Source organism: Lepisma saccharinum, chromosome 2, assembly GCF_977018435.1.
Source record: "Lepisma saccharinum chromosome 2, izLepSacc3.1, whole genome shotgun sequence".
Classification (NCBI taxonomy): domain Eukaryota; kingdom Metazoa; phylum Arthropoda; class Insecta; order Zygentoma; family Lepismatidae; genus Lepisma; species Lepisma saccharinum.
The window spans coordinates 53394317-53538495 of NC_139230.1; the positions used below are offsets into that span (position 1 = coordinate 53394317).

The 144179-nt window shown below is 37.1% G+C and overlaps 2 protein-coding genes across 2 annotated transcripts; one reads left to right on the top strand and one right to left on the bottom strand.

The window, feature by feature from the left end:
* Positions 1-23799: 23799 nt before the first annotated feature.
* Positions 23800-88858, bottom strand: PQBP1 (poly-glutamine tract binding protein 1). Its single transcript, XM_083117368.1, has 6 exons — positions 88622-88858; positions 80438-80607; positions 58295-58470; positions 39991-40174; positions 32841-32986; positions 23800-25547 (listed from the first exon to the last, which is right to left on the bottom strand). The coding sequence occupies exons 1-6, from the start codon at positions 88692-88694 to the stop codon at positions 25391-25393; spliced, it is 906 nt and encodes a 301-aa protein (XP_082973494.1). The 5' UTR covers positions 88695-88858; the 3' UTR covers positions 23800-25390.
* Positions 88859-101097: 12239 nt separating this feature from the next.
* Positions 101098-140270, top strand: por (Protein-serine O-palmitoleoyltransferase por). The gene is made up of 7 exons (XM_083118093.1): positions 101098-101206; positions 116910-117155; positions 117817-118018; positions 118556-118781; positions 123294-123400; positions 131210-131424; positions 136393-140270. The coding sequence occupies exons 2-7, from the start codon at positions 116924-116926 to the stop codon at positions 136824-136826; spliced, it is 1416 nt and encodes a 471-aa protein (XP_082974219.1). The 5' UTR covers positions 101098-101206; positions 116910-116923; the 3' UTR covers positions 136827-140270.
* Positions 140271-144179: the final 3909 nt, after the last annotated feature.

The following is a 144179-nucleotide window of genomic DNA, read 5'->3' on the forward strand; positions in this document are numbered from 1 at the left end:
TCTATAAGATAGGTAATATCGTTTTTCGAGGGTTCGTGAACAAAACAAAAAGTAAATGATTGTAAAGTCCATTTTATATTCAGATACGTTAATCGGGACTGGACTTAAAGTTTAAATCGGGATACGTATGAGGCCCCTGAAATCATTGAGGGAACTTGTTCATCTTCATGTTCTCTCGCCCTGCGAAAGTTTATTGGTGATATAGGGTGACATCCTACACATGTCTTCCAGACATACACACGCGGGCAACCCCCTCCTCTGCACACACACGATTGTATGCTTACATCACATGCTGTGCCCTCCCAGAAAAACAATTCTAAATCCGTCTATGAATATATCTGCTATCAAATAATGAACGTCACTTACCTCGACAGTTCCTTGACATAATGTTGCAACAAGGTTTGCAATATCTTCTGTTATGCCTTCTTGTTGAATATCAAGAGTCTGAAAGTTCGCACGTTTCACTCTCGCAATTCGAATGGAATTCCTCTGAACTTAAATAGACCTTTTCTGACGTTCTATTTGTGGAAGGTGAAGCTTCAACTTCCATTTTTTGTTTCTTTTAGAAATAATCTAATACGTATTTCTCCTCTTTTCTCTATCCATCTTTAGTTCCACGTCAAAAATCTATTACACACGCAGAAACGTAATACACAACACGACCACTTCGACTTGCTACCTTGCAGACTGCAACTCGCTACAACCCCAGAGAACACCAGGACTTGGGACAAAGATACCGGGCGGTCGAATGTCTGAACCATGCATCCAGCTTGGTCCAGCTCAAATTACGTCACCAGTGTTGACAGCAACCAGTAGTGTCAGTGTCAGTAGTGTTGGCAACTGCTAAATTATTTACGCACAAATTCAAGTGAGATCTTTCACACATGTTACAAGAAAATTCAATAAACTGAAGGCTGGAAATTGGTTGAGAAAAAAATATCTAATTTGTAAAGAGCACAAGAGTAAAACGTATAATATTTTGGCATATTAATTGCTTTTATTTTGTTTATGAAACTGACTGAGCCAGTTGGGCTATATAACGCATCCTTCACCCCTCCCTTCCTCCCGGCATGCTATTGTACAAAACATCGCTTGCCTCCTTCGTAAAACCATGCTTCGCTACTGCCTGCAACAATTATTATTATTATTATTATTATAATTATTGATATTTTGAAATAAATATGCATCCATGTGCGAGATGAGATTTTGACTTACTTTGCCAACTAATTGTAGTGATTCAAATCTCACAGAACTTTGCTCTGCTGGCATAAATTGTATAAGAAGGGGAAAGAAAGAAAAGGGAAGTTAGCAGCACTGTCGTAACAGGAAAGGGAGGGTCATTCTCCTAAGAGGGTCATCGTGGGTGAAAGAAAGGGGAGGAGGGATTCCTTCAGTTCGCATTCCAAGGGTTACGGCTCTTTTCTTGACCATACTGAGAAGGAAATTCTCCTTCCTTTTCAGTGACTAAGGAATGAATGAATGCTTGTGCATTGCTGTAACTCAACTCCAATATTATCAAAAGTAATTGAAGAAGCAAATACATTTCTCATTGCCAAATGTAAACATTTTACAATATTGGCGATTTATGAAATAAAATGTATTTCTGCTTTGAATTTTTTAAAATGACGAAACCAATGGGGGGGGGGGTTTAACCCCCACCAACCCCCCCCCTGGGCACGCCACTGCGCAAGACGTGTGATTTAGAATACACATCATGTCATTGATCAAAGAAATAACGAATTTATTGAGGTAACTAGAAATCCATCGTGAACAAAAAAAGAGTAAGATAATGATAAATCAAAAATCTTTGATTTCCTTTTTTTTGTAAAGTAACCTTGTCCTAAAATACACCATCATTTTCTTCTCTCTTTCTAGCATTACAATTGCCTTGATCTGAAATAGAGCACGTTGTCACGTCCTTTTAAAGGCGACGTAAAAATGTGAATCTCAATTTAAGAATTGAAATATTTATAAGATTAAAATTGGAACATGAGAATCCCCTTTTCTGTTAAATGCTCGCATAGCTGTTTTCCTTAGTGAGATCAATCAAATACACGCATATGTGCATTCGTAAAGTAAGTTAAACTCAATAATCCATAATAATGTTCTAGTCAAACCTTGTGATAGTCTGTGATATTAGTGTTTGAATAGACGCGCTTGTTGTGTTGTTATCTAACATATAAAACTTATAATTATGTTGAGGTGATACAAGATCGTATCTTGCCATAAGAAGGCTTTGATTGTGAAATATTGAGAAAATTTATAAAAATGTCCCTGTTCTTGTAATGAATCAATTTCACGTTGATTGTTAAATGTAGTTCGTGTTATGGTTCTTCCAAAGTCTCATGTGCTAATTAATCGAATACACGAAACTGTGTGTGTGTGTGTTATCCTCTTACATTAAAAGAGTACGTTTTCTTGATATGTACGAAAGTAAGTGCATATTGAATAGAAACCTGGGTTAATCGCTACAAGAAGGAAACGAATGAATGATCATTGCAATTTTGGCTAATGCATTGTTTAAGATTGTGTAGTGGTAATCTGTAGTTAAGCATGTATTAATAGTACATGCAATTTGGTGTAATCTAACAATCCTTTATGTTTCTTTGATGGGACAGCAATTAAGGGGGAAAGGCCAAATTAACCAGCACATTAGAAGCGAATACAATGGAGAAGGCTTAATCGCTATTCATTGTTGGACGCTTTTTGTATTACAGGGCTTACTTCGTGCTTTTCATTTGTTTCCTCGTAAATTCTTGGGATATCAACTGAAAGTACATTGTAACATTGTAATTGTGATTGCTCGACTGGGTTTGTATGTCGTTGAGTCATTGTTTTTGCCAGTCATGTGCTTCTAGTTTAAATATTGTTGGCTCATATCAACAAAACCCAAGTTCAGCTTTACAACTACCAGACTTCTTTTCAACGAAGATGAGTGAAGAAGTTAGTGAATTGTCCTGTGATGAAATCAAGTTTGAAGATACAATCTTTGACAGATTTTTGGTTGATGAGAAATTGACAATTTTCCTCATGGTATACCTAACAAAATGTACCGAAATAGACTAATTTTGGAGCTGAATCATTTTTTTGAAAGTTTCAAGTGACATCGAGAAACTGTGCTGGCACATCCTTCTGACTAGAAACTCTGATGATTTACAATAAAAAATTCCAAATTTGTACTTGGCAGTAATACATGCTTCCAACATATCAAAAACGAGTAACACATACCTATCAGGCAGCCAAAAAAATTCCACAAAACACACTATTTGGAGAAAACCTATGGTGTGAATATATTAGACCTTTAATTACAACTAAAGGGTACAATGAGAAAATAGTTTGAGAACTGCTGCCTTAAGAATCAAATCTAAGTTTGAGGACTTCTGGTGAGATGATTAAGAAAAAAGTGTCTGAGATAAATAACTCAGCATTTTACCATGTTGGGAGATAAAACTTTAGATGTGTTGGGAACTGAAGAGTTTACAACTATGCATTAAGTTTTCTTTCACAGTCCAGCTGTGTTAAAAAAGACTTCCTTTGTTTCGTGCCGATATATGACATGAAAGTTGAAGGTGTGAGAAGAGACAAATTTGAACACTTGCTCAGGCCTGACTATGAACAATTTGGTGATTTCAGCTTTAATGGAGCTGTAAACATGGGAGGACACATCAGTGGTGTTCAGGCTTGAATAAGAAATTTAAAAAAGTGTCCAAGAGTGGTTGACATTCACTTCGCTGCTCACAGTTTGAATCTCGTGTTGTCGAGTGGAATGTTCATCTCAAGCCTGACAGCTTCGTAAAAATACTCAAATACACCATAGATGTTTTGATGCCTGATGAAAATAAATGGACAAACACACACATACTGAGGTGGTTTCTGCACACATACAATGTTCATGCATTGCAACATAGGAGTTAAGTGATGAAATACATTCTGAACAATTTTCATATTCTGATAAAAATTGCGACGATTAAGGAGCAGTTGCTCCACATTTTTTGCCCCCTCACTATGGCTTCTTAGTGCTAAGCCTTGTCTACCAAGATAAAGTAAACCTTCCTCTTCCCCGCAACCCTCCCATTTTGGCACCTAAATCGCCAACACAGACCTTAAACCTACACTTGGTAGGTTCCTTCTATACCCATATAAATTTTTAGAATCCCCCCATCCCCCCGAAAAGAATTTTTCATTAAGTGCCTGCTACCTCCATAGATATGAATCCGGACCTGGACAATACTTGAAGTGAGTGATGTAACTGTCATCTTCAAATAACATATCATGTAGTGTGCAAGAAAGAATTAAATATTCATTCCAATTAAAAAGAAGCAATCAAAATAATCACTGCAATATCGAGTAATGAAACATGATCAGAAGTACGTATTTACAAATGTCAGATTCAGTTGAACACTTCGAAAGAATGTGTAAAGGCAGCTGAAGTAAAAAGACAGTTACGTCACAAAACAACAAGAAGACGTTTTTCTTTCTACAGTTTAGAGTGGATTTGATTAGGTATGAGTTTGGTTTTAAGACCACTTTTATAAACAGTTAGCCTAATTGGGACTGGACCTACCGTTTAAAGTGAGATCCAAACCACAAAGTGGCTCCACTGGGTATTGAACCTGGGATCCTGTGATTACAAGGCAGCAGTGTTGTTACCAAGTCTAGAGTGGAATCAGAATCACAGTTCATTGTGCCTCTACTAGAGACAGGGCAGGGCCCCTTAATTAGAAGAAGGTCACAGAGCTACCATAAAATTATCAGGAAGAAAATATACAGAAAGGACTTGTACTTGCCATTTCATCATAACAGGGAATTCTAGTTCCGACGAAGGCATGAGTGGTCTTTTGTTTTTTGTGTGTGTTCCTTCATCAATTTCAGTTAGTCATTACTCATCTTCATCTTCACGATTAGCCAAAAGTGGCAGAAGAGCAAAGTAAAATAAACCAGGTTAGAGCTATGGGTGTAGAGTTTTGAACATGAACAAGTGGACTAGCGCAGAATGTGTTTCCATCATTGAACTTTACTTTTGGATGAAGAATTGTGCAAGCACAGCGAGCTTACAGATGACAATTTAATGATCACATTGCCCTCTCAAAACATGCCATATGGAGACATGTTGATCAGTTCAGTGCCACAGGTAATGTTCCTGACAGGCCCCGATCTGGATGTTTGAAATTATCTTGCACTACAGAGAAGATCGAGACTGTCCATACGTCAGCGTTAAACAGTCTGCAGAAATCACGTCACCATTGTTGGCAGTAGGTAAGTACATCCAAAATATCTTTGTGCAGAATGTTACATGCTGACTTACACACATATTCCTATAAACTTCAAATTGTTCAGAAATTAATGCCTAGAGACATGCAACAAAGGGTACAGTTTGCACATGAGTTCCTTTTGCTGGCAGAACAACCAAATTTTTTTCCAGGAAACTGATGATGAGTGATGAGGCTCACTTCCACCTCAGTGGGTTTGTTAATAAACATAACTGCCACATTTGGGCAACACAACAAGTAGGGATAATGGTTCGTCGGTGAACATTTATTTGCGATTTATTTACTTTACCCTGATTTTAGCTAATTTTCTAAGGGGGAAAGATAAAAAAAATCCAATTTTTCCCATTTTTATAGTGTAAAAAATAATTATGTTTTTTTATATCAAAGCTCTACTCATAGGGGACAAAATTTACTTTTTGAGCATATATCAGTAGATTTTAAGCATATATTTATAATTATTATATTTTTTAAGAGAAATATATATACTGATAGTGATTTTTAGTTATTTTACAATGCTGTACAGTGCTGCATATATAATTATTTTCTCAAATGTGTGTATATTCTGATTAATTTTTACGTTTGAAAATGTAGATACTGTTTTTTTTTTAAGTTATGAGTGCTGCAGTGCTGTGTAGTGTATATAAAATTATTTTTCAAATGTATAATATATTCTGATTAATTTTTATGTCTGAAAATGTACGTGAGCCCTTTTTTTTTAGAAAGAAAAAAGGCTATATATAAAAATATATATGCACTTTAGTATGTAGAATACTAATAACATATAAATTTATAATTAATTTTTATTAAGTATAAATTGTTCTAACATATTTTTGAAAAAAAATTGAATATATAAAACCTAAGATTTTTTAAAAAATAAAAATTAAATATATAAAACTAAAGAAATTTTATTTTAAAATTTTTAATATATAAAACCAAAACATTTTTTTTAAAAAATATATATAATTATATATATACAAATTATATAAAAGAATAACAAAAAAATAATAACAGAAACCAAAAACAAAAAAATTTGTAAATAAAAGAATATACCACATCAGATAAGCAGATATAAATGATGAAGGCTCAGATATTCCAAATTATCTAACTAAATTGAAAGAAAAAATTATAGAAGCAATTAAAAATAAACTTAAAAGATGTTCTATCAAAATATATTTTAATCTATTCTCTACGTATATAAATTCTCATAGTGAAAAACAACAATACATTCATCGTACCCGTGTATTAATTTTACACAAGAGTGATATTCGTTTTTTGTATGATATTTACGAAAAAAATTGTAAGGAACTTAAGTCAAAACAAGAAAAGTTTTGATTGTACACTTTGTGATACAAACTAGGGATGGCTAAATGGATCCGGATCCGAAAAATCCAGATCCATTTGGATCCGGATCCAGATCTGAAAGTTCCGGATCTGGATCCGGATCCAAAAATTCCGGATCGGGATCCGAAAGTTTCGGAACTGGATCCGGATCCCAAAGTTCTGGATCCAGGTTTGAAAGTATCGGATCCACATCCGTAAGTTCCGAATCCGAAAATCCGGATCCGAGAGTTTCATATCTCAATCCCATTATAATATTACCACACTTTAAAAGGTATTATGATCTTCGATTACAAAGAAATTTTTCATTAGTTAGTCCTACAAGAATTTTTTTCAAGTGTTGTTCCTAAAATATTTTTTTACGCATCGGCTAACACACTCGTGCACACAAAAAATCTTACTTGTTTAACATAAAATGTCAGAAGTGATTTTTTAAATGCCACTGAAACGAATATGTATTCATTCGAATGTATTGCAAATGGAAACACACATAAATGTGAGACATTCCATTCCAGGATGAAACCTTTAACACATATAACAAGATAGAAATGTTATACAAAAATTATACAATTTTTCTAAAGTTACAGTTTTATAAATTAAAATAAAACATTATAATATATGCAGTGTTATATAATTACAAAGTGCAAGACTAACAAGTGAGATTATCTAAATGTCCCCCCTCCGATTTCCATGAAACTTGGCAGGTTTATAGTGGGGCCCAATGGAAGAAATACTTGTTTTTTTTGTTTCAGCTAAAAAACGGTTTTAGGGGCCAAAACCCCTCAAATGTCAAGATGAGGACAAATTGAAGTGAGGATCTGACCCCTGTTTCCTCCTCCGATTTCCATGATACTTGGCAGGTGTGTGTATAAACGGGCCCAAAGGAAGAAATACGTGTTTTTTTGTTTCGGCTAAAAAACTGTTTTAGGGGCAACCCCTCTCAAATGTCAATACGAGAACAAATTTAAGTGCGCATTTGACCTATGTGTCCCCCTCCGATTTCCATGAAACTTGGCAGGTGTGTGTATAAACGGGCCCAAAGGAAGAAATACGTTTTTGTTTTTTTCTTCGGCTAGAAAACTGTTTTAGGGGGCAAAACCCCCCTCAAATGTCAAGATGAGGACAAATTTAAGTGGGCATTTGACCCCTGTGTTTCCCTCCGATTTCCATGAAACTTGGCAGGTGTATAGTGGGGCCCAAAGGCAGAATTACGTGTTTTTTTGTTTCAGCTAAAAATCTGTTTTAGGGGGCAAAACCCCCTCAAATGTCAAGTTGAAGACAAATTGAAGTGAGGATCTGACCCCTGTGTCCCCCTCCGATTTCCATGATACTTGGCAGGTGTATAGTGGGGCCCAATGGAAGAAATACGTGTTTTTTTTGCTTCAGCTAAAAAAACAGTTTTAGGGGACAAAACCCCCTCAAATGTCAAGATAAGGACAAATTGAAGTGAGGATCTGACCCCTGTGTCCCCTCCAATTTTCATAAAACTTCGCAGGTGTATAGAGGGGACCAAAGGAAGAAATACGTGTTTTTTTTTTGTTTCGGCTAAAAAAATGTTTTAGGGGCAAAACTGGCCTCAAATGTCAATATGAGGACAAATTGACGTGGGGATCATCTGACCCCTGTGTTTCCCTCCGATGTCCATGAAATTTGGCAGGTATATAGAGAGGCCCTATGCCCTCTGTTTCTTCCTATACCATATTTACGTGGTTTCGGGTTCGGATCCCCACTTCAATTTCTCCTCATCTTGACATTTGAGGGGGGTCCTCCTAAAACAGTTTTTTTTTTTTTTTAGCTGAAACACAAAAACACGTATTTCTTCCTTTGGGCCGCTCCATACACCTGCCAAGTTTCATGGAAACAGTACACCAGTGGATTCCCAAGAAGAGTTGAGAGAGAATTGAGACAAAAGAGACAGAGTGTCAACGCGAGTGATTGTGTCTGAAGTACGCTGCAGGATTTGTAGTTTTTGTAACAGTTAATTCTGACAACCTGGAATCATGTGAATGGTAAATAAGATTATTATTTCACTCATTTTCGTTCCTTTATTTCTCACAGCCGACAACTTCTTTTCACTTTACAAAGAGGTCTACAACGCGCCTTCTCCGCTTTTTATTCAGATTTTTCCCCCAACCCGTGTGTCAGTTGACAACATTTTTATATTTTTGGAGAGCTTATGAAATGAGGAAGTTTTCTCCGTAATTTTTACGCCAAGTTTGTTACCAATTTTTTGAGTAATCCTTTTCGATTTAAACGATAATTTCCAAATTTCATCATGACGTTTGCACCAATGACTGTTTCTTTCTGTGGATATGGAAATTTTGGGCATGATTTTTTTCCCCAGTAGTAGCTGTTAGCAACATGTCGATTATATGCTCAGGGTGTAATAGTTTTTTTCAGAATTAGTAGTTTTTTGGTCGCAAGTTGGGATATGTCACGAAAATCTACAAACTGCAATAACTCGAAACCCATTGATTTCCGACCCCCGGTGCATAGGGTCAAATGTGTTGCAAATGTGTTCTAGTATCACCCCTTTCCAGGAATAGGTCGAATTACAAATCACCCTGTATATGTATATTAGCAAGTAACAATATGTTATAAACACATTACAAAAAAGCGCATGTGGGATGGCAAAACGGATCCGGATCCGAAAGTACTGGATCCGTATCCGAAAGTTCTGGATACAGATCTGAAAGTTCTGGATCCAGATCCAAAAGTAGCGGATCCAGATCCGGATCTGAAAATTCCAGATTGGAAAGTTCCGGATCCGGATCTGAAAATTCCGGATCTGCGGATCCGGATCCGAAAAAATTTAGGATCCGATCCTTAGGATCTGGAACCAACCGGATCTGGATTTTGGATCTGCCAAGATCCGGATCTGGCCATCCCTAATACAAACCAGAAACTTGATTTGAAAATAGCAAAATATGTCCCTCTTGGGGGATCTAGTTATATTAAATTACCCAACGACATCAAAAACAAGAATGCTGTAATAAATATTCAAAATAAAGACAATAAATGTTTTTTATGGTGTTTCATAGCTCATTTTCGTCCAGCATCTAACAATAAATATCGTATCTCTAATTACAATTATCCTGAATATATAGAAGAGTCTAAAAAACTATGACTTAATGACTTAATTCCTTCAGTTCCTATTGGAACATAGGGCATCCACGAAGTGTCTCCATCTCACTCTGTTGCATGCGATATTCTTAATTTCTTTCCAACTTTTCCCCTGTTGTTTTCCTTCTTCTTCAACAGTACGTCTCCATGAACTTTTGGGTCTTCCCCCTTTTCTAGCACCTTGAGGGTTTCAGTAAAGTGCTTGTTTTTCAATTGTGTTGTCTGCTTTCCTTAGTGTGTGTCCTATCCAATTCCATTTTCTTCTTTTAATTTGGTTTTTAATCTGGTCTTCTGATGCTCATATCCAAAGTTCTTGATTTGTGATTACTTCTGGCCAACATACATTTCATATTCTCCTGAGACATCTGTTAATAAAAACTTGTAGTCTATTTGTGATTTCAGTTGTGACTTTCCAGGATTCTGCTCCATACAGCAATACTGATTTAACATTACTTCTAAAAATCTTTAACTTTGTTTCTGTAGTTATAATCCTACTTTTCCATATTGGGTAAAGTTGTACAAAGGCCCCATTTGCTTTCTTGATGCGTTGTTTTACATCATGTTCTGCTTTCCATTTGTTGCAACTACACTTCCTAAGTAAGTAAAATTGTCTACATCCTCTAATATTTCATTTTCTAGTTGAATATAATCTTGGATTCTTGCATTTATTCACATTGTTTTAGTCTTTGATTTATTTAATGTCAGTCCAATTTTTTTAGCTTCTACAACCAGATCTTCCAATTTAGTTTTTCCATCTCTATAAGATTCTGACAACAGACACACATCATCGGCAAAATCTAAATCTTCTAATCTATCCATAAGGCCCCATTGCATTCCTCTTCTTTTTCCCTTTACGGTTTCCCTCATTACTGTATCTATTACGAGAAGAAAAATAAGAGGTGACAGAATACATCCCTGCCTCACTCCAGATTCTGTTTTATGCCAGGCATAAAATATCCAGTAGATATCTCAGTAAATTTGAAAAACAATATAAAGAACACTACAATCAACCAATAGCTGTGCAAGTTTATGGTATTGATAAAAATAATAAAATTTATCCACTGCGTCACTATCCAGCAGCAGATGGTATACGTGTTATACATTTATTATATGTTACAAAGAGAAACAAGAAACACTATTGTCTCATACAGGATCTAGGACGATTGGTACATAGTCAAATAACATCAAATCATGGTAAAATTTGATGGAAGAGGTGGGAAAACATGTGAAGAGAAATTAAAGGAACATATTAAATATTGCTCTCTCCACCCTCCTGGGACTTATGATGATGTTTCATCCAAAAGTGTAAAATTTAGTAATTTCAAATCATTGCTAAAAAATACATTTGCAGTCTATGGAGATTTTGAAACAATACTAGAACCAGTAGCAACATGTTTTACAGATTCGAATGCATCAAGTACAACAAATATAGCTAAACACAAAGCATGTGGTTTTGCACTAAAATTAGTAAAAACATATGAACAAAATAATTCAGAACTATATTTTTATCGAGGTGAAGATGCAGACCAAAAATGTATTCAAAAACTTCGAGAGTGGGGTGAAAATATGGTCCAATCTTATATAATGATGAAATACCAATAAACCCTTTTACACCAGAACAACAACAGGAACATAATAATACTTTAAGTTGCAGATACTGTAATAGATATTTTTATTCTGATAGTGAAAAAAAGAAACACCACAACCATTTTAATGGAGAATATATCCATACAATTTGTAATTCATGTAATTTGCAAAATTTTCATGTACATTCATTTATCAAAGAATTAGGGTATGATACAGAGAATATCTATATTATACCATGCAGAAAAGATAAATATATTGCACAGAGAAAACTATCAAATTAGAAAATGGAAAAAAAGTTGTTCTTAGATTCTTGGATTCATATCAGTTTCTTCCCAGCAGTTTGGCTACTCTAGTAAGTCAATTAACCAATGAGAAATTTGTTCACACAAAAGAATATTTTGGTGAGGATAAGATAGAATTGTTGAAAAGAAAAGGGGTCTACCCATATGATCACATGGATGATTTTGAAAAAATTAAAGAGACACAGTTACCATCGATAGATAAATTTTATAACAAACTTCAGGATGAAGAATGTAGCGAGTTAGTTTATCAATATGCACATAGAGTCTGGAAAACACTAGATTGCAAAACAATGGAGGATTATCATGACAACTACTTGATTTATCCTGGCAGGCCATGCTTTTAAATACAAAAGTTAAAATTGGTCTCATCAACGATATTAACCAATTCATGTTTGTTGAATCTGCTAAACATGGTGGTATAGTGCAGTGTCCTTTAAGATATGCAAAAGCAAACAAATATTTACTTAACTATGATCCTAGCAAACCATCTAAATCCATATTTTATGTTGATATGAACAATTTATATGGTTATGTGATGACTCAATCACTGCCAATCGGTAATTACAAATGGATGAGCAAGGAAGAACTTGAAGACAGGGATTTTTTAAATTGGTCTGAAGATCATCCAAAAGGTTGTCTACTGGAAGTTGATTTAGAATATCCATCAGATCTCCAAAACAAACGCCATGGATTAGCTATGGCACCAGTTTCTCAGAAAGTCCCAGGTACAGAGGAAACAAAATTGATATTATCTTTTGAAAATAAAAAGAAATATGTACTTCACTATCGACTGTTGCAATATTACTTGAAGCAAGGTATGTAACTTACTAAAATCCATAAGAGGTTAAAATTTGACCAAGAAAAATTGTTAAAATCTTATATTGAGGAAAATACAAACAATCAAATACAAACAAATTCTAAAGATGAAAAAAATATTTTGAATTAATAATTAACGCTATATTTGGAAAATGCACAGAGAACAAAAGAAATCGAGTAACGTGTAATTTGGTATGCGATCCAAAAAAACTCAGGAAACTTATTGCTGATCCCACATACAAAGGTTTTACAAGAATTACAGATGATCTGACTCTTATTGAAAGATCCAATAACAAAATAAAATGTGATGCGCCAATAGCTGTGGGTGTTGCAGTTCTAGAATTAACTAAATTAGAAATGTATAAATTTCATTATGATATTATGAAACCTATATACAAGGGTTGATCAAATGAAAAGGTATGAAACGTCGTAACAACGGAATCGTTTATATAATACCGATGCTGCGATGGGAGAACGTAGCGTGATATGTAGGGGTGCGATTGGAGTCGCCACGCGGCATGGGAGCATGCAGGGGAATGTGCATGCACAGGAGAGAGCGGAGGCTCCGATACAGAGCGCCGTCCAAGTGACGCGGCAGTGCGTGTTCAGAGAGGATGGCGTTAACATTGGCAAATTCGACTGTTGAGGAGCAGCGAGGCGTTATCCGTTTTCTGACAGCGGAAGGTGTTACACCGGCCGATATTCATCGCTGGATGGTGAACGTTTACGGGGAAGACGAATGACTGGGGCTCCTCACGGAGGGTGTGGTTCTGCTCCATGATAAAGCACGTCCACACGTCTCCAGGGTCACACACGCGGAACTGGCCAGATTCAAGTGGGAGCAGCTAGACCATCTGCCCTACAGTCCGGACTTATTGACTTCCATGTGTTTGGTCCCCTGAAAAAGCATCTCAAAGGAAAGTGCTTCACCTCGGACGATGAACTCAAGGATGCTGTGAAGGACTGGGTTGCGTCACGGCCAAAGGAATTCTGGGAAAAAGGAATCATTCGGCTCGTTCATCAATGGGATCAATGTGCTCAGGCCTATGGAGGATACTTTGAATAAAGTATTCATTTACACCGACAGTGTCGTTTTGTACCTTTTCATTTGATCAACCCTTATACAAAGATAAAATTGAAATAGCATACATGGATACTGATAGTTTTGTGTATGTGATAGAAACACCCGATTTGTACAGTGATTTGTTTTCTATAAAAGAATATTTTGACTTCAGTAATTATCCAAAAGAAAATCCATTACACAGTCTTGAAAATCAGATGATCCCTGGGAAAATGAAAGATGAGGCAGCAGGGTATATAATAACAGAATTTGCTGGTCTAAGACCTAAAATGTATTGCCTAAGTATTGATGGCAAAGAAGAAATTAAAAGAGCCAAGGGTGAAAGTCGATCATGTACAAGAGAACTTACAATGGAAGATTTTAAAGAATGTCTATTTGAAAAGAAAACAAAAAACATGTGTTCATATCATCTCACTAGCAAATTAGATGGTGTGCATACAATAAAAAACAAAATAGCCCTTAATGGGGAAGATAATAAATTACAAATATTAGATGGTAACATCCATACTAGAGATTATGGACATTATAAAACAAGTAAACATTGTGATAAGTGTAAGTTCAGCATGAACAAGAGAACTTACAATGAAAGATTTTAAAAAATATTTATTTAACTATCAATTTAGCTGGTGTCTATATTACATTTTTAAAATAAAGTAGCTAGCTCTTAATAGCAATGATAATTAATTGCAAATATTAGATTGCAATGTCCATACTAAAGAATATTGACACTATAACACAAGTAAACATTGTAATAAATGTTTATGATTTTAAAAAAATGATATAAATATTAATATTTTTTAAATATTTTTCTTATTTATTCTAATATTTATTTGAGTTAGGTGGTGGTAGAGTATCCTAAGGCTGATTTTTTGCTCTAAAATAAAAATAAATAAAAATATATTGTATTATATTGCATTATATATATTAGTATTAAATAGTATAAAAATTAAAATTGTTCTATTACTCTTTCATTCTTTACATCATATATGTATGATTTCTCTACAATTAAAATTGCATTGCATATGGTATTTTCCGGTAAAGTTCATGAAACTCAGATATTAACTTAATGTTTGTTCGATCATTTATAATTACCAATTTTCTTTTTGAGGCATTGATTAAAAACATTGGTCTGTGAAGAATGAACTAATCTGGATTGTAATACATATCTATATTTCCTTCAGTTACTCTTTTAAAAGCACTAAATGCTTCATATAACTTCATATAATCTTGTTCTGTAATGTTTAAATTATTCTTTAAATATACTCTGGCATGTCGTATTGTAAAGATTGAAACTGATTAGTAATGTCAAATTCAAAAAATTTACCCTCTACCGGTTTCTGTATGCATTGATAAGTATAAAACTGTATCGGAATTTGAGGATTTTTCAAAATGTTGGCTTTGTATTTGAGAGCATAATTAGACTCATATTCAACTATAGGCATTCGTAACACCATAGACTGGATCACACATTTTGCAGCTTCGGGTAAACTAGCCTCATTAGCTGTTCCATCTGCATTTAAAGTTTTGTATCTCATGATGGCATTATGATCATTGGGTGATCTGCGAAATATGACACTCAAACCACCTTTCCACATAATTTCTTTATAATCAGAGAAAAAGTCAAATAGCAATCTCATGGGGAACAGTACTGTGTGACTTTTTGCTTGAATTTTTGTTCCAGCTTTGAATCAACCAACTTTATAATATACACTCTCTGATTTGGATAGTTTCAATGTCCCCACTGTAGAGGATGTAATTCCAGGGCAAATCCTGTCAATCACTGTACCATGCTTCCTAATTTCAATTTGAGAGAATAAGAATGGAACAAAATTATCTATAAGTTTTACATTAGCAGTAGCTGAATATTCTTCACCATTACTTTGTTTTACAATATCAAATTTTATATACAGATCTGATCTATGTGGATGAATGAATCCGTCCCCCACCGTGATGTCATACTGTATCTCTTTGTTGGGCTGATTCAAATTTGCAAATGTCCTCCTGTTTGGAGGGAAGGACTGTAATTCCTAACTCTCGATATTTTCCATCTTGATATTTATTTATATATTTTAAATATTAATTTCTATTATTACAGTGCTATTAGCACCAGCAAAATCAAAGATTTCATTTTTCTCATTTGTAATTGTTATCTCTATGTAATTAACTTTATCAATAGAAAGAGGGAAATAGACTGGTGGGATTGGGGAATATAAGATGGGTTCCATAAATTCTGAATTTGGTTTAAATGTAGCAATGATACCTGTTTCTTTGCGACTACCAATCGAATTTTCTTCTACTTTGATAATCATACCTTTGGCAATGTTGCAGTGAATATTCAATGTCTCTATAGCTAAGAATTTTGGTATAAATTTACCTAAGTGCCTAGCACCTGGTTGTAATTTGCTATTGCTCTCGAATCCTAGAAATTCGCCCATGGTAGATAAGTCCACTGTTTCATTGGTAGACACAATCTCCACTCTGTGTGTTACAGAATTTTGAGATAGCAATACAGTGTTAGGAAGTTCAGATAATAATAATTTTTTCATTACCTACTAACATAGTATTGTTGTAGTTAGTTACATTCGGAATTAGATACATACTGTAGAATGCTCTCAGAGCTATGGATTTTGGATAGATAATATCATCGTGAAGATTAGTTTCAAGACTGAAGTCTCGCTGGAGAGATGAAAAATTCCCATATTCAATATATAATACAGCTATTTGAAAATCTTTTAATTTGATGTTTGGTATTTTATTTAATATTCTGAGCATCGTAATGCAAACATGGCCACATATAATCTGATCGAAATCTTGAATACGATCGTCGTTGTAATAAACCTTAACATGCTTTAAGTAACGAATTAATTCTGTAGGCAGTACCCCTCTGAAAGAATTGAAAATAAAAGCATTGTTATTTTCTTCATAATAGCATATCCAGTGGGTACCAATGTTTTCGGACTTATCCAAATTTACCACGCCACATTCTCGTGAGAAAGGGGGACTACCTTTAGGGAGAGAATCAGACATGAAAACCCCCCTAAAATGTCGAATTTTAAATATTTTAACTAAAGATTCAATGTCTTGGTTCGTTAGTGCTTCTTCTTCTTTTTTATAATTTTCTGAGTGCTCTGGACTTCACACCACTGCTTACTTTTTCCTCTATGGCAAGATTATGATGCTTCTGCTCTTCTAGTTCTGCCTTATGCTTTTTTGAATCGAATTACAGTTTTCGCAATAGCAGCACTACCACCAGCTAAGCTTCCCACTGCCCCCAATGCTGCCAAGATAGCTGGAATGCTGAATATGAATCCTCCACTATGTGTTGTTTTTCTTGTATTTTCCAATCTTTTTAATTGTGGCATACTGAGTAATAATTTCATTCCATTTCCTTTGGCTATACACTGTCTATTCTTTTCCTGTTGATTTTTAGTTAGAATTGGAGTAATTTTGAAATTTTTAAGATCATGATATGGAATTTGGTACACAACTCCTTTAGCTTTCATGTTGTTGTTATTATTTATTATTATTTTTCAGGGTATTTATATTATATATTTATTTATTACAAACCCCACCCTAATTTTTGTTTTGTATTCATAGCAATAGTTGTACCCAATGCTGTTATTCTTTCACCCAAAGAAGCATCTCTACTAGTTAATCCTTCAAATGCTGCATCTTCCAATTTTTAATCAACCACATGACGAGCATCCAGATCTATGTATGTGTTGTATGTAATGTCATGTTCTTTACAAGCTGCATCGAGAGGATTGATCCCCCTGTCTCCTCTTCCTAACCTTTTTTAAAGTTTTGTCCAAGGACCACAGTTTTGGTAACCAGGTATGTGCAATTCGAATGGAAGTTTATTAATAATATCATTCACCAAACCTCGACCCTCTGAAACATTCAAAAATTTAGGGGGTAGAGTATTAATAATTTTAATTAAGTATCCTATACCTTTGGGATCATTTACAATAAAATGAGCTAGTTTGTCACTGATCATGTTTACAATACCCATTTCCTCATTATGGAAGTTGTTGTTCCCAGCATTTTCTTCCCCTGCTATAACCAGCAATCTATCTATGAGTTTTCTAACATCGTTTACCCACCCAAATTCTCTAGGTAAAGTATTGTATTGTTTGATACCACTACCAGTTTTGAGTTGGTTCCAGATAGGTTTGATCAGATTTTTGTATTTATTACCACTGCTAGATTTCACACGCTTTTGACTGGCATCATTATTTTAGTACAGAGCATCAGAGTGTCAAAATTTCAGAGTAACTTTGATAATCATCTTCTGTAAAATTTTTTGGTTGTTTCTTAGTGATGAGCTCGCATAGCCCAACAGTACCAGGATATCTGGACCAGCTACTTTTCCCACCCAAATTAATTTTTATGTTGTCCCCTTCAAATGTTACTTTAGATTTGCCAATTTTCCATACTACACCTTCATTTGGTTCCATAGTTGGGTGCAATCGAAATACTTCATCTTTTTCAAATCTTCCAGTACTTAGGTAATCCCTTGCCAGGGGACCCAACTCGATTTTCTCTCTTTCTTCTATAGCTGCTTTAGCAGGTGGTTCCTTGAGTATCAGAGGAGTGTGAATGCTAGATAATGGCGTATGGGGAAAATCTGCATAATTTTTAGCAGTAAGAGGTACCAATTCATTGATGAGATTTTTATTTTGTTCTGTGAGACCCGTAATCTCTTTATCAAGACCAGTGATCGCATCGATAATGGGTTGGTCTTGACATTTGTGTTGTTCATAAAAGCCTCGATTTTCTGATTTCCAGCCTTCGAAACGTTTGGACAAGTACTCTTGTAATTTCGAATTATCTTCAATTTTGTGTTTTGTCATTTATTTTTTTAATTAATGGTTATTTTATATCGTTTCAACGTTCAAAAAGTCCTTGATTTTATTTCTGAATTTACCATTGTTAGGTTTACGAGTCATGTCGATAGTGAAAAATCCAAAATCATCGTTGTTCCAACAAGAAGAACAGAATTATGAAAATTGGTTGTAATTTAAGTCTCCTCCCAGATAATCATTGTATACATGTTTTAAATTAGTATGATCTTGACGAAACAAACAGATTAAATTTGTATTATCTCGTAGTAATTGTTTGGGAATTTTGGAATAAGTTTGAGCTAAATAAAAGCAGTCTTTTTCTTTGTGACGACCCTGTGTAAAAAAATTTCTAATTTCATTCTGATTTTCTAGAATAAATCAAACACCACAACAGAATTTTTCAAACATTGGTCGAGAGGTTTTATTGTTGATGCAAATGTAGCTATGCCCAGTATCTCATACAGCTTCATGAGTTGTTGGTATTTCGGTTGTTCTAAACTCTTAGGGAATACATACAAGTGTCTATTTTTCCAATCTAGCCAATTGGGGGCAAGCAAGAAATTATCAACGAGCAAAGTGGTTTTTCCACAACCGGATGGGCCTGCAATGAGGCATCTTATGTTATCAGGTAAAAACTCTCCATTTTTTTTACTAGTTTGTACTACATCTGGAAATGCTGTACCACATTCCATGTTGGTGTCAAAGAATCACCTGGTTTGCTTCTATCCAACTTCATTCTGGCAATCCTAACCATTTCACATACAATTTATTATTTTTCTTCTTCAATATTTTTTCGATTAAATATGCATCTGGATATTTGTTTTACTAAGTTCCTCTTCATAAAATCTCCCTTTTAATATTTTATTATAATTATCTTTTATGATATATGTATTTCTATTCCCTGTTAAAACTTGAACCACAGTGAATAACCCTGTACTCCAATTTTTGGTGAATGACCTTTCAAATAATTGTTTAAATTTACTGACCCTGACCTGTTTGTATTTTGGTTTCTTGCTAGAGTATATATATTTTTGACAATAAACAGTAGAAATCAATTGTTGCTCATCAGACTTGGTTACCTCAGCAGGTTTCATGTGAATAGTACTGTGTACTGTATTATTGTAATTATGAACTAGCTCGGGTAAAATTTGCACCCACTTATAATTGCCCTGTAGAGTAAATTGTCTCCACATGCGATTGTTTAATGTGCTGTTCAATCGTTCCACTATACTAGCTTTCAGATCACTGTATGTAGAATAATGTTTAATATTATGTTGTTGCATTAACTTAGCAAATGTAGAATTGTAAATTTTTTTTCCTCTGTCTGTCTGTAAATATTTCGGTATCTAACCCTCACTAAATATAGTGTTACTCTCGGTAACACAAGTACCAGTTTTGGATTTTAGGGGAACAGCCCATGCATATTTGCTAAATGTATCAATAACTGTAAGCATATATTTGTAACCATGATTTATCTTATCCAAATTTTTTAAAGTCCCTGTGCTCATTTCTATGAGATCACCTTGAAACAAATCATCTATTCCTTTCGTTACCACACTCGGTTGCTTGTAGTTGCGACGGACTGGTTTGTGTAATTCATTCACTATATCTTTCCTTGACATTTAGTTTGAAAAGAAAATATAACATAAAATGGATTATTTTCAGGGTATAATTGTTTCACTTCAAATAATAATTAGTCACCAGCTTGCACAAGGAAAACAGATAATTGTTCATCCTCATGTATTTTATATTTATTTGCAGATTCATCCCAATTTGCAATAGGCATCTGAAGTGCTCTATACACACCATCTTTTCTCTGTATGGTGAAATTTGGTACTTCCACATGTTTCCCCTTCTTTACATAGCCAAATTTTAAAAATTTAATATTACCATCAATGAAAAATTCATGAAACTGAGTGTATGGGTACAATTTGTAAACATTACCTGCATTAACATAAGTCCAGTGTCCTCGTACATTTGTTACACTTTCAAGTCTAACTATCTCAAAAGTGGAAAATTGACGTAATTCAAGATCATCTAATCTGCTTAATACCGTTTCTTGATATTCGTTTATGGTGCGTATCACTTCATCGTAGCTAGGTTTGATTTTCACATTGACATACAGTTGTTTAAATTGTTCTTTGAGATCATGAAGTTGCGAGGTAAAACCTGATAGAACAGATTCTTGACTTGTTTCAAGGGTACGGATTTGTAGGTTAATGTTAGAAATAAACCTCCTGTAAATGTTCTACAAGTTTCAATTTGGTACTTTGGCTCGCAAGATCGTGTACCTGACTTCTGATTTCTTCAAACAATGCATAAAGTTTGTTGACTATCTGGTTGGTAGGCAAAGTAGCGATGGTATCTTGAATTACAGCAATTTCTGCTTGAATGTTCTTGATGTCCTCTGATTTGAGTATTTGATTTACTGCTCTTTTTACAGATCTTATCTCCTGGGAAGTGGGTAAATTAGCTACGGTATTTTGAAGTGAGGTCAAAGCTTGCTTGACAGTATCCAATTCCATAGCACCTGCAACATTGATCAAAGCATCTTTAAGTTGTTGTATGTCATCTTGTGTAGGTGTAGATTGTTGTAATATTTGCAATTTGTTCTGAATGTCATCAATCAAATGATGACAATGGGATAATTCAGATTCAGTATTAAGGTTTTCCAGCTTGGTAATCTGTTCTTCAATTATGTTTAAAGATTCGGTTATGCTTGGCAACTTCAATTCCAGAGTTTCCTGTACATTCGTCAATTCATTTCTCATAGTTGTCAAAGTGTCTTCAATATGAGCAATGGTACCCTGTATCTTCCCAAAATCTTTATAAATTTCTAACTGTAATTTGATACTGGGAACACTGCATGCGATGGCATTTAATTCGGAAGATGAAGGTAAATTATTAATAAAATCTTCTAATGTTTGTAGTTTAGTTTGAACTTCTGTTATGGCTGCATGTAATTGGTCTGTTTGCAATTCGGATTGAATATATTCCAGTGAGGGAATTTCAAAAGATAAAAATTCGTCCCTTAATTCAAGAATGCTTGCATTGAGCAGTTCATATTGCTCTTGAGTCTTGATAGTTTCAATTATGGAAAGTAGTTCGATACGAATAGTATTAGTTTGGTTATTTAGTTCTTGCTTTAGATGCTCCGAAGTAGTAGTTTGAATTTGACGGAATTTCTCAAGATCATTTTTTAATTTAGCTAAATTCTCTTTTAAATTATCAACATTATCGATAGAAGCTAAGTTAGTATATTTTTGAAGTAGAGATTTTAGTTCACCATCAATTTTCACTACGGGATTAATGAGGCTCTACCGTCTGGACTCGTGGCCAGTACAATCCTCACTGGGGCTTGTGTTGTGTTATTCTTATCTTTGCAATTAGCCAAAAGTGACAGAAAGGCCCATTAAAATAAAGAAAATCAATCACTATTAGGCTACATAAACCTCTCACCTTTGGAACTATGTGGAGTGGATTTCTACAAGGAGATATACTTTCGTGGATGATGCCCCATAGTTTCCATTATTATAATACTCATTGAACATCTTCCCGTCTTATGTAAACCTTATCTACAAAGGGAAATATACTGTCTTTGCCCTCCCTAGTTTTGTCACCTTGCCCCCTCCCCTGGTTTTGGAACCCAATCGCCGCCACTGTGTAAGTAAATGTTATTATTGGGACATCAGTATCCAATTGCATATATATCATATTGTTTCACATTTTGTGTTTAAGTCTGTTAGAAAATAAAACTTGATATTCAAGAAGATAATGAAATAACTGATCGACAAAATCTGATTCAAAAGTCTTATTCACACACAATACATGTCAAAAATATATACATGTGCACTTAATAGTATGTGGTATGCTAAAAAAAATAAAGATACAATACATCATATAAAGTGGAAGTTTGGAGGTAAAGGGAAAAATTATTGGAAACTTAGTGTGTGTACATCAGCCAATATATGCAATAAAAATATAATAAATTTAAATCAAGTCAATATTTAAAACAATATCAGAATTACTACCTATACATAGGAATTCCCATGAGGAAAATTTCTCAAAATATATGGATATATTAATTGTTGAACTATTTACTATGCAGAAATGGTATTCAAGGAACTCACATGGTGTGCATCAATTTGTGATCCTCTATTTCATTTGTGTACACATTTATAAATGGACATTTGGAGATTATTACATTTTGTAATTTTTTACAATTACTATTTCTAGAATGAATTAAAATTAAAAATAACATGTAACAAAAGAGAAATACAAATCATAAAGTAAGAATGCTTGTAACTAAAACTTGCTTATGTATGAATTCATTACAGATTAAAATAATTACATCTGAAGGAACAACTACACAATATTTTCAAGAGTTCCAGCTTTTCTAGCATGAAATATAATTGTCTCAAGAACTATAAATACCTCCATTAAAATAATTACTTACAGTCTGTTAGGAAAACTTACATCTACATTTCTTATTTTGCTAAAAAAATGTATCAGTTGCATATTAACCTAACATGAAAAAAAGAGCAGGTAACAAAATAAAAATAACTAAGGTAACAAAAGTAAAAGAAATGCAATATTTTACAACCTATAAAAACAAATTGTGCAATTCTTATAATTTTATTTGCAGGTAAAGGGGAAAAGTTAGAATGTGTTTGAATGGAGCTTATATAGCATGCCTAAATTTGTGATCCTCTCTTTCACTCATGTAAACATTTCTCAATGGGCATTTAGAGATCATTTAATTTTATAAACACTACTCTTTAACCCTTAAATGCTGGCTGGGACATCCCTCACACTGGTGTCCCAAAGATTTGATTTTGATTTGATTTAGTTTATTTTACTTCATGTTTTGTGCCTCTTGGCTAATTTGCGAAGATGGGGATGAGTGATGAAATGATGAAATTGATGAATTGACATTCACAAACAACCAAGCCCGACCGGGATTCAAACCCGAGACCCTTGGCATCGCAGCACGATGTGCTAACCACTCGGCCACAGGGTCGGGCTGGTGTCCCAAAGAATGTGGTGTGATGTTGAGAACACCCTGAGTATCAGACAATGTTCGGAGATACATGTTTTGAGTGTCATATGAGACTTGATGTATGTCATTAACAATTAGTAGACTTGATGTATGTCATTAACAATTAGTAAAGTTTAATTTCATTCTGACTACATTTGGAGGAGGGGAGCAATCCCCCCCAAATATCACTGCCTTTACATAAAGCAGCAAGTGAACAATTCTTGACACAAGAATGGAACACACATCAGGCAATATGGAAGTACATTTTGAACCTTCGCTTTAAGGTGTTGCGTTGCCTACATGGGGACTTCACGGAGTCTCCTTGATAAATGAAAATTGTCTTTTTTGTACTGAAGAAAACAAAACATAATTTTAAACTCTAGCATTCATAGTATCCGAGATATATGTAAAAAAAAATCTGAATTTTGAATTTTCCACCAAACAAAAAAGCATATTTTTTTTCTCTGAAAGTGCCAGCAGCAAGTGCACAATTCCATGAGAATGGAACCTATATCAGGCAATATGAAGGTAATGTTTTGGACCCTTGCGTCCCAGTGTTGCTTACCCAGAGTTCAAATTTTGTAAAAATAATAATAATAATAAGTTTTTGAATTTCTTCATCTTCTTCTTCTATTTGTTAACTGAAAGTAACTGAAGAAAATAAGCTATAATTTGTAACTCCAGCATTCATATTTACCTAAGTATAAATCTTTGTTGAAAACCTTCAGAATTATAAATTTCCTGACGAAAAAGCATGACTTCTACATTAGAAAATCTTTTCTTTCTCTGAATGTATCAGTACCAAGTGTGCAATTCTTGCCACAAGAATGGAACACGTATTGGGCACTGTGGAGGAACCCTCACAACCTGTCTTTTGGTTTGGTTTGAGTTGGCATTTTAAGTCCACTTTGTGCACATTAAGGCAAATCAGGACTGAACCTACAGTTTAAAGTGGAATCTGAACCACTATGTGCCTCCACTGGGTATCGAACCCAGGACCCCTTGATTACAAGGCAATGACGCTACCACTGCACCATCGGGGAGGCCCCCTATCAACCTGGCATTGGCAAAGCTGGAGAAATCGGCCCCAGCGTCTAAGGGTTATTATTTTTTTACATTCAATATTTCTAGAATGCATTAAAAAGAAAAAATTACATGTAACAAAACAGAAATACAAATCATCAAGTAAGAATGCTTATAAGTCAAACTTGTTTATGCGTGAATTTATCACAGGTTAAAAGAATTATATCTGGAGGAATATTTACACAATATTTTTAAGTTCCTGCTTTTTTGTATGAAATATAATTGTTTCAAGAAATACAAATACTTCTATTAAGAAATAATTGAGGCATTGATTCAGAAGGGGCCAAGCCACATGCAGTTTGAGCCCTTCTTTCATTCCATAGGCTGCACACTGACACTCCCCACAATCTGAACTTGGCCAGTACATGGTTGTGGAGCCAAGCCATGGTACTACTGTTAGCAAAAATATCAATAGAACATGAAAAGATGTTGGCAGGCACATGCATTCCAAAATAAAACTCAAGTTTCATAGGTTTGTGGCTTGGCCCCTTCTCTTGTTCAATGTCTCAATTATTTAGTCAGTTAGGAAAAGTTGCACCTAAATTTCTTATTACGCTGCATAAATTTATGAGGGAAGTTAAGTGTTAGTTGCATACTAACTAAACATGGAAAAAAAGAGCAGGTAGCAACATGAAAATATTTGAAAAAGAAATGCAATATTTTACAACTTAAAGAAAGTAAATCTGCTTTTTCCTTAATCTAAAAAAAAAATATGCCTGAACTTCTATAAATTACATTTATAGTTAGTTTACTGCATGTAACAATTTTGTCATGTAACACGTGTGGGAAGACATGTAAAACTACAAAATATTAATCTCATTTATAATACTAAAAAAAAATTGACAATTCATGACATCTTAACAAAAAATAATAAATGAAAAGAAAATTAGCCACAATAACTGTGCATGCTATTTTGTTTTAGGTACTTTAGCAGCTTCAGCATTTGCTCTAAGAACAGCACCAGGACTAGGATAAGGTCGCATTTGATACAAAGGTCCAGAAGCTGTTGTGTCAGCTCCGGTCTTAGCTTCATTTTTCTTTCCAAGCCCTGATGTCCAACTGCCTCTGCAATGAATAAAGGCAAATATTATGAAGTAATAAAATCATGGCTTACTTCTAGATTAACATAAAATTACAGAAAATTTCTCAAGTAAAATCCATGTCACTATGGAGCAGTTGTACATTCATCATTCAAAGTTATCTTTATTAATCTTTAGTGGACGAGTGGTAGCCATATTTACAAGCATGTGTATTCTGTTCACGACAAGTGGTAGCTATGTTTAAGATTTCCATATGGTAGCAATTAATGCATAATTTCTTCACACTAGACATGATATTTCAACGCTGTGTTGTTCAGATGAAGGTATGACATACTTGAATCACAAAACAATATATCCATTATTAATATTATTAACTATAAGCATAAAATCGAAATTAGTTAATTTACTTACGTAAAGTGAGTATATAGTTGTCGTAGACGACGTTTCGGTGGCAACTGCCCCCTTTTTCAGGTCATGAAGTCGGCTATTACGTGCATACGTAAAGCTTCGTCACTTAGAAAGGATCAAGGTATATGTATGGACAGGTTGAATGTTACGATGACTAATGACAAAAACATAGTAAAACTGCTATAAAAATTGTTAAAAACCCGTAATGTTACACTATCACAGCTCCATGTTGACAGGAACAAGCATGTTCAATTACTATTAAAGATTGTTAAAACCAGTGAAGTTGCCCTAAAACTGACACACGTAGACAGGAACTGGTATGCTTTCAAATGTTCGAGGTTGCGAGTGAGTCACTTTTCCTCCTTCCCCTTACCCCCCCTCTCCTGCTGTTATGTCATTTCAAATGAGAAGTCGCGTATGATACTTGCCTCCCGCTCAATGTCTGGGTTAACATTGAAACCGATATCTTTATATTCTTGATTATTCCATTTCTTCAACATTCCTAACCAAATTTCATCAATATTCCCATCATACATATTCAGCTTATTTTCTCTATCTTTACATATAAATGAGGCCTCGTACACATTAATGCCTAATAACACTGTGCGACAATTAAAATTGCCGCAGAACAAAAACATGTGATTCCTATGGAGTTCAGTGCCCTGATGACGATAGTGAAAACCGTTTTTCGATATCACCTAAACTTTTCTCTGGAAACGCAATTTTATCAGTGCACGACTGCATGTTATTGTTGTCGCGGCACTTATCAGCACAGCCTGTTACTAGGGCTCGACAGTGCATAGGGGAGGGGGTGGAGAGAGAAGGGATAGATAGCCACTTGGTTGAGGTATAGTAAGGTATAATGGAGTTGCAGTTATTTGCATCAGTCAGTTGCTAGTGGGATCACGCAGTGTCTGTTCCTGCAGTGTGTGTCATGCAAAACTCCTGATGTGAAGAATACTATTTGTGCATGTTCATGTGTTTCTTGTGTTCAGCAATGGCTAGGAAGTGTGTTAATTTACCAAATCTTTTCTGTTATGTGTGTGGTGAGTTTACAACGAAGTCTCAAAGACATCCCATTTCTCCGCTCATCAAAAAAGGCTTACGAGTAGTATTTTGAATCAAAGGTAGATGAGAGTAAGTGTTGGGCACCACAGAACTGTTGCTCACTTTGCTCTTGCTATTTAAGAAGCAGGTTGCATGGAACCCACCCATCTATGCCATTTGCCGTACCACAGTTGTGGAGGGAACCTAGAGACCACATAACAGATTGCTACTTTTGTTTAATGAAACTAACTGGAATCTCAAGTAAATCAAAACACACAGTTTCATATCCAAATTTGGAATCTGCAGTGCGCCCAGTTCCGCATTCCGATTCTCTCCCAGTTCCAAAACAACCAAGGGGATGGACACTGGAAGATGAAATGGAAGATGGTAGTGACCAACCAATAGATCACGAAGATCTTGATTACACGCCATCTATATCACAGCCCCAACCACAGCCATTGTCACAGGCAGAATTGACATGAACCCGTTGTTGACAAGGACAGTGTGCTGTTACCACCGCTCCATCTGAAATTGGGCTTCATGAAGAATTTTGTGAAAGCAATAGACAAAGATGGCAGGGTTTTAAATTTTTACTGTCCAAATTTCCTGCGATTTGTACTGCAAAAATTAAAGAAGGTATTTTCATCGGTCCTCAGATTCGTGACTTGATGAATGACCTAACCTTTGAAGAGTTGCTGACAGATACTGAGAAGGCAGCTTGGCTTGCCTTCATAAATGTATGCAACAATTTATTGGGCAACGTCAGGTCTGACAATTACAGGGAACTGACGAAACACATGCTGGACTGTTACAAGGCTATGGATTGCAACATGTCTTTCAAAATACATTTCCTGTATTCTCATTTGGATTTCTTCCTGCCTAATCTCGGAGATGTGAGTGATGAACATGGTGAGTGATTTCATCAAGATATCGCTGCCATGGAAAGACGATATAAGGGAAGATGGTCACCAAACCTTTTGGCAGATTACTGCTGGACACTCCTATCAGAACTCCATTAAGCCTTGTTTCCATGATTATGAAAAACTAAATATGCTGACCAAGGCAGTAATTTATTTTATTATAAAACATAAACTAACGTAACGTTTCAACCTTCTAGCAAGGTCTTCTTCAGACTCTGTATCAAGTACAAAAGTAACCAGATACAACAAGAAGGGTAATATATATACACAAACATTACTCCCTCCAGACTATTTAGAAAGAAAAAAAGAGGAGAGAAGGTTTGGAATAAGGAGTATGGGGAAGACCACAGAAAAGATATGCAAAGTGCTTAGAAAAGCAGGAATTAAAACTTACAGGAAGGGAGGGAGAAGCATCTTAGGAATAGCGAGGAATGCTAACAAGAAAAAGGAAAACAGAGAAGAGGAAGAAGAAGGGATTATCTACGAAGTAAAATGTAAAGAATGTCAGAGTGTGTACATAGGAGAAACGAAAAAAAGGCTCAAAGACAGGTTGAAACAACATAGGGATGATGTACGACTTAAGAGAGAGAGAAATGCAATATTTAAACACACGAGAGAAACAGGACATGACATAGAGTGGGATGAGGCTAAGCAGATAGGAAGGGAGAAAAGAATGCTAGTGAGAAAATGGAAGGAAGCCAAGGAAATAGAGAAGAAAGGCGAAGAAGACACAATGAACTGGAATGGGGGACTGAAGTTAAACAAAGAATGGAAGAAGATGTTGGAAAGAGTGGAAAGGACAAGAGAAAAAGAGGAGAGGAGAAGGAAGAAAAATGAAGGGAAAAGAGCGTGAGATTAAAAAGTCCAACCACATTCTATATGGAAGTAATTGTGTTTAGCCTTTTAGGTGAAAGTAAAGTTGGAAAGTGAAAGTCATCTGCTAGAAAGTTCCTAACAACTTTCTAAATAGTCTGGAGGGAGTAATGTTTGTGTATATATATTACCCTTCTTGTTGTATCTGGTTACTTTTGTACTTGATACAGAGTCTGAAGAAGACCTTGCTAGAAGGTTGAAACGTTACGTTAGTTTATGTTTTATAATAAAATAAATTACTGCCTTGGTCAGCATATTTAGTTTTTCCTATCAGAAGTTTCACCATCCACCCACAAACGGAAAGTTTCCAGGACAGGTTTCTAACTTATAAATACATTTCATGTTTTTTGCAGATTTCTCGTACCTTTTTTGTTTTGTAATACAAACAATTAATTTTGTTCCATGATCTGTATTTTATACAGCTACAGGTTCCTCCTGTACTGTAATGGAGTCGATTCCAAGTGTCGCGAAAGTTGCTACTTTGTTTCTCCTAAATTACAATATATTGCTTACTATATGAAATATAGGCTAAGTGGTACATGTAGCATATCTTTTCCAGAAAAATTGGTATGTGATGGAATATTTCTGATTTCATTTTCGTAATTAGCGTATTTGATTTAGTAAAGAACACCTTCTTTCATCTCGCGGAAAGACACAAAGTTCAAATTTGTTGCACTGTGTAATTTGTCTTCCTCGCGTATAACTTCCTGAGTGATTATCTCATGCTCCTCTTCTAGCACATGCTCGGATAATCCCATGCGGGGGTTTCCATCTCTAATATCTTTATCGTGCTCTTTCCATCTATCCCCATACTCCTGCCAGTTTGCCCCACATATTCTTTCTTACACTGACATTTGATTCTATATACACCCTTTTTTCCTTCTAATTCATCGCCTTTTCTTTTCCCCCTCTCTTTTGTAACTATTAAAGTGTTTTTCTACGCATTTAGGGGCTTTCATCCCACATTTAATTTTGTATGTTTTTGTTACTTTTTCCACTTTTTCTGACACTCCCCTGAAATACGGGATAGCCACATACCTATATTCACCTTTTTCCTCATTTACATCCTCCTCTTCTTTTTCCTCCCCCTTATTTCCTCTATCTTTATTTTCATCCTTAGAGGATATTTTTCTCGCCCGACTTAAATTCCTATGCAATTCTTCATTTTTGTACCCATTCTTTCTCCAAATTTCAAAAATCCATGTTATTTCATCTTCCAGCTTCGTCTTACTATTACATAATCTTAGGGCTCAGATAAAAAAGTGTGTGCTGATTTCTTATTTATATATTTATCTCCTGCTAAGGGCTTATGGAAGATGTCCGTTTTGATTTTCCTATCTTTATTGTTGATCTCCAAATCTAAGAAGCTAATCCTATTATCCTTCATATCCTCTCTCATGAACTTAATTCTTGCCTCTTGTTCTCCTAAGTTCGCATACAGGCCATCCAGCACCTTATCTTTCCCAATTACTAAGATGTCGTCTATTTATCTCCCATAGTACTTGACTCCATTACTTACTGTGTTTAAAGCTGCATTCTCAATAAAATGTATGAAAATACTTGAAACTATCCCTGATATGGGGTTTCCCATTGCTAGACCTTCCTTTTGCATGAAGATTTTATCATTGCAGTAAAAATAATTGTAACCTGTACTTAGGTTAAACCACCTCACGTACTCCCACGCGATTATTACATCCGTACCATTTCCCCTCAAGCCATCTATGTAAGCAATCTGTGGCCTTCTCTCGTGGTATGCTGGGGTAAAGGTTGACTATATCAAAACTAGCAATTCTGTCATCATTTTCTAATTCAATGTTTTCAATTTCCCCCTTAACCTACCATGCGTGCTATCCCGTAAAATGGGTAGGAATACGTGGGTATTATTGGTCTTAAAGGGACGCCATCTTTATGAGTTTTAGGAATGCTGAATGCCACAGGGATAGTTCCTTTTTTACAATCTCCTATTAGTCTTTTTTACTCACTCCTACTCAAAGTTATGCTAATTTCAATCTCTCTTTTTGTATCTCTCCTAATCTTATTAATGGGGTCCTTACTTATCTTCATGTAGTCATCGCCTGTAAAACACTCTTCTAATTTATTCCTATAGTCTTCTTTACTTATGGCGACCATATTTTCTTTGTCTGATCTTATTATAAATATGTCATTCTCTTTGGCCCACTTTTTGACGTCTAATCTCTTTCTGTATCTTTTACTATTTTTGCCCCCTCCTTTACCATACCCTTTTTCATTCTCTTTCTGGATTTGTTGATCTATAATATCATGTATCTTACTCCTTAATTCCCTTTTGCCATCTTCATCATTAAGGATCGCTCCTATTCTTTCCGCAGCAATGATAAACTCTTCTTTATCTATTTCAGCCTTTCCTATCGCGAATTTTTGGCATTTTTCCACAATGATGTTCAAATCCGGATGCAATTCTGTATCAGTTAAATTAAGTACATTGGTTTTCATTTCGCCTGTTTCCTCGCCTATCCATTTTCCTTATATCTCCTACCTTTGTGTTCTTTCTTATTCTAGTTAACTTATTTTGAATTCTTATCCTATTCTCATTCTTGGCCACCTCCACATATTTGTGGTGTCTTTCTTCTATTCAATTTCAGGTTATCCTGTCCAATGCTGAGCATAGCTCTAAATGTAGTTCTAAACATTCTCTATTTAGTTTATGCACCGCACCATATGCTTCTCTTATGCAACTATTAATCATCCCCATTTGACATTTATTTTTCTGATCGTGCCCCTCATACTCAATGGAGTAATTCCCCATTTTAGAAATTTCGGAATCACTCCCAACCTCCTACACTCTTTCTAAAAACATATCCTATTGATAACTGAATTTAACCTAATCCTAACTTTCTGAAATTCGTATACATGTAATAGCCAACTTCATGACCTGAAGAAGGGGACAGTAGCCACTGAAATGTCGTCTACGACAACTATATACACACTTTACGTAAGTAAATTAACTATTTTTGATTTTATGCTTATATTATAGTAAGTTGCACGGAACCAAAAAATGAAATATTATTAACATAGAGTTTGAAATTGTTGATCTTTTCCACCTCAACGTTTTGTAGGATAGATTTCATAAATGAGCTATTTGCTCTTCAACCACCGCTTTTTGATTATATATTTTACTTCTACATGTAATAATGAAAACAAAGGAATATGTTCACAATGTGCAACAATTTCTGGTCCAGTAGGAAATGTCAAAATTATGGTTTTCTAAAATTTTGCATATTATCATTTTTTCCAAATTTGGAAAAAAAAAATGAAAATATGAAAAGTGTTAGAAAATTGTAATTTTGAAGATTGGATGTTTCCCAATGGACCCCTAATTGGCATATCGTGTGAACAGGTTATTTTATTTTCATTATTATATATAAAAGTGAATTATGTCACAAAAATTTTGATTTGATTTGATTTATTTTACTTCGCGTTTTGTACCTCTTGGCTACTTTGCAAAGATGGGGATGAGTGATGAAATGATGAAATTGATGAATGGATGTTCACAAACAATCAAGCCTGAGCGGGATTCGAACCCAGGACCCTTGGCGTCGCAGTGCGATGGGCCAACCACTCAGCCATGAGGTCCAGCTTATGTCATGAAAAAGCAGTGGCTGAAGAATAATAACCCCATTTGTAATTTCTATCCCATATTGTTGGTAGGAAAAATTGACATTTTCAAATTTCTATTGTTAAATTCTGGAAGGATTAGCTAATTGCGGAAAATGAGGATGAGTGATGATATGATGAAAAATGAACACACTCACAAAGAACACTATTGCCCAGGCTGGGATTCGAATCCGGGACCCCTGGTGTTGTAGCGCGCTGTGATAATCACTCCGCCAGGGAGGCTGACAGTTCATCAAAGTACATCTTTATCTTTTTTATTTTTTTGTTAGAGAATCACTTGAAAAGTCCCTCACTTGGTACACATTTTCATCACTTCAACAAGTGATTCAAATGATGTATGATGTACAGGCCTCGTCTTTATATACATGATACGTTTTTACAAAAATTTACCAAATTTGATATTCTGAATAAATTACCTTGGTGCATCTGAATATGCTGCTGGGTCCATAGGATCAAGATCATTATCATGTCTTGTTCGTCCTCCTCTTGACCTCTGGCGATCATCCCAACGTCTATCACGATTATCACGCCAGTTTTCTGTCTGATTCTCTTCTTCACTTTCCTAGACAAAAAAAGGAAATTAAGTAACTTAACATTTTCACGTGTTCTAAGGCTTTTAAGATAAAATAACATCTACAGCAAATTTATTCTTTGTACTGGAAACACAAATATAACTTGAAATGGTAAAACCAGTTTATAAGTCTAGTAAATATAAATAACACCTGCTTGACTATTACTGTATATACTTATTCTTTGATGTACCTTACTTCTTCTGGGGTGTAAAGAAAATATGCTAGGATCTGAAATTGCATTTTATTTGGTAGTTTATTAAGAGTCTGTATTCTAACTACAGCATTTCTGGTGAGGTTTCCTCACTTGATGATGTTCTTACAAGAACTTGGCATGGATTTCCTGATGATGTAACAATATATATTTCATTATTGTTTTTCTATTCACAAGAATATACCTTGTTACTGTCACTACCACTCTATCCTCTCTCTTAAAGAAATATTTACTGTCTTGTGCAGAGTTTCAATCATGCATTAATTTCTATCATGTCATTTACATTGATGTTGTTGCAGTTTGCTTGCAATCATTCTAAATTTCTTCAGTATCATTTTATTTTTGAAGCATTATTTGTGTACAACAATTAAAATTTTCAGTTTGTCCGTTTCAACATCAAAGGGCATAATTTTGCCTGCAAGTGCTAATCGCATAGTGGAACCTCGATTTTACATTTTTCAGGGGACCAAGCAGAAAAAACTTAAAATGTGGGAAGTAGGAAAATTTTATAACATTTTGTCAGGGCCATTAAGATTGAATGTATGTATTTTCCCGGAAAATGTAAAATCCGGGAACATAAAATTGTGGTTCCACTGTATGTACGTCAGGGCAAACTTGCTGTGATGTACATAAACAAAAAAAAAATGTAGGAAGAGAACTAATTGTCACAGAGAATTACAAATGACAAAGACTCTTAACGGGGGTGAAATGTATACACTTTACTTCCCAATAATTGAAATTTAAAAAAAGGGGGAAGAAAATTGAAATTTTGTACAAAAATTCAGATTCAGTAAGCCCGTGGCCCCCACAATAAACCAATGTGATCAAAAAAAAAAATGTTGTATAGCAGTGGTATTCCTACAACTGTTCAAACTCTCACCAAAAATAGGCATATACTTCTTAGGAGAAAATCACCTTTATAGTTATAATAGTGGTTTAATATATTACTTTATTGAATGTACTGCTTCATAATTAGGACCTCTTCAATATGTTCAAAAGTAGTGTTGCAACATTATGGAAAAACATTTAGAAAATTGCTTATAGCATCTGCCCTGTCGCAAGGAAGCACCACAAGAAAAAAAAAAAGATCTTTGAGGACATGCAATCCTCTCATCCCCCAATTTAAAAAGAAAGGAAAAGATGCAAATATTTATTTTTGAAATCACAATTTTTGGGTAATTTTGAAAACTGGATGTCTCCTGCTGGACCCCAAATTTTTTCACCTTGTGAACAAGTTTCTCTGTTTCCATTAATACATGTAAAAGTAAAATATATTGCCAAAAATGGTGGTTGAAGAGTAATAACCCATTCATATGCTACATCATATAATACAACCTTTGTCAGAAGAGTTCCAGGACTGATTTTTTAGTTCTTTACCTGTGATATTCAAACCCAAGAAATGGGTATTATTCAGTCACCTGATATGTGTTCTGAATAGAAATGGCCTTGGAAGTGTTTCCATGTAAACACACTAGGTGGCAGGGCTGTGCTTAGCAGCCCACTGTTTGGCTTGTTGGCGCATTTAGTTGGAAGTTACACAGTGTCGTGATGGACGTGCATTCCGAGCAGAGAGTTAACATTAAGTTTTGTGTTAAGCTGGGAAACCCCTAGTGAAACATGGAATATGATACAGCAAGCATTTGGTGACAAGGCATTATCGAGAAGCCGTATCTATGAATGGCACAAAAGGTTTTGGAAGGGCAGAGATTCAGTGCAAGATGATCCAAAGACAATGTTGATCCCATTTTTTCATGCTAAAGGTTTGGTGCACCATGAATATCTGCCTGAAGGACAAAGGATAAACAAAAACCTTTATATTGACGTCCTGAAACATTTGCGTCAAGCAATTCTGCGGCACCATCCTGATTTGTGGGCATCTGGGCAGTGGTTCTTATTGCATGACAATGTAAGGCCACATACTGATTTATCAGTCCAGGAATATCTGGCCAAGCATCGTGTCTCTGCTCTACTACATCACCCATACTTACCCGACCAGTTACAGTGTCATTATTATTTGTCTCCCCGTGTGCAAACACCGTTGAAAGGGAAGCGTCATGAAGATATTGGTAGCAATCCAAACGGTTTTGTGACAGATGTGGTGAGAAGCATCCTAGATGAAGCTTTCCCTGCTTGCTTCCATGACCTCCAGAAATGGTGGCAGCTGTGTATAGATAGCCAAGGGGACTATTTTGACAAAACCTAGGACCATTAGTGTCTAAGTTGAATAAATTATTTTTTACGAGCTCAGTCCTGGAACTTTTCTGACAAAGGTTGTATTTGGAGGGGAAAAATTGACATTTTCAAAATGCATTTATTAAAAATAGTAACAATAAATACAGGGTGGTCCAAAACTGTGGAGACACCTGAATAAAAGTTGAATGACATACTGTTCCGCAAAACTAACATTGTTGGTTTGTGATAGGGGTGGGACAAATGTTATAGGGCATATGGCGACAACAACCATCATCTTGAATTCAACTTCAGAAGTTTAAATGGGAAGGGGGTGATATATCAAATCAGGCTAGAATTTCATGAGAAAATGCAATGGTGAAGGTTTTTCGACGTATCTTTAACCAGTAAATAGTTATGACTGATTACTTGTACCAATTTTGAGGTGTCAGAAAAATGCATTAAAGGTCACTTGGTCTTTGGAGTGGAACCAGGTGAATTTGAGGGTACTGAAGTTGTTCAGTTGGTTTAGGAATGTAGGGAAGGTTCGCCATGTGTCCAGAGGAGGAAAATGTCATGTATGAATCTTAGCCAGAGGAGTGGTTTCAGTTTTTGGGAGTCAAGGAATTCCTGTTCCAGCCTGCCCATGAACAGGATGGATACCTGTATACCTCCTCTGGACACATGGCGAACCTTCCCTCACTACATTCCTAAACCAACTGAACAACTTCAGTACCCTCAAATTCACCTGGTTCCACTCCAAATACCAAGTGACCTTCCTAGAAGTGGACATTGACATTGAGGGAGACCACTTGGAAACTTCCATACACATCAAACTGACCAACCACCTCCAGTATCTCAACTACTCCAGATCACACCCCTACCACACCAAAAAAGCCATCCCATTTTTCCTAGCTCTCAGAGGCCAACGCCTCAACTCATCGCCATCATCCCGCCAAAACTACAACCTATGCCTGCACCAAGCCCTAACAAACCGTGGGTACCCTTCCACCCTCATCAACAAACAAATCACAAGAGGCACCTCCCACAACTGCACCAAACAACCTAAAACCAATCCTCCAGCTCTGATCACCCAATACCACCCCCACATTATGAAAATCAGACACACCCTCCACTCCCTCCTCCCCATCCTGCACAGTGATCCTGACACAAGGAACATCTTTCAGGACAAACCTAGGGTCGTCTTCCATCGCCCTCCAACCTCATCATCATCTTGGTCCAAAACACTCCCACCCCTTCCACACCACTCCCCCCCAGCTCACAGGTGCAATAAACCCGGGTGCAAGACCTGCCCCATACTCATCACTAGACCTCAAATTTTAGATTCTTAACCTATTTTTTTCCTTTGCAGGTAAATAAGAAATAACAAGTTATATCAGAGTTTCACTAAAAAACGAAACAACGGACAAAGTTTTATAGTCCCTAAAATAACCTATTTTGCTTGTTAGAACCTTTTTTAGGTTTATGTGCCTAAATTAAACCTCTTTATGGGTTTTTATATTTTTTAGGTTTTACAGAATTTTTATATCTCACAGAGGTATTTACTAGGTTTGGTGGCGAAATTATTCAATGACTGGCGTGTTTGAAACATGTTTTCTGTCGATTTCCCTCCCTCCAAGTATATGATGTTTATCAAAGCTTTAAACAAAACAAAAAAAAATGTCTGATGTCACTGTTACCTGCAGACAGTGGCGGCGAAAGGGGACAGTTTCCCTCTACTTTTTACCCCTGTACTATAGACATTTAATGCTAAGCCTTGCCTACTAAGATAAAGTAAACTGTTCTTGACCCCCACCCCTTCTCAGTTTTAGCAACCAGTCATCTCTACTGCCTGCACAGTCCCAAGTGCAAATTTCTGATCTGTGCGGCCTTGCTCACTCTCGTGTCAGTTTGGTCTTTTTTGGCATTCACGCCTTGCGAAGTAATGTTTCAGCATTCAAATTTGCTTTGATTGGTTGATTTATTGATTTGGTGTTTTAAGTCCACTTTATGCACAATAAAGCTAATCGGGACTGGACCTACAGTTTAAAGTGGGATCCGAACCACTATGTGCCTCCACCGGGTATCGAACCAGGAACCCGTTGATTACAATTGCACTACTGACTATGTTTCTATTGAAAGATAATTCTCAGCACATAAAATGATCCTCACAGAAAAAAGGTGGAGTTTGAGTGTGGATAACACAAAAAGATTCATGGTGGTCACTAGAACCATGATAAAATTCAAGTATAATTCTTTGTTTTCAAGGTGAACTTTCTAAAAATTAAAGGATACAAGCAGATGTTTTCTCTATTCCAACCTTACGTTATTACCAACTCGCACCCTCCCTTCCACACACAAAAATATTATCAATGTAAAGGGTTTGTATGATTCCAATGTACAAAAAAATTTACCTAATCAACTTCAAGATACATTATTTTGTAATAATCTTCCGTCTGTCAGATAGATTGTTCTGCAAGAGGCACTAACAAAGTAAACGGATTGAGAAAATGTTGTCCTCTTTTCCATGTAGCTTTCATTTTCTTCCTAAAGAAATCAAATAAAACCTAAACTAAGAGAAACTTGCCTCAGGGCATTTATAAACATGTATAAATTTAATGGGATTTGGATTAATAAATGTCCCAATTTTTCACATCTACGGAGAAAAATTGGAAAAGAGAAAACTTCCGGTTATACCATTTTTCATGTTTTGCCACAATTCATGAACAATTTCCAGAGCCAATAATTCACGCATAATTTTAGGAGCCAATAATTCACGTGCAATTCCTGGAATTCCAAGTGAGTACACTGATATTGTGCAGCAAATTATACATACGTAATTCATTTTTCATTATCAACAAGTAACTTTTTGTAACAGCACAAGTAGAGTATTATAATAATTTGTAGATAATTTTGAAAATGATATAAAGAAATGAAAATTTGTTTAGAAAATTAATATTTTGTTATTACGGTTCTTGTGAAATTTTGTTTTTAACGATTGTATCTATTCAGAATTTTTCAGGAATTTTGTACCAAATTAAGTCTTTTTTCAACCTATTTCAGGATTTTTTGGGCCTAATTTAAGGTTCTTAGAACCTGTTTTAGGATTTTTAGAGCCTATTTTAGGAACCTGAAAGCACATTTTTTGGAACCTAAAAGTCCAAGGTCTACTCCTCACCTCCCCCACCCTCCTGATCCCCACAGCCACAGGTGATTTCTCCCTTCACCCCAAAGGGCAGCTGACACTCATCCAACCTGATTTACACCCTCATCTGCCAAATCTGCCGCAACTTCTACCTGGGCGAAACCTCCACCCACTTGAACCTAAGGATCAATAATCACCGTTTCTCCACCAAAAACTCTGATTTCACAGTTGCCATCCACACCAACAGCCATAATACCACCTTCAACAACTGTTTCCATGTTGCCATTATCCATCTTTTACCCCTCACCCCCACACACACACAGACAAGTCTTTTCGCAGGCGATGCGGAAGGGCCTATATATCAGGCATGCATGCCACTATACCCCCCGGACTCACCCTAGCCAACCAATAACCCTTTCTCCTCTTCCCGAAACCACCCACCCACCATGCAGTAAACACTGGTGAAATGACTTTCCTTTTGTTACCTATTTACTAACTTTTTCAGGCAACATTGTACCGTTAGTATTCTTACTACGTTAATCTGTGCACCTCTTTCTTATCAACTGAAAATGCGGTAACCCCACGAAATATCAAACTATTTATTTTCATGTAGTATGTGTTTACTGTCTCCTTCATTTGTGTATATATATTCGATAGCATTTGTGACTTGTGTCTGTAGATGTATTTCTAGTCTGAGTATGCAAAATGGAAATCTACAGACACATGTCACAAATGTTATCAGATATAGTTACAAAAAAATTGTTAATTGTACAAGAATTTCAAATTTACCTAATCAACTTCAAGATATCTTACAATAATCTCCAGTCTGTCTGCAAATGACAAAAGCAAACGGATTGATAGAGTTATGTTTTATTTTCCACGCAGATTTCTTTCCTTTTCCTGCCTTGATAAAAGTGAAAGCTAAACTGTGACAAAAATGTCTCAGAGCATTAATAAATACGCATAAATTAAACAGGATTTGGATCAAAGTAAAAATTTCACATCTACGGAGAAAAATTCAAGCAGAATTCATGCATAATTCCCAGAATTAAAGGAATTCCTGGATAGTAACAAATGCTGTTGCTATTGTTGCTAATATAATTATAACCCCAATAGATCATGTGTGAAAATATAAGTAGGATCCGTAATATATTCCTCGTCCAACATGTATATATATACAAATAAAGAATATGGAGGCTCCATTAGCATGAATAGTTCGTAATATTCATCCATAGTTTACATCTCGGCAGATGTGTATTACTCTGGAAAAGGCTAAATCTGTTCTTGAAATATAATGTATTGCTAAAAAAAGACCTGTTAAGACATGTATGATCCTGTACATGGATCATACAATATAATCCTGTTGGAAAAAAAATGACAAGGAAATGTATTAGTTTTATGTGGATCACCCTGTACATGTAGGTAACAAAGTAGTTACAAGTAAACAGATATTTTGATTAACTACTTACATCAGATTCTGATTCGTCATCACTTAGTCTGTCATCATCATCGTCATCTTCATCTTCATCAATTCCAGCTATATGTATTTCTTCCCTAAAGTGAGCAGCAGCTAAAGTTATTTTTGCACGAGGATGACCCGGTGGCAACCATGAAACTTCATCAGTTTCTATGTCCCAATAGTAATGTCGTCCACTAAACAAAGAATAAATTACACATTTCACAATGCAAATCTTTACTTACCAACCAAATTCATTGAAGGGAATAACAATAAAACAAGCTACTGTTTTATATCTCTATACATTATGCATCATCAAACTTTTAATTTATAGCTAAACGGTGCGGGATTTAGAATTTGTACACAATTTGTAGTAAGCAGAAAATCAAAATTTTGTTCAGGGTTTTGGAGCAGAGTCTGAGTGGTACTAAAGGATCTCTCTGGAGGGACTCCAGAATGTCGCTTCAACTCCACTCCACTCCACTCTTTGCTCTGGAGCAAAGCATGGTACAACAGCACTCTGATCTGGAATTGAGTGGTTAAGCACAGTATTTTGAAATGCGTGATTCGATCTGGAGCAGAGCGTGGTACTGAAACACTCCAATCTGGAGCGGAGTGGTTAGGTTTTTATCTACATGTATCGAAGTGATCAAAAGCGGAGCAATTGTATTTTTTAAGTGGTCCCTCATATCCGGAGTGGAGCTTTATACAACAGCACTTCGCTCTGGAGTGGAGTGGTTTTGACATGCATGCTCTGATCCGGAGAGATAGTTATTTTTATATACGAATGCTGTAATGCAACAATGAATAATAGGAATGTACAGTAAACAGAATCAAGCATATCATGGGAATTAGTGAGATGCACAGAAACTGACATTCATGTGTTTCTGAATAACTATGATAGATATGAACAATAAATGGCATTAGCCTTATCTGCAAATGTTCCTGCAGTAAATTTGCAAATTCTGGTAAAATATGAGTAATATACATTGGCAGTAAATAGTTTTAATGATATCAAAAATGCTGAAACTACACATTTTTGTGCACTACATGACTACAGCAATTATTCCAAATGGCTAACTCTGAATGATATTCATGTACATTAGCGCCAGCCTTCGCAATGGGGTGGTCAGCACAGCATGTTCGCGACAGGGTGGTCAGCACAGCATGTTCGCGACAGGGTGGTCAGCACAGCATGCTAAGATGCCAGGGATCTGGGGGTTTGAATCCTGGATTGGGCATGGAAGTTCTTTGTGTCCCTTCATCAATTTCATCATATCATCATTCATCCTCATCCTCATGGTTATTGTCAGAAAAGCAGAGTAAAATAAATCAAATAATCATGCACATTAAACATTGGTAAAGCAATAGAGGAAGCTGTATGTGAATTCTTCATTTGATGTCAGTTAAATAATGAATTAAATAGTAAATATATGAATCTAGACATAAGAGTTGGAATGTTATGTGTTTAATGGGATATGACTCAGTCCCTGCAATCAGTTTTCCTGCGTGGCAGAGTTGTCCGTTAACCTACCTCCCTCATATGACTGCCCCATTTTGTTTCATATTTTATGTTCCTTGAAGGTGACTGATGTCAGTGCAATCAACAAGAGGGCAGATGGATGAAACTGGTGCATAGTATCTATTTGCTTTCGTAGTTGCAATCTTCGCAGTTATAGGCATGTGCACTGCACATCACACTTCTCAACCGCACATGACAGACAGATTGTAGACTTCTCGAGATAGATACAGTGTTGCCAATTGTGTTACAATTATGCTACTATGTTCCCTTTTAAACTTTTTCGTGTTGTTCTTCTCTTTACTGTCATAACAAGAAGCATTAAAAAACTGTGTTCTTTTATATCATTATGTACATGTTGTGTGTGCTTGTGAACAGTGATATATATGGACATTTAAAAAATTGTTAAAACGGATGCAGAAATCATTCCAAATCAGTCTCAGTTAATGGAATTACAAGATGCTTAGAATTATTGCAAACAATATGCAAGAACAATAAAAAAATCTTTAATATTTAGTTGCAGACATACAAAGCATTGGAAACCATGGGAAGGCCTATAGCAAAAATAATTAAATGAAGGAAATCATGCAGAGTTTTCATTTATACCTGTTCAAGTAGGAATGGAAAGGTTCAGAAATAGACAACAATGTATGTAAAACAAAACCAAGCACTTCAATGAAGTTATTTCTATGTGCAATTCTAATCAACAATGATCATTGTCCCTATAACTAAGTACAAATTTTAATTTATCTTTTCCTGTTCATGTGTTCTATTAACTTTGCTTCCCTTCATTCACATATTTCTGATAATCCTTAATGTTAAGAATGGACTGGATGTTGGTAAGGTTTGTGCTTTGCTGTCTCAGACTCGACAACAAGCCACCTAACAGAATATTTGGTAAATACAGCTCCTTCGGAAGGAAAGAAAGAAAGAAAGAAAGAAAGCCACATCAGCCTTGTCCTGTGTTACCCTCTCCCCGTCCTCCATCTCTGCCCTGCAACAACCCGAGCGCAGGCAAGGAAAGGATCATATTTCCCCTCCATTCATTCAACGGCCCCTGTCCAGATTTCGGCAGTGGCGAAAGACCAAACTCTTGACAAAATGGGATGAGGTGTTTCTCTCCATTGCCACTATGATTATCTCTCCAGTGTATCAACCGCACCAAGCGTATTTTCCGAATTCTGATTAGAGTAGGTCTGTCGTATTAAAATAGACTGAAGTGGAAATTTGGATCAATATTCAAACATATCTAACTGCTAAAAAAAAACATTGAAAATCTATTTATTTTCTACCATCCTGAAACCTGATTTTTGCTGAAATGCAGTATCCAATCAGTCAAGAAGGGTATGTAATGGTTATAAGAATTGCAGCTCAAAAGTTATAAATTTACTATCAATACCGTTGCAACAAAATTTCAATTTGGCCAATTTGCCCCTTCTAAACTATGTACTCTAAAAAAATTAAATTACTTCACGTAAAGTTATACCCCTACCAACACACTAAAACTGTTGTAAGTTGTGAATTGTAGTCACTAAGAATCTAGTCCGCACTGGGACTGGATATTGAATTGGTAAAAAATTAGCAAAAACTGGAAACAGTGTATCCCTATATAATATGGTGTAGTTGTAACGTCGTTGCCTTGTAATCAAGGGGTCCCCGGTTCAATACCTGGTGAAGGCACATAATGGTTCGGATCCCACTTTAAATTTTAGGCCCAGTCTCGATTGGCCTATATGTGCATAAACTGGACTAAAAACATCAATTCAATTCAATGACCACAATACATCGTGTTGAGAACATTTTGAATGACAAAAATTTCGTTTTGACATAGACGCATAATTTCATGGTCCGAGGCTGATGCCACCATAAATTTCTCTTCAATTGTGTATTTTCCTTTGGAAATTACACAGGCACAAAAATTGCCCAGCCCTGTGAATAGTATTTACTGTAATGTGTTGCGAAGCCTCTGGTAGAATTCGGGTGTTCATTGTGGCCTTTGTTTCATCAGTTTATCATTCATTACAGTAATTAACGTGCATCAAAAATTCATAATATGACTCGCAGAGAGATTTCTTTTAGTCTAAATACAAATTTTGATATGATCATCTCGGTTATCAGTGAACTGAATAATTATAATTTTGATGCATGTTAACAACAATTTTTCTAACAATTTATTATACCAATCTTGATGTTACTCGTACAGGCTATGTTTTAAAGAATAGAAAAAAAAACACATTTGAACACATTGTTGATCTGAATCTGTTGGTTACAATACTGTATAAGTTGATTCTTGACAAGATGATAGAGATTGTTGAGCGATTTCTTACATACCTAGCAGAGGAACGACAGAGAAAAAACTTTGAAAGTTCATGTTAAATGTGATATAAAGACGCAATGGACTAAAAAGCAGTTCGTAATTCGTGCTAACTGAAATTCGCATTAACCGATAAAACTTTCTATAAGATATAATACATCCCTGCTAGGACCAACATTTTGTTCATGTTAACCGAGTGTTCGTCTTAAGCGAGTTTGTGTTAACGAGGGTTTACTGTACTCTTTTCAACATACAGTTCTTTCAACAATTACAGTTATACACAAAAATAATATTACGTTAATGTAATAGAACACATGGTTTCTATAAATTTCTTCATAGAAACACGCGTGACGGTCTAAAAAATAATAAATTGCACAACCAATAATAGCCTATTTGGCTAAAAAGAAATTGCTATCTGCAATTATAACAAAGTCAACAAATAGAGAAAACCAGTTTTCAACTTCTCTGACTGGACTGGAAGGAAAGTGTTCCGTCTTTGCCTTCCAAAGGGTGAAAAGGTTGACGCCAATAGATTTAATATGGTCAGCAGGCAGGCAGTGGCCAGGGTCCGAGATCTGGAGAAGGGAAGGGATGTAAATGCCTTAGGCGGTTTTCGAAAATCAGAGGGAGACATCTGGTGGCAGTTCGCTGAATTCAGTCCACATGCAATTCTTCTGCCGCTGCAGTGATATCAGTAAGGAAATAACATCACTTTTATAAATGGACACCTGCTGATGTAGTAGCGTACTTTGAAAGAAAACCCTACATTAGATGCTTGCACGATGCATCGAGCATTTCCTTCATATGATTCATCATTGCATTTTTCGATTGCAATTTCCAGAAATCGTTTCTCAATTTTGTGTTTATTTACCTACTACCTTATACGAATTTTAAAAAATATGCAAGGAATTACGACATATTCACACATTTAGAGTATCTAATTTTATCATTTTTCAGAAGGTTAACTAGATGTTAAAGCATGCACTGTGTGCTTTTCTTCAAATAAGTGCCCTACAACATTATATCTTACTTAATGTGTAAAAACCCATGTTAAATTTGAGCGCTTTTCGCGGCGCCCTTCGCCAAACTCCAGTCCCCTCTTAAAGAAATCCTAGAGAAGTCGGTAAAAAAATTAGAATTCTCTTATTGTTAAAAATAATTATTAATTTCCATTTGCTTAATAATTAATCTAAATTATCCATTGCAATTATATATTCAACACACGTTGAATCAATGCCTTTCAATGTGAACTCATGGTGAACTTAAAATGTAACAGTAAGCTATTGGGTTTAATTGATTTGGTGTTTTAAGTCTACTTTATGCACAGTAAGGCTAATTGGGACTGGAGCTACAGTTTAAAATGGGATCCGAACAACTATGAGCTTCCGCCAGGTATCAAACCTGGGACCCCTTGATTACAAGGCGATGACATTACCACTATATAATCAGGGCACAGCATGCTATGATGTCAGGGGTCCCTGGTTTGAACCCCAGCCTGGGAATGTATGTTCTTTGTGAGTATCACCTCATCAATTTTATCATATGATTGCTCATCCGCATCATTGGGATGATTACTAAAATAGCAGTAAAGTGGTCGTAAATAACAAAAATCAAATCAAATGCCATCGGGGAGGCATGTATGTATTGCTCACATCAAAATTCTGTTTTTCAGAATGAATCCATACAATTCAGGACATAGGCCCCCATGCAAGTAATCCATATTACATATTGTGATTATCACATGTCTTAAGGTTTGCACATTTTGTTTTGACTTAACTGCTGGTTAAATATTGTTCATTACTGAAAACTTGCTTTCAGTTTGTGTGTGCAACATACTCAATAAAAAATATTCTACTTCATACATGTACCTTTTCTGGCTTTCTGGACTCTGACATTAAATATAGCAATTTTGCATTTGCCGCTTTTCCAAAATTTTCCAATTTTCTTATAGGCACATTAGCATAAGTAATCACCATGCAGATTTCCAGGTTTCTGCTCAAAAATTTTAAATGTTAAATATGGCAACCCAACATCTCAGTCTATTCTACCTCCCCTATTTTGTTCTTTTCGCAGTAACATAAATAACCATTAAATATCAATTTTCACTTTCAATTTAAAAAATCAATATGACAACCCTGTATTTCATACTACTGAAATTTTCCTATTCAGCTGTATTCAAAGTACATATAAACAACATACCGATTTTCGACTTTATGCCTTCAAAAATTAAACAAAATATGACAACCCTGCATTTTCGGTTATCTAAAACATCTCTATTTAGTTATATCCATGGTAGCTTTAATATCCAGCATAATGATTTTCAACTTTCTAGTTTCAGAATTTAAAAAAGTTAAGATACGACAACCCTGAATTTCCAATTAGTAAAAACTTCTTATTTGGCTGTGTTTCCGGTAACAAAAATAAGTAGGATTCAGATTTTCAACTTTAGAAATTCAAAAACTGAAACCTCAATTTCCAATTACATTAAACTTTCATACATAACCAGTGTAAAAAAAAAAAGTTAGATATGGCAACTATGGCACCAGCATGCTATTTAAATACATTGTTCCCAGTAGTAGTAGTAAAAGTGATACTGAGAATGGTAATAATAATATGGATAGTATTAGTAATAATAATAATCAGTTTTATAATAACAATAATGACAACAACAATATTTTTCTTGAACAGGTGGTGTTCAAATTATGCCATAAAGATTCCATAAACAAAACTACTTACAGACAGGGTTGGCATTTTGACCAGGTTTTTTTCAGATAAAACCCAGACAAAACTGTTGTTTTTTTTCAGGTTATGTTCAAAAATATATATTTTAAAAATGAAAAACATTTTTCCCCTAGTAGTAATGTATTGTAACATTCTATTTGTATTGCCTTATACCCTATCTCAATTATCTCTGGAGCAAGTGAACGAAAACAAGTCTCTGTGCAAGTAGTAACGTGAGATGACTCCACCAATGAACACAGGAGAGAGAAATGGATTGCCTGGAGGAAGGTAAGCAACTGCAGTTACCAGCCTTCACAGCAGCGTATACTGCTTTGCTCTGCCCATTATTTCCTCCCCTTTGATGCTATGCACACCCTTCCTCCAGAGATATCTGTGACAGGGAATAGTTGACTGAATCAAAAGCTATTTAACATTTCTGTTAACATATTCTGTTCTGAAATATTCGTCCAACAGTTTGATTCTACTCTTCATGGAGGTTGTAATAGTTAATGCTGTTGCTTTGTGATCAGTTTTCAGGGTTGCATTCCCAGAAGAGCCACATACTTTGGTGTATCCAACAATCAGACTAGCAGGGGGGGGGGGGGGGGCAGATATGTTATGAGCAGTGTCTTTTTTTATAGTCAACAATGGCATTCCGAACTGGCACCTTAATATAGGTGAGGACTAATAACATTTTATTTTAACAAGAGAAATGCCTACGATCCCAGAAGTCCTGGGTTCGAATCCCAGCCTGGGCATGGGTATTCCTTGTCTCTCTTCAGCAATTTCATCACATCATCACTCGTTCTCATCTTTGCGATTAGCCAAATGTGACAGAAAAGAGGAGTAAAATAGGAGTTGTAGCTTTCCTGGTGACATGATTCGAACAAGTGTTATCGGGTTACCAGCCAAGTTAAATTGGAGTTAGCTTCCAACCATTCACAGGAAATAGAGAGATGCAAGAGAAATGCATATGCATGCATGTGTGAGTGCGTGCTTGGATGCATCATCGTTTATGAACATAACACAATTTTGAGTAGTTGCTATGATGAACACATTAACAAACAACACGGTAACATAACATATCAACTTGAATAGTGCCTGAACCTTTCTTCCCAGAAAAAAAAAGCAATAACTGTAACTTTGTACAGACTTCATTTTATCAATCAGGTTTGCTACCTCCTTCCTACATAATGATACTCAAATTTAGGCATGTTAAAGTATATGTCTTTTCAAGCACATTTTTAGTTAATACTATTAGTGAATATTGCATTCTGATCATCGCCGGCTCCCGTGGCAGAGTGGTTAGTACATCGCACTACTATGCCAGGGGTCCTGGGTTCGAATCCCAGCCTAGGCATGGATCTTTGTGAGTGTCTATTCATCAATTTCATCATATCATCACTCATCCCCATCTTCACAAGTTACCCAAAAGTGGAACAAAAAGTGAAGTAAAATAAAGCAAATCAATCAAAACCATTCTGAACTTCAGTTTATGAAACAAATTATTTTGCGAATGCAGTGTTGTTCATATGTTGGAATCAATTATGCTACAACTACAAACACATTTCTATCTAATTTATTTCATATGCCATAGATCACTAAATAATCCAAAAATACTATGTTTGTTCAGCTTATCACAGTTGTGTTTTCCCATTATTTTTCTGGATGTTTCAAGCAAAAATACCTCCTCCATGCATTAACCATGCCAAATTATAAGTTTTCCGTATTTAATTGTCTGGCTGATTTCATCCAAATGGAATAACTTATACACAGGGCTCGAAAAATCCCGGTTGCCAGATCGCCATGGCGACTAAAAATTTCAGCCTGGCAACTGATCTTTTGCTATAATATTGCCATTTTTAAAGTTTGCATGTACAAAATTCTGAAAATTCCAAGTTAAAATTGAAGTACAGCGTAAGTTAGCAAATGATTTTTTTATGAAGATTGTGAACATTTTAGTATAAATAACAATTTCTTACTCTTTGTCCTCCAACCTTCCCCATTTCCCGCTTTCTTACATGATTTAGCGATGTTTTGAATACAGTGATGCTCAGCTTCTTATAGATTGATTGGTTTGCTTTATTTTACTTTGCTTTCTTTTTTGCCACTTTTGACTTATTTGTGAAGATGGGGATGAGTGATGATATGATGAATGAACACTCACAAACATCCATGCTCAGGCCGGGATTCAAACCTGGGAACCCTGGCATTGTAGCGCGATGTGCTAACCACTCTGCCACTAGGGCTGGCTCACCTTTTTATAGTATGCACAATTGCTAGTAGGTGGTTTCCTGCACCTGACTTTCAGAGCTGGCACCTAGCTCTGAAGAAGATTTTTCGAGCACTGCTTATACATCTTCCAAAATATCAGGTTGCTATGAGAATGGCAATTCCCATGGTCAAAACATTGGTGACCTCCAATTTGGTCCACAATGATCCCCCAAACATGCACTATATTTCAAAACATGTATTGTCAAATTATAGCTTAAACAAAGCCCTAAAAATATATTTTCTTAATCTCCAAAAATGTAGTTCATGCAGAGATTTGAATCTTACAATCTTACAATCTTGAAATACTTTTAACAAATACAAATCCAAAACAGAATCGTTCCCGAGGTGTATCTAGTTGTGATTAATTTCAGCTAAAAACCTCTCAATTTGCTGCAGTTATTATGGTCTCAAAATTGGTGACTTACCCCCAACCTTCCTAAAACACACACTACATCACAGAGTTTTTAATAAAAACTTAAAACTCAAGTGATGCCATAACATTGCTGAGACTTGTGTTTCTTAATCTACGAAAATATAACCTATTCTGTTTCCAGCTTTAAAATGAAGTAGGTGTGGCCAATAAGTTACCGAAATTTGTATTAATGCACGTGGTGCCCACTTTCTATTTGCCAGCACTTGCCCCTCCCTTTCAGCGCACGTGTTAGCTTCAGTGTCGGTATTTTCCACAACATTTCGAAACTAGAGTGACTTTTAAAAATGTGCAAATATTAGTTTCTAAAATGAACACTGTTGTAAATATGAGAGATGAAGAAAATATAATAAAATAGAGGTAAACACCAACGATGTCAGTTCAATGGTAATATACCATGTAAGAATAATTCACACAGCTGGCCATTGTGGGGGAGTGGTTATCACTGTGCGCTACGATGCCAGGAGTCCCGAGTTTGAATCTTGGCCTGGGCATAGATGTTCTTTTTGAGTGTTATTTCATCAATTTCACCATATCATCACTCATCCTCATCCTTGCGATTAGCCAAGTGTGGCAGAAATGCGAAGTAAAATAAACCAAATGAATCATGCAATAATTTAACCAGTGTAGACAAACTCATATCCATGAAACAAAAAAACAACATCCACTTTCGTGCTGACGGCAGCAAGTACAAAATTGGCTAAAATGTGCTATCCGTGTTTTTGTTCGGCTGAATTTCCTTGCGGACCGCATAAACGCTTCTTTTTAAGACACCTTTTCAGAAGTTAACAATTCAACACAATACTCTGGATTCACTGCAATTTTGGTATCGCCACTTGTTCAAGGTTTCAAATGTAGATGTTTTGTAACACTTGCTGTTGAAGCCACATCAACATTCAATAATACTTACAACCTATAAACACTACGCAAAATCTCAAGAACCACCACACGGCAACAGAGAGGAGGGCAGGTTTTGCAGGGTCGAGGGGAGGAAAGCTATAAATAGCCGTGTGCTTGAGGGTAACGGTGTTTCGGAAGATTCTTGACCACGAGAAGTAGTGTCTCAAACTATGTTATTTTTTCCCTTATGAATTAGATACAAGAAATTTGAAGGTCTTATTATGTACACGCGTGTTGGAACATTAATAAAACTTTGTAGTTGCGAAGTTGGCTATATAGCAATTAGATACGATAACAGCTTTGGAATATTACCGATTGTAACGATATTTCTATAAAGGTCAGGTAGCAACACTGAATTGCACAGTTTGCCCATCTGTAACTCCAAAAGCTTGTGTCCCCGCCCTCTACAAATTCCTTCTTGGAAGCAGTTGCCAGTGCAGCATCAGGCATTTTTCTTTGACAAGCTGGGGGGAATTCAGGTTCCTGAAATCTGAGCATGTTTTATGTGAGAAGTAAAGGAAAGGAAGCATAGGTGGATCATTTAATAAATGCTAAAGTAACATTCCGTACAATTTTAAGCATCACTGGTTGTATTTGCACCAAGCACTTTGGCTTTCTCAAAGGTTTCCCAACAATCTTTTACAGTGTGTTGATTTTACCATTCTAGATAAAATGCATGAAGTTGAAAGTAGTGTGTGCGTGTTTGTGGTATATACATCAACATGTGTGTAATCTAGAGATTTCAATGTCAGTCACTGTCAGACTAAATCATGTTTTCTGATTCTGTCTAGTCTGGTGTTTCAAGATTATAGACTTAACTTAATATTGCGAATTTGCAACACTGAACAACACCGAGTGACGGAAAAGTAGCAGGAATTTCGTTAATTTGAATGAGTGAATGTCACCATAGGTGCTTTACTAAAGAATGGTTATGAATTCATAAGCAAGGATAAGGCTAGTAAATGCTTTGAACAGCATACAATGCTGTATTACTCTAGCTTCAAGACGGAATTAAATGGACTATCTATTTGGTCTAGGAATTAATTCGTGCACCTGGACAAGAGATGGCGTAACGAGCGTATCGTCCCACAGTTCCATGTATCCACACATGCATTGAAAACTCCTGTCAGCGAGCATCGTTCGTAGTATAGGGCAGTTGATTGACAGGTCAACAACAGCATTTTGTAGTCAACTGAACACGGTGCAGTTCGTGCCAGATAAAGTGATTTTGCGGGGTGTTCTGCTTCATTACTTTAACATGCAGAAAAGTGCTACCGAAAGTCATCGTATTTTGGTGGAAGTGTATGGTGACCATGCGCTAGCTGAGCGAATGTGTCAGAAGTGGTTTGCATGGTTTAGAAGTGGTGATTTTGGCCTGGAAGACCAAGAGCGACCTGGACAGCCAAAAAAATTTGAAGACGTAGAATTGAGAGCATTGCTCAATCAGGATTCGTGTCAAATGCAGGAAGAACTTGCAGAAGCATTAGGCGTTGATCAAACAACAGTTTCCAAATGCCTCAAAGCCATGGGAATGATTCAAAAGATGTCACATTGGGTTCCACATGAATTGAAAGACGTTGAAAGACGAAAAACCATTTGCGATTGCTGCTTCAAAGACGAAAAGAAAGGGGTTTTTGCATCGCATTGTTTCTGGCGATGAGAAGTGGATCCATTACGAGAACCCGAAACGTAAAAGGCCTGGTGAAGCCAGGTGAACCAGGTCCATCACAACCGAAACAAGATATTCACTGTGCAAAGGTTATGCTGTGCATATGGTGGGATATGAAAGGTGTGATGTACTATGAGCTGCTGCAACCGGGTGAAACTATTAATGGAGAATGTTATCGACGACAATTAATGTGTTTGAAGCAAGCTCTGACCAGGAAATGACCAGAATGGGAGAACAGACATGATAAACTTTTTTTTCAACATGATAACGCTCGCCCACATGTCGCAAAACCAGTCAAAACCTATTTAGAAAATGTCGGATGGGAAGTTTTACCCCACCCGCCGTATTCACCAGACGTTGCTCCTTCGGACTACTACTTGTTCGATTGCATGAATAACGATTTGATTGGACAGCGGTTCACTTCTTCAGAAGATATCGAAAAATGGGTCTCTGACTGGATCGCTTCAAAGGATGAGGACTTCTTTCGCCACGGAATCCGTAACTTGCCTGACAGATGGGCGAAAGTGGTGGCTCGCGATGGACAATATTTTTCTTAAGGTATTTATGTATTTTGTATTTGAACTACAGCTTCAATGTGTGCGTAACAACCGCACAAATTAATTCCTAGACCAAATATCAGGGTGCAAAAGGTCTGCTGAGGGACTACTGCCAGAATCCACCAATAGGGCTGCACTGGCTTTCTCTAGAACACGTGCTTTTGTTTACATCCACTTCGTAGTGGAAAAAAATGGACTTTAGTCAAATATGAGCATAATTTAAAGTTCTCACAAGACATGTTAAACCAGTCTGTCGTCTACTATCTTTAAACATGATGACCAATTTTTCTCAAATACAAAGTGAGACTAATCCTTCAAGTTATCTTGCAACTATAAAAATTGCAACTCAAAAGCTTTGCATTTATGGTGGTTAACAAAAACAGAATGTGTGGGATTTTACCTTGTACCACCACTTCTCTCCTAAGCTATGAAATATTATTTTAAAAGTTTTACTGAACAATTGCGGACCAATGAAATCTCTAAAATGACTCAGTTCAATTCCTTATACTCTGAAAATGTATTCTAGATGGTTTTGAAAAAAAAAAAAACATCGTAGAGCATAGTATAGAGTCTACATGCAGAAAATAAGTTTTCATCCACAATCTTGAAAAAATTGTTCAATTTTGTTCACAAGTTTTTTAGCTGCAGAAATAATTTTACCTAAATGATTCTAAATTTATAACAGTTACCATGGTCATTAAATAGATGACTTATTCCTCTCTGCCCATCCACCCTAACTCATGCTCCTCCTAAATCATGCACTATATTTTGATAATTTTATTCTCAAATTATAGAGCAAATACATAATGCTCTTTCAATTTTCGTGCACAAAGCTGAAATTGTGGTAATTATGAAGATGCACAACTTACATGGGTATAGAGCTTCTAACCAGACATAAATAACATTTTACTGCATAGACAAGCAACCCATTAGGATGAAAAATGACAAAAATCATTTAAAGAGTGTTCCAATTTAATTATGTCAGAATTAACAACATTTCAATAAAATGTAATCAATTCTGGCTTGTAATGTTTAAACATGCACAAATATATTGTATCAATTGATCATCACAGGTGAAACTATGATGTGCCACTATGGTGTCCCCCCCCCCCCCACATAAGGAAGTGACTGATAACCAAAGTGCTACCACATTTCAAAATTATAAGCTTTGTTCAAGTATGCTGCATCAATAAATGTAAATGTTTTATCTAAAAATTTCTGATACTTTTTCATTTTTGTTTCTTGGGTATATAATCTTTATATTTGCGTTAAAATTTCATTTCTAGCATGATTTGACGAAAACAGCCTGAAAAACCCACTATGACTTGCACTATATTCACTATTTTTAGTGTTATAAGCTGATAAGCCTTTAGTTTACAAGTTTTCCAAAATATTTTGACAATCCTAGAACCTCACAAGTATTTAAAGCAATAATTTGCAACATTTTTCTGAAAAAAAAAAAAAAAAAAAACTTTTGACTGGGTTTTTTGGTGTTTTTTTCGAGGTGGGTTTTTCTGAAAAAAACCTACATGGGGAAAACTGGGGTAGGCCCACGTGGGCCAACCCTGCTTACAGACTCAGGCACATTGATCATTAGTTTTTGTATATACTCATATTATCTAAGCTTTGAGCAACTCTGGAGCGGAGTGAGAAATTTTCCAACTTCCTCTACTTGGATCCGGATCGGAGCATCCCAAGATATCACTACACTCCTGAGTGGAGTAAACCATCTTTCATTTTGCTCCTCTCTCCACTTCCAACTTCCTCTGTTCCAATCTGGATCACAGCGAACAACAGTTGGACAACGTAATGATTAGAGACATGAAACTTACACTGGGTATTAACATTAAACAAATCATGCTCTACATGAATACTCGATAGGCAGAAAAAGTTAGTAAGATGTAAAAAAGTTAATGTACAAAGTGAAAATAAACAAGGATAAAAGACAGCTGTGGAGTCACTTGTAAAAAATTTCAATTTGTATCGATGGTCTGTATGGATATTTATTGAACTGATATGAGAACAATAATTTTTTATGTACAAGGGTCGTTCAAGGTTGACCGGGATTTTCGTACGTAAAAAATCGATGAATAGCCGGATCATGATGAAACGTGCGAGTGACGTAATGTATTCCTTCGCGAGTAACTAGCACAAGGCATGACGTGTTTCGTGCATGCGCAGCAGTTGCAGCGAACATGGCGGCAAGTAGTGTATCTGTTGCTGTGGAACAGCAGTGTATAATAAAATTTCTCGTGAAGGAGAAGGTGAAACCTGCTGAAATTTGGCGTAGACTGCAAGCACAGTATGATGAACAAACACTGTCACCGGCAAGAGTGTACGGATGGTGTCAACAGTTCAGTGAAGGGCGGGAGTTCGTAGCAAATGAACTGCACGGATTTTTGAATCGGTAAGATTTTGGGAACTGTCTTCTGGAACAAGAAAGGTGTTATCCATGTGGATTTTTTGGAGAAGGGTACCATAATTAATTCCCAGTATTACTCAACACTGCTTCACGGTGCTGTACGTTGGGCCGTTTGGAAGAAAAGACCTGTAATGTTGTCGAAACACATGTCATTCTTCTCCATGACAATGCCAGGCCACACACAGCCCATTTGACTCATACAACACTGACCAACTTGCACTGGGAGGTTTTACCACACAGTCCTTAGAGTCCAGATTTAGCCCCCAGTGATTTCCACTTGATTGGGAGCATTTGGGTTTGATGCACTTCCAGACAGATGAGGAACTCAAGACCGCTGTCCTGCGGTGGTTACGACCCCAACCTACTTCTTTCTACGCCAAAGGCATCAAGGAACTTCCACAACGATGGCAACGGTGTCTGGGTGTTCAGGGGGAATACTTTGAAAACCTGACATAGTTTGGTGCTTCTATGTATGTATATATATAAGAAATAAAAGTTCCGGTCAACCTTGAACGACCCTTCTATTTTATGCACTACAGACGATTTTATAAGGTTAATTATGGCTCATCAGTAAAAAAATGTATGTTTCTTTTTTCGAAATTCTGAGTTGTACTGGCAACGTTGGTCATGTCAGAGGGCTGTACCAAGTGCACCCGACATCTGGCTATGTTATTAAATCAATGCCCACATGCAAGAAAATATTTTAAATTTATCAATGAAAACAATAGAAAGGTTAGTTTTTTGTATGTAATAGGGAATAAAAAATGAGAAATTAACAGTTAAAAACAAGTATTTTGCAAATGTAATGCTGTGGCGCAGACAGCACTGCTGGCCTTGCTGTATTGGAGTGCATGAGCATGCAGAATACCCCTAATGTAGAATCATTATTTAACCCTATAACCATTATCAGTCGATTGGAGTTTGAAGCTTTGTTGTCTCCTCAGCTGAGACGTTGAAGTCCTTGATGAGCTGGCTGAAAGAGAACTAGCTGGAGTGGTTTGAGTCTCACATAGATCTTGTATCTGAAGTGTCACTCACCATCTTACAGTCATCTAGTGTGCCTGTATCTGTACTAGATAAAGTGGAATCACAGACAAAAGAGCCTATGCCGACCCAACCCATGATTCCTGTGCATTGTGCTCCCACTGCAGAGGAGGAGCAGAGTGGAGCAGGCTTCCTTATTGCTTTAGTTGGAAGGATGAAGGGAAAGGTGTGCCAAGACATTTGGCCAAAGGTTCTTTTCCTTGTAAGGTTCTATGCAGTCACAGACACTTCTGGGTTGTAATGATGCCATTAAGAGCAAATGAATTTGTTACAACCCAGAAGTGTCCATGACTACAATATGCAGTCAGAGTTACCATATTCACTCCTGTATAATGCACACTTTTTTCCAAAACAATTTCCCCCAAAAACTGTGGTGCATATTATGTTCAGAATAATTCGAACAGCCCACATGAAACCACATATGCTTTAACTATGTCACAGCATATTACATGAATATATCAACAAATGCAAATACGCATTACCAGGTTGGATTATATTTAAAAAAAAACAAAAAAAAACAGGTAAGTGCAGTTTCCCATGATTTTACACTTTGTAAGAGAAAGTTTAGACACCGAGAAAAGCAGTGCCATTTTAGCGGAACTTGAGCATGCACCTCCAGTCACACAGGATGTGTATCAACAGTGTTTGTTGGGGAAAAAAAATAGAAAATAAACATAATTTTGAACTTGCTTTTTTCTACTACTGAATAAACAAGGTGGCTACAGAAATGAAAGCTTTAGGATTCTAAACACAGTGGAGGAAGAGGGGAGAGGTGGCATGGGTTGGTGACTCATTGTATACACAAGACAATATTCTCCTCTTGGACCACATAGCAACAAGTGACTCACTGAATAGGTACGATGTCATTTGCTCTTGATAGCCATAGCAACAGCCATTGCTTGAACCTGAATTGTACTGCACATAATATACGAGATATAATTGTTTGTCGATTATCCCCATCCAAAACCAGGGTGTGCATTATACATGCACACACATTATACACACGTAAATACGGTATCTAGGATGTACCACCCTTGTAGAGCCTTCCTCTACAGAGTACCTGAGTAGGACGTTGCCAGCTATTGGACAGAAAATTCCTTTTGGAATATATGATTCGATGAGCCAGGGCTCTTAGTGATTGAACCCATACTGCATAATTCTTTTGATAATTATATCTTTAATTAGGATAATTTATTTTCTTGAAATTTACCACATGTCTCAAAAGGAGGTGAATTCAGTCTCAAAGACTTGGCCAAGATGTCATCCTCCCACCAGAAACATGGTTTACATGCTCTCATAGAGGCAGAGGGCAAACTCCCTCCTTCGCCAAGACATGTACTGTGCAGCATAAGAAAATTATGTGTTGTTGGTTAATACTTAATAAACCAGGAAGGATTCATCATGTCTATCCACAATCTTCCTATGACTGGATACGTCAATTCCTCTTTGCATAAGATCACTGGTAATGAAAACTGTTGATTATTTAAATCCAGTACAACTGTAGATTGTCCCACTACTTGTATAACCATGTAATGTATGTAGCAGTGGTATATTCCTACAACCATGCAAAGTCTCATTGAAAAAAGGCAAATATGTCTTGGGGGGAAAAAATAATAATGTATAAGTTGCCATCTTATGGAAAAAAAACCTTCTAGCATCGACCCTGCAGACAGTGGATGGACTAAATTTGCAGGGGAGCAAAACAACACACTTCAAAAACATGCAATTCCTGTCTCCCTATTTAAAAAAGGGGAAACTATGCAACTAATTTTAGAAATTCATAATTTTCTGGTAATTTTGAAAATTAAACATCCTGCTGGACCTCTAATTGTTACACATTGTGCACAAGTTTTTATGTTTTCATTATTACATGTAAAAGTAAAACATATCACCAAAATACAGTGGTTCAAGTGTAATACTCCATTCATATATTACACCACATAATTTTGGGGCGGGGGAATCAACATTTTCAAAATGTGTTTAGTGTAAATTAGTAACATTAAATGTATTGTTTTGTTATTCCTGCATGTCATACATGCATGTTTATACAAATGAACAAAAAAGACAGAACTGAAACATGTAGCTTTCAAGCCATGACATGTTAATTGCTGACATGTGGTAAAACTAGCTGTACTGAAGTGCATAATTTGGTTGGTTTCCTTTGAAACTAGCCACCCATTGAAGATTAACCTAACTTTAACCTGTGGAAAGTTATAATAGGGTGAATCAAACCTTTTTCCTCTTAACTAGGTGCGAGAAAGTAATGCTGGAATGCATAAAATTAATAACTAACAAATCTGGACCATCCTAATGTCAGGGGAGAAATGTTCACATGGCACTAATAATGATTTGAAAAATCAACAAACTCCCATGTTGTGTGCTGCTTTGACCCTCTGTATAACATGGTGAGGCTCAAAATTCATATTTTTTATTTCAATAAATAATTAAAAGTGCTAACTTTACTCACGCGCCTGGGTCATAAACCTCCTTCCAGTTTAATGGGAGTGGAAATTTCCACAGCATCTTCTGCTTCTTCATTAAATATACTGGATCTGGTTCCCGAACACCATTACCCCAGCGCTCACAGCAAAATGTAGAACATTCATGGAATATGTTATATTTGTTAGGACATCCATGGTGACCCTGTAAAAACAAAAGATAAAACTAATACAAAATGTGCATTTTATCATGCTCAACAGAATTAATACATATGGTCAGCTCTTTTCCTTTTTTCTTCATATATAATTTATATTAGGAATGGGTAGATATGAAATTTTGGCCTATACCGATAAAGTACTGATATAAAATTTACAGATACTGATAACCGATATTCTACCGATCTGATATAAAATTAGAAATGGTCCTTGAGGAACCTGAAATGTTCACTGATCTCCTTAATAAATGTGTGTTTGAGGTGACTGTAGTACAAAAGAAGTTGAATATTTAGACATTTACTTTTTTAGAAAGTAGGGCATGGAGATTATCCATAAAAATTGCACTAAATTATAAGATATTTATCGATATATCGGATCGGTAAAATAATAGCTAATTTTATCGATAAACCGATATTGGCCGATACCAATAGAGTACCAATTAATCAGTCCCATCCCTAATTTATATTGAAATATTAGCAGATACTAGTAACCAATTAGCCAATTCAAGATGAAAAGGAAAACAAGCACATACTTTGTAACAGGTAACTAATGGATTTTGCATTAGAAAAAGAAACTTCTTTACTGAAAATACACTTTACAAACTAAAGTATTATACATATGTACATAATACAGTGACAAAACTGCATCAGAGCAAGAGAAAAAACACAAAGAATTACAATGTGCTCTCAAAGTAAAAAATGTGATGGAAGAGAACTTGGCCAAACTCTCATTTATTTTGTCACATCATATTTGCGAATGTATCATCCATATCTGGTTTACAGTTTCACACATACAACCTTAGTGACAATGAAGTTCAACCAGTCACAAATATAGGAGTGCGTTGTGAAAGAAGGAGAACACATGCATATGCTGAACATATTTTATTCAGCAGGCTACATGGAACAAAGGAAAACATAAATTTCCGCTGCAACGCAGCAATGTATGGTGTCCACACAAAATAAAACATTTTCGTCCATCTACACGTGACATTGAAGTTCGACCACTGTTAGAGGGGATCCTGTTTACCATGGTGTGACGCCGCCCCGTCGGCGAATAACTGTGGCAATGCGTCGGGACATGCTGCGGGGCATCGTTCAAGGTATTCCACATCGATGCGGTGCCATTCCTCCTGCAGGCAGGCGATAAGAGCAGCCACTGTCGTGGGTCCCCTCTGTTGCACACGTCGCTTAAGAACACGCCACACATTCTCAATGGGCGAGAGGTCGGGACTCGATGGTGGCCATGGCAGAGTTCGCACGTGATGGCGAGTCAACCATTCTCTTGTCAGCAGCGCTGTATGAGGCCTGGCATTGTCGTGTTGAAAGATGAGACGCCGCCTGTGGAACAGGTGCCTTCGCACTGTGGGAAGATGCCGCTCCAGTATGCGTGTATAGGCGTGTGCATTCACAATGCCCTCACAGACGTGTAGTGGGCCAACCCCAGATGCCGTCATGCATCCCCATACCATCAGTGACGCAGGTTTCCGTACCCGACGTGCATAACATTTTGCTTCATTCTGTTCCTCCTTCCGACAAATGACTGTTTTCCGTATTTTCACGTACACAACATTGAAAATGGATTCGTCCGTCCACAAAACCCTGTTCCACTGCCAAAATGTCCATCCACAGTACATTCGTGCCCACCATAGTCGATTGCCTTTGTTCAACATGGAAAGGAAGGGTTTACGTTTCGCCTTGTACACTCGGTAACCGCATCGCTGTAGGTAATGGCGAATGGTTCTGGTTGACACTTCAACGTGAAAGCGTTCTCAAGTCCACAGTCATAATTCGGCCACAGAAACATGATTGTTGGTCTGGATATAGAGCCTAAATATCCGTAGGTCACGCACGCTCAGCAGGCGTTTTCGACCGGGGGCCTTACCTGGCTCTGTAGTACCCGTATTTTGGTGGTGTTTGATGATGCAGTGGACGGTTGACTTGGGTAAGTTCAGTTGGTGCCCTATTTCCCGTTCACTGAGTCCATCCCGTTGCAACTCCACCACTCTTCTCCTCACGGTGTTGTCAATAGGTTTGCCCCTGGCCATGGTGATGATGCACTGCGGTTCCTCGGTGCACAGCATGCACTTATATACGGTGGACTGCCTTATCGTGTCCGTGACGTCATGCTTCCGTCGAATGCGCCACTATCTGGAATTTTCCGTATGTGTCTGGTGCCTGGTCGAAGTTCAATGTCACGCGTATAGTTCCCAGTTTTCATTCTTTACGTGACCTTAGGTGCAACGTGATGGGATCACGATTCTTGCCTGCTCACACGCCTCCTCTTACACACATGCGTCACTTCTGCGGGTCACCCATTCCACCGCCTATGCCTCTGTGCATTTAATCACGTATTCCTTTCTGGTCGAACTTCATTGTCACCAAGGTTGTATGACATGTATCATACATGGACATACACAAAACTTTTTTTTTTAAGATCCAGCCATAAGAGAGAGAACAACACTTGCTACAGGCTCTGTGCTAGGCCAGTCACATATTGAAAACTTAAGAGAAAATATTTATAGATCAAATTAGTATTTGTACGCGGAAGATAAGTTATCTGAAAATCCAAAAAGATGAACTATTTTTATGCATATAAAATTATCAAAGATTACTGCAATCACACTCTAGGTAAGGACTATTCTAAAAAAATGTTTTCTAACTACTTCAATAGCAATAAAAAAATCTTATGTGATATTCATTGATTTATATGATGGAACCATGAAGTTAAAACATCACTTTCTATGGAAAAAGAGAAAGGGCTGCAACATAAACAAGCAAATTATGATAGTGGTAGTATTGATCATCCACAGAACCATCAGACATGAATAAAAATTAGCCATGTGAATTGATATTTTAAAAATAAGTTTTCACTTATAAGAAAATATAACTGAACTCCTACATAAGTGAATGGTTGGCACTATGGCCTTTGGTGCAAGCAGTTCCAGGTTTGATCCACCATAGGATATACAAATTTTTACAAATGACTCAGCATCATGACAATAACTAGGGAGCTACTTCAAAAGAAGTGGCAGAACGTCAGAAAAATAGCAGGGATGAGACCTGATGCACTAAACTCGCATCACCTAACAAAAATTAACTCGACAAGCCCTTGATCCCTAGGGCTTTAATACATATTTTCCAGTATATCTTTACATGTACATGAGTTGAAACCATAGTTACATAATTTACGAACACCCGGTTAACCATTTTACAGAGCTACAATAGCTCGTTTGAAAATGCCTTGTGTATGACTTCGTTTTAGTTTTTACTTCAATTAGATCAGGTGTCGGTTTGCCTTTTAAAAGGACTGCTGTCTTTTCTGAAAAGTTCAATGAACTGAAAGCTTTCGCCTTCAGCTGGTCTATCACACAACACTTGCGATCCTTGCTTTCTTGTCCTACCACTGCTCGCGTTGGAACTATGGGGTTAGAGTTGATGGAACAGGTGGATGGGAGCTGTTCCATGGCCAGCTTATTTCAAAGGATTTAACAGGCACTTATACAGTAGATGATTTTTCTAGTCTATAATATTATATGAATGCCATACAAGAGTAGACGAGAGTAACTGAAACCATCAACCTAGCCGAAAATCCAAGATAGCCAAGTGGGGGCTTCCATAAGAAACATGGGGTTACTTTCAATACGAAGCCCTGCAGGGGCCCTCAATTTTGGGTATTTTGGCCGATTTTTTGAGCTGAGGCCGAGTGTCATAGATCAAAATGGCATACATTTTGGGAAAGTATGAACCTTGGTCCACAACGCCAAGGTAAGATCTTTGGTTGAGGTTGCCGCGACAATGGTGGGGGGAGGGGGGGCAGGCACACCCAAAAAGTGGCCTTTCGAGAGTGTATTTTGGCAACGCGTGAACGAATTTTCGAAAAAAATAGCGGCCATCGAAAGGGTACGAACCCGATCAGCCCAGAGGCCCCACCACAGGGTCCCAAAAGTAAAAAAAAAAATGCATTTTCGAAGTGAACATAGGTACCGGAAACATGGGTCGGTTTGGGAATGTTTGGCACCGGAACCATAAAAAAATCATGAAATCCACCTTGCACGTTTAGGAAGAGGAGGTTTCAGGTTACCACGTGGTATTTTTGGTTTTTCTTAATCGGCCAAAATTAACGAAACGGCGCAATTTTGAAATTGACTTTTTCAAAATTTCCAAATCACATGACCAACAGGCCATTCACCGACTTGAGGTCGGAATAGGTGGCGCTGACATCGCGTGACGTTACGGGGGGCACCAATTTACCCATACCGAATATAGTGATTTTTCTTATGGGGGCCATGGGGTCCAAAATGCGATTTCTGCACAACTAACATATTTCATCCATAGGGTTCCGGGAGGAGTGTCGGCAGATGCCACTTTGGCGATTTTAGTGTTGCCACTTTTGGAGTTATTAAGGACTCTCACGATGTAAACAAAGAAACATGAGCTCCATGGATCCCTCCTCAGGGTAAACTATGAAATTTGGGAGTCAGTCGTTGTGGGGCATATTTTCTAGAGGGGCGTATGATTTGCAGAAAAAGGTTTATATTTCAAGCTTCAGCCACATTTGCAGTGTGTGCCTGTTTGAAAATGGCCGATTTTTTTGCATGTGAAAATTAGCACTTTGGGACTTTTGTGCATCACCATGGTCCAAGTCAGGGGTCCTGGGAAAATGACAGTAGGTGGACGTCACAGAGGAAGGACACACCTATCGAACAACATATGAATGGAATTTCCAACGGTCTTAGTCTGGGAGCCATGTTGGAATACTTTTTACACATGCTTTTTAGATCTCTTTAGTTAGTACAGTTATATGAAAAATGCATTTTTGGGAATTTCTGGCGGGAAAACCATTGCACATAGGTAAAGGGTAAGGGTGGTCGGGTAGGTAGAGGAAAATGTCCCCTGCATGGTGACATTTTTTTAGTTTGTCCAACGATGCCCTGTTTCGCTCACGTCGTTTTCCCTTAGGCAGTGCACTTCCCGGAAATGACGTCACAACCTGCATTGTGACCCTGCATTGGGCACTGGTGGTGCACGAAAGCACAACTTTTGTTTCACAGTGTACGCTGTACTGTGATGCTTGCGTGTACAAAATTTTGGATCTTCAGCTTTAATAGTTTGCGTGCAGTTGAAGATCAACGGGAACTGTGCAAAAACAGTCAAAATTGCGTTATTTGTCGGAATTACGTGTCACGTGACAGAGTCCTTGGGTGGCGTACGACAATAGCCTAAACTGTGCTATGTACGAGAAATCAATCATACCCATTTTGTAGCCAGTTAAAGAAACTATGGGAGAAATGTCAAAATTTTTGGTTGGAGGAGGGGCCCCACCCCCAATGATACATCGAAATTTCAGCCATTTTGGATTTTTTCAGGAAGCCGTTATGACTGGAAAGTCTGATTTCTCCATAGATTCCGAAAGGAGGTTGGAAGTTGTCCACGCCAAAAAATTTCGATCTGCATTGGAGCTCTGTTGATGACCACACCACCCTTTCAAGAAAATTCAAATTAGGACCATAATGGGAAACATGACTTCCAGGGATCCCTCCTCAGGGTAAACTATGGAATTTGGGAGTGAGTTATTGTTGGTGATACGTTCTAGAGGGACACACGATGTGCAGAAAATGGATGATTTTTCGAGGTTGAGAAAAATTCGCAGTGTGCGCCACTTTCAAAATGGCCGATTTTGCACGAGTGAAGAGTGGCATTTTCGGTCATTTGCGTAACACTAGCAAACCCATTGGGCATCCTGGGCAAATCACAACAGCTGAATGTCAGTCACCAAGGACAGACAAAATGATATATAGTTTCAATTTCCACCACTTTCAATTTGGCCGCCATTTTGGATTTTTTCCATTTTCACATGAAATTCCAACTTTCGCAATTTTTGGAGGGAAAACCGTTGAAGATAGGTATAGGAAAAGTGGGGTGGGGGATGTTCGGAAACATGTCCCCTGCATGCTGAATTTTTTTTTGGTTGCAAGAAACCACCATTTTGGTTGGACATTGTACGATGCTGTAGTGTGGTGCTTGCGTGCAGAAAATTTTGGATCTTCAGCTTTAATAGTTTGCATGCAGTTCAACATCTACGCGAAGTCTGCAAAAACTTGTGTTATTTGTTGCAATTACGTGTCACGTGTCTGGGTCTTTGGGTGCCATACAACAATAGCCTAAACTGTGCTATGTACGAGAAATGTGAGATAGCCATTTTAGGCAGTTATAGAAGTGGGGGGAGATGTCTAAATTTTTGTTCGGGGGGGCTGCCCCGGGGCATCGAAATTTCAGCCATTTTGGATTTTTTCAGGTAGTCATTATGACAGGAAAGTCTGATTTCTCCATGGATTCCGAAAGGAGGTTGGAAGTTGTCCACGCCAAAAAAATACGATCCACCTTGGAGCTCTGTTGATGACCACACCACCCTTTCAAGAAAATTCAAATTAGGACCATAATGGGAAACATGACTTCCAGAGATCCCCCCTCAGGGTAAACTATGAAATTTGAGAGTGAGTTATTGTTGGGGATATGTTCTAGAGGGACGCACGATGTGCAGGAAATGGTTGAGTGAAATTCGCAGTGTGCAGCACTTTCAAAATGGCCAATTTTCCACACGTGAAGAGTGGCATTTTCGGACATTTGCGCAACACTAGCAAACCCGTTGGTGTCCTGGGCAAATCAAGGAAGCTGGACATCAGTCACCAAGGACAGACCTACAAATTGATATATAGTTCCAATTTCCACCGCTTTTAGTTTGGCTGCCAATTTGGAATTTTCCCATTTTCCCACGAAATTCCAACTTTTGCAATTTTTGGCGGAAAAACCGTTGAAGATAGGTATAGGTATATTAACTATGGAATTTGGGAGTGAGTTATTGTTGGGGATACATTCTAGAAGGATGCACGATGTGCAGAAAATGGTTGATTTCTCAAGGTTGAGCCAAATTAGCTGTGTGAGCCACTTTCAAAATGGCGGATTTTCGACGCATGAAGAGTGGCAGTTTCGGACCTTTCTGTGACACCAGCGACCCCGTTGGGTGTCCTGGAGAACTCACAACAGGTGGACGTCACTTACCATTGAGAGACCTAGTGAACACCATAAATTTTGAATTTCCACAGTTTTGGAATTTTGCCATTTTTTTTGGAAATTCCAAGTTTCTGAATTTTTGACGGGAAAACCATTAAAGATTTGAAGATGGGTATAGGGAAATGGGGGTCGGAAAGGTTGGCCAACATGTCCCCTGCCTGCTGATTTTTTTTTCGGTTGCTACAGAGTCCACCAAGAGGCGCTCAGATTGTTTTGATATATAGCGTGCAGATTCCTATTTTGACGTCACTGAACTGTTCGCGGGTTCCGTTGGGATTAGATTGTGTGTAGAGGCTGCCATTTTGATTGAAGGTCGTAACAGGTAGTTTTGCGAGTGTGGCTGCAAGAAAAGAGAGTTTCAATCTAGCGCAGAAGGTAATTTTTGGAGATCTACGTGCTACAAAAGTTAAATTTTTATAACATTCAAATTAATTACTTACTTACTAAGATGCTTTTAAAAGGGATTCTATAGAGAAAAGTGGGTAGCCGGAGCGTAGCGTAGCGGAGTGGAGATGGGGTCGCGGTAGCGGTAGGAGGCGGCAAGCCCATTACCCTAGGGGCGGAGCCCGGAATCTGTGGGAAATTCCGAGCCCCCAATTCTTATTAATTTTGTTGGCCTATAGCCCCGAAAAGCCGACGTTTACAAATATCCATCGACAAGGATGCTAGGAAACTAACATGGCCACAAATAGACTTTCACCTCGCAACTTCAAACGTCTGGATCTCAAATTTAAAAGTTGTAGATACTTCTTTTCGTGCTCCAGAATTTTGTTCTTGATAATTTGCAAGACACAAACTTCATAACGAAAAGAAAAAATTCCGTAACGAAATCGAGGGAAATAAGAAATAGCAATGCACAGTCATTTTCCAAGCCTCCCTTTGCTTTACCTTTTATCGATTATTTGCAGACGACTTTGCAAACACACTGATTGCGCCATGGACTGAAACTGCCAACAAATGATCGGAAAGAATGAATATCTCACAAAGTTATTTTTATTGAACGACTGCAAATGATCTACAATGCACAACGCCAAACCAATTTTATTTCCCAAACAATCATGCTTTAAATAATTACAGTGATTACAAATAAATGTCATTTTACAAAAATTATAATTTTAAAGGTGTTGCAAACTGCAACAACGAAAAAAATTACTGGTTCGTTATGAACGTTAGACACAAGTTTGTAATGAGATTAGGATGTTATTGACTTACCACAATCAAAACTATCACAAGGAGGCAGTTAAATTTCACAACACAGGAAAAACATGAAGAAAAGCGAATTCACTATATCTACTGAGGGAACAGCTTGGAAGTTTAGCTTCCGTGATGGGGCTTTTAACTTCACGCGTGTTCGGAAATACTCAGGTCAGGCAGCAGACAAGTAGAAGGTGAAATATTAATCACACACACACTATTGCCCGTCACCATTTGGAGTGGTGTAAACAACACCATCATTGGACTACAGAGCAGTGGAACAAGGTCTTATGGCATGATGAGTCACAGTACATGATCTGGAAGTCAGATGGGTCTGTGTAAACCTGGTGCATGCATGGTGAACAGCATTTGCCAGTGTGTGTTGGGTCGACAGTAAAATTTGGTGGTGGTGGGGTATGGTCTGAGGCTGTTTTCATGGTTTGTACTTGGGGCGCTTAGTTTTAATCAATGGGCCCATGACACCTCTCATGTACCAAGACATTTTAGACAATAACATGCTTCCCATACTGTGGCAACATTTTGGAATAGGACCTTTTCTTTATCAACATGCTAATGCTCTTGTCTACACACCAAGGTCAACTGTGTCTTGGTTTGAAGAAGGTCAGATGGAAGTGCTTAACTGGCACAAACTTAAGCCCAATCAAACATCTTTGGGATAAGCTGGAGCTCGACCAACACACACACGTCAACTATTCACCATGCTGCAGGAATAGTGGAAACAAATTCTGCCAGCAGTTTAACAGAACTCAGTTGCAAGCCTACCCTGAAGGGTAAATGCTTAACAGCAGCAAAGGGAGGTTCAACATCCTATTAATAACACAACTGGTGCTTTTGGAACCAACAGCAATGGTTGTCCATTGAGTTTTGAATATGTAGTGCACTCGTTACTCAGGACATTTTGAATGCCACATACATTTTATTTGAATTTTTTTGTATTTTGATTTGCTTTGCTTCACCTTTTGTGCCACTTTTGGCTAATTTGCAAAGATGGGGATTAGTGACGATAGAATGAAATTGATGAATGGGCACTCACAAACGTCCATGCCCAGGCTGGGATTCAAACCTAAGACCCCTGGCATTGAAGTGTGATGTGCTAACCACTCTGCCACGGGGGCCAACCACATACATTTGATTTCTACTACTCAAGTTTGATGCATAAAATGTGGTCCAGGGCTCAGAATTCATCATGAGGATATCCTCAACAGGTAATTATACTAAACAAAGTTCAAAATGGTGCACATGGATTTCAAGTTCACTACTTAATTCCATTCACATTATTGTAAAACACTGACAACCCCCACTCTCCCATACAAAATGTATATTTGAGAATTAAAAAGTTCAATATGGCAGTCATGGATTTTCCGTTTCTTAAAATTTCACTATTTAATTGCATTCACATTAGTATAAGATACAAATTGCACTCCTGTGCTAAATATGGATTTCCAGTTTTCTAAGGTTTAACTATTTAATTGCATTCATTTTAGTGCAATACAAAATTTAAAACTCTGGATCTCTGAAAATAATATAGTGCAACATGGCAACTATACAGTGGGAGAAGTTTTTTCTTGCTGCCCTGAATAATGTAAATCATGGTTCATATATAATACTGTTAGACGATGCAATACATATGGTCAAGATATACACTCAGGTGCCAAAAGTCATGGGATACCAGTATGCAAATATTCACGTGGTTGCTAGCATCTTGCAACAGGTGTAAAAATAGGCTTGGTTTGAGTTGCTGTTTTAAGTCCACTTTATGCACAGTAAGGCTAATCAGGACTGGACCTACAGTTTAAAGTGGAATCCAAACCACTTGTGCCTCCACCGGGTATCGAACCTGGGACCCCTTGATTACAAGGCAATGACGCTACCGCTGCACCATGGGGGAGGCCTGTAAAAATAGGCAGATCATTATCAGTGCTTGCAGTTTTACTTTTGTGACACTTGAGACTAATGTGATTATGGCTACATGCCGAGAGATATCGGAGTTTGAACGCAGAATGATAGGTGGAGCTAGGAGCATGGGACACTCCATTTCTGAAGTTGTTCAGACAATCAATATTCCTCGATCCACACTGTCAAGGGTGAACCAAGATTACAGATGCAAATGTAGTTGGAAACACTTCATTACTCCTGTATTTTGATAACAGAGAGTGAAGGTCATTGCAGACCACCAGTACACCGAGACAAGTAGCCTGAGATGTAGGCTTTTGCATGTAAACTTGTCTCTTGCTTGTTTTCTGTTGGTTTTGTCAGACTGGGGGCGGGGGATGGGGTGCGGGCACCGACACCTATTTCTTTATTATTTGAACGTATTTTCATTATTCCCCTCGATTAATTGCTGTCATGGTTTGAGTTGGTGTTTTAAGTCCACTTTATGCACAGTAAGGCTAATTGGGACTAGACCTACAGTTTAAAGTGAGATCCGAACCACTATGTGCCTCCACAGTGTCATGGGAATGATCTAGCTCAGTAATAAATAAATGAAAGAAGGATAAAGATTATCAAAATTCCAGGCATGAATAGGTTCCCTACTCTTGTCAAATTTTTCAGACTAATGAGGCTCTGGAATCTGAACACACAACCTGTATAAAATGGTCTGTGAGGCTTGTGTTCTGTCCTGTCCATTTGTTTGTGATTTCCCTTTCCAATTTTATCCTACCACCTTAAATCCTCATCTTTGCCATTATCCAAAAGTGGCACAAGTGCAGTAAAATAATAAAATCAACCAATCAGTCATTTTGCCCTGAATTTTTTATGGTTTCTTTGTTATCGAAAAACATTAATATGAATTATTTTTCATCATCATCATGTGCTTAATCAATCTTTAAAGCTTACACTTTAATTGATGCACTGCGCAGTTAGTTCTTAGTGCCGCCGATGATAATTATGTGAAAGCTTTTACATAGAAAAACACACGGTTGAAGAGTAAACTAAAATTGTTTGTTCAAATTTAAAAAAATATAACTCTGAAAGTGAAGCATGCTTCCTTATGGTCTGAGCTGAACGGGTCGAGGGGAAAGAGCACACGGACTGTCTTAGTTCTATGTAAATGCACGAATTTCTCTTATACATTAAAAAGATAGTGAAGGCCACATATTTCATATATGATATTTATAAACTACAGTAATTACTTTGTTGACATATCAGCCCTTGTGGGTAGCTATCTTAGGATCCTAGGTTTGAATTAACTATAACGCATGGATGTGTTTGTTTTTTTTGTTCCGCTATTCATTTTACTCCTTCACCACTTATCCTTGCCATCATGTTTAACCTACAGGTACAAAAATTGAAAATATGAAAATACCAAAAACTCTGTAACCATGAAATTTGTGAATAGTGAATGATTAATAAAAATGTGCATGCACATTTATATTACTTTCAGTAACTGTACAGTCATAAATTTTGTGGACACAGTGTGATTTTCGTGCAAAGAAGTGTTCCCAGGATGTCCGCCGGGTCAACATTCACGTAAATGTTTTGACTGTCTCCCATCAAATGCAATGTATATGTCTATGGTCATAGGAATTATTTTCCATTCCTATTAATTAAAAACCCATGTTTTATGTGAGCATATGAGTGTGTGTCTTTTATTACAATAATTTCATTCAGTTGCATCTACAGAAGGTAGAGAATACTGGAATGAAATTAGATTGCAAGGATCATCATGGTTTTTGCTAATTGAAAGCAAACCCTATTTAAAAATAAAATAATAGTTTTTCGAAACAAACCATGACATAATAGTCTTAAGATTTCATGTATAAAAATATAAAAGAAATATGTAAAAACATGATAGTTGCCATCACAATTATATTTGATTTTTTATTATGTAGCGTCGCTTCTCTGCCACTTTTGGATAGTCACAACACATGGTAGGGCGTAATGTGCTACAAAGCCAGAGGTCTTAAGCAAAAACCATGTTTAAAGCATGGATGTATCTGTGTTTCTTCCATCCTGTAATCATTACTAGGTGGAGATTGCCAATAATTAATGTTGTTGCCTTGTAATCAAGGGGTCCAGAGTTCAATACCTGCTGGAAGCACATAGTGGTTCGGATCCAACTTTAAACTGTAGATCCAGTCCCGATTAGCCTACCTGTGCATAAAGTGTACTTAAAAAAATTCCAACGCCGCAATTAAACCGGGAGGCAAAAAGGTAATGTAATATAACAGAAATGAGAAAAAGGAGACAGACAAGGAAATGTCCATGTGCTGAGTCAAGGTTCTGTGTTGCAAAACGGCAATGTGTAAATATTATGACAAGATATATTAATTAGAGCAGGAGAACGTTCAATTGTTAATCTGCCTTAATTCATAAAATGCTCTAATTGCATGTTTTCTGTTGCAATAATTATTTCACTAGTGCTGGCCTCCATGGCAGAGTGGTTAGTGCACTACTATATGAAAACAGGGACCCTGTGTTTGAACCTTCGATAATTTGAAGATCTTGTGTTGTTGATTCATCTATTTCGTCACTCCATCATTCATCCTCTGTAATTGAAATTAACCAAGAAAAGTAGAAAATGATCAAAAAAATATCAAATTTACCAAATCAGTATCAATTGCAAAAACAACGACAATCCTTGCTTCTTTTTCTTATTATATTTGTTTTAGTGCTAATGATAACCACAATAAAAAAAGAACAAAGGATCAACCAATATGCATTAATGGAGGAAATATATATTTTGTGAAACAATCGTCATCTCAGAAGCTGATTCCTTGTGAGCTCTGAGGCTAACTGACCAAAGAACGAAACACTACATCAATGGCGTAGTGTCCACGTAAGGCTTGTAAGTCCAACTTACAAGCTGAAATTATTGAAGAAAACGTATTTCATTCCCGTATTTATCGCTTGAACACACATAGCAATATCAGACTTCAAGTAGAACTTTTAACAAAACAATTGAGGACTTGTTTTGATTTGACTTGTTTCTCTGTAAGGCTTCTTGAGAGGACTTACGTGTGGGTGAATGGAAGAAATGATTTGGACTCGCCCATGGCAGGTGTGTTTGCTTACGTAGAATATTATCAACCAATGACAGGGCACCCCGATTCTCACGCACTGTAAGGTGCATTACGAGGGGGTACTATCTGGCGAGATTTCTGTCCCCGCTGCGTCTGTTTGCACGGTCGGAAGAGAACCAAGAAAATCGACTCCCATGTTGTTTCAACAATGCTTGAGGGGAGGTGTAGCTAACAAAAGGGATGTCATTTTAAATGTGTAAACTAACTATTAAGTTCACAAAGAGATGGTTTAATGTTGGATATTACCTTCATTAGAAGCAGTGAAGTTAAAGATAAAAGAGGAATGTCTGGCAATTCTAGATCCAGCAGCACCCGCAAAGTTAGGCACGTGCATCCCAGTTGCCCGTAATGTTAAAAGCATGCGCGTAATATTTAGCGTTATGATTTACAGATTTTTTTTTTTACCTTTTCCTTTGACTAAGTTGCTTGATATGCTTTTAAAAATGTGCGCAAATATCGTAACCATGATAATGAGTAATATTTTCGAATGCATTTGCATTTGCAAATTGTATCTTACGCATTTCCCACAAATGGCTTTTTAGTGAAAGAAAAAGAATAATAAGAATAAAAATATGACATGGCCTTTCCAGAAGAAGAGTTCGTGTGCTTAACTAAGCTGTATGCAAATTGTCAATTGCTACCAGTTGAAAGTTGAGCTACAGGTAATTTATTCTGAATATCGAGTAAAGAGTTTGTTTGAACTTCATGAGTACCTGTGTACTACCCATTTGAATGAAGCTGTTGAACAAGTGTACAAACTAACAGAATTCTTCCTCACTGTTCCTGCCTCAAGCTCGTCAGTGGAAAAGTAGTTTTCTGCACTGAAGAGGATTCACACATTTCAATGCAGCACACAGACTCAGGCAAGGAAATCTGACTTGGGACTGATATCCATTGAAGGGAGCTGCTAAAGACATTGACCAGAAACTCCCGATTCTACGACGACGTGATGGAGGATCGTCGGATCGAGTTACAGTATAAATGAGAATTTTCATTAAGTAATACATACATATGCTATAATTGTTAACATAGAGTGTGTGCATTTTATGTTTGAAATTGAGTATGCCCATGCATGACTTACATTCAAAAAGATTCTATTTAGTTAAAATATCTTTGGGTTTTCTTTATGCAATATTCAGATCAGGTTTATCTAAGGAAGCCTTACACCTTTCATAGAATCATGCTACGCCACTGCACTACATCAGTTCCTTGAAGACTCTTGACTAACACTGCTTGTTCTCTCCGCGTGCTGGCAACCTTGATAGCTCTCTCCTCCAGTTTTGCACACAGCTTCGGCATTGACACTGCACTGTTTCCAATTCAATACTGCGTTCTTTTCTTTAGATATAAGAGGTGATGCCCTTTGTTTGATTTTGAGCATACCTCACTGCAGGCATTATCTCCCACCATGGACAGTGCAGTGGCCAACCATGTCTGCATAATGACCGTGATCAGCGACATTGGAGAGCAGAATCATCTGTGCTAACAGACAAGCAACACTGCATGAAATCACATCTACAGTCAATGAGGGACATACAAAAGACGTGTCTGTGATGTCAGTTCAGCAAAATTTGTCATTGATGAGATATAGCAGCAGAAGACTGACTAGAGTGCCTTTACTAACAGCATGAAATTGTGTGCTGACTAGAGTGCCATCAGAAGCAGCACCTCAATTGGGCTTGTGCACACATTTCTTTACCCTGGATGACTGGAATAACATAGCTTGGTCAGATGTGTCATGATTCCAGTTGATATAAGCTGATGGTAGGGTTCGGATGTGGTGCAGACCCCATGAGATCATGGACCCAAGTTGTCTACAAGGCAATGTGCAAGCTTGTGGTAGCTCCATAACAATGTGGGCATGTTTACATGGTTTGTTTTGGGATGTCTGGTCAAATTGAACCAATCAGACAGAGAATTGCTATGTACAGGTGCTTGGTGACCATTTGCAGCCCCTCATGGACTTCATGTACTCCAGCAACGATGGGATTTTCCAGGATGAAAATGCGCCATGTCACTTGGGCCATGATGGACAATTCCAACAAAAGATTTGGCCACCTAGATCACCAGACATGAAATCCATCGAACACATTTGGGATATGATCAAAAGATCCATTCGTGTACAAGATCCTACACCTGCAACAACCACACAATTATGGGTAGCCATTGAGACTGAATGGCTGAACATCTCTTCAGGGAACTTCCGCCGACTGGTAGAGGCCATGCCATGTTGAGTTGCTGCACCTTACTGGGCTAAAGGAGGTATCCCATGACTTTTGGTACTTTGGTGTATATCACAACCATGATAATTATCATGGAGATGATACATCACAATGTGAAAATACTTTTTCTGGAAAGTTTTGAGACAGAGGCTACAATTGGAAGTAGAATTAAAATTAATTAGAAATCAGTTTTGCAGCAGGTGGTATGATTGATTGCAGCTATTCCTGCAACCTGAAAGTGTTTCCACGAGATTTCGCCAGGTGACACAGGTGTCTTTGCTGCAGCGGTAATGTGTTCTTGGTGATGATAAGAGTATGGATGTGAAAATGGAACAGTGTGTGAACATAAAGTTCTGAGTGAAATTAGGAAAGACAGCCACGAAAACCTGGAACCTTATCCAACAGGCACATGGTGACCAGTCGTTATCAAGAGCATGAGTGTTTGAGTGGCACAAGAATTTTGTAAATGGTAGGGAGTCAGTGGAGGATGAGCCTCACTCCGGAAGGCCATCAACAACTCATACTGATGAGTGATGACAATGTGTCTCAGGGTGAAAGAATAAACTAAACTCTCTATGTGAGTGCATTGAAACATTTGCAAGAGGCAATTAGGAGATGACAAACCGGACCTATGGGCTTCAGGATAATGATTTCCCTTGCATAAGAACATGAGGCCACATACTGCTGTGTCTGTCTAGGAATTTATGGCAACACAAAATTACAGCTCTTCCATACCCTACATACTCCCCTGATATGTCTCCATGTGATACATCCTTCTTTCCACTGTTGAAAATGACACTGAAGGCAATTTATAGTGCAAGTAATGTCACAATGCTCCTGAAAGTTTTATGCACAAAGCTCGAAATTGTAGTCTCTAAAAAGGTTTGAAAATGTCAAAATATGAAAGTATAACTGTTATGTATGCATTGTATTTGCTTGAGTACCCCCAAACCCGCTATACTTAAAATAAAAAGAAATTGTGGTAGATTATGAGTGTGCTCGACTTCTTGGGCATAGAGCTCCTAACCACAAATAACATTTATCCTACATGGGCAAGCAACCCATTACGTTCAATCAATGAACTGTACTGGAGGGAGGGAGGGGTCACTGTCTCAGTGGAAGGCATTGAAAGATAACAGAAAATTTGCACACATACTAAATTTTAAGAAATGAAATGAATCATTTGAAAAGTGTTTGGTTTAATTATACCACAATTAACTTTATTCTACTTTCACGACATTTCAATAACATGTACTCAATTCTTTTTTTTTTAATGTTTTATTCATGGAAAAAATTACTGTAAAAGTTGATCGTCACAGGTGAAACTATGTGGCTTGTGCACATACAGAAGTGACTGATATCTAAAGTACTACCACATTTCAAAATTATAAGCCTTCTTCCTTCAATGTTTTATCTAAATATTTCAGACCCTTTTGATTTTTTTGTTTCTTGGATGTAAATTCGTATTATTTGTTAAAAGTCTATTTCTAGCATGATTTGAGAAAAATATCCTGAAAAAACCTACTGTGACTTGTACCACATTAATTATTTTGAGTATTATAAGCTTAGCCAAGCTTTTATTTTACAAGTTTTCTCAAAATGTTGACAATTCTAGAACCTTACAATTATTTAAAGCAATAAATTACAACATTTTCTGAAAAAAAAAAACACTATTTTGAGTGGGTTTTTTGGTGGGTTTTTCTGAAAAAACCCACATGGGGAAAACTGGGATGGGCCCACCCGGGCCAACCCTGCTACTTGATGTAGTAGTGCTGCCCAAGTTTTGGGAGATGGCACTGAGTACCAAAATATAATGATAAGTGAGGACCACCACCGCAAACGGACTCAAGTTGGTATATATGGGTCGCCTGCCCATGAGGGGTACTCGGATTCAAAAATAGAAACACAATATTCTTAGACAATACTGAGAAACAGCTCAATTCCCAATACCCCTACCCACTCATTTGTCAAAAATTCTAAACTCTGCTTATTGAGTGAAGACTGAAGCTAAATACTAACAATGTGCTGGACCCTTCTGATCAATGGTAAACAATTACTTTTCCACAAGCAGTAGCAAGAAATAACAGGCAGTAGTTGAAATTTCAACAATAACATTTAATACCAGGACTTCATTATTCATATTTTATCCCACTTCCTTCTCACCACTAGTGCATGTGAGAAGAATCAGATTCCCCAGTATTCGCCTATTTCCTTCTCTTGTTATCTCACCTCATCAAGGAGTTCACTGTTGGCACACTGCTGCCACCTGGCAACATCCTTGATCTAGCTTCTCATGACTGGAGTAAGCTTCATCAGTTCTCAGCAGTTCACAGTAGTTCTCAGTAATCTAGCTTTAGGCAGGCAGAAGTTCATGCCTTACTTCTCTCAAGACATCGTGTTAGATAACTGGCCTATCGCTGAGGTGAAACCAATCTGTGGCATGGGTGAGGTATCAGTTAAGTTTCCCCAATTACATGGGAGTCCAGCGACGATGATGAAAGTTAAAGAGTTTTGTCAAATGCAGACAGTCAAATTCAATTTTGTCTTTCAATAGATTATTCACAAAAGATATTCAGTGTATTCTACTTCACATTGCATTTTTGTGATCGTAGACATCCGCGACGAGATCCTTCTACTGGGCATGATGATTCTCTACGGGGTGAAGCTACTAAAAACATGAATGTAAGTACTGTAGTTTTGTGTTGTATATATTTATTAATGTGTAACTGTTTGAATCAATCCTTAAGGATTGGAACCCATTGTAAATGAGTGTACAAATCCTCCCAGAGATAATATTATGTTAGATCCAATCTCAGCTAGTTGTTCGATTGTTTATGGATACCATTTTCAATTAAGTCAGCCTGACCCTGTGACCGAGTGGTTAGCACATCGCGCTGTGATGCCAAGGGTCCCGGGTTCGAATCCCGGTCGGGCTTGGTTGTTTGTGAATGTCCATTCATCAATTTCATCATTTCATCACTCATCCCCATCTTCGCAAATTAGCCAAGAGGCACAAAACGCGAAGTAAAATAAACTAAATCAATCAATCAATCAATTGTTAAGTCAATTAATTGAATGTAGATATTCCAATTTTGAGCTGTAAATAATCACAAATTATCAAACCATTTTTGTTATATTGAAATTGACTTTATTAACCCTTAGTACGCCGTGTGGTCTGACGAAAGTAAGCCCAGTGTCGCAGAGGCTTTGAGCGCGAAATTTGAATTCGTATACATAATGGAGAAAAATCGTAATAACTCTGGCACTATGGGACCAATCTACTTCGGATAACTTTTGTTTTGCAGGTAGAACATCAGTGCATGCAACCATGTAAAAATGGATGCCCCAACCGCGGGGGGTTACAGGCAGGGGCTGCATCCCCCGAATTTCAATGAAAAAAACATAAAAATTTGTAGTTTGCCCCCCTTTTTTCCAGCTACTTTGGGGAGAAAACCAGAACTTTTGCTTCTTTTTCAAAGAATGGACCTTCCCCAACAGAATGAAACTTGATTCATGTTTGTTTTTGAATTTGAATTTAAAATTATGGGTGCGTCAGCACTAAGGCTATTTTGCAGCCATCACATTATATGGGGTCCAGCCCCTTATCGTTACAAATAACAACTCTAACGTTGCAGAACTAAAATCATAAAATATTCTGACTTTCGTTAAAAGCTGAGGCTGTAAAGGGGCACTCAGGACACATAAGGACAAAAGAACAAGACAATACAAACAAAATTATACTGGCCATGGAGCCAGTCGCCAGAGCCTCGTTAGTTTTAAGTCCAGGGTGCACTAACGTGGAAGTGAGGTTGACATTTGGGTGTACTACGTGGAAGGTCACCCCTTACACCCCGATTCATGTTTGTGGATGCAATACAATTTGAATAATAAGGCAAAACGTAAAACTCTGTTTTTTTTACTCAAAACAGCGAATTTTAGCCAATTTGCATATTATTCATAAAATTGTTATAACTCTGACACTATGGGACCAATCTACTTGGGATAACTTTTGTTTTGCAGGTAGAACATCAGTGCATGCAACCATGTAAAATTTCGATGCCCCAACCGTGGGGGGTTTACGGGCTGGGGCTGCATCCAACGAATTTCAATGAAAAAAACATAGAAATGTTGAAATGAATACTTATTTAATAAATAAAATTCTTTATCTACTCATAAATGCAAACCTTTGATTTATAGATAATTAAAGTATTGAAAGTTTGTGACATCAGTTCACTATTCAAGGTGTGTGCGTATTGGTACGAAGAAAATTGTATGTGTTGAAGTGCAAACTGGTTTCTGATTTTTCCATGGGCATACTTGCACAACTCGTTGGGAGGGGACTAGACAAATCCGCAAAAACTCCCAACCAGTTGCCACTTTTATGCTTTTGACTATTGGAATAGAAGTACCCTGCCTTTCTCCACCTCTGGATTTAGAATGTTGTGTTTTGAAACTGGCGGAGAGGAACTGGACCCGCTTACATCTGTTTTCCTTTGCGGCTTCCAAAAACAACATTGTGAGCAGTTAAGGGGATAGTTACGATAATTGGTATATGTAGTAGTGTTAACCCATATATCATGTTGGACTATCCTTTTTATTTTCAGTACATGAGCAGTTATTTTTGCCCTGCCTCCATATTTGGTAATATAAAAAATAACAATGTGACTGAGATGGCACAAACAAAATGGGTATTCAACAATCTAACAACTAGCAGAGACTTGATCAACTTCACTGCAAAAAGTGGGATCTGTACCATTCCAAGAAATCAAGAAGATAGCAAAAAACAGAGAAGAATGGAAGCAGTGAGTTAAGGTATCCCTAATGCTGTAAAGGCATAAGGGGTACAGAAAGAAGACGACAATAAGGTGTATTCCACCGTAATAACATGTTATTCATCTCTGGGTCATCAAACACCTGGGGTACGTCAAGTATCTGAGGGATGCTCGGTGAGCAATATCTTTGCTTGTTGAGCAAGATTTTCGCTCGTTGAGCAGACAGATCATTTACTTCATGCTGTTTGCTCATTGATCAAAATATCAGTGCCTTTGAATAATCTGTGATCAATGTGGCTGCATCGAGTGGACAAGATTTTGGTGTTTGAAAAGCTGTTAATTATGGAAATAGAATAGTTGATGTGAACAAAACTGTCGAAATTTTCATTCTCACACCCTTGCACAACTTTCCAAAACTACGGTGAATATTTAATATTTGGAATAAACAACAATTTCATTTTAATACAATTACCAAAACTGGAATATTACATCACCTTCTGTTACTTGACTTCCTCTCTAATTACGATATTGCAAGCCGTTCATCAAAAATATTTCCTCATTGGTCGCCACTCGTGGCTCGCCACCCTGCCATCCTCATACAGTTTTCCTCTTATTCCCTTTGCCTCACGAGATCGAAACACAAAAACGCTATATTCTGTGGCTCAAACCTGTGGTGAGCAAGGTTCAAGTTCGCTCAGCGATCAAGTGAGCAGCGCTCGAAAAGCAACACCCATTTGGCCATAAAGTAGCCGAATGATCACGTTGCTCGCTGAGCACTCGGATGCTTGACGTGCCCCTGATAGAAATGTCAGATCATTGTCTGCATTGGAAAGAAGATCATCCTAAATTTCATAGCAATTTTCTTTCTACTACTGATTGAGAAGCCACAATTTTGCTGACACAATTTGCATCTTTCCTTCATTCTTTCTTTCCTTCCTTTTTCTTCTGTGATTTCTTGAACTGTCAGTCGACACCATGGCATCTTTAATTTTTCTCTCGTTCCAACTTATGGAAGAGCACCTAAGTTATTGTATTTAATGAATCATGGACATTCTACCTGCCTTAAAAGAAGCATGTCTTTCATATGTTGTTCTACAACTTATGGCATTCTTGCTGAATGCTTGCTGCTACGTTTGATGGGGTTTTGTGACCCACTTGTCAAGCTGCACATAAAAGCAAACAGAAAATTACTTTTCCTTTAATTAGTCCATCTCATTACTCGACGAGACAGCATTCACCACCTTCAAACTATTCCTTCCCATGTTACACTGAAATGTGATTATAGTCACGCAACTGCTGTTGCATCATCCTCAGACATTGCTATATCTCACTGCAGCTTTCAATGTCCACTTTGATGTCATTTTGAAGAAAAAAATGTCTACCCAGGTATTAAATGAAAGGTCCTACTGCATCCATGCCAAGCTTAGTGATTTTCATTATCCTACAAAGTTTCAAAAGGGAAAATATTTCTTTATTAAACATTGGCAGGAAGACGTACTTGTGTTGCAAAACTGTAAACATAAAGTATAGATTATTCGTTTGAAAAATATCTTAAAACTACTGGTACTTTCAACTTAATGTGCTAAAAGTAATGCATATCTAGCTTAGTATGTACCTATATTTTAGTGCTAGAACTCAAGCACCTGGAAGTACCTTAAATTTTTTTTCTGGATCGAGAGGCAAGTACCCGTCTACATTGTTATTTAAAACATCCTTCTTCTGATCATCATAGTCTTCTGCTATAACTTCTTCCTCTAGTTCTCCAGATCCTGTATTGTTTTGTGCATGGTCTGGTTCTGAAGCTGGGGTCACTGGAGCAGACACTACAGAAATGCAGCAATCAAAATATTATTATTCAATATGACTGTCACTCACAGTGGAACCCAATTATATGTTTCAGAATTTTATATTTTCCTGCATAATACACACCATCTTACCAGTCTCAATACAATAAAATGCTAAAATTACTTTAGTGATGCAATTTAAAAATGTATTTATTTAAATTTTAAAACATATAATAAAGGTTGCACTGTATTTAATCATACAAAAATAAAAAAGCAACTGAAGTGAATGATCAAGAAACTCCGTTTGTATTCAATAAACAAGTAATAAAGACAATAACATGTAGCATTACTCAGGTCATTGAAATATGTACCAACTGGTTAGAATTAAACTTTTCCTACTCGGAGCCCTCTGGAATCCATTCAAAGAAACAAATTGTGGTGAATCTTAGTATAGAGGCTATGTAGATCATGCAAAGTGAATGGTGATGAAAAAATAGTTTAAATTTTTGCCACCAGGTGGAAATCTGGCACTGAAATAATACAAACCGTAGTTGGGACATGAAAAAATTTATTTTCAGTTGATGCCAGTACAGCTTTGTTCAATATCTGCACCGTCAGCATGAATGACCCTTTCTTTGGAAGCATACGAATTGAAGTGTTTCCCAGAGAATGGTAGTTACATGCCATGTTATGCTGGATTTCAGCTCTGGCAGTCAATACATGTGGCTGATAAACACAGGATTCCTACAGCCAGAAATCACATGGGTTCAAGTCTGGAGAACAGAGTGGCCAGGCATCTGGGAAACCTCTGGAGATGACACAATTATTGCCAAAGTTGCTACAAAGCAGATCATTCACATGTCGATTAACTCCATCTTGCATGAAGACAGGGTCTCTCAACATCATTGTTTTTGCAGGCAGGAACAGCATGCTGTGCAAGGAGTTGAGCATATGGAACACATGACAGGACGTTGCAGTGTCAACTCCTCAAAGCAAACAGGGTCCAGAATTAAATCAGTGAATCCACAACACACAGTGACAGCTGTTTCAGCAACACATTTCCACCTAGTGTCAAATATCTCAACTATTATCGTCATCAGCATTCGCTTCCAAGTTTCACAGCAATCCATTGTTTCAAACTGGCTCCAGAGGGGTCCGAGTAGGAGAACTTTAAAGCTACCCACCTGGTATATGAAAATTCAACATTGAAGTTCCCAAGAGGTTTCCAAATTAAAATTATGCAGTGGAAATAATATTTACTTTGCAGTTCACAAGGCCATGGAGAAAGAAAAGAAATACGCTATGCCCTAGCATGCAAATATTTTTCTTGTTCATTTTTTAAAACAAACCGAATTGAAACCATAAAATGTGCCACAGTTGACAGTCAAAAACATAAAAGCATCTTCCTCATATTGACTATCTTAACTAAAGTACTCTTCCTTCCTCTGGGTACTGATTGATTGATTGATTTGCTTTATTTTACTTCACTTTTTGTGCCACTTTTGGCTAAACATGCTGGGATTTGAACCCGGGACCCCTGGCATCGTAGCACGATGTACTCTGGAAACAATGATTGTAGTATGCATGTGCAGGACTAATAAAGACACAAAAATGCATCTGTGGTTATTCTTTGGTATCAATTTGAATCTTGGCATCTGTATAATTTCAGCCCTTATACAAAATGCATTGTGCATTTTTACCACAGGACTAATTACAAATAAATTATAGAATTAACGCACAATATATAATTGAGGTAATGTAAGTATAGAATCACATGTCTAGTTATTTACTTAAAGTTTCAGATGCAGTACTGAAAGACCATTTTATACTGAAACTGTAGCAACAGGAAAACAATAACAAAACAAGACAATACAAGATGGCACAGATAAATTTAGTTACACATACAATCTTAACAATTGTCGGAAACTGTGTTCCGACATGAAAATGTTAACATTTGCAGGCAGGTTATTACATAGTGGGGAGGCCTATAGAAAAACATAAACCCCAAAATTATATATTTTTTCTTCTGCTGGGAGAGGTAAAATAAAAACAATTAGTACCAAATAAAATCTCCTTCCAAACCAATATATACAGGAGACTTCTTTATACACAATTTTTCACCTCCCCAGTTGGGAGTGCCTCTTTCATCTACTACATGAGCACTTACTCCAAACATTTTTACAGTGCTTCATGTCTGAGTAGATACTTCCTAACATGTTTGCAATGAATTTGAAAAGCATTCAATACTTGCATTGTCCAACCAAAAATGCAATCCATTGTGCAGTCCTAAATCTTCCTATTTTAAATGGCATTCCTAATGTGAAATACATTAACTGAAGAAAATATATTTTATATATCTTTAAAACTTTTAATATATTAAAAAACTAACCCACTAAAATATTCTAAATTGAATCCATGTATGATTCAAAAGTTAAATCATAGTTAAGTCTCAACTTTTACCTAACTCTGTAAAGTCAATAATTAAATATGAATCATGCACCCCAATATTCTATTTTCATGAGCTTATGAAAAAATAAAGAAAAATTAAAAATATGCCAACTGTAAGTAGATAATTTTACAGATGAAGCATGTGAAAAGTTGTCGGTTTACAAAACTGTTTCTCAAAGTTATTCCTCATGGAAGAATGATGAGAAAAACGATGTGAGTACAACATAGGAAAACCAGAAAGTCTCACACCAATAATAATTACAATCACAGAAAAGTTGCAAAACCCAATTCAACCTATTAAAATGAGTTTGTATGAAAGAACCTGTTTTGGATAAATAAAGAAATTGAATACTTAGGATGAGTAATTTCAACTCTCAACTCTTTTTTTAATTATTTTTTTTCCAAAAAAGTAGCTCACACAATGTATTGCCCAATTATATTATTAACACTACTAAACAATATCACATGTAACTTGTAAAATCTTGTAAGGAAAAGCAAAAAAATGATGCCACACAAGACATAAGTATTCAACGTACTAAAAGTAAACATACTACAGGATGTACAAGAAACCATACCCAAACTACAATGTTACATGTTTAGTGTTTTTATATCTTAAAAAACTGCCTTGGTCAGCAACTTAGTGTTTTTAATATGGACACAATGCTTAATTAAACAGAGTGGCCAAGATAAAAGAGGCCCTGTGTTATACATGATATAAAAAGAACATTAAGCAAGTAAGAGCTGCATTTATGTTACAATAATTTTTTTTGCACGTTGGGTGATGACGTGTTATTTCTTACCGCTAGGGTGGTGCTTGAGCGGGGTCACATGATGTCGAGCAGCGATTGAGTGATCAGTGCTGCGTTGTCATTAGTTGGTTTAAAGTGTGTTGTGAAGTGCTGCAGAATGCCTTTCTCAATCGGACAAAGAGTGTTCATTATTGAAACGTACTTCGGATGTAAATCATTTAAGACTGTAAATGAAAGGTTCACGATAAAATATCCAGACACAGCTGCTCCTGCGAAAAGTGTTGTGCAGAAATTGATCACGAAATTTAGAGCAACAGGTTCAGTCGCTAACGCCAAACGTAACCGTGTAAAGACAGTTTGTTCGCCGGACAATACTGAACGTGTTCACGAGGCTATGGTAAGGAGTCCACGGAAATCAACTAGACGTCTCTCCTCCCAACTAAACATCAAATGAACGTCATGCCAGAACATGTTGCAGCAGTTACATATGCGACTATACAAAGTAAGAGTGATGCAAGCATTAAAACCTACGGATTACGGACAACGACAACACTATTGCGAATCGTTACTCACGAATGTTGCTGATGGTTATCTGGATCCTCATCTTTACTTCCACTCAGACGAAGCATGGTTTCACCTTAGCGGGTATGTGAACTCTCAAAACACACGCTATTGGTCAACAGACAATCCCAGGGAACGCTTTGAGGTGCATCTGCATGATTTGAAAGTAGGTATTTGGTGTGCTGTTTCAGGCCAACGGATTGTAAGCCCCATTTTCTTTCACAACACTGTGAACTCGCAAGTGTATGTAACGGAATTGTTGCAACCATTCATAGCGCAGCTAACGGATGAAGAATGAGAGTATGCATTCTTCCAGCAAGATGGCGCTACGGCGCATACTTCACGGTTTTCAATGTCATACGTCCATGAAGCTTTCGGAGAAGAACGTACAGTTTCTGCAGGTTTATGGCCTCCCAGATCACCCGATCTGTCAACCTGTGATTTTTATTTGTGGGGTAATTTAAAGGGTAAGTGCTCCCCTGTGCTTAGCACCATGCCATGAAGGCATATAGGGGGTGTGGGGGTAACACCCCACACTTTCTTGATCCGGTCATGATTGGGGGTTATGTGATCAGCAACATGCCCCTGACCACCTTTACCCCCCAGGGTTTCCCCCAGGTACCCATGTCATTTGACGCGGGGCCGCTTCCATCCTTAGAAAAGTTCTTTAAAGGGTAAGGTCTACAGTAACAACCCACATACAATCAGGGTTTTGGAGCGGAGCGGACCAACGCTCCGGAGCGAGATTCTAAGAAATGGTTCAATCCCCTCCAGAGCGGAGCGATGTCTTAGCCTGCTCTGCTCCGGAGTGGAGTAGCGGGAATTGGAAAATTTCTCGCTCCGCTCCGGAGTGAAGAGCGAAATTTTAGAATATGGTTCACTCCGCTCCAGAGCGGAGTGCTACCTTGACATGCTCCGCTCCGGATCGGAGCAGAGGAAGTTGGAAAATTTCTTGCTCCGCTCCGGAGCGAAATTTTAAGGAACAATACCTTTTGACGCTCCGCTCTGGAGTGATATTCAAAGAACTTGCCCACTCTGCTCCGGAGCGACTCCAGAGCGCTCCGAGGTTGGATAATACGAGTGTATACAGAAAACTAACGATCAAAGGTTCCGAGTACATTAGTAATTTTGTTAGTGGAAGTTGTACGCCATTTGAAAATCGCCCGTTATTGTTGTTATAAAACTGATTATTACTAAAGCAAACGCCACAGTCCAGACAAGATTACGTCACTCACCTACAGTGTTGCCAATAAGCAAGGAATAATGCTTACACAATACACCAGGGAAGGCACAATGAACCGCATACGTACAACCCACAATGTGTCAACTGTGAAGCATAGAAGAAGTGTGGCAAACCTGGACGGCCAGGGGTGTGAAGGAGGCAAGGGGAAGCTTCGATCTTCACTGGACTGTTTTTGTGATTAGAGCGATATTATTATTTTCACTTTTACTACTCTACTACTACTTCTGTGGACAATATATTTCAATAGCAGATGTGCCACCTGTGGGTTTATAAGTTGAGAGAATGAAAGCACTCTCTCATTTCCTGCCACCAGGAATCGCGACTGAAACTCATTTCGGTTCAACTTCTGGTTCAGCACGGGAGAAGTAAGTTATTCCGGAATATTGGTTCGAGTAACACTTCCAAAACTACTGCAGAGAATCCATTTGACCTTCTAAAGCCCAGGAGCATGCAGAGGAAAGGTGAAGCAACTTGTAAGGAGGAAGATAAAAGGCAGACAAGTGTTCATGCACAACACTCGCTGGTGCACGATTGCCATAACTAACTTTCTTTTACTCGGGCTATGTATGATACTTTGAATGTAGCGAAAAGGAAGAGTTTAAAGTAATTGGAAATTCAAGTTGCTAATTTTAACTATTCGATTTTTGAATGTATGAAGTTGAAAATCGGAATCATGCTTATTAATGTTACCATAAACACGACCAATTAGAAAACGTTTTAATTTCAAATACAGTTTCCATATCTAACTTTTTAAAAATCCTGACACTAGAAGTGTCATAAGTGTTTATTACATAACAGAAAGCATCATTGGGTATTCAATATCAGATGAATAACGAATTCCATGGGAATATTTCTGCGAGTTCGAGGATGTGAGTTCAGCTTTCAACAACAAATGGTGTTGGTTTGACCCACGTTAATGTCATTGGTGTTTCCTTTGTGTCTGTTTCTCTATCACAGTATATTTATTTTCCATAGTTTCGGTGTCCTATTTTTTTTTTTACAGACTTCTCTAGAATTTGTTTAAAATTACGGATCATGAGAAATATACGATTAAAGGCAAGGCAAAGGTAATAGTCCGGAAAAAACAAATTGAAACTTATACTTAGTTGAAAGGACAATTGGTCATTGTTTATTACAATTATAGAAATAACTTGATCGAAATACTTGGTTTTCTTTTACATACATTTTTGTAATTTTTTTGTGCACCTTTCCATTCCTACTTGAGCAGGTAGACTATAAATAAAAACTCGGCATGGTTTCCTTCAATTCATTATTACAGTATAGATCTTCTATGATTCTCGTGGCTTATGATGCATAGAATTAAAAATTATGGATTTTTCTTTGTTGTTCTTGTATATTGATTTAACAAATCTAGTCAACTTATAATTCCATTAACCGAGACTGGTAGGAATGATTTCTCCATTCGCATGGACTTCCGGAAGGGAGTGGAAGGGGCCACGCCACCCAGAAATGAAAGTCAATCAAGAAGTACATATTTCCCGCATATAATTTCATTTCAGTCACAGTAATATATGTTAATTATTGCAAGAGCGTTGCAGGAACATGATAACTTCAAACTGTAGAATTTTTTTTAAAGGGAGTAATACCATTTTGGGGAAATTCTGCCTCGTCCCCCCCCCTCCCTTGGAAAAATACCTTGCTTGTCCCTTCCTGGAAAAAATCCCATGTATCAGCGGCGTTAAAAATTTCATTAAATATCCATACACCACCGTTGACAAGCACACATAATATGCATGTAATGATACAAGAGAACACAGCTTTCAAAGGCTTCTTTTTATGACAGTGAACAGAAGAACAACACGTGCAAGTAATACTTTTAAAAGAGAACAATCTAGCAGAATTGGTGTAACATAATTCTAATACAACTGGCAACACTGGATCTGTCTGGCAAAGGCGATGTCTCTATCATGTACGGATATGTCAAACGCAACGTACAGCGCAGCGAACGAAGTTCTCAACTCCGAAATCACACACAAACAAGCAATGTACAAGTTTCACCCTCCTCCCCTCTTGAAACGGGCACAAGACTAATGCTGTAACCGATTGCACTTAGTCACCTGCAAGGAACACAAAATTCCCCGCACACCTCCCCCTTCACCCGTTCGACTAGGGCCATAAGGAAGCATGATCCACTCTGTCCTTCCCCTCCAAGCGGGGGCGATCATACAGACAAACAACTAGAGTACGTGGAAACAGGACTGCAGGGTCTTTTCCATGTGGTTCTATTTTATTTATTTTGTATTCAGTAAGAGTTTAGTTTACATCCTTTTCCTAAGGAATACGTGTCATATATCGTTGGAAAGGTTATTGTATAAGGAATTCAACAAACTAAATCCCAAGGTGAGGAAAAATTTCCTCGAGGAGAAAATCGAGAAAAACCGATGTTGTTCGGATATGCATGATTGAACGTACTGAGGATATTTTTCGATGATGAAGCACATATTTCGAGGTGAAATGAGTGCTAATGGAAACCTAACCTAACCTCGTAGGCATACCTCGTTACCGTGAATGGTTAGTGGGGCTATCATGAACAGAAAGTGTAAAAAGAAAAACTTATTTACCCTAAGAGATGCCAGAGCGCCGGCCGTCTGCTACCCTAAGAGATGCCGAGAGCAACGCAACACCTGTCTGCTACCACGGTTTTGAACGATGCACTGAATTATCACTGGGGATAAACGTATTTTACACTATCTAGAAGTTTTTGGAATCAGTTCTTCTTTAACACGCATTCACAACGCGGACACAAGTACGAGCATGCAGTGTTGTTAACTCTCATCTGTTACCACCAAAAGGCAAGAAGGACGTAAATTAGACTCTAGCCTTGTATTCTCTATGTGTTGAAGTAGGAAGTAAATACATCCGATCGGTGTAGATCTTTGTTTTGCCCAAAGAATTGATCATTCCAGAACTAAAAATGTTGAACCTGAATACTTTTTGGATGATGTTTAGTTAGCCAATGTTTTAGTAAATTTATGACTTACAGATATATATATAAATGAAGTATAAAAAATAATAAACTACAGATTTTCACCTGCTTCATGTTGCTCAGATTTAATGAGCCCACGTTTCGCCAATCGTGAGGCTAAAGCAGCAGGAAGAGGCATTTATGTCACAACTTATAAAACTTGTTAAGGTGCCTCCTCAAATGCTGGTATTTAATTATCTTCCATTCGCTGTCTAATGTTCATGTATTCACTCTATATAGTACTCTAGTATGTCCAAACCACAGTTATAATAATATGTCTATGCACTCGGTTTACATAAATCTTCTTCTTCCTCCTCTTCTTCTTCTTGACCCTATCAACTTTGGGTCTCCCTCTTCGCACAACAGTACAGCGATGTCTATGGTACAGCGCCTTGACCCAAGAAACTGATTCACGAGACGGATGAGAACATATATGGCAGTGCGATCAGTATCAGTGCTAATTTTCTTATGAAAGTAATGCGGCTTTTAGTTAGTTTTTGGGATATATTATGTAGATTTGTTTGTCTTGAAAGGCGGTACGTGAATTGATGGAAACAGTTAAACAGTTATATTTGTGGAGTGATTTGCAGTCACGAAATGGCATTAATTTGGAAAGAAAAGTAAAATAAAATTAATAACATGCGTAACACAAGAAGAAACATGGCAATGTTTTTCCAGAAGTCAGGTATTGGATTGTGTATTAGAGTTAATTATGTTATTAGAATATATATAATATCCTGAGAGATATTTCATACCGAGGCGACAAACCGCAAGTGTCGGTTGGCTTGAAAGCCAGCAGTCGGTAATCAATGCAGCCTTTCGAACCGTACGGACACAAGCTGACTGCACCGTTTCCTCAAGGAGATTTTAGACCAAAGCGACACGACAAACGATACGAGGATTTCACACCAAAGCGACACGGTTCCTTCGGTCCAAGGCAACTTTCATACCGAAGCGAGACGCGACACATGTCGCTTGAAAACGAGCCAATCAAGAGCAATATTTCACATTGTAAAGGCATGACGGGCAGCACAGGCCAGCGTTCGGTTGGTGAAATCCGCAAGCGATAAGTGTCACGGGCCGCTTTGGTGCGCAATATCCCTAAAGAAAGACACTCATTGCATCGCGCATGCGCGAACAACAAACCACGGCAACATGTTGCAAGCTATTGAGGAAATGGCTCATTTTGAGCGACAAAAGGACACGTGTGGCTTATCGTGTCGCCTAGATCTGTTGTTCGCACAATTAGCAGCAAACGCTTGCTAATAGACTGAAATGCCGCTTCAAGGTTGTCGCTTGCCACTTAGTTGGGAACTCCCCCTGTAGCGAGTCACTTCGGTCTGACCGACCGAAGTAACAAGTAGCATGCGAATACGACATATGAACGTGTCGTTTTCTGTTTCGACCCTCATGCGCAATGAATGCTATCTTACAGTCTGGAAATAATATAATAATAAATTCTATATTTCCGTAGACCCATATCCACGGGTGTGGAAAACGTCATACAATACTAAATATTACAAATGGAGTAGGATTACAATGAAAAGAACAAAATGCAAACACAAAAATACAAATAAATCATATAGGTTAAACATAAACAGTTATAAGTGTCACATACTAAACTTGTAAAACAGAAAATCCAAATATATTGGATTTATTTGTTGTTTTAAGTCCACTTTATGCACAGTAAGGCTAATCGGGACTGGACCTACAGTTTAAAGTGGGATCCGAACCACTATGTGCCTCTACCGGAAATCGAACCCGGAATCCCTTGCTTACAAGGCGAGGACGCTACCACTGCGCCATCGGGGAGGCCAAAAAAATAAAATAATTTAAGTGCTTCAATTTACTAATCCAGTTTAACTATTGAAATTCATTGAGAATATATAGAGGTATATCTGTTAAATACTGTTTAATTGCTTTCAGTTTCTTGCGAGTTTCTGTAATTTGTTTGATGTTTGTGGGAAGTTTGTTATGGTATTTTATTCCTGCAACATGATTTGTCTGAGAGAACAATTCTGCGTGCTTGCATGTGGAAGTTCTCTTTTTGACGTGTGTTGTGCTGATGGACGGTCGAATTCTTATCTAATTTACGGTGTTTTAGTTCACATTCAATTACTTTGTAAATATATACGGAATATATGGTCATAATTTTATTTTCTCTTAATAATTATCTACATGAGTTTTTAATTTGTATTTTGTTTGAACATATACCGTATTGCTCTTTTCTGTAGAGTAAGCAATCTTCCTGCGCAGCTCCTCCCCATGCTTTATGCAATATTCTAGGTATGGATATACAAGTTCATAGTATAGATTTGTGTTTAATTCAGACACATGATATTGTGTTAGGAGTTTTAGGAGATATAAGTTTTTCCCTACTTTTTTGCGTACATGGTCAATATGATATGTCCATCTTAATTTGTCATCAATAACTAAATTTAAAAATTTAACTGTATTTTCATAATTGATTTGATTATTATCTATTTGTAAGTTTGTATTATCAAAATTGGGTTTATTTCCAGGATTGAAAGCCATATACATTGTTTTTTGAGATTTTACATTCAAGTTATATGAATTTAAGTGCTGAGTTATTATATTTACTGTATTTACTGATATGTAGGTTTGTCTTTCTAATGGACATTTCCACTCATTTTTTTTACAACAATTTTAAAAACTACACCCTGGAAAAATGACCCCTGCAAGTTTTCGCTTTTCTCTACGTCCAGTTTAAGGCAGAAACGAGACTTCCAAAGTTGCGAGGCTAGCGTTGCGCTGAAAACACGCCGCCGCCATGTTACTACGTCACTCTTTAGGGAGAGCTCGTTTGTCGTCTGCTTCGAGCGTCCAGTTCCGGATGGGTAGCCCACGGTGAGCGAACACGTGCAGCAGTTTTACAAATCTGTACCGATTTAAATAATGGAAGAAGGAGCGATAGGAGAAAGGAAAGCTATGCTTTGTAATGATCATTCTTCTATGAAATATCCGTGCTGCTCACGTGCAAGATAAATGAAAGGGTTCAGCTGCGTGTGTGTTCTCAGGCCATGCGAAAAATATTGCTTATAAAATTGGTTGCTGACCAGACACTCAAAAATATTTTTTAAACTTATATTTACCGTAACCTATGTAGTGCAAAATAGGAATTTTCACACGCTTCACTTTATTTATAAAGCGTATTGAACTTTCTTTTCCATAAAGCAATTTCAGTTTGTGTTCCATTTCTGTTGCGCAAATTATGATCAAATATTTTTGTGCAGGTAAGAGAAAATACACTGAGAAGATTATATTAGTTGCACGGTACATATCTATACTTAGTTTATGTATAAGTATTACAAGGAAATAATGTGTATAACCATGGGCGTATTTAAGGGGGATTCAACGAGTCCAAACACCCTCTTTTTTTGGTTCACTAAAATTACCAGTTTCCTTGTTCTATCCGCTTGTTCATAAAAAGTTCGGAACGAGTTTACAATACCGGACCACTCTCCAATTTCTATGAAATTTCGCCTACTCACTAATTGTGAACTCCAAATCACGAATCTGCATGTAATAATTGGCGGTCAAGTATGGAAATCGAGAAAAAAATGAAATAAACTATGTTTTCTTAACGTAACGTAACCCTACCATAAGAACAATAGCTCCACGGAAGACGCCATTTTCCCAACATGAAGAAATCAACAGGCAAGATAAGGTATAGTTCTCTTAGCTAAAATATTAATTTTTCTTTGTATTTATGCTAATGAAAGCTAACCTAACAGGCCTAACCTAACCTCGTAGGCATTCCTCGTCTGTCGTCAACAAGATTGTTGTGGGTAAAGGAAGACCATTAGCTAATTAATTGCGAAAGAAAGATGGTTCCGAATTGCTGTGTATGGACAATCACCGTGGTAAATCGCAAGGTTATTTTACAAGTTGTACACGTAAATGTACAATTTTAACAAGTGACCGCCAAATATGAACTACAGATACGTCATCAGGACACTGAAATTAGTAAGTAGGCGAAATTTTATAGAAATTGGAGAGTGGTCCGGTATTGTAAACTCATGCCAAAAGTTCATTCGGACTTATTTCCTTCTCTTAAATTAGAGACGTATAGGACGGAAGGATGGGAAGGAAATTTCGTAATTCCACACACAAGATGGGACTGCAGACCAATATCTACAATTTCCTGACAGTTTCGGAATTTCTGCGATAAGAAACTGCATTGAGACTGTCAAATCAGTTATTTTTTTCCCCCTCGAATCATATTAAAGAAATTTGGTTCTTAAGAACGTAGTGACACAAGATGAACAGAAAAGTATCAATACTAAGTAGCGTGACTTCGTGACTACAAACACACAACTTTGTCGGGTCCAACATCCCCTCCCCCCACGCTCCCCAACAAGCTTCCGGCCAGGAGTGTCGTGGATTTTCACTTACGAAATAAAGCAACCCTAATTATATACCAAAAGTTGATCCATCCATCCCTCCCCCCCCCCCCGTGAACTATATATACGCCCATGTGTATAACAATATCCCATACTGAAATGGTACGATATAATTATTTTGAATTTTGTATTCCGAAAAAGCCGCCTCATCTCGTTATCCCGAAAGCATTAATTGGTTAGTTCACAACTTCACCACTCACGATGCTATCGAGACGAGACATGGCAGCCTTGGTCTCGTTCTCGTTGAGAGTTGTAAATGTCTGTCTCGTGTTTATTTGTAAATGTCTCATTGACAGTCTCGTCTCAATTTATAAACCTCCGTCTTGGTTTCGGAGGGCAATTCTCGTTCTCGTCTCAAGTCTCGAAAAATATAGAATTAACAACGTATGCAAAGGCTTATCATTATGAATACAAAAAAAACTTTCTTAATATTTTTTTTTAATTATTTTTCTTTTGACTCCTCGTTTTGACGGTACAGCACTCGAAAACTAAATATTATCCTGCTTATATATGCAAACCAAACTGCAGATTCAGAATTACCAGGAATGAAGTGGCGTTGTAATTATTATACACAAAATTCATGATTTATCTGAGGAAGTCGTATGTTCCAGGTTTGACTCTCGACCTGGGCATGACTGTTTCCTTGTGAGTGACATTTCATTGAACTGGAAATTGTTACATGGGGGGATGTTTGGGGACAGCTAGGGTGATGCTTCTATTGTTAATGTTAGTGTTGCTCACGAGACGAGGCATGTTCCGTCTCGTCTCATAAAAGGAAATGGGACAAGTGAATGCTTTCGAAATGAGATGGGACACAAGAAAAAGTTCGTCTCTTATCATGGCAGGTTGGGTGATACTTAGATTGTGTAGTTGGTGGTAGTGTGCGTGTGTGCGGGGGATGTACTCCTGCACCCCGACTTCGAATACTGCTTGTAGTTATTCATCTTCATTGTAGCGATTAGCCAAAAGTGGGAAGAAATGTGATGTAAGAGCTGATACATAATAAATTAACCATGCGTTCTCATCGTTGCGGTTAAACAAAGTGAACGGAAAAGCTACGTAAAAGTAGGCTAAATACAAAAATTTGCAATATATGTATTAACTGAAGAAAACTGTCATTTACTGAAGGAAATTTAAAAACTCCCCGTACCTTTTTATACCGTATCACCTCTTATATTGCAGAAATTGGCGTGTAAACCAGTGTCTTCTAAAATTATTATCTTAAAATTTGCTTAAAATATTATGACGAAAATAATTGTAATTCCAGAAAAGGCATTCCTATAACATTAAGTTCTTGCCAGTCAGAACAAACCTACGTATTCGCAATGAACAAGGCTGTTCACGTGTTCAGCCATTGACTGTTACAAGGTTTTCTTTGTCACCCTAATGGGAAAACCCTCTACCGAGTGGCTGAATTATAGCAAATACTACTATACTGCTAGGGTGTAATTCATCTCCAAGAAATGGAGCACAGATTTTTGCACTGGAAGTTGTAAGATTCTTGTTTTACACAGTAACAAGTGAATTTGATGTCGCTTCCGCGGGTCATGCTAATTTGACGGGACGAGCAGAAGCCCCGCCTGCACGCATTTCTAAGTGATGACGTCAGAGGACCTCCTGTCTGTGGAGAGGACGTTTTCAAATCCGTGACGTAGTAGGTGAATTTCATCGGTGTTTGAAGGCGTGTTTCTCGAGAACCGAAACAAATATCGCCGAGATATTTTGCACATATCATGTTTGTGTCATTATCTGTAAAATGAATGGAAATAAAACGTTTTTCATGTCAAAGTGGAAATGTCCATTGTTCTTGTGTGTCATCTGCGTATGTTAAAATATTTGTATTGTCTGGGGCGCTTAAGTCGTTGGTATATACGTAGTATGAACAGTAGCGGGCCTAGTATGGAGCCTTGAGGGACTCCTCACATCAGTGTGAACATCCCGTGTCGCTTGTCCCATTGGTCTGAAAGTTTCCTTAGACTGATGTCGATATCATTAAGAACGTTTTGTGGGTTTCCCCTTGTCGTTTCATGCAATCATCATTAACATCATTGCCGCGATTAGTTTAAAGCGGAAGAAAAGAGACAGTATATATAACAAATATAAATGCTTCAGTGTGTATATCTTTAAAAGAAACGATGATGATGATAATAATTATGAACCTAATTGATACACAAAAATTTAGTTACCAAGAACATTCCACGCGTATTTTTTCTCCCGTATTATTAATGAAAGTATAACGATAACGGGACGTGGTCGACTGTATAGAATGTTCGTTAATATCTTCGCGACCACTGTACTAAATATCATATCAATTATCACATTCATAGAAATGCTTAATGTAAAAGAATCAGACGTTGTAGCGAAAACTCCATTTACTTCCATTATAAGCATACAAATTCAATGCACCGAGACCAACACCAGCGCCTCTAGCGGTATCATATTCGAGTGGAACCAGCCAGACAGCCAAGAACCGTGTCGTTTTCCACACTACGTTATACAAGGCGCTGTAACAACAGTTTTGCTAGCTTGTATTCTGACGTCAGACGAGAAATTCCTACATACCAGGTTAGGTTAGGTTCCATTAGCATAAATACAATCAAAAATTATTATTTAGGCTAAGAGAACTAAACCTAGCTAGCCTAACCTGACAACGTAGGCATCTAGCCTAAAATTAACAAGTTTTCTCCAGTGACGTCAGAACACAAGGTTGCTCAAGTGTTGTGCAGTAACTGAGACCTATCAACTTTCTTCACTGTACTGTTTTTATACTTTATACAGCATGTTACATATTGAGGCTCTGGCCGCGTCCGAATCGGCAGCAGATGTCACCCAGAGCACCATTCCATCCGGGGACTCAGCCAACCTCCGTTGTCCGAATTCGCGGCAGACGTGGAGTCGGAGGGGAGAGCCGAGAGGCGCGACAGAAACACGCTTGAACTCGCTGTGACCCTGCGCTTAGCAGCCATATTCCAAATTTCCCTTTGTACACACAACATTTACTGAATATACGATGTAAAACTCAGTGATACTTTATTGTAAATGATGAAATAGCATGTTACATTTTTAATATGAGTAGTAAATAGGTGGAAATCATTGTGATGTTTGTTTGGCGCCTGCCTTCTGCTTCCGTAACGTGCGCCTGCGCCCCAGAACGCGGTGGGTGACACGTTCGGGCTGACACCTGACGATAAAAGTGACAACCGTACTGCAAGGGGACATGTAGATTCGGACGATTTGGACGTCACTTCGACGGCACGCGAGAGCAACGGGAGAGAACGGGCCGGAGCGCTTGCCAAACCGGACACGGCCTCTGTCCGATACGCAGGGAAAACAAAGAGTATTCAGTTTTATCTACTGATTGTATTTGGCGCTGCAGTAGAAGTGCAATTCGAAAGACTTCCACTTCTAATCCACGACTTGAAGACCGCACTCCAAGACCAGACTCGGAGGATGCTCGCTTCAAGTACTGTATTGCAACTTTCTGACACAGTCTGAAACACACACGAAGTTTCACCACATACACGTTGGCTGTAGGTATGTGGGATCCTGAAAAGTCGGGACTGGGATCAGGTGAAAAATTTATCGTCCCTATCTCGACTTCGAGAAATGGTATCCTGACTTATAGGGATCCCGAACAATCGGGAAATTCCAAATAATCGGCACTGAACCCGACGATCGGGACCTAAAAAAATTGCAATTTCCCCATCAAGTCGATTAGTTTTCACGTGCGTTGCAAAATGATAAGAATGGTATCGAATTTGAACATATCCTGGAAACGAAAAGGAAACAGGAAACGAAAGTGATGCAAACTGACGGAGAGGGGAAAGCATGTTATGAGAAACGTGGTACTGTTCAGGGAGACGTGTATGTGTAACAGCAGGCAAGGTCGAAGTCAAAAGAGCGTTGCAAATTCATAAGAATGAGTGCGGTTACCCCAGTAGATGTCGTTGCCAGTGGCTACAGAGGGCGCTGTTGCAGCTAGCGTGCAAATCGCGAGGTATTCATGCCCTGTTCAGGAGTACGACAGCATTGATGAAAGTGCAGAATGGGCCGTCGAGCGGCAATGTCGGAACGTGAAAAGGGGCAGATATTGGCATATAAAGAAGAGATTGCACGCCGAATTTGTCGCAGCGCCTGTGTGGTGAACAATTTCCTAAAACTTGGAGACATGTATGGAATGAAGAAAGCACCGGGAAGGCCGCGGAAATTGACGCCCCGACAGGAACGTGACGTCCTGACGAAGCTGGCTGCTGGTGAAACATCCCTCAGACAGTTGGCTCGTGATCCTCAGATTCATGTGCGTCAATGAACGCTATCACGGGATGTGAAACGCAGCAATCGTCTCCGATATCGCAAGGCCAAACGACAGCCACGACTCGCAGCACAACACAAGGAGCGTCGCGTGTTCTGGGCCAAGATGCACATGGCGTGGATGGCGGAATGGCGGCGGGTAATTTTCAGTGATAAAAATAAATTCCATTTGGATGGTCCCGATGGCTGGAGATACTATTGGCATGATCTCCGCAATGAGGAAAAGATCTTCTACAAGAAACAACAGGGAGGACAGTTTGTAATGGTGTGGGGTGGGTTTGGTTATCATGGGAAAACGAATCTCGCCTTTCCCACAGGCCGTATGAATGCGCTCGGATACCAAAACGTCCTGACGGACAATCTATTGTCATTTGCCAATGGCATTGGTCGCGATCACTGGCGTTTCCAGCAAGACAACGCCACTATACACACTGCTGAGTCCACTATCTTCTGGTTTCTTGACAGGAATGTGCATGGCATTGATAGGCACTGCGATTTCTACTGACATTAACCCCATGGAAAACCTGTCGGGTCTTCTGTTCCGTTCAGTGTACGCCAATGAAACCCAGTACAACAACGTTCATGACCTGAGGAATGCTATCGTTGCTGCATGGGATGCCCTTGATGCTAATCTATTGAACAGTATGTGTGGACAGTATGTGTGATCTGGTCTTCATAATGGTGTACTGCCATGGTTCGTGAATGGGGCTGTTCATTGCCAAACTTTTCCGATGGCGGCGCCACTCCCGTTGCGTCCCTAAATATTTTCGTCCGTCATTTGGTTGCCCTAAGCTTTACTTTGGAGCTCGATGGGATGGCTATTCAAACGTTATTTTCAATGAAGGTAAGAATTTCTCGTGTAAATCGATAATAAAAATGGGTTTCGCAAAGCTTTAAGATGATGTTGCCAGTCATAAGTTTCCGAAAATTACATTCTCCTGAACCTAAGAATTAATATATTAAAGCGCAACGGAATGGTTGCTGAAACGAGCTAAATATAGTACGTTTATGCACAAAGAACACTAAACCTGACGTTATTTTGGTCGTCTCTAGCTGCCATGGGTCGATAATACAAAAATTTAGATTTTTATACTATGCTTTGCTTCTTTCTGGTTGCGAGCATGTGTAATTCAACGGCGTGTAGGAATCAAAGAAACTCCCAACATTATAAAGAAAAATGTATTAAGTGCGTAAATGCATGATATATATTATTATACACTATGACTGACATTATGCCCTATCCGATAATTTAATATTAACGTATGTTTTCATTGTATTAAGCAGATATTCTCCCCTCGTATTTTCGTCCTTCTTTTTCTTGGTAACAGCAATTTTAAAATTATAATACCTGTAAATAAGATAGCCCTAGAGGTTGCGAGACATGAAACAGAAGAAAAAATATTTTATGTAATAACTATTCTTGACGATAAATGTGTGTATATAAAACAAAGGACCATATTTACTAGCTACGTGGAAAAGTTGTATCACGTGAAGAAAAAGTCAGTTATTAAAAACAAGTATTAAAATAAAAGTACAGTCGAGCGGAATTACTACACATTATTCTTGACTGGATTCTCAACAATAGATCACTTAAATTGTGAAAATTGCAAGTGACGTAAAAAGTTCCGATATCTTTTCTGTTGTTGACGATCATCTTTTCAAAAGTCTTACTCTAACAGCACTAATTATTCAACTATCATGTTCAGACATCATTTCTGAGGTTAAGATGATATTAAACTTGCAATTTAATGTAATAGCAGCACGTTCGGCATCAAATTCCCCATGTAGTATTTAAATGGGAGAACAATTGCCGATCAAAAGCGTGGGGACGCAACAGGGGTGCTGCCACCTAAAATAGTTTGCTTTGACCAGGCCCATTGGCTATTAATATTAAAGCAGGCCTGGGATACCGTTCTTATCATTTAGCAACAGTAAACATGGTCACTTTTAAGGTTCGTTGCTTTGTACCTTCTCCTTGCCTGCACATGACTTCTGGTCAACACGTATTCTCTTTCTGTACATTAGGTGATCATTGTAAGGTGCTGTGTGCCTGTATCTGTAACGTGTCACACTTACGTTTTGATTAGTTCTTTTCATTTGTGTTTCTAAAAAATTCAAAACAAACAGTTTTTTGTTTTTAAACACGATTTTAATGTTTTAAACAAGAACCAAGAAAAACATGTTTTAAACTAATAAAACCTTTAAAACACAATGCCAAAAAAGCTTTCATACATACAGTATTCAATTTTAATTTTTTTAATAACTTGTAAAAAAAAGCATACCCAGGCATTTTTAAGAGGCCCATGCCCATGGTTACTCCTCACAATATGTTTCTTTGTAAACTGATTATACATTTTCAGTCAGTCAACAGATTTTTGTGCAGAATAAAGAAAATGACAAGGAACGAATGAAAATCCGAAGTTAGAACACGCAAATAACCACAAGCTATCAAACATCAAGTATCAAAATGTATTTTATACAAGTCTGGAAAAATAATGTTTAAAACACATTGTTTTAAATGTTTTAAACACTTGTAGAAAACAAAGCCGTGTGTTTTAAACTTTTAAAACAAGTTGTTTTAAACACTTTTGTATGAAACATGCCAACCCTGTATATAAGGATGTATTGTCAACTGCTTCGTTAGCGATTGTTTCAATTCTTGAAACAAAGCAAATGTTTCACTGAAAACTGTACATAAAAGCTTTTATAACAGACCAATTATAATTGGTTTGTGCTTTTATGATACAGCCAAGCCAATGATGGATACAACTAGGGGTGTGCGGGTCAATCGGGACGGGAAAACTTGCAATTTTTCGACCAAGTCGGGAAATGTTCGGGATGGAAAAATGTTCGAAACTTTCCGAAGCTTTGAAAATCTCGAATTCTACACGTCATTTTCACTTTAAGTTATTGTTTTTGCATTTATGGAATAAAAGCTAACAATTTCCGATAAGTTCCAGAAATTTACTGTGCAGAAAACGGCGAGAATTAACGAGTTTTTAAAATGACCATTCGGTATTTCTCGACTCCTCGGATCCCGAAAAGTCAGGAAGTCATTTCCCGAAGTCGGGATCGGGACGGGAATTTTTTTCCCGATCCCGCTCCACACTCTTCGCGATCCCACACACCCCTAGCAAACGAAGTATTGGGTGCGTTCCTAAAATCTTAACGAAACGAACGCGTTCAATGAAAATAACTGAGCTCTTGAATCTTGTGAAACCAGTTATTTTACAGACCTATGGGATACTCTAGGCGAAAGCGCAGGCGCAGCGTTTTGTTTAGAGAAAGTTTCCGAATAGCGTCAGCTGAAGGAATGTCCTTATGGCAAAAATAAACTCTACTGTGGACATTTTTACTCATTTTAATCATATTATAAGAAATGTCAAGACATACTCATCTTGTGCATGTTGCTTCATATCGGTCTCCGATAAAATTATAATACATTTTCCGAACTAGTGCAGTTAGAATCCATCAGCACGCGCTTTGTCTGCAAGGAGCAGACGATTCTCACGGAACAAACCAGCCTCCTGGCTTATGCGTTTGGTGAACCTGGTTCTTACACGAGACGCACGGAATGCGACTTTTGGGACAGCATAATGAAACTCACGAACGCACGGTTATGGGACAGCCAGTTGCCATAACTTGTTTAACGCGTTTTTAAACTCGTACGACTTTCGGAACGGGCCCATTCTGTTCTACAATACAGAATGCTGTAGAAAATACAAGTTGCTGTCACCTGTGCTTAGTTATAACCAATTTTTACAGCGCTGTAGCATAGTGCATAAAAAGAAAAAAAGAAGAGCGACACCCGCAATGTTTTTGTAACTTGACATTTCCTCGTATTTGTGCCTTTGCACTTTTAAACGTATTGAAGTTCATTTCCATCAATAAGAAGCTACAAGAAACAAATCATGAGGTGAATTCATGGTGATGGAAAATACCAATTAGCCGAACGCCTTAGAATGCTAGCCATTTTTTTTCGAATTACAAAATTTAGTACCCGGCGTTGGAAATACAACGTTTTTCTGTAAATCTCATTTTTATCTGTTGTGCGTTCTGATTCTTTATTGATAAAAAATTCGGATAACTTTATTTAGTTGTGATTGATCATAGTGTCTATATAACTTCCAGCAACGATGAGAGAATCATTCATTCATAAAAAATAATTTTCCGTTGAAAACTTGTTCATGTGTGTACTAGCGGGTTTTTCGATTGCGTTTTTGAATGGGTGATACACATTTGAAATTATATTATAACTGCGTTATGCAATAGTTCTTCGTACTACAATAATGCTGCAGATTTTAAGTTATTGGAGTGAGAGGAAATTGCTGAGGTACACTTGCTTGCTCAACCCTTGCACTTGTCCCACATAATGGTGGCGTGTATGTAGTGTTAAATTGGTTGCAGAAGTGCATTTGAATAAGCAGTTAATTAGGCAACCACAAGTGTCATGGCGTACCAATGAAGTATTTACGGTAAAAATTTACTATCCTTCGGACACCTCTAATTTTTTCGTTTCGTCAATTTTTGACATTCGTACTTACATATCTGCTTCACGGAACATTCCTGAAGGTGTATCAACGTTGTTTTGATGAAATTTTAACTATTTTTCCTAACCTAACAGAACTAACCTAACCACGCACCAATGCTTCGTGGGGCTAGCGCCAATGGTTCGCAGTTATTTCCAATTTCTAGATACTGATACTAACACGACACCAAATTTTAACTATGTTTCCTAACCTAACAGAACTAACCTATCCACGCGCCAATGGTTCGTGGGGCTAGCTATTCTCCGTCGGAGAATTAATTTTCAACAAACAACATGAATTTCAGCTATGAAACATTCCCACATCACACAAAACACCTTCCCGATGTTCGACAAAGCTACAGGAACTTATTACAGTAAGTAGTTTCTTCTGTAAAAATAAATAAATGTGTCCGAAGGATAGTAAACTAGTACTGTATTAACTTACCGGATCTTGGAAAGGTGCACATAACCTGATGTGGTGATTCTTCAATTTTTACTTTTAACGAACAGCATTTCATTTGCCTTGATTATGGTACCTTAATGTGAAGGGTTATCTTTCCGATTTGTAATGATTATTAAAAGTTGTACATGAGGAATGTGTTTAAAATTCTTTGGATGATTGTAGAAGTAAGATTGAAGTAGGCTATATGTAGTGGTGTGCCCAGGATTTTTGAAAGGAGGGGGTTAGATATACATTTTTTAGTAGTCACCCCATTTTGCTATCTTTTCCTGCATTTGATGGTTTTTTTTTAGGAATACTGGGCCAAAGGGGGGGGGGGGTATAACCCCCACCAACCCTCCTTGGGCACGCCACTGGCTATATAGATATTAATTCGTTAATGTTAGTGATTAGCTTTGTATTAGTGTGTCACTATTTATCTTATGAAAGTTATGATTGCTGGATCCCAATCTCTTCATTATGCATACACATCTTCTACATCAGCAGTGCAAACACACGCACCTTCGATTGTTGCTTTTTGCATGTTTCCTATGTAATTCAGGGGTCTCCCCGGCCCAAGTTCCTTTTTTTTTATTCCTATTTCATCATGCTACAAATGCAATTTTAACATGGTTCGATTTCAATTTAGGCTACTTACGTTAACACATACTGTGGAGTTTTAGCGATTACTTACGATTTTGTTCAATATATGCTTTCGTAGTTAGGTTAGGCAGGCCAGGTTTGGTTCTCTTAGCATTAAAATAAAGTCCCTAAGTGCATTATACCAACATTCCGATTTACTTCTACATTAATTCCTACTATACTTACTTACAGTCGCTTGTCAATGGAAAATACATTGTCAATGTGAAGCACACATGCTTGCGTAAGTTAATTTTTAAGTTGTTTTTTCAACATAAATAGCTTTTTTCAAAATCCAATCAGTGCTCATTACTTTAACCTTCTAGCGGGCGCGTTCATAATCGTGTCACCAGCGGGCGTGTGACGCATTTTTTACGTCATTTAGTATCATTCATTATGAGCAAGGATTTATATAATATAAACGTAAATGTTTTTGGGTCTACATTTATTTATATCATATCTGAGGTTAATATAAATGAAACATTGAAATACAAGTTAGAATGCTGAAAAAAAAAGAAAAAAACAGTACGTAACTTATTACATATTTATAGCGCACCACGCTTTTCATCAGCAGGCGCGTGTCGTACGTTTTACGACAGATATTCCTGCTGAAAACGTAAATATTACAAGTTTATGTACACAGACTTTACATTCCAAGTTCAAGAGGGACCGAGTCGAGTAAAAATTCTCTACGTTATATGATAAATTATGGGTAGTCTATGGCAATATACTGTGTACACAATCCCGCCTCCCCCTTCCCTCACCGCATACACACACACACACACACACACTATATACTATATCTCGTATAAACTTAGTAAACTAAACCAAATAATAAGAAATTACTTTCACATTTTCAGATATGTCCGTCCCCTCAAAACATCCTGGGAACGAGCCTAGCTACCAAAGTAGGTCAAGTCGCGATTAGCCTTTCTGTACATAAAGCAGACTCAAAAACAAAATCAATCAATCTATTCTATTCGAGAAACTTGAAGGATACGCTGAATTTCTTTAACGTCTACGTTTTGTCGACTCATTTTCAACAATGACCTGATGAAATAATTACAGAACAGGAGCAGGCGCGCAGCGCAAACTTTACGACACGGTGTTCTCATCTGAAATAAACAACAATTGACAGAGTATAACATATGGATTAGTAACAATGACTGCTAATATGCAACACAAAATACCTATTTGAGGAATACATAAAAAGCATAGGTCGACGAATTCAAAGGAAACACAAGAAAATTAAAGAAAATTACTTTTGGCATAAATTTTGCGCAGGCGCGCCCGCTCGAAGGTTAAGTAAGGTTCAAATATCGTGTGACAATGATTGCCAAAATTCTACGATAATTAGTCTTCCTGCTAGGAGAATTTGAAAAAAAAATCATAAAAACAATCGGAACTGTTACCACCTCTCCGATGGTACAGTGGTGGCGTCGTTGCCTTCGAATCAAGGGGTCTTGGGTTCAATACCTGGTGGAGGCACATAGTGGTTCGGTTCCCACTTTAAACTGTAGGTCCAGTCCCGATTAGCCTTACTGTGCATAAAGTGGACTTAAAACACCAACTCAATCAATCAATACAAAAAACTATGTAATTCGATGATATTTTTTGCAAAAAGCATTTCACATCATGGAAAAGCAAACATTTCATGGTATTTTGCAAATAAAACTCTCAAAATGGAAACAGGGTATGAGTTCTGATGATGAGAGTAAGAAATAATCTGACTTACACCTTTCCTGAAACATGATTCATTTTGTTGAAATATCTCACAGATACAGGCATACATAATCTTGTATAAATATGCCTTTTGTATGTAGGCCATTATTTGTGGAGTTGAAAACTATTTCACAAATATTTGTAACCATAAGACTTGTCTTTTTCTTGCTGCTGCTTCATTTATTGGTACTTCTCATTGTACCATTCTTATTTTTCTCAATCTGGAGTCAAAACTTGCAGGATTATAACCAACCAACTAACTCTCTAGCCTTCTTAAACCCGAAGGTTCATAGCTGCAGCAACACAGGCCTTCCATCTGTCTCTATCTTGAGCAAGATCTATATACTCTTTTCCATCCCTACCGATTTCCCTTAGGTCCATCTCGACGTTGTCCCTCCATCTTCGTCTTGGCCTTCCTACTGGTTTCTTACCATCAGGTTTCCCAACAAGAATCCTGTAAACTCCTCTTTCCTCTCCCATTCGTGCCACATGGCCTGCCCACCTAAGTCTTCTTGATTTAATTATTCTAATAATGTCTGGACATGAATACAAATTATGTAGTTCTAAATTATGTAACCTTCTCCACTCACCTGTCTCCTCATCCCTTTTAGGTCCAAAGATTTTCCTAAGGATCCTATTTTCAAATACTCTCAATTTATGTTCCTCTTTCAATGTAAGGGACCAAGTTTCACACCCATATAATACTACAGGCAAAATTACTGTTTTGTATATTTTAACTTTTAGTTTCTTAGATATTAAACGAGAAGACAAAAGTTTATGAAGAGAGAAGTAACATGCATTTCCTGAATTAAGCCTACTTTTTATTTCCTCTTTAATATAATTTTCATTTGTTAATATTACTCCTAAGTATTTGAATTTGGAAACTGTTTCAAACGAGTTGTTATCAATAATTAGATTTTGATTATTACCTAACACTTGGTTTCGGCCTGTAAGCATATATTTAGTTTTCTCTTTGTTAACTTCCAAACCTATCTCTTTACCAGTTTTGAAAAATATTTTAGCATTATTCTTAATTGTATTCACAACATCCCCCAGTAAGTCTACATCATCTGCATATGCTAACAACTGAGTCACACCATTTAATTTTAGACCTTCTTTAGTTTCGTTTACCTTCCTAACAGCATATTCTAAGGCAAAATTAAAGAGCAATGGAGATAATGCATCTCCTTGTTTTAACCCATCATGAATTGTAAATTTGTCAGACACATTAATACCCACACGAATTTTACTTTCTGTTTCACTGGTGCATATTTTTATCATACTAACAAGCTTCTTAGGTATTCCAAACTCTACTAATATATTATATAATTTATCTCTTTTGACCGAATCATATGCTTTTTTGAAATCAATGAATAGCTGATGGACATTTTGATTATATTCCCACTTTTTTTCAAGTGTCTGTCTGATGTGAAAAATTTGATCTGTAGTTGATCTGTTACGTTTAAATCCACATTGATAATCACCTATAATTTCATTAGCATATGGGGTTAGTCTTGTTAAAAGAATGTTAGATAATATTTTATATGTTGTTGAGAGTAGAGAAATTCCACGGTAATTATTGCAGTTCATTTTATCACCTTTTTTAAACACAGGAACAATTATGGAATCTTTCCACTGTTGAGGGATTTCTTCTTTATTCCATATTAAACAAATTAATTTATGAATTTGACATATTAATGAATTTCCACCATATTTAATTAACTCAGCTGGTATTAAATCAATGCCAGGTGCTTTGTTATTCTTTAGCCTTTTAATAGCATCTTTAACTTCAGTCAAGTTAGGTTCTGGAACTAAAGGTTCTGCTGTGTGGACTTCATTTACTTCTGATTTATCTCCTACATGGACATTTAAAAGGTCATTAAAGTAGTTCTTCCATCTATTTAGAATATCGCTTGGTTCAGCTAGAAAATCACCCTATTTATATTTTATCAAGTTTACTTTAGGTTGCCACCCCTTTCTAAACTCATTTACACCTTTATATAAATCTCTGATATTTTTATTTTTGCTGTTTGTTTCAATTTCGTTAATTTTGCTTTTCAAGTAATCTCTTTTTTTACTTCTAAACATGGAGTTATCTTCTTGCTTTATTCTATTATAATTGTTTAGATTTGTATCATCAGAGTTATTTAACCACCTAAGTCTAGCCTGATTTCTTATTTCTATTAGATTACGACATTCATTATCAAACCATGGCTTACTTTTTCTCGGTTTATGGTATCCTATACTTTCTTTAGCTGCTAATTCTATTGCATTACGTATGTGCTCCCAGTTCTTATTTACGTCTGTGTCATTTATATTTTCATCATCATTTAAATCCTGCAAAACATCAAATCTATTTGACAGTTTAATTTGGTAATCTTTCTTAATTCTTTCATCAGTAAACTTTCCTGTATCAAATTTTATAACTTTTAGATTTTGTTGCTTATGATTTATCACTGAGAGTCTTTCTCTTAATTTAGCAATTACTAAATAATGGTCACTGGCACAGTCAGCACCTCTATGTGTACGAACGTCAATTATACTAGTATGCCTTCTCTTATCAATGAGAATATGATCTGTCTGATTATGAGTTTTACCATCTGGAGAAGACCAGGTATATTTATGGATATCTTTATGTTTAAAAGTGGTACTTTTCACAATTAAATTCTTTGAGGTTGCAAAAGTAATCAATTTTATACCATTATCATTACTTAATTCATGAGGACTTTCTTTACCAATTGTGGGTTTAAATGTCTCTTCTTTGCCAATCTGTGCATTACAGTCACCTAACAGAATTTTCATATCATACTGAGAAAATTTATCAAAGACCTGTTCTAACTCTGTATAAAAATCATCTTTAGTATTATCATCTTTATCTTCCGTTGGTGCATGTATGTTTATTAAAATAATTTTACACCACCTACCCTGTAAAACTGCATATGATATCCTATCATTAATAAATTCTACTGTTTTAAGAGCCGAGATAATTCTATTATTTATGAAAAAGCCTGTTCCAAAATTATGATTTTCAGTACCACCATAGAAAAAAGTATAATTTTTAGTTTTACAATTCCCTTCTCCTGGCCACCTAACTTCCTGGACAGCTACTACATCTAATTTATACTTAACTATCTCATTAACTGTACACTGAAATGCCCCAGGCCGGTAAAGGCTCAGAACATTCCAGGTGCCTAATTTAATATCCTTATTCCTAACGTAGATCTTATCCTTAGTCCAGGGACCTCCCAAAGTAGTCCCCAACCGGAGATCCAAACGGGGGACTACTTTACCTCCGGAATATTTTACCTTGGGAACATCCATGGCCTTATATTGCTGATTCTTGACATGTCTTTTTACAGTGCAGAGTTGTCAGCTCTACGCCTAACAGGAAGATAAATAATCCTAACAGGAAGATAAATAATCCTTGCAGGATTATTCTGTTACTAACTACGTGCTAATGCAATAAACATTGGTTTATATTCACTGAATAGGATACCCACTACACTCTTATGCTTCTCATTATGGGAGTAACCTCCATAATTTTAACAATAAATCAATCATATTTTAGCAGTTCGCCACTGTATACTGCATGTTCTCAAAAGTTGATCCATCCTACTTCAATTAGGCAGAGAGCCTTGTTATCAAGGGGTCCAGGCAAGATGTACATTAATCTCTTAATCCTTTAATGGTGTTCATTAGGCTCTAAGAAAGGAAACAAAATATATGTACTGGTGGGGTGAAGCTCATACAAAAGGAAATGTAATATGCATACTTTAAGCACACTTAAATTTATCTTGATTTAAAATTCAATAATATTATAGGCAAAAATAACAAACATTTGGTGTAGAATAATATACAAAATATTAATTGTGTTAAACTGTAAATAACGTCATTATCATTTAACTATAAATAAACATGGCAATTGATATTTTGCAAACTATCAGTAAAACAATCACCAAAATTCAGCTACAAAAAATGTAAAAAATATTTTAATCATGTAGTACATCCAGAATGTTTTGTTTTTACTGGAAGAAAGGTTACTGAAAATATTGTTTCATGAACACACCCAACAAACATTTCCATCCATAGTAAGTTCATATACAGTGTGCTCGGAAATTCCCCTTACAAACTCCTAGGGCTAGTAGAGGAGACTGAGTAGACAATATTTGGAATAGGAACCCATGTCCGGAAACGTACCATTTCTGTGCTACGACCATGACAATGTATCGTATGTGCCTGTGTTGGTATGCAACTGGCAGTACATGATAACCTAAAGTGTAATCATTTATTATAACCATGTCAAATTAGGTGTTATGTGAGGTACAGAATTGAATGACGTGTAACTCAGTACATAATACAGACAAATTTATTTTATAACAATGACAAGGGAACAAAAAAGAAACGTACTATTTATTGATCACAATAACACTTGTGTCGACAGTGGAACGCAACAATCTTTTTCTGTCTTCTGCACTGGATGTGTACAGATACGGCACTGCTCTAGTACAACAGTGGCTCGATGTGACGACCACCAATATCGTTGCACACATTGTACCAACGAATCATGTTCCGGTACACTCGCTACATCACACCTGGTGTCCCATCACTCTTGTGCAGCAACATTTGCACAAGAATAATGCATGCAGTTCATCCTCTGTCTCTACAGGAGTCTCGTACACCATACTCTTCATACTACCCCACAAAAAATAGTTCAATGGCATTAAATCCAGCTATTGTGGGGGTCATGCGGTTGGACCACCTCGGCCTAGCCATCTTTGCCGGAATCTTTGGATAAGATGTGTACGAACATTACGTGTAAAGTGAGGTGGTGCACCATCGTGCTGAAACCACAGTTCCTGACGGACGTTCAATGGCACAGCATCCAAGAACAGGGCGAATACTTCCTGTAGGAAGATCAAGAATGCAGCACCCGTTAGCCTGGCTGGAAGAAGGTACGGCCTGATCACATGACCATCCAGATTACCTGCCCACACATTGATAGCAAATCTGTGCTGGAATCCCTAGACATGCGTCGCATGAGAGTTTTCGTCTGCCCAGACATGGCTGTTTCGAGAATTGAGAACACACGCCCTAGTGAATTTACATTCATCTGTGAACAAAACTCGACGTGGAAACTGCGGCTTGTCGATGCAGGGGTGCAGAAATCATGTGCAAAAGTTAACACATGGTACAAAATTGGCTGATCTTAAAGCCTGTACCCTTTGGTGGTGGTAAGGATGTAGTTGTTGCTCATTCAGAACCTTCCACATGATGCTGCAAGAAACACCCATTACATGCGCAATTGTTTGCATGCTTATTGACGTGTCCTGTTCAACGTGGTGCACTACAGTCCTTCCTGTCGGTGGTGAAGGTACGTTGTTCGTTGCGTAATGCTGGCAAAAAGAGTATGCGATGGAGTCGCACGTTGTGGATAACGCTTTTGACACAGCCGACGAGCTACTCTTCCATTCCCTTCCGCTGCGCCATACACAAAGATCATGTCCACGTATTCTGCAAACGTGTACTCAACCATGTTCCTTGGAGATGCACAAGTACGTGCAGGTACGCTCCAGGCCGGATACCGAGGTAGGGCAGACGTCATGTGCCATCAGGTGATCTTCTGACATCATGTACTGCCTACCCGGTTGCATAACTATTCCAAATATTGTCTACTCCGTCCCCTCTACTTGTCCTAGGGGTTTGTAAGGGGAATTTTCGAGCACCCTGTATAGGCTACAATATCAGAAGTGAAAAAATATAATAATTTATTATTTGCTTTAATATTATTCAAATATTACATGGCCGTTTACCAGAAAAAGCCTTTCTATAAAAAACATGTATCTATATATATGGTGTCGAAAACAATACAAGTAATTTAAAACATGTTTTTTAAAAATAAAAAAATCTTGATTTTTATCCACCCTGGGTCCAAGGTTTGATCTCTGGTCAAAAGACTATGGTTTGGATCACATTTAAAACAGTAGGTCCTGTTCCAAAAGCCTATCTGAGCATAAAAAGGACTTAAAACAAATTAGGTCTTTAATCTAATTTGTAGTTCTGGTTGATATTTCCTGCTTCTCACATTGTTCTGACATTCCAACATACATACCAGTGTTCTCAGGTTACCAGCCAGGTTAAATCAGCATTAGCTTCCAACTTTTCAAGTGCATACATTGCTCTCATCCAGCGGCGGCTCAAAGGGCAAAGCCGCCGTGCCATGGTACTACCCTCAGAAGAAATGCATACCTCGCCAAAGTATTGTTAAATTAATACATTTATAGTTTACAGACAAGGAGATTCGAATCTCGTAATCAGTAAAGCTTATGGTGGAAAGACTTGGGTCAAGCTGACGACTGCCCCAACCTACAAGCAGCATTGCCAGCTCTTTCGTACCCTCGCAAGGCCCGAGCCCTCCAAGAGCTGGCCTGACCAATTTGACACATGTTTAGAGGGTTGAAGAAGTCTCAGCTGGAAACAAGTTGGAAAGGGGTGGGGGGTTAGCCATGCTGGTCGTAAGACACCAGCTGAGCCCGTTTTCACTTGGCATGACGAGGGACATAGTTGCCACCTTTGTGTCGCCAAATATGACTGATTTGTAAGACCCATTCGGAAGTAATTCGTCAGAAAGGTACTATCTACTTTTCTGCCTACTTTTGGAACAAACGTAGTATGTATTCAAAGTTAAATGAACATTTAGATATAAGATAGATGCATCTAAAGGGCTGTCCAGACTTTTAATATTTTTTGTAGATAGTACAAGGGTTGCTATTTATGCATCCGGAATAACAAACAAAAAAAATGTATAATTGAAAATGGTTTTATCGTTTTTCAAAATATTCTCCATGATGATTGATGCACTTTTGCGTACGTTGACACGAGCCTTTTTTTGAGCGATTGTCAAATTATGCGGGATCCAACGCGAACAAATCTTCTTCACAGCTAAATGTTCTTCTAATATCTTATGTATGCTAGTCATACTAATGCCCAGGGATGCCTCAATCTCACGATATGTGACATGACGATCTTGCATTAACAGTTCTCGCACAGCATCAAATTTTTCTGGCACAACAACTGATTTTGGACGGTCACGATTGAATTCACTAAACCAGTGATATACAGTGCTTTTAGATGGTGCTTCATTGCCAGAAGTCGAAGTGAGTTGAACGATGCACTGTTGTTGAGATAATCCTCGTAGAAAATCATTGCTCAAAAATGTTCTCGAGTTAATTCCATTGCTGGCCTCCAATGAAATTTTCAAGTCCCTGTAACAAACAAAAATAGCATCCATAAGCACAACGTTCTGGGTACACTTACCATAGAAATGTCCAACTTTACGATGGATATATTAGAAGTTGCCTAGCAACATTAGTGTTGCCAGTTCCAGATACATAAATCCTATGATCCTTTAACATTTTGACAATTTCTTTTACAACATATGTCTAGGATATTTTTGATGTCCAGTTGGAATACATGTGGATGGGGGAGGAGAGGTGAAAGGATTTGTCTTTTCCTTCCTCTTGTGATGGTTGTGTTTTTAGGGAAGTGTTCTGTAGTGTATAAGAGATAGGTTGGTGAGTGAAGATGAATGGGATTTGTTGGTTATTACTTATTACATACACTGTTTTCCACGTTACCAAATGAGGATAAATTAAGAGCTAAACATCTTGACCAGTGCCTCAACCACAAGGAAGGGCAGGGGGGGGGGGGGGTCATTGGAGGATTTTTTTAATTCAATTTCTTGATTACATTGGCACTACCCATCATAGTAGCTGCGGGCTGCCACTGCTATCATCATGAGGGAATGTAAAAATGGCAGTTTCATCTCAGCAGAGTCCAACCATGGACAACAGTGTGGCCCTTAGAAAGGGCGATTCCTCACAACCCAGAGCAGCCGAACGTGGGGACGAGACCCTTACAAGGACTGATTCTGAACCGCACAGCCCCTCTACTTGTAGCAACACAGGACAGAAATGCCCCACTGCAATAGTTTTACCATTCGTCAGACACACCTCTGGGAAGTTGAGCATATTTCTTGCCAGGCACGGGATGAAGACCATTCACAGACTGCCACTGAAAACCAAGGTCCTACTCCGTTCAGTCAAAGATGACCTAGAACTCCACATTGTAGGAATATACAGTGTGATTGTGGGACACCATATGTAGGCCATACAGGATGCACCATTGAACAGTGATGTAATGAACATCATTGCAACATCAGGTTATTCCAACCAGGGACGTATCCAGAAGGGGGGCTTAGGGGGCTCGAGCCCCCCCCCGAAAGTTTTAGGTTTACACTAGATAAAATGAGGTTTTTGGTTTCTTGTGATGTGAAATAAAATAATGTGACAATAATTTAAGGAGAGAAATAATTATCGAGGCAAGATGGAGAATGTTCCGTAACCCTGTTATTGATAATAGCACGTATCCAAGATGGGGCACAGGGGGCTCGACCCTCTCCCCAGAAAATTTTTCAGTTTACATTAGATAAAATTAAGTTTTTGGCTTCTTGAATAATGTGAAAATAATGTAAGGAGAGAAATAATAATCGAGGCAAGATGAAGCATGTTTTATAACGCTGTTATTGTTAATAGCACGTATCCAAGGTGGAGATGAGGTGGCTCGAGCCCCCCCTCAGGAAATTTTTCAATTTACACTAGATAAAATTCGATTTTTGACATCTTGAATAATATGAAGATATTAAATTTATAAATCTGAGAGAAATAATTATCGAAACAAGACGGAGAGTGTTCTATAAACTTATTATTGTCAATAGCATGCATCCAAGGTGGGAATCAGGAGGCTCGAGCCCCCCCTTCAGATTTTTTTTCTGTTTACACTAGATAAAATTAGGATTTTGGCTTCTTGAATATTGTGATGATAATTTGGGAGAAATAATTATCGAGACAAAACGGAGAATGTTCTATAACCCTGTTATTGTTAATAGCACGTATCCAAGGTGAGGTTGAGGTGGTTCAACGGTCCCCCCCTCAGGAAATGTTTTATTTTACACTACATAAAATTAGGTTTTTGGCTTTTTGAATAATTTGACGATGATTTAAGGAGATAGAAAATTATCGAGGCAAGACGGAGAATGTTCTATAACCCTGTTGTTGATAATATTGCACGTAAACTTTTCTTACGCTTTCGGTGTTGTCGCAGCGCACTTGAGCATTATGTAGAAACTTGTCAGCATTTGGAAGCTGCACAACAAAGGTAGCGCCTAACGTAGGGCGATTCGTTGTAATTTCTAATCTCTGGAAGGCGGGAGAGGGTACGTTCTTGAATGAGAGAATGAGTCAACTACTGGCGATATTAACAAATCGTTTTATCTGCGGAACGTTCTAGAATATAATGAGTATATAAATACGCGGATTCAATTTTTCGGTTGAGCTGGACAAAGAATTGGTTAATGAGATTTCAGAGGTAAGTGTGGCAATTCATACAGTCGATTAGTGATCAGTCAGCGTCCTCTGGTTGCTTTATAAGATATAGTGATTCGAAAATGAAGACATTGACGACAGCAGAACTTCCGGGGCCTCAGTGTAGTGCTAGTTCGGTTTGAGGGCCGAAGAGATCAAGGTCTCTCTCTCTCCCCCCCCCCTCTCTCTCTAAAGTGAATATTTCAGCAGTACCGGATATTGGAGTGGTTTATTAAAACAGAAATAAGCTGCATAGATCAACTGAAAATCAAAGTTTTGAGTGATGATTTAGTTTATCCAGAACTAAATTTCGTATATGCAGTCCGAGAATTTCCTGGTATAAAAAAATACTTTGTTTAAGCCTACTGGGTTCGAAACACATTCAAACACTTAACTACCATAAAGAGACAGCCGAAAATTTTATGAATGTCGAGAAGAGAAAGCAAGATATTGCATATGTAGACATTTTAGGTGGAAATTGCAGGCTCTACCAGGATCCAAATCAGGGCTTTACCAACTGAGCCACCTAGTCATCCTTGACTTCAACCGATTTTTCGTTAAAATGTCTACATAGTACATGTCCTGTGTATATCAAATCGTAAGGTGTTGCTTGTATAATGAACAAGCACAGAAAATATAGGAGAGAGAAGAAAACTGAGATGCATTCCCACCGGTTGAGGAGAATTTTCTTCTGTGGTCAACAAGAGCTAATACTTCGAGGTGACAATGACTGGGCCCTAATATGAGAGATTTAGTGTGTTGGGAACGGAAGGGTTTTCACTGTGCATTAATTGTTTCGTGATCCACCTGTATTCGAGAAGACTTCCTTTGTTTCGTGCCGATATATGACAAGACAGCAGAAGCTGTGAGAGGCATTTTTGAACACTTGTGAGTGCTAAGGCCTGAATCTGAACAATTTGGTGTGTTTCGGCTTTTATAAGAGCTGCAAACATGGGAGGACAAGACACTTTAGTAGTGTTCAGGCTCGAATCAGAGAGAAATATTCGAGAGCTGTCTGCGTCCAGTTCGCAGCCCACAATTTGAATCTCGCGTTCTCGAGTGGATTGTCCATCCCGTGCATGTGTAACAGCTACGTAAAAACACTCAAAGACACCATAGACGTTTTTATGCCTGATGAGAAGAAATGGACAAACACACATACTGAGATGGTTCCGGCACACAATGTTAATGCATGGAAACAGAGGAGTCGAGTGGTAAAAAATGTTCCGATTTCACGTTCCGATTAAAATGACAGCCTTAGTGGCGACGATTTAAGGGATAGTTGCTCCCCAATTTTTTGCCTCAACATTATGGCCTCCTAATGTTAAGCTTTGTCTACCAAAAGAAAGTAAACTTTCCTTGCAACGCCCTCCGCACCCCCCCCCTCCCCCGTTTTGGAAGCCAATTGCCACCACTGGTCTTGAACATACAATTGTGAGGTTCTTACATCCCTTAAAAAAATGGTGTTGAGCCCCCCCCCCCCCCCCCCGAAAGGAATTCCTGGATACGTGCCTGATTCCAACCAGAAAAGTCAGGACTAGCAGAACACAGCATCACCAAGGGGCACTGGATTTATATTTGCGGACACCAAAATAATAGCCAAATGTGCCGATTACTGGAACTGATGAGTAAAGGAAGCCATAGCCATTTCATGGAAAACCACCAATCTTAACAGGGATGTGTGACTCCAGCTCAGTCATCCCTGGAACCCACTCCTCCATAAAAACATGACACCAGCCAATAGGAACACAAGGATCCAGAGCAAACCAATAAAAAGACCACCCAAGCTACACCCTATCATAGTCATATATTTAACCCTACACTGGTCTCCATTTTTTCATTCCCTGGTGATGAGAACAATGTTTGAGCTCAAAACATTGGAAGCTAATGCCAATTTAACATGGCTGGCAACCTGAGAACACTTGTTCAAATCACGTCACCAGAAAAAGCTACAATTCCTATTCCAGCATCCAGTAATAGTTATTGTGCATGTTCCAAAAATTGTAATTTTTCACCATTTTTTTTAGTGTCTTGAATCATTTGGTTTAGTATGAATAGCCTACGACCCGCACTTTCAGTGATGGGGACCCCTGAACATACATTTCCAGTATTTACCTCCTGGGTTGTGACTCACTATTGGTCCACTGGTCCTTCTACATACTTGTATGAAAAGGATTCCCCCTTCTGCAAACCAAGGATGCTCCATTATGCAGTTACAGGGTCTGCTCAGAGTTCATCTTGTAATCAAGGTGCCCTGGGTTTGATACCTGGTGGCTGGACTTAGTGGTTTGGATCCCACTTTAAATTGTAGGACTTAACATTCTTCATCACTGTCACCATTAACTTAAGACATAGGAAAGTGATCTAAGATAACCAAATAGAAATAGTCTCAAATACTTATGCCTGTCTTCAAATGTAAGTCTGCGGGTTTCACTACCTTACAGATGCAGGCTGGCATACAGAGATTTATATGAATATCCATTTTTGTGAAGGCTAGACTTTTTTCAGTTGAAAACTAGTTTGTTTTGATTTCACTGTATGCTCTGATTAGCTATTCAGTGGAATTTGAATCATGGTGTGCCTCCACCCAAAATCAAACCTAGCACCCCTGGCCAGAAGGGTTAATGAGAAGGAAGTAGGAAAGACCCAACAAACAGGAAATCTTTTGAATTTTCATGGCTGCATCTTCAGACACTTCCAAACGTATATCTTAGATTTTTTGTGTTGTCCCCTGTTCGCCAGGAAAAAAAATAGTTGCCATGACTTATGACTTAACCCACGTGTGTGTGTGTGTGTGTGTGTGCGTACAAAATTATGGTGTATTTGAAAATGCCTCATTGTCATATTCTCAACATTTCTTTTCTTTCTTTAGCTGACTCTACAAAAATGAATGACTTTGACTATGACTTATTTGATGATGTGGATGATGTTCCACCAATGTATGATGATCCATATACAGCTGGAGCAAATCTTTGGTATGAGGAAGATGATATTGATGAAGGCGTTAGCATAAGGGAACTTTGGGAACTATGCATTGAACCATCAACAAGAGATGGTTTGACACATGTTGGAAGACTATTACTGTGGTGCTTTCTCTTCAGAATATCTACCCAAATAGGTGAGTAGTTAATTTTGTATTGTATGCATGTGTGTGTGAGTAGTGTAAAGCACCTTTGCTTCATTTTATTAATGCTTTGCAGAATTTCGTTCCATATTCGTGATGAATGGGAACCAATCATTTGTGTGTATATTCTGGATGGGACAAATTAATCACCACTACATCAGTCTCAGTAAAATTACCAATATTTTTACCAATCTGATTTATCTGTAAATAGCCTGTAATTTAGTACACAATTCTAGCATTTTATTATTTTTATGTACATAAACAAATAATTTGTTTGCCCTGGTTCTGTAAAGTAAATGCCATTTCAATCACCTGTGGAAAGCAATAAAAATAAATCACAAATTATATTGAAAAATATCACACAAAAGTAAAGATAAAAATAATCTAAAAGCCAGAGATATATAATAAGGATAATAATTTCATAATATAGTGAATAATAATAATTACTATAATGGCAGAAAAGTGCATTGAATTTAGGATTTAAAAATATGTTACAAATACGTATTACTTATGGAGAATAATGAACCATTCATATTATCCAAGTAATATTTACAACTTTATGTTGTATCAGAAGATTATAGAGTATTGAAGTCAATAATATCAATTGGTAATTTATCACAGTACTTACCTATTTTTATCCTATCTTTTTTTTCAGTGAAAATTCCATTACTGGTTTGTCATGCTTTATCTGCTGGGACTGGATTATATATTTTGCATAATTTCTTCCGTTCGACAATGTTCTATGTTGTTGGGTTTGCAGTTGCTACTTATATTGTGTTGATTTTTGTCTCCAAGTTTCTTAAAAAATATCGTGGACCCACAGTTGCTGTGGCATCAGTCTTTTTCCTTGTAGTATGGTAAGTACATCACTCGGTGAATTTGCTCTGTTTGTAAGGTTTTTATAGAATTTGTCATCCTAAGTAATTTTCACATTACATGGTGGATAATTTTGAAATATTTTCTTAATGATTTATCATTTACAGTTAATATTGCGTTGATAAAAGTATCTGCTCTTTATTACTGGTTTAGAGATATGAGAAGGAAGCACATAATTAAAATTGCATAAAATAAAGTGGTAAGTGTCACCTTTTACCACCTCTTTAAAATACATTTCAGACATACTTCAAGATTTTTTCGCTTCATGCTGATTTGCATGTTTGCAATCCTGTAATCCTGTACACACCGTTCCAAGTCATACCTTAATTATTGAGTTGAATTAATCACTCAGATGTTTCATAAAATGTATGTCATTTCATATTGCAATATCAGTATGCTGTGATATTCATTCTTTATCGGTAAAAATATCATATCAGTCCATCCTTAATATATATTATTTATGTGATTTTTTTGTGTGCTAGAAATACTCTGAAATAATATATATATATTTTTTGCAGTGAACTTGTTTTTGTAAAGAGAACTGAATGGCACAAAATACGTGGTGCTCAGATGCTAATTGCTATGAAAGTGATATCTGTTGCTTTTGACACTGATATTGGATCCTTGCAATGTCTTCCATCACCGATTCAGTTTTCAGGATATGTTCTGTGTGTTGGTACTTGTGTTTTTGGTCCTTGGGTGCCATATAGAGATTACATAGCAATTTTTAACAAGCCACAGTGGGTAAGTATATTCTTTTTTTTTCTATATAGAGAGCAATTACTAAATTTGTAAACTGTAGGTAAAGATGTTTGCAATCAAGGTGTCTTAGGTTTGCTCCCTGATGGAGTAACATTGCAGAGTGGTTTGGATCCCACTTTAAACTGTAGGTTCAGTGCTGATTAGCCTATCTGAGCACTAACTCTACTCAAAGCAAAGTGACTATTTTGCAATAGTGTTGCTAGTTGGAGTGCTGCAGTGACATCTGATTTTATTGAGTTTTCATGTGCATTTTTTAGAAAGTTTGAACATGGTTATTTTCCAGATAAGATATATTTGTGTATTAAACTGAGAGAAACCAGGACATTATCATTTTACCAGCAGACAAAGGAAATGCTGCTGTTATACTACAATCCACGGACTATGATGGCAGAATCACAGACTTTCTTACTGTTAGCACACACCGACCTTCACTCTGAGACCCCACAGCTGCAATAGAGAGGAAAACCAGAGCTCTATTGAAGAAATCCACACTGCCGAAAGAAACCTGGGACCACTTAACACCCAGTGGAACTGTACCTCCACGACTGTATGGCCTTCCCAAAATACACAAAGCTGATGTACCATTAAGACCTATTGTCAGTGCCATTGGATGCCCTACCTACAGACTCGCTAAATTACTAACAACACAACTCCAACCTCTGATGGACAAATGCTAACATCATGTCAAAAACTCATCGGACTTCATCAAGACCCTGCCGAGCATCAGAAGTTCTCCCAGTGACATTCTGGTCAGCTTTGACATAGTATCGCTCTTCACCAGAGTGCCACTTCAAGATTCCTTAAAACTGTTAGAGCATCACTTCATACCAGACATCATCAGCCTCTTCAAACACATCCTGACTTCAACCTACTTAAACTACAAGGGCAGGTACTATGAACAGGCTGACAGAGTGACAATGGAATCCCCGCTCTCTCCTACAATAGTCAATTTCTTCATGGGGAACTTCGTACATGAAGCACTTTGCTCAGCTCCACAGAATCCTGCTGCATTTGACAGATACGTAGACAACATCTTTGTCATCTGGTCACATGGTGCAGTGCTACATATGTTCCTGGATCATCTCAACAACAAACACCCAAACATCAAATTCACCATGGAGACAGAGACCAACAGCAGCCTTCCGTTCCTCGACATCCTCATCACATGCAAACAAGACTGGGCCTTAGGACACAGCATCTACAGGAAACCTACTCACACAGACCAATACCTCAATGTCAAGAGCTTTTAACCATCAAGCACAGTGCCCAACTGTACTCTCTATGTTGTTTTACCAGGCCATCTCCATCAGTGACACAGGACACCTGTGCACAGCTTTCAGACAGAATGGATACGCTGAAAGCATCACCAACAAGACACTTGAGTGAGTAATTCACGACAAGAACAACCAGCAAACAAACTTGGACCCCTCCCGACAACCAAGAGGAGCAGAAGATAGCCATCATCCCATACACTGGGAACCTCTGCAGTCATCAGCTGCATTCTTTCAAAGCACAACATTAAGATGATCCACAAACCACCACTGAAGTCAACTTCGAAACCCTAAAGACGACCTTGGACAGAAGACACCCAGGGTTTACTCTCTCATCTGTTCCTGCAGTAAAGCCTACATTGGACAAACGGAGGACAATTGAACAACGCTGCAAAGAACATGCCAGTTACATCAAGAATTTACATCCCAAAAGAGCAGGGTTAGCAGAACATTCCATCCAGGAGGGCTATAGAATTGATTTCACAACCACAAAGATCTTCAATAAGTCATCCAATTACTGGCACCGAATCATCAAAGAATCAATAGCCATCTACGGGGAAAGGAAAACCTCAACAGAGACATGAGACTTGAATTGGACCCAGCCTGGTTAGCGATTGTCGACTGGGAGTGAGGACGTCATAGAGACTGCACGTGATTGGCCTGCCAGCTACACCAGACTCCACCCCCTCCCACACCAATTACATATATAACTTTACCCTGACACATCTGCACTTCAATCCCTGAAGATGGAAGGGACGTTAGCTCTCGAAAGCTCGGAAGCCTATCCGGAAATCACCTGGTTGATATCCCGAGAAAACCTCTTCATCAAGAAAATGTTGTTCGTTGTTAATCCTCCACTGTATATACACAATAGCATACTTCTTTTACAATGATTTTTCTTTCCTTTATGTTGATTCATTGTATCAAGATGCTATTGTAAACTTTGATGACAACCAATTGATTAAATAATCATATTGGCAATACTCCCTACTTGAACTCCATTGTTTCAAATCAAACATTTTACAGCTTTGTGTATAAAACAAAGTATGCAGTATTAGTTAAAGACACAAGCATGTATTGCAACATTACAAATTCCTTGTATTTTTAAAATAGTGACATAAAAATATGAGTTTGGTGTGAAGCATGTGCAGAATTATTTGTCATAAAAGAACGACATTTGAAACACAAGTGGCCAAAATCCTGAATAATTTAATGCAATTTTGCTACAATTGCAAGTAGCAAATTATCACGTAACAATAAGGATCAATACCAGCATACAGTAAATAAGAAACTTTCCAAATTGATATTGAAATCTAACTTGTCATTTTATTTTGCAGGTTTATAGCTTGTGTTCTTTCTTAAAACAAAACCTGGATGATGCACATCAATTTTGGTTAGAATGGCAATTACAAAACCTATCTGTAAAGTGTTTGTGTAGGTGAGCAATAAGCCTTGTGCATTATGAGAGATATTGATTTCATTGATATTAATGCTATGTGACAGTAAGCTTCAGTAATCTTACCAGCTTTGTCTCATTGTTTTAGTGAATGCCAATCAGATAATTTCTAGTAGGAGAGAAGTAGTGATATTTCCAGAACAAATAAAAGTTTTAAAAAATATCGTAATTGAACCAGTACAGTACATACTGGAAGTCATTACCTTCATATCAAGAGTTTACATTACCGTATAACAAAAATGGCATTCCCATCTTCCAGTGTAGTTTTGTTTGTTATATAATACGTATAATTTGCTTTATGAAAGTATTTAAGAACATTTGAAATGCATGTCTATGTTGCTATGTAGAAGCAGACAGACCTATGTAGAAATTGAAAACTATTAAAGAGAAACTATAGTAGCAGACTGAATGACAACACAAACTGTATGTTTGAGAAAAATATTAATATTTATTTATTTATTTTCCTGCTGACAACTGTATTTGCAAATGATGAGCATACCAAAGAGCAGCCCCCTCTCTTGAATGTAGAAGTGAAAAATTAAATTAAAAAAAATATTTGGGGGATGATCATGCAGATTATTGGAATGTGCCCATCCTGAAAGGTGCTAATCTGGGAATGCATGCTTAGCACCATGCCATGAAGACATATAGGGGGTGTGGGGGTAACGCCCCACACTTTCTTGATCCGGTCATGAGTGCAGGTGATGTGATAAGCATCATGCCCCTGACCGCCTTTACCCCCCAGGGTTTCCCCCAGGTACCCATGTCATTCAACGCTGGGTGGGTGCCGGGGCCGCTTTCAACGTTAGAAAAGTTCCCGGATTTGAACGGGCTGGGGTTTGAACCCGGGACCTTGAGCATGGTAGTCAGAAGCATTATCGACTGAGCCACCGCGGCCACTTTGGGTATCAACATGGGAATGCTATGCTTTTCTGTAATGTAAAATTTATTGGGACAGACTTATAATTTGTCAGAATATTTCATGAAAGAAGGTTGAACCTTTGTACTGCTGTCAGTCCGGTTAAACACAGTTTCAACTTTGAATGTAAATTGTTTCTGAATATTTAACATATGATGTATGTTTAATGTCATTGTATCAATAATTTCTCCTCTCCCGAAACACTGACCAATTGAACAGTTGACCAAAGTTCACCAGCCTATCAATGTTTCTTACATATAGTATGCAATTTCCTTATTAACCATGTCCACAAAAAGTTTCAATCCATTTTCTTGTCCCATTTTCCTCTTTCTTTGTCCTCTCATCTTCCCTGTCACAGTAAAACTAACTGCACAAATATGTGTAGGTTATCATCTTGAATATATCGACCACCATCTTGGGCATTTAAATTTACAAATATATCCATAAAACCAATACCCTTGCCTTTTTTTGGGTGCAGTACAGTGGAACCTTGTTTTATATTAATGTGTTTTGCAGTTAATGTGAACAGTCCCAATAAAACAATGCTTCAATATTGTCCCACATTGTTAGAATTGTTAGCCATAGGTCTCTTTTCCACATTTTAACCTCTGTACCTAGGTAGTAATTGTGTTTGGTTGGAAAATATTATTTTGGATGTGTTATTTAAATGAGATTGTAAAATAACTTTGCTACCTTTAGTTTATTTTGTATGTGTAACTTGTGAAATAATGTTTATTATTTAAATGTTTACATTTTGCAGCTATTTTACAAAATTTACATTATGACAGGCAGTTGTATTTCCACTAGTAAGTTGCAATTTTTATATTACTGTTTACTTTGTTTTGCAGAATGCCAGGTGGATATGGAAAATCTTTTTTAGCACATTTTTGGCATTTCTTTTCCTGACAGTATCAACATGTTGGATGCATTGGTTAATACCAGATGGTTCATGGAGGTAAGTGGTATAGTGTGGTGCATACTTTGTGCTTAAGAAAAATGAAGGTTTCAATTGCTGTATATTTTGTTTGTAATATATTGTTTATAGTAACACATATTAGCAACAAATGTAAGATATTCCAATCAAAGAATTATGGCACATTAGTATGACATGCAGGGAACTTGAACTAAGAAGGTGGTTCTGGCGAAGCAGGAGAAAATCTAATGAATAGTGGTCAAGCCTTGTTGTCAATTCTTCAGCCCTGTTTTATTACCTAGAAGGAGGAAAGGGAAGAAGAATGACCTGACAGTTGTTGGATGAATTTGCCATTTGTGTGGTGATATACAGTGGAACCTCGATTTTACGTTCCCAGATTTTACATTTACCTGCATTGTACATTCAATCTTGATGGTCTCAGCATAGCAAAATGTTATAAAATTTTCCTTGATTTTACATTTTCTCGCATTTTAAGTTTTTTCAGCTTGGTCCCCTGAAAAACATAAAACCGAGGTTCCATTGTATTAGCCAGGCTAAGGCTACATTCTGGTATTCCAGACTAGACTGGACGAGAAATAAACAGAATGTAGCAGATGACAGAGTTTGTTACTTCCCATGCTGTTTGGTTTGGCAACAGTACAGAATAGACTCATTTTCCGATCACGTGGCAGAATGCTCAAACACCTTTCTAGTTGGTGTTCCGTGTAACTAATATGCACTTAAAATTCATTGGCATCCAAGTGAATCTAGTTTTGTTGTGAAATAGATAAGACAAGCATGATGAAAATATCCATGTTTTATCTGTAAATTGGAACACACAAGGATGTATCCATTACTTCTGGCTGAGAACTAAATGACTGTAATCTCCAGGATTGTAAACAAAGATACCTTGCCAAGTTTAAGCTGCTATGGATCAAAGACATAGCAGGAAGGATGTGGAAGAAATGGAGAAAAAAAAGTATTTTTGTTGCTATGATATGTATCCATAACTAACAAGCTCATTTCATGTGTTTATATATTTTTTATGCTAACACTAAGAGGACGGAACCGGTCATCATACCTCTGAAGGATACTACAATGGATTGCAACTATAAGTACAATCACCCATCATGTTGACGGGTACAATTTGTTAGGCTTAAGTTTGTAAACAATAGCAGATTGAATGTGCAAGTGAACTTATGTTCATTATTGCTCATTGTTGTTCATCTAACAGTCGTATTATCAAATTGAATGTTGGTTCAGACCAAATGGCATGCCTCTATACGGTGAAATTTGATGCATAATGGCCAATGTACTTGTTCTCCAGTATTCTCTATATCACAACCATCAACTCCCTTCATCATCATCCTTCACCATTTCCTGTCTCTGGCTGGGTTGGCATAGAAGTCAAGCCTCTCCATTTTCTTCTGGTGTTTCACCACTCCTATCTTTCCATGGTGTACCAATCTTGTCCTCTTCTCCTAACACTCTCCACTATCTGCTCTTTCCACCGACATCTTGGTCTCCCCTTTGACCTTACTCCCACTCCCTTCTGCATCCATCCTCTTCATGTGTCCGAACCATCTCATCTGTGCCTGATCTGTTCTGTCCTGAAGCTTCACTGCACCCACTGCATTTTTCTTTTGTCTCTCTCTGTCATTGTCCAAGTCTCTGCTCCATACATAATTATTGGCACATAAGTACACTTCGCAACATCTTATTTGACCGCCCTGAAAAATTTCAAAGTCCGGAATTCGTAAATTTGGCAGCATAGCGCTTCAGAGCCAACTAAGAGTAGCCAACTTTGCAACATTTCTTCTTCCTGAATGAAAACGCTCGTGATTTTTTTTTCATTCTTTCACATTCCATAAAGTAAAGATACCCCAAAGCAGTAATAAAATATATGAGTAGACAAAAAAAATGTTATGTAGAAATACGAATGTTGAAAATATTTCAAGATTCTTCGTTCTGAATTTGAAAATAGGAAAATGTATGTGCATTGTGAAACACTGAACAGGTTCTCATCCACCTGGAAAGAATTGCGGTCACATTTGAATGCAAGAAGGCAAATTTATGATGATTTTATGCGAAATGTTTAGTAAAGATACCTTGCACAACACCAAACGATTCTGCAGAGTGTGTCTTTTCCTTGGTTCCTGGCGAAAAATGATTCGAAAATCCGGCACAATGTTGCTTCAACTGAGATTAACATGTTTTACTGAGCTTTCTGTTAGCAATCTCCTGGAGTAGTTGGTTAGATGACAACACATTCGTTTTTTTACTGTTTTTGTCAAGATCGAAACATCGTAGGTTCAAATCCCACCCTTTCCTTATTATTTTTTCCTTTTTATTTACCGAGTACGAAGTGTTCTAATAACGTAATATAATATTATATGATATTACTGTAAATATTTAGTAAATATATCTTGCACAACACCAAACGATTCTGCAGAGTGTGTCTTTTCCTTGGTTCCTGGCGAAAAATGATTCGAAAATCCGGCACAATGTTGCTTCAACTGAGATTAACGTGTTTTACTGAGCTTTCTGTTAGCAATCTCCTGGAGTAGTTGGTTAGATGACAACACATTCGTTTTTTTACTGTTTTCGTCAAGATCGAAACATCGTAGGTTCAAATCCCACCCTTTCCTTATTATTTTTTCCTTTTTATTTACCGAGTACGAAGTGTTCTAATAACGTAATATAATATTATATGATATTACTGTAAATATTTATGCGATGCATGCTCAGTGGATGCGATTGGGTTTCAAAACTGATGGGCAAGGTGGAGGGAGAGGGGAGGGCAAGGACAGTTTCTTTCCCTTGGTAGATAATGTTTAGCATAGTACTGGGTCATCTGCCCCTCCACACTCCATAATCGTCGCCACTGTGCATGACTCAAGTAATGCTTGTACTAATGTTTTTAATCTTTCAGTGATTGGCAGGATTTTAAGAAATACTTTTCCTTTCATTCAGCTGTTATAAGTTAATACATATTAAGAACTTACATGTCAACTTTCTGCATCCGGAAATGCTGGACATAAATCGCATAAATATCAACTTAAATATCCAAGAAACGTAGATAAGCATTCTCGTCCAAGGCTGTTTACTTCCCGAAAATCATTTTGCAAAGAAGTAGGTTTGAACCCATGACCTTCCATTCCATAAGCAAACGATCCCCCTACACCACACGGTTCACATTATTTTATGCACTCGGTTCGGATCCCACTTTAAACTGTAGGTCCAGTCCCGATTAGCCTTACTATGCATAAAGTTGACTTAAAACACCAAATCAACCAATTCATCTCCTTTCAGAGTGGGCCTTCTATGATACTGTAGACGGCCAGCATCCGAAAATACATTTGTGCTTCGCGTATACCAGAGTGTAATTGCATTTAATATTGTGACTAATTTTACTTTAAAACCACAGATTAAAGCGATAATAGTGTCCAGAAAAAGAACGTCAAAGTAGATCTTCACACGAAGTATTTTAATCCGTTGCCAAACATTTCAGTTAAGAATGCTTTTCCATTGACCGTATTTTCGATTCATGGTGAATTTGCTAAAAGGACCATGTCAAGAAATCTAAATATGTTAGTTTTACTAGTAAATGCATTTAAAATGAACAAAACAACAGGGGAGGAGAAAAATAAACCTCAAAAATAAGTAAAAATGCAACAGAAACTGTTAAAAATACTGACAAATAATCTAAAAGCCAAAAAAGGCCGAAAAATGAAAAAAAAAAAAATGTAAAATAGAAAGTGTTTTCCGGCTCTAACTGAAGGGAAACAGACATGATATCAGGTTTAGCATTGTTTTTAAGGGTCAGAAAAAAAGTTGATTTTTCATCAACTTTCGGACCCTAATTAGTAATTATGACCATTGAAAAAGTTGGAGGTAGCTTACTGAAATTTTTCTTGCTGAGGGATCGTATCGTCCCATATCTCCACTTCATAATAAAGAAAAACATCAAGTTCATATTTCGAAAATGACTTGGAGTTTTCCACCACGAAAATATGTTTTTCATAGTTTGAAGTTCGTTAGTATTATCTTACAAGGTTTCCATTGTTTTAATTTCACACATATTTTATGTTTCATACATTCCTCTCTCTTTTCAAACAGTGTTTGGGAAAAAAAGCTAAAGTTTCTTGTCAAACGGGGTCTGGTTCAAATGACTCCTTTTCGCTCTCCTGTTCCTGCTTTAAACAAACAACAAAATACTTCGTAACTAAACGATTGCTTCTTCAAACATGGAATTTTTACACAATTTACAAAATATGACAAAACGTCAATAGACATGTTCATCATTTTTCCCTTTCAGCGTTTCTCGATTTTATCTGAATTCATTTCCTCATGAAAAGTGCCATGAGGAAATTATAGATATGACATTATGTGTCAATTGGTATCTTCAAACTGGTAGCAAATTTTGACATGACCTACCTGGAGAAGAGGTAGCGTGCTTGATTCTTACGAGGGAGGTCGTAGGTTCGATTCTCCACCTAGGCAGGATTTTTTTCAGGAGTATATCGTTGGGTGTAAAGTTTATCCACCGGGCTATGAAGTTAACATTGGTCTCTGTATTTCACGAGAGGAAAGGAAATAATAAGAGAAAGTTATTTCGATGATAGGAGGAAGTCACATGCAACGTGGAATGTGCAGAATGAAGTTACATAGAGCTAAGTCTGTAATGGTGGTTTCGAATATTGCAAAGTTAGTGCGGAAAGTTTGTTATATCCGATACTCGTACTTTCTGTTCAAAGAAGACAAACATTTTAGATACAAAGCAGTGAGGAATTAACGATCATTATGAGGTTTTGAATTTTTTGTTTGTCACTCACTATATAAATGTTTATTAGTAGTTTCTTATCGAATCGGCCTTCGTCGTAATAACAATTTATTTATGTTAATTAGCGATTTACTATTAGTTTTAGACACATGGTAAGATGGTGGTAAGGGGATTGACAACAGCCATTACGAAGGAACGGACATAAAATTACCAATCTTAGCAATTTGAACTCATTAAACGCTCTCCTTCGTTACAGTACTGCACTACATCACTACTTAACATAATTGTATATCTTTTTTAGTATATCGAAATCAAATAATCAATATTTTAGGTGTCAGTGAAGAACAAACAATAATGATAATTTTGATTCTTGAATACATATATGTGATTTGTGAATTAATCATGATGTGTGTGTTAACACAACATATGAACAATAACTAAAAAGAAAAGTTTTAACTTTAAATCCTGGAAATCTCCAACTTCTAAGGGGGAATATGCGCAGAATATGTGTGTGTTAACACAACATATGAACAATAACTAAAAAGAAAAGTTTTAACTTTAAATCCTGGAAATCTCCAACTTCTAAGGGGGAATATGCGCAGAATATGTCCCTCAAGTGTGCATCGGACTCATTGTTTAAATATGCTAATATCAACGGTATCTGTTCAGCAAACAAAAAAAAGAAAAAAAAGAAAGAGGAGAGGGTGGGATTTGAACCCACGACCTTTCACGCTTGATGAAAAATAAGAATAGCAGCACCTAACCAACTGCTCTACCTTAACTTAATGACGTTATACCTTTAAAAACATGTTGACGTTTATGAACACTCCCACCTTCCTGTGTTTCAAGCACATTTTCTCGACAAGTCGTGTAAAATATATGTTTTTGAGAACTGTTCGATATTATGCAAGGTATTGTAAATAAAATGTCGCATAAACTCCTCACAAATTTGCTTCTTTCTGCACAAACTTGATGGCAATTTCCTCCAGGTGAAGAGAAACTCTATTCAGTGTTTCAAACCTCCCAAATTTCAAGTCGAGCAAGGAGAATCATAAATATCCTTCAAGGTTCTTTTTCCAATTTATTATTTCTGTTTGATTGTGTATTATAATAGCGGTTTATAGTTTCTAAGTTCATGGAAAGTGTTAAATTGAAAACCTATCACCGCAGCGTTTCTCGTCTAGTGGAAGGACCTACTCAAAGTTGGCTACTCTCACCTGGAGCTGAAGTGCAATGTTGCTAAGTTTACGATTTCGGGACTTAGAATTCTTTCGGGGTGGTCAAATAAGATGTTGCGAAGTGTACATTCCTGTTCCATATTAATATTTGAATGCATTGATAGAGTCCACCACCTATTTGTCCTCTTCTGTTTACCTCCTCATCTATTCTTCCACTTCTCTCAATTATGCTTCCTAGATATTTGAAACTCTCTACTAACCTCAACTCTTCGATGTCCACCTTTATTCTTCGTACATTTCTGGCTCTGTTTCTTGTTGTTATTAGCACCTCACTGTTTTCTGCACTGAATTTCATTCCTGCTCTTCTAATTTCCTCATTCCAACTATCAAGCTTGTCTGTACTACTTCGTCCCTGTTTCCCCATGTGCATCAGCATCAGCAAACAACAGGGCCTTCATCTTTTCCTCTCCTGTCATCTTCCCCACCTCTTCTTTAATTGCATCCATTGTAATTATGAAGATCAATGGCGAAAGAGAATTTCCCTGTTTTAGTCCATTGGGTGACGACCTAGAAATTTTCTTGCAGAGATTTTATTTTCAAATTATCAGAATAATTTTCTGCACCTTATATGGTGAAAAGAAAACAGATCCCCTCCATTCCAATCAGTGCACCCTTGGGGAGTGATACCCGCAAGACTTGCTGGATAGGAGTCTGTAAAGGAAACAAGTACAGAAATATCTGTATGACTGTAACATGTATGTATGTGGACTTTATGTACTGTACAGGTGTACTATACTTCTGTTCCATGTAGTCCTGTTTTGCCTAATCCCCTTTCACCTAATTGCTTATCAGCACAAGATAATGTGATTTACGACCTGGCCGTCATTGTAGGAGAAATGGAATATCCCCTTTCATGATTTCTATTTTGCCTATATTGGTGAAAATCAAATATTTCAAATAAGGGAAATTTGACTCTCTATCAACAGCTGTTTTTTTATTTATTTTTTAACCATTTTTATCATTCATTCTCAGCTCTCCTTGCTGTCACACACATGGTCCATCCAATTGAAAAGGTCAGGATAAGTGTCATGACATGTAAATCGATGGTTGTATAGTAGGCATCAGTTGTTTGCAAGGAGTGCTATCATGAATAATTTGCTGAAACAATGTCAATGCATTTTCTTACTTCTAAATTTGGTGGAAAATTATTGTGCTAAGAAAACTGTATATGCAGTGTTGTTAGGCATGTTGGTGTAGGTTAGGTCAGGTCATCTCTGCTTACTAAATTTTATTTTATAGAAAATACGACAAGCACCACCAGCTTCTGGATTGTGTGAAAATTCTCATTTTTGGGAACAATCTATTTGGCTCATGTGACTGTTCGTAATTAGCATAAGCATATGTTCCGAATACATTGATCGCCTTCAAAATTTCCCTCACTTGCAATATTTCCCTTCCACCTGGTTTAGGTGAAACGGGATATCCCATTTCACCTAAAATGGCTGACAGCTGTCAGATCTGATTGACCGGTGCTAATAAACCATTAGGCGAAATGGGATGTGATTTTGTGTTTGATGCTTCTGATATTTTTTATTAATTAAAATTTAATTCCATTCTAATCTATGATTTACCTGAATATGAATAACAGGTCTTCTATTCTGGCTATTTGTTCCTTTTGTACCCCTGCTCTATTATCATTGTGAGAAGCAAAATTTGTAAGAAAACGTTATAATGATGTGAAAATAAAACAAATAGAGAAACTGAGAAGTTATTTTTCGACCAGAATAACAGCAAAGAGGAACTGTACCCATCAATATGACAGTTAGTCCTAGCTAGGAAATCACTGTCTTCCTAGTGTTAATTTTTAATAAATTCCTTTCATCTTTCCAGGTGGTGGCTAGCATATCGAGATGCCTTGTCATTTCGCTCCAGTCATTATTTCGTCTCATTTTTGTCAGAAGCATCTGCACTTACAGCAGGCTTTGGTCATCATGAGTCATCATGGAGTCTTTCAGTAGCCCGTCCACAATATATTGAGATACCTAGATCATTGGTTGAGGTTGTCATATTTTGGAATTTGCCAATGCACTATTGGCTCAAAAATTGTAAGTGAAATAAGTAAAGTGTGAGAATAACAAAATACATTTCGCTTAAATGTGAGTAATTCTGTGTGCATAGAAATGTAGAACTTTAGAGCTGAATTGATATTGGAAAGCACTAGTTGGAATTACATTTCTAGTACCAACCCAAATTCTGGATATCATGTGAAGAATACAAATATGTGATTAATACCTCACCAAAATTATATAGGGCCTCCCCGATGGTGTAGTGGTAATGTCATCACCTTGTAATAAAGGGGTCCAGGGTTTGATACCTGGTGGAGGCACATAGTGGTTTGGATCCCACTTTGAACTGTACATCCAGTCCAAAGTTGCCTATCTGTGCATAAAGTAAACTTAAAGCCTCAAAAACAAAATTGGGCAAGGAAGTAAACTTCTTTGAAAGTAACTTGAAAGAATTTTTTTTAGCAATATTAGTGTGTGTATATATACACGCTGAGAATAAAGTCTTTCCTTGATTTCAAACATTTATTACACAGAAAAGTAGGTACAGACACATGTTCTTTTTTTTTTGCACCAAAACTCAAAAGGTTTTGTTATGTTAGGCACGTACTTGTTTTTTTTCCTTTTTTAAATATCTCCCAAAATCACAAGTTTGTTTTCTTATTCATAAACTTCAATATGTGCACCATTTATTGAACAGAGAATATCTAAACAATGCTTAATTTCTCCTCGTGTATTAGATAACATCTCATCAGTCATCATTAGGGCTCGGATTTTTAGGTGCTAAAAATCAGAAAATTATTTATTCTTATGTGCTCAAAATATGGAAAATATTTACATTTTATGTACTTAAACATGGAAAATATGAATTTTTTGTGCTTAAAAAAATGTTGACAATTTCTGCTCAAAACAGCTCTACTCACCAGATGAAATTAGCATGTTTGGTGAGTAATGGTGAATTACAATACAGTACGACTGTCATCATTAAATTGTCCATCACAAAGGACTGATGATTGCCTGAAACAGTGCCTTATACTGTGAAAATGTTCGTTCCACATCACATGAAGTCACCCTCACATACTTAAGGCATGATATTTCACTCACACTTAAATATCCAATATTTTCTTCCTGTTCATCGTCCAATACATTTGAAATGTTACACATCATTTTAAAGCCAGAATTTTTTGCCATGACATCCTGAAATTTTCTGCGAAGCAATTGTGCCTTTGGTCCATTAAGTCTATTGAACTTGTTCTCCACTTCACAAATTTCTTTAATTGCTTCTGAACTTGGATTGAGTCACCAATAAGGGATTGTTTGCTTTTCACATGCACAGCTGCAGCAGTATGTTTATTGCCATTCACATGTTGGGTTACCTGAGATCAGTGTTCTGCTGTTATGGCTTTTCCACAGGTCTGACAAAAAAGTAGCTTTTCGTCAGTGGTAAATGTGTTCTTGAATTCTGCAACATATTTCTGAAAACGATAGCTTGGTGCAGATTTCACTTTCAGCATTTTCAAACATGCACAAACTTTGAGAAAACTCGCACCTTTCTAACGAAACACACTAGTGCTACACAGAGGCGCAATCATGAATTTTTGTTTGGGGGGGGGGAAGTACCAGGATAAACATACCAATAATAATAATAATAATAGTTTTAGTAAAAATAATAATATTATTATTATTATTAATTTGCTTTATTTTACTTCGCTTTTGTGCCACTTTAGTCTAATTTGCAAAGATGGGGATGAGTGATGATATGATGAAATTGATGGATGGACACTCATAAACATCCATGTCCAAGCTGGGATTCAAACCCGGAACCAACATTTTTATTATTATTATTATTATTATTATTAGTAGTAGTAGTAGTAGTATCAAAAATGTTATTACCCTCTTAAATTATGCAAAAAGGAGGTAGAAGTTGGTGCTAAAGCATTTGTGTTTAAACAAACATTTTGAATTATTTTTTCAACACGTTCAATTTCACATTAATAATAGAAAACAAGCACACAAACTATTTTTGAAAGACAGGAAATGCTTGATAAATGCATTCCAAATAAAATTATTTTTTACATTAACATGTATACTTTTATGCACGATATATGTTTCACACATATGCAACATGGAGCGATGTGGATACTAAATTGTGTGCATATTCAAAGTTTCCTTAATACATATTACAACATATATTATATTGAATTTTTAATCAATCTGGATTTATTATTACTCCTTAAATACATTACACGACCAATTCAACCTTCTCACAATAAACCAAAAGCAAAAATTACATAAATGTCTCTCAAATGTGCATGCTCCCTTTCCTCCAAACAATTGTTCATGCATTTAAGACAAAAATCAATTAACACAAGTCTTATTTCTCTGTCTGGGAATTCACAATTACAAATTGCATTTGCAATTGCATTACAAAGAACAATGATATATTGCGAGCGAAGTGAACAAGAAAATTTTTTGGAACCAATTCTTTTCCAGGTTGAAATCAATATTGATTTAATAGGGCGCTAATAATTTCTAGGGGATGCCAATGCATTCTCTCTTTTACAACTTTTGTGCCTCTCCAATGGTGTAGTGGTAACATTGTCGCCTTGTGGTCAAGGGGTCACAGGTTCGATACACGGTGGAGGCACATGGCACAGTGGTTCAGGTCACACTTGAAACTGTAGGTTCAGTCCCGATTAGCCTTTCTGTGCATAAAGCGAACTTAAAACCACAAATCAATCAATCAATTTTACAACTTATTTTCATTTAGATCATTCGGTGCCCAGGGCCGACTCCCACCGCTCCGCTAACTACCGTTCTGAACTTGATAAGCCCAAGAAAGGAAGGTGTTGCGAGCGAAGCAAGCAAAAAAAAATATGAATAGTGTTTTTATTTGCATAAAATTTGAAGTTGTGTGCGGTAATTGCCCCCTGCAGGTACACTTAGCTGTCAATGTTTGCCCCCTTTGGTTTCGCCACTGGTGCTACACCCACGCTACACCATGCTGAGCAAATACTGTGGAACGGGCTGTCCACTACCGAACGTTGAGCTTACGTTTTACCCATAGGAATACTACCTCTCAGTATGGACAATTTGTTACATCCAGACTAAATACTATTGTCAGGTCTTACAGAAATGTTTCCCTCTGTAAGATGCGAAAATAAGTACAGCTATAAAAAAATCACTTTTGATTTCTTTTTGGGAAATCTTAAAAAATATATGAGAATTTAAGTAGATATGAAATTTTATGTGGAATTTCTGTGACAAAACATGCATTTTATGATTTATGAGCGTATATTAAGAAATATGTATTTACATAAAAAAATAGAAAATATGTGTTTTTATGTGAAATAAAATTTAGTATATAGGCTTCAATTAGCATGATCGGAATTTGTAACTCTCTTACGAGGTCATATCTACTCGCAGAAAAAATATTTACTTACCTAAAAGTCCAAGCTCTAGTCATCATCGCTAACATAAAGCTGTTCAACTTTTAACTACTGTGCTCTGAGAAATTCCAAGTTCTCTTGAGGCACAACAAGTTTATTTCTGAGGATTGCATTGAAAGGTGGTGTGCACTGTTTTCAGAGCCCCTTCACTCATACCAGACCTACCCATTCTAGGCATGTCACCAACATTGCCAGTCTCCTTAAACTTTGCATACCATGCTTTGGTGCTTTTAACATCTGGAGGGTTTTGTCCATACTCCATTCTGAACTGCCTTTGCACTATCACTGGTGATTTACTTTCATGGTATCACAGAACACACCGAGCTTTCTCCTTCATTGATGCCTTGTTGAAACACAGCATCACTTTCTGACAAAATAATGTTGATGAGTCGGGCTATGTAATGCCACAATGTCTTTCTATCTGTCATAGTTTTTTAAGATACAATTCTTCTTTATTTGGGAAAGACTTTGTGCTCACATATTGGTATCTTATAACTTCAAAGTGGATTAATTTGCACTAAAGAATTAAGTAATATACAATTAGAAACACCAAAATATGCATGCATTTAAACATGACTTATGATTAGTATGTATCAAGAGTAGGAAATATTAATCATCAGTTTCTTTCTGCAGAAAATTTACTGTCCTCAGAAGTGCATGACAATGTAAAGCAGAAAAATATAAAATGTGTTTAAACCACATGAGTTTTCATGAAATACGAATGTTCATGCGAAAATTCAATAGAAATTTCAAAAGTGGAAAGTATTTTTATTTTTTTCACATTTTGTTATAAAATATTGTGAAATGACTTGAATTTGCAGGGGACCATTGCTGGTGAGATCGTGGGTCCAGGACTTAAAACATCTAACCACTGAGGCAATGAATAATCTTTATGATCCATGTATTTCACATAGATGAATAGCATGAATATTTTTTCCTAGAATGAAGTTTCTTTATTTGCTGTATTAAGTGTAATTTTTGAACCAAAACATTCATTCAATTCTTGTAGCATAATTTTGAATTTATATTTACCTGATTTGTGTGTTTCCCATCCTCATATTCATGATTGAATTTAACTGTCAATCTGTTGATTGATTGATTTGCTTTATTTTACTTTGCTTTTTGTGCCGCTTTTGGCTAATTTGTGAAGATGAGGATGAGTGATGATGTGATGAAATTGATGAATGAACACTCACAAACATCCATGCCCAGGCCAAGATTTGAACCCGGGACCCCTGGCATCATATTCAGTGGTAGCGTCATTGCCTTGTAATCAAGGGGTCCCGGGTTCGATACCCGGTGGAGGCACAAGTGGTTCGGATCCCACTTTAAACTGTAGGTCCAGTCCCGATTAGCCTTACTGTGCATAAAGTGGACTTAAAACACCAACTCAAACCAAACCCTGGCATCATAGCACGATGGGCTAACCACTCTGCCACAGGGGCTTGCTATCAATCTATTCATGTATATTCAACTGTTACTGCAGGATGACTATTAGCTCCTTTATTATTGTTTTCCCTTTTTCATGTAATGGAATACATATTTTATTTCTGTTTTACAGATGTATTCAGAACAACAAAACCTCTTGGAAGTTTCGCTGCCATTTTGTCAACATATGCAGTTAGTTCTCTGTTACATGGGTTGAATTTTCAACTGGCTGCTGTTCTTCTGTCTCTGGGAGCATATACATATGTTGAATATGTCTTACGGCAAAAATTAGCTGTGATTTTTGGAGCCTGTATTCAGGTTCGTCCATGCCGTAAAGATTGTGGACATCGAAGCAAAGATAAGAAATTCTGTGTTGTAATTGCTAATGTTGGGTTTGGCATTCTAGCCATGTTCCATCTTGCATATTTGGGTGTAATGTTTGATATGTCATCAAAACTCCAAGAACAAGGCTATAATTATGAGCATACCTTGTCAAAATGGTCTTCGCTTAATTTTGCCAGCCACTGGGTGGCACTATTTACGTATCTTTTCTATCATCTGATCTGACATAGTGAGAATCTATTATGTACTCATTAGGTACTTTATTTGAAAAGAACAGTACTTTTGCTAATTTTTCCACTGCCTTGTACATAATTTGAAGAGTGCTATTTTCTTTATTTATATTACCATTTCAAAATGTGGTGGAATGAAATGGAACAACTTTTGATGTTGCAGTGAATTGGAAGGAAAGGAACATGCCAAATTGTTACAAATTTAAACAGACTCAATTTTTATTTTAAAATTTATAATATTTTAATTTGTTTTCTGTACACTAGGGATGGGTCAATATGAAATTTTGTTCATTACCGATATAACAGTCACTGATACCAATAACCAATATTTTATTGATCCGATATAAAATTCCAAATGGTCCTTGAAGAATCCAAATGGTTCTTTGACCTCTTTAATAAATGTTTGTTTCCAGGTGACTGCAGTGCAAAAGAAGTTGCATATTTAGATATTTGCTTTTTAAAAAAGTGGGGCATAGAGATAATAATAATAACCCATGGCTCTACAGCCTGTAAGGGCCTTGGCCTATCTCTTGGCATGGAGATTACCCATAAAGATTATAAGAAAATGGCAGAATTTTGAACTAAATTATAAGATATTTATAGATATATTGGATTGGTAAAATAATCGGTAATTTTACTGATAAACCGATATATCAATATGCCTATATTAGCCTGTACCAATAGAGTACCAATTAATCTGTCCCATCCCTACTATACACACAAGAATAAAATAAATGTTCTTGGAACTTTTTATTCAAATAGCATTTGCAAACTTTTCTCTGACTTCAGTACATACCAGAAATATGTGTGTTTGATGAATTATGTAACAGATATTATTATGTACTGTAACAGATATTGCTTTATATTTTATTACGGTTATTTCCTTGTACTTAGATATCATCTAAAGTTGCCTGTTAATATGTTTAGAATGTTTTGGAACACTATATACTACATATTACTTTTATTTTTAATTGAATCAAATGTACAAAATGTTTCAACTGCTCAGTTATGGGGAAAATGCAATTGTGGAATACTGACACATTACGTACATACTACTGAATGTAAGAATGTTTTTTTTTTTAGGTTTTATTTTAAATGATTTTGAAATGGATTTTTTAAATATATTTTCTGTAGACACTGGAAGTTCAGACGAATGGAATAACAAGACTTCAACTTATTAGAATTGTTTTAGGAGACAGTGGCATTTAATTTGTCAGCTTTACTTTGCTCAGAGTCTATACATTGTGCTTTCTATAATTTATTGATGAGATGGCAAAAGATTTATGGAATGAAGTCATAAACCATGAACTTATGGCTAAATAGTATGTGAGCAGATTTGTTTTGAAATCTATTCAGAGAGACACAGACACGAGCATTTTTTAAAACAACTTTAGAGAATCTGCCTGTATATAGTATGCATACCAGATAATACTTTCATACATACATTACCTGCAGTTAGACAGCAGTGAAGAAAGGAACAGTCAGGAGTTGCAATGATTGACAAATTCAGTTTTTCTTTTCTTTTTTTTATTTTAATAATTTTATATATAGTGTGTCCAAAATCATCTTTAACAATTGTTGGGTGCTGGTAAATATTGCAAAAGCAAGTAACTTTTCCTTATAAATTTTACCCTGAAAGCACTTAGTTTCTGCACTATTTACAAACTGACAAAGACAAAGAATTTCCAATAAATGTTGTCTGAAATTCAAGACTGTTCATTCTAAAATATGTTCATTTTGTTCCAAGTGTCATGCATTATCCATCACAACAAAATCGATTGACATTGGTTCATGAAGAGAGGTTCTCATAAATCATACAGTATTTATATGGGAATCAGTTTCCTTATTTTGTTCTTTTGTTGCTCATTGGTATCATTGAATGAAATAAATTGTTAAGCAAAAGGAAAGTAAAAGTCATAAATTCTCCATATTTTTCATTCATTATACCAACTTGATTAAAATGAAATAAATAAATTGCCATAAAAGTAAGGTGTGCAACCTTCAAAATGAGGCTGTGAACACATTATGTTTGCATTTGTTCATTTGTTGATATCATAAACATCAGTTACACATGTGTCTGTGATTATTGATTTGAAACATGATGGGCACATTTTAGAATTTAATTTTAGTCTGCCTTTATTGGAAATTGGATTTTGCTCAGGTAAGACTCCCAAGTTGTTTTTAAGTGATGCTAGTGGCAACCCTGCCATGCATACCTGGAAGTTACATCAGGGTGATTCTTTGCTGTGTCAGGTTGCATACATACAGGTTAGATTTTGAGTGCTTATGGAGCAGAAAGTAAGCACTTTCGAGGTAATGTTTATGATTAATAGTTACTTTCTTTTATGATATCTACCAACACCCAACTGTTGTTGAAGTTGTTTTTAGACACGCTGTGTATATATGGGGCATTCCATTGTCACAGATGGAATAAATAGACTACATTTTTTATATTAAAGTAACTATTCTACTGATAGTTATGCAACATCTTTCTTACAGTTTCTGTGCAATGAAATATGAAACTTAAAACTGTTGATTAAACATAACTACCCTTAAAATACTTTCCCAGATTTGTAGCTGCAAGTGAACAATTTTGTGTCACGGCTGAGACAGACGAAACACTGCCTCTTCACTTCATAAGAAATGTATTTTAATTTCTGTGAATTGTCAAATAATGAAAAATAAATTATTTAAGACAAAGAGAGAAGGTAATTGACCTTTGAATGTTCTAGTGCAGTTGAGGGGGAAATCTAAAATCTAAAGGATAATTAATTGTTTTTTGGTGTCATGGGCGGAACGCAATAGAAAACACAACTAAATCAAAAAGTTAAAATAAACTAATAATATGTAAAATACCTTCCACATTCTAACTTTATTATGTACAATACTTGAATTTTTATCCAACAGACAATTTTAGATTGTTCACTCACAAGATATGATGAAGTCACAACATTGCATTTAATTTTAAAAATTGAGGTGTAAAGGCTCAATTGTGAGTGGCAGATATTGTTACAAGTTGTATTATCATATTTTATTTGTTTTGCATAGCTTTTCTGCCACTTTAACTTAAATAAAACTACTTATTTCAGTATGCCTGAGAAAACTCATATCACCATAGAATAAATTATACATCTTGGGATCACTCTCCCGTTTCTGATTTAGTCATATCTTGGTGGTGTTTCCCCCAAGCATTAATGATGATACAAGATATTTTGTATAAATATTTCATTCATGTCAGTCTGTCATACCAAAAACAAAAGAGCAATTTAAATTAAAGCATATTTGCAAATTTTATTATATCTTGGTTTAGCACAGGTGTATTATAGCAATTGTTACTGATTTTCAAGAGCTGGTTGACTGCATGAAATATAAGACACTTAATTCTATAGAGGTTATACAGGGTGTTGCAAAACTCTTTCAACAATGCTTGGGTGCTGGTAGATATAAAAACTAGTAACTTTTCCCTATAAAGTTTACCTCGAAAGCGCTTAGTTTCTGCACTATAAGCGCTTAAAATCTATCCTGTACGTATGCAACCCAACACAGCAAACGCTTGCTCTGACATAACTACCAGGGGCGCGTGGCAGGGTTGCCACTAGCGTTCCTCATTAAGAGAGACGACTTGAAAAAAAAACAACTTGGGAGAATTGCCTGAGCAATTTCCAAAACATTAATGATACTTACGAATGTTGTAAGAAGCATTGACATTATTTATAAACTGATCAAGACAAATAATGGGCAGACTGAAATTCAAGATTACTCATTCTAAAATATCTCCATAATTGTTTGATTGGTTTTTGGTTTAATTTTGGTTTATTTTAATTCACTTTTCTGCCACCTTTGGCTAATCGCGAAGATGAGGATGATATGATGAAATAACAAATGACACCAATGTCTAGGCCAGGATTTAAACCCGAGATACCTGGTGCCATAGCGAGCTGTGCTAACCACATCACCACGGAGTGTTTCGTGTATCATGCAATATCAACAATTGCAAGGGCCACGTGAGATAAGGGAAATCCACGAACGAACAAATGTAAACATGATGTGTTTGTTGCCTCGTAACGTTCAAGTTGCCGGGTGCTTTTATCTTTTGGGTAAACTGGGCCCCTTTTGTTACAAACAAATCCCTAGAGTCCTGGATCTAAATTATGTGCACCTCGGCATACGTCACAAAATCTAAATGGGGGGGGGGGGGGGGGCAGTGATTAAGAAAAGGGAGCGTAACAGTCTTTACAAGGATATTCACAAACAATTATTTTAACAAAGTATCCAAAGGGAGGAGAACGTATTCCCAATAAGGTTTTCAAAAATGCGTTGCGCAATCCCTGCAAAATAAATTATGTCACTAAACTATTACTACACAACCTTCTACAAATCTACAAATCACTAACTACTATATCACACACACTCTTTTATGCTAGTAAGAATAAGCTCACGGCGAATTAGGAAGGTACTTAGAGTAAAGTGTATCAACAAAAAGTCAAAGATTCAATTTTAACAATTTAATAACAATAGTGTAACTCCTTTTTGGTATTCTAACAATTTACAACGATTCTAAACGTAATTTTTCCAGTAATAATAAATGAATTCAACAACGAATTCAAGAAGGTCAACGCATCAAACTAAGTCAAAAGTGTACAATTTATTTTGACTTGCGTTTATATCCAAGTTTAAGTTTCTTTCATTTTACATTACATTAATCAAGAACGCTTCTTGCACCTTCAATAATGAACAACCACTGATTGTTCGTGATCACAAGTTCATGAAAATGTGGAAAAACCACCCTTTTGAAAAAGACAAACTTCTCCAAGAAATTACAAAAATCTTATTGGTTCGTATAAAAAAGGTTCCACCCACTTAGATGCTCATTCCCAAATTACGTGTTTCATTGCCTCATTCAATTACAAACAAAGTTTTAACCAAGTCTAAACGACCAAAAGGGAGAAATGTGAGGGGAAGTTACGTTAGCGAAACTTCGTCGCGATTACCTGATGTATGCTTTTGCGACGTGTCTCACAAAAATGCCAACCATTGTTCTCGTTAATATAAATGTTGATGTAAGCACATTGCAGAATAGCTAATACGCTACTCAATTTTTGCATCCGCGTATTTTGCGATTTTATTTTATCTATTTAAACTGAGGGTCAAATGACGCAGTATCGAAGTGAACAGTTTATTTTACAACAAGCCGTATTCAGTTCTCAATTACGTGAATTTTTACATTTTTGTACAAGGAAGGTTTATTTCCGTAATATGGCGCACTTTGTAAGCAACTCACACTTATCGGGCTCAAATATTAAACTCGTGCTTTTTTGTCTGTCGCACTTCTATTCACCACTAATATAACAAATCCACTGTTCCCTACCTTGATTTTGGATGTTGCCACTCTCGTAGTCCTGGAAAAAGGGGTGCACAACTTCCTTCACTTTTTGATCGTCAAAGCCTCGTTCACCAGCGTACGCCTTGCTTGGATTCCGACGTAGTACATTTTTCGTTGCCAAAAATTACTCATAACTGCAGACTGTCGAAATGGTCTTTTTCGCAAATCCGCGTGTCCATATGCCAACACGTAACGTAATTTAAGAAATAGTGCGGCAGCACCTTTACAACAAATGTTCCGGAATTGTATTTAAAGAAGCACTTGCAATTCATCGCGTGTTATAAGTAACATGGTAGAGAACGTCAAAGTTCAAAGTGTCGTTACCGATGATGCATTCTGCAGCGTATCAAAAAAGGTAGTCGACGGAACCAAACGCAATACACGACTGTTGCCTCTAGCTGCACATGTCTGCCGCTCGTGCCTTCCATTGATTTAGGGGGCGTGGTTTTTTACGATTCGATAACTGGAGAGTGATTATAGGAGCCATCTGTCGTAAATCATGAGCGATTATACATCGCGTAATTTTGAGCGGAGCATTTATTTTTTTCAACGAAGTTGGAAGTTGTAAGATTTTGCTAATTTTACTTGCAACAAATCATTACACACGCAGATTGTAATGTTATTACAGTTTATTTGGAAATTATTCCTATCTGTGCTAGTTTTATTGCCTATCTTGTTCGTCTCATAAGGGAATAATTGCAAGGCTCTTTAAATTTAATGATTGACTGATTCATTGATTGATTTATTTGCTTTATTTTACTTTGCTTTTTATTCCACTTTTGGCTAATTTGCGAAGATGAGGATGAGTGATGATATGATAAAATTGATGAATGGACACTCACAAACATCCATACCCAAGCCGGGATTCGAATCCAAGACCCCTGGCATCTTAGCGCAATGTTCTAATCACTCCGCCACGGGGGACGACTTTCAATTTAATGAAAAACGTCGTTTAGACATGAATAAATTCACACATTGAAACTACTGCTTATTAAAAATCAAAGCCAAGAAATGCATACTTATATCAATCAAGCGCTGAACTGTAAAGGACCTCGTATTGCACATTTGCGTATTATTTACATTTGTTCGTTCGTGGATTTCCCCTATCTCACGTGGCCCTTGCAATTGTTGATATTGCATGATACACGAAACACTCCGTGGTGATGTGGTTAGCACAGCTCCGTACAGCGCCTGGTGTCTCGGGTTTAAATCCTGGCCTAGACATTGGTGTAATTTGTTATTTCATCATATCATCCTCATCTTCGCGATTAGCCAAAGGTGGCAGAAAAGCGAATTAAAATAAAGCAAATCAATCAATCGATTATGGACATATTTTAGATTGAGTAATCTTGAATTTCAGTCTCCCTATTATTTGTCTTGGTCAGTTCACAAATACTGTAAATGCTTCTTACAACATCGCAAGTACCATTAATGTTTTGGATTTTGATCAGGCAAGACTCCCAAGTTGTTTTTTTCAAGTCGTCTTTCTTAACGAGGAACGCTAGTGGCAACCCTGCCACGTGCCCCTGGTAGTTATGTTACAGCAAGCGTTTGCTGTGTTGGGTTGCATACGTACAGGATAGATTTTAAGCGCTTATAGCGAAGAAACTAAGCGCTTTCGAGGTAAACTTTATAGGGAAAAGTTACTAGTTTTTATGATATCTACCAGCACCCAAGCGTTGTTGAAAGAGTTTTGCGACACCCTGTATATTCAAAAAGACAGAGGAGGTTGCAATACGATATTTATATTACAGATTAAATTTCCATTTAATTGTAACCAGTACCTGGGAGAGGTCTATTGGTGTGACAAATTGTCATTCTACAATTGCTGCCAAACTGATCTTCCTTGAATCTCATTGTATGAAGTATTTAGATAAACATTTATCTGGTTTTTAGATTAATGAAATGTTTTTTGTTTTTTTTAGATATATATATGTAGAAGTGTAGTTGTTCTTATGCCTATTT

What these genes read in the sequence shown, in the direction of transcription:
- por (XM_083118093.1), top strand. Translation starts at nt 116,924, where the DNA reads ATGAATGACTTTGACTATGACTTATTTGATGATGTGGATGATGTTCCA. An exon ending in TTTTTAACAAGCCACAGTGG is followed by an intron (nt 118,782 to 123,293) that starts GTAAGTATATTC and finishes TTTGTTTTGCAG; the next exon opens with AATGCCAGGTGGATATGGAA. An exon ending in GCACTATTGGCTCAAAAATT is followed by an intron (nt 131,425 to 136,392) that starts GTAAGTGAAATA and finishes TCTGTTTTACAG; the next exon opens with ATGTATTCAGAACAACAAAA.
- PQBP1 (XM_083117368.1), bottom strand. Translation starts at nt 88,694, where the DNA reads ATGCCTCTTCCTGCTGCTTTAGCCTCACGATTGGCGAAACGTGGGCTC. An exon ending in GAGGTTTATGACCCAGGCGC is followed by an intron (nt 40,175 to 58,294) that starts GTGAGTAAAGTT and finishes TTCTTTGTTTAG; the next exon opens with TGGACGACATTACTATTGGG. An exon ending in GCATATTCAGATGCACCAAG is followed by an intron (nt 25,548 to 32,840) that starts GTAATTTATTCA and finishes TATTCATTGCAG; the next exon opens with AGGCAGTTGGACATCAGGGC.